Source organism: Leptosomus discolor, chromosome 1, assembly GCF_034619465.1.
Source record: "Leptosomus discolor isolate bLepDis1 chromosome 1, bLepDis1.hap2, whole genome shotgun sequence".
NCBI lineage: Eukaryota > Metazoa > Chordata > Aves > Leptosomiformes > Leptosomidae > Leptosomus > Leptosomus discolor.
In genome coordinates, this window is record NC_141391.1 from 213179443 (window position 1) to 213323621 (window position 144179).

A 144179-nucleotide genomic window follows, 5' to 3' on the forward strand; every position below is an offset into this window, starting at 1 on the left:
TGCAGGGAAACCTGGGACTTTTGAACACTGCGCTGTCCACATGCTCTTAAAAGTGTCAGTCAGTGGTATAGATCTAGCCAGACTACACACTGGGTGACAGCATAAGCCTGATTTTTGGAAAAAAAATAAATCCACAGAGCAAACATATTGGGTAGAATTAATCTCTTTTCTGTCTAGCTTTCAAAAAGTGATCTGTCTACTGTAAACTAGTCCTTTAATTGCCTTCTAAAGTTAATGGAGAGAGAAAACATATTGACATTTCCTATGTGACTCAGGATACATTATGCAATATGAGCTTGTTGCAAATGCTAGTTCAGGTATTTTCTGTTCAAATTACATTAAGTTATCTCCATTCAAACAGAGACGATACACAGCAAATCCTTTTGTTTATTCTCTGAATTATTTACAATACTTGATTTGTGCTGCTTCTGGTTTTCTTCTAAGTTATTTAAGGTGAATTAATGTCCCCTAATTTAGATGTCTCATACCTACAGCTGAACTAGATGTCCAGGCTTCATTTAGTATTCACACGCAAACCCACACTTTTGGAGCATGATTATATGACTTATTGTAATAAGTCATGCAAAATAAACTGCTTCTTAAAACCAGCAGTTCCTCCTCACTAGAAACAAGCATAAGAGACTTCCCCTGAAGCCTGAGGTGTCCTTGCAGAACCGCTTCACTGCTACTTAGACTGAAGAGGAAAGATCTGTTACACTGGGAGAGACACTGGACAAAGTAAGGCAATCTTGTTTACTCTCCATACCACACCAGGGCAACTAAGGAAAGATGACAGGTGATAGGAATAGGCGACTCTCTTCTAAGAGGGATGGACGTACCCATCTGCCAACCTGACGCACCCGCTAGAGAGGTGTGCTACTGGGGGCTCATATCAAGGATGTCACCGAGAGACTACCAAGCCTTGTACAGCCCATTATTATTCACTGCTATTGTTTCATGTGGGCACCAGTGATCCAGCCAGGAACAGTCTGAGCAGCACGAAGAATTACAGGGGATGACCTGGGAGCAGTGGTAAGGGACTCTGGAGAGCAGGTAGTTTTTTCATTAGTCCTCCTAGTCAAAGGGAAGCGGTTGAAAGTGCCAGTTGAATCTGGTGAATCAACAAATGATTATGGGACTGGTGCCACAGCCAGGGGTTCAGCTTCTTAGGACATGGGACTCACTTTAAGAAACCTGGTCTATTGGGGGCTAGAGGGGTCCATCTGTCAGAGAAGCAGAAGAACATCTGCAGTCACAGGATGGCCAAGCTGGTGAAGAGGGCTTTAAATTAAAGTTATTGAGGAAGGGGAACCTCAATCCATCCCACTCCTACCAGCTTGATGCCAGTGCCAGCAGTTGATGCCCAGAGCCTGGAGAACGATTGCAGGTCAGCAGGAGGATGCCTGAAGAGCAGCACAAAGGAATTCCAGCCACTCCAGAAAGTAAGACAGCTTCATTGGGGCCCAGCTTAGATACCTCTATGCAAACACACGTAGAGTGGGGAATAAACAAGAGAAGTTAGAGATGTGCACACACCTGCAGAGCTGTGGTTTTACTGGCATCACAAAGGCATGGTGGGATGGCTCTTAAGACTGGAGTGTTGGAATGGAAGAATACAGGCTTTTAGGAAAAACAGGCAGGGGAGAAGAGGAGGGTGTGTTGCCGTCCATGTCAATGACCAGCTGGAGTGCATGGAGCTCTACCTGGGGATGGATAAGGAGCCAGCCAAGACGTTATGGGTTGGGATTAAAGGGAGGGCAGGGGCAGGTGACATTATAGCAGGGATCTGCTACAGGACACCCAACCAGGAAGACCGAGCAGATGAGGCCCTTTATGGACAGATAGGAGCAGCCTCATGTTCACAAGCCCTAGTCCTCATGGTGGAATTCAACTACCCAGATACGTGTTGGAGGGACAACACAGTGGAGCATGACCAATCCAGGAGGCTCCGGGAATGCATTGGTGATGACTTCCTTCTCCAAGTAATTGAGGAGCCAATGAGGAAAGCCCTAGAGGAAAGAGGGGTCCAAGAAAGATGGTTAATATTCAAGGATCACCTCCTCCAATCTCACAAGTGATGTATCCTGACAAAGAAGAAGTCAGATAAAAATGCCAGGAGGCCTGCATAGATGAACAAGGAGCTCCTGGACAAACTCACACACAAAGAGAAAGCCTACAGATGGTGGAAACAAGGACAGGTAGCCTGGGAGGAACACAGAGAAATTGTCCAGGCAGCCATTGATCAGTTTAGGAAAGTCAAAGCCCTGATAGAATTAAATCTGGTCAGGGATGTCAAAGGTAACAAGAAAAGCTTCTATAGGTATGCTGATGGTAAAAGGAAGACTAGGGAAAATGTAGGCTCTCTCCGGAAGGAAACAGGAGACGTGGTTACACGAGATATGGAGAAGGCTGAGATACTCAATGACTTTTTTGCATCAGTCTTCACCGGCAAGTGCTCCAGCCACGCTGCCTAAATTGCAGCAGGCAAAGGCAGGGACTGGGAGAAAGAAGAACCGCCCAATGTAGGAGAAGATCAAGTTTGAGACCATCTAAGGAACCTGAAGGTGCACAAGTCCATAGGACCTGATGAGATGCATCCGCAGATCCTGAGGGAACTGGTGGATGAAGTGGCTAAGCCACTATCCGTCATATTTGACAAGTCGTGGCGGTTCAGTGAAGTTCACACTGACTGGAAAAGGGGAAACGTAACCACCATTTATAAAAAGGAAAAAAAGAAAGACCTGGGGAACTACAGGCCTGTCAGTCTCACCTCTGTGCCTGGCAAGATCATGGAGCAGATCTTCCTGGAAACTGTGCTAAAGCACATGGAAAATAAGGAGGTGATTGGTGACAGCCAACATGGCTTCAGTAAGGGCAAATCATGCCTGACAGATTTGGTGGCCTTCTACGATGGCATTTACAGCATTGGTGGATAAGGAAAGAGCAACTGACTTAATCTACAAGGACTTGTGCAAATCATTTGACTTTGTTCCACATGACATCTTGTCTCTAAACTGGAGACACATGGATTTGATGGATGGACCACTCAGTGGATAAGGAATTGGCTGGATGTTCACACTGAGAGTTGTGGTCAAGAGCTTGATGTCCACGTGGAGACCAGTGATGAATAGCATTCCTCAGGGGTCAGTATTGGGACTGGTGCTATTTAACATCTTTGTCAGTGACAGTAACACCTTTGACAGGATCTAGGATTGAGTGTACCCTCAGCAAGTTTGCCGGTGACATCCAGCTGTGTGGTGTGGTCGACATGCTGGAGGGAAGTGAGGCCATCCAGAGGGACTTCGACAGGCTGCAGAGGTGGGCCCATGCAAACCTCATGAAGTTCAACAAGGCAAAGTTCAAGGTCCTGCACATGGGTCAGGGCAATCTCAAGCACAGATACAGGTTGGGCGACCTGTGGGTTGAAAGCAGCTCTGCGGAGAAGGAGTGTTGGTTGATGAGAAGCTCAACATGAGCCAGCAATATGCCCCCTCAGCCCAGAAAGCCAATTGCATCCTGGGCTGCATCAAAAGAAGTGTGACCAGCAGGTCAAAGGAGGTGATCCTTCACCTCTATTCTGCTCTAGTGAGACCCCACCTGCAGTACTGCATCCAGCTCTGGGGCCTTCAGAATAAGAAAGACATAGACCTGTTGGAGAGGGTCCAGAGAAGGGCCATGAAGATGATCAGGGGGCTGGAGCACCTCCCCTGTGAGGACAGGCTGAGAGAGTTGGGGTTGTTCAGCCTGGAAAGAGAAGGCTCTGGGGAGATGTTATGGAAGCCTTCCAGTACTTAAAGGGGTCTACAGGAAAAGTGGGGAGGGACACTTGTCAGGACATGTAGTGATAGGGCAAGGGGTAATGGCTTTAAACTGAAAGAGGGTAGATTTAGGTTAGATGTAATGAAGAAGTTCTTCTCTGTGAGGGTGGTGAGACCCTGGCACAGGCTGCCCAGAGAAACTGTGGCTGCCCCCTCCCTGGTAGTGTTCAAGGCCAGGCTGGATGGGGCTTGGAGCAACCTGGTCTAGTGGAAGGTGTCCCTGCCCATGGCAGGGGGGTTGGAACTGGGTGATCTTTAAGGTCCCTTCCAACCCGAAGAATTCTGTGACTCTGTGATAAATATATAGCTCAGATAGGTGTAAGTGGCTGAAGTTAGGTGAGAATAATCCTTCCCTCTACATTTGCCCTTTGCAGTAGTGTAGTCATTGTACTTCATGAACTGCTGACTTGGCTTATAACTTGCTTGACCAGCAGTACAAAAGAAGAAAAAATGAAAACATCACTGAAGTCACTAAAGGATGACAGAAGGAAATTGCATTACTTGCTTTTTAATAATGAGTGACATTGCTTGCTGACTCTTACCAGCTCTTTTTTAGGAATCAGTACAGCATAATTTTTTTTCTACTCTTCTTTCATATCACAGTTAACCTATGTGCAAACAGGGAATAATCTAAAACTCTACAGAGACCCTGTGGTTATTTCACTGCTTGCATAGTCATGACAGTTTGTGCTCTGGGACTTGAGTATTAGCAAGGTTAAGACAGTCTTTTTTTCCAAGGGTAAATGTGGATGCCAGCAGCATGGAATCTCAGAAGATTCGAAAAGCGTCTGTAGTGATGACAAAATGAAGGCACCTTGGACTAACATATTCCAGACAATTAACATTGTTTAGAGACTGCTTTACTGTGCTGATCTTAGATGTACTGGTGGATCTCCAAATCTGGAATGGATATAAAAGGCTTGAAAACTGGTTTAAAAAGTGAACAGGAGATATTTAAACTAGCATTCTGAGTTAGTTTTCATAGGAAATGTAAGTGCACCTGTAGAAAATTCCTTTAGAGGTAGAAAAAATAATTTCCTGGCCCCCCAAAATTTCTTAAATTAGGTTGGATTATTAAATGTGATGTGTAACTTTTAGTAGGGTACAGTTGGCAATTAAATAACACCCATGTTTGTGATGAAGATACATTAGAAGGTTTTAGCAGTAATTCATAGAGACCACAGTTGCTAAGTAGACACAACAGAAAGCAAATTCATGTTCTGACGTTAGGCTACAGGCTTTCAAAGTCCTACACAGCCTTAAGTTTACATGCTGGGAGCCACCATGAAACCGAGTGTGACAAGCCGATGGGGAATATACATAATATCTCTAGCTAAACACCTAGAGAAGTCTTTACAACAGGTAAGAATTTGCAATTGTATTTTCTTATTCATGTTCATAATGTGACTGGCGTGGTTCATGACACCTGACAGCACTTTGCCAGGCAAGGAAATATGTGTTCCCTCCTTGCAGATGTCCTTTCAGTTTAGGTGGATCCCATATGAATCTCCAAATTGTGTTTAGCTGCCTCAGAGAGAGCTGCATACCATCATGGTTCTTACTATGAATTTTTGTGGGATCAGGGCTGCAGCACTGGAGAAGAAAGACTAATGAGACAATGATGAGGTAAAAAAGAATGTTGCCTGCAGAAATGTACAGCTTTCCCAACAGGGCATGCACACATCTCTGTGCTCAGTATTATCCTAAAGAGTACAAGCTCAGCCATGTTTTATGGAAGCTGCTGAGGTGCCTTCAATTTGCTTTTGGGTGTGAAAATGTGGATTAATTCCATGAGGTTTATACGCTGCAACAGTTATGAAATAGTTCCTGCAAACACAGATGGTCAGTAAAGAAAGAGCTTCTGAAAAAAAAATCCTTTCAAATCCAGAGAGCATGAAAAATAAAGATTCATGACAAAAGGAGAAAAAAATAAAGTTTATCTGTAAGTGAAATACATGCAGGCACTACTGCAAAGGAATTTAAATGTGTATATAATGAGTAGCTACACATGCACAAAAGTAGCTGTCACACACTATATAGTATGCATAAAAGCTCCAACAAGTTGCACAGTATGAGCAATAGTTGCTTCTGGATCAGCGCACAGTCATTTAGTAGTCCTATCAAGCTGACAGTGAGCGTACCGGGCCTGATACACATGACTGCCCAAGAAGAGTGTCTCTGGATGTCAGCCTTGTGTACGTCAATGAAACAAGAGTAGAGCAGAATCAAAACAAGTTAACAAACCAGCAGCGAGCTTGTTTCTGCTACAATAACAGAACCATAGGCTAACTGAGGCTTTCTTTTTAAAACTTGTAAGGCTATGTCAGTGACCCGAGAATCACTGACCCACAGAAGCTGGATACAGGGAGCATGAAAGTTTTTTTGTTTGGGTTTTTTAATCTTTATTCTTTTTATTCTTTTTGAATTTCTAGGTGTCTAGCACTCCATTCTGAAGTGACTGAAACACTGGCTATTGTTCTCCCTCAACCCTCCTGATAAATCCCTCTTGTTTGCTTATGTTGGTTAAACACCATTCAAGACGTGCTCTAACAAGCATTGTGGGGTAGTCACTTCTGATAATTTTAATGGTCTTTTTGAAGGCTTGGATTCATTTTGCAGTTTTAATGTTCTGAATCTACCAAAAGATCAATTATCTGCAATACCCTAGTTGTTTCACACCTCTCAGATACTATCATTGTAACAAGAAATCTTCACTGGACCATTTTCATGACAGGCTGGAGAGTTAATGCTTAGTTCAGATTGATTAGTAGATAAATTCTTTCAGGAAAGGAATATGAACAGATCACTTTAGGGAAAATGGGCTATGAGTTTCTTTGTTGGTGGCTACCACTGTGCACAGCCTACTGCCACATCAAGGCAGCAACCTAACTTTGTCATCTGGTAGGCTATTTGGCTGGAAGGAACTTCCCTCGAGAAACTGATATTTGGGAATTAAATTTTTCTCATATAATTTTCTAAATAAATAATTTAATTTTCAAGGTTGACAGCTGTAATTATGCCTCAAGTAGAGGTACCTGAACCAGCTGTAAACAAATAGTTTAATATTAGATTAACTGCTCAGAGCTCTGGACTTTGTGGGCACTGCAGCCAGCCCACAATGAGTTCTGCAACAGTAGAACTGCTGGGAGCATCGTGTTGACTGCTCAAAGCTACATCAAGGATTGGATAGCAGGTGCAACAGTGACCTCTAATTCAACTGATATGTTGTCTAATGTTTTTCTCACAGAAGAATGTGCTTTCCCTCTACTCACTGCCAAAATGCTCACAGGCCTCCCAGAAGCTCATTGCGAAAGTCAGAATTGTTCAAATCAAGTCCTGCCTTTGAATTTGAATTACTTAAATGCTTGTAAACTCAGACCAAAAAGTCCCCAAAACCTGAAGTTTTAACAATACTAACATCAATGCATTCTCCTCTATCTCCAGCTTCAATGTATTTTAGAAGGCACAAACTAATTGAAATAGAATGTGCTGCGCACGTATAGTTTTAATGTTGCAAGCACACGGGAAATGCACAGGGCACCTTGCTCATATGGGAAACATTTTGTTTAAAGGCCTATTAAAGAGTTTAAGATAAAAAGGATTCTTATAAGTTCAGACTGATAGAAACAGTCACAAATACATCTCCACATCTGCTCCATTTTCACAACAGAATTAAGGAACATTTTCCCCCCAATGAGTTTAATTAACTTTAAGAACAAGCTAAATTAGTTTGAAAGGCAATTAAAATGCAAGCATATAAATTGTAATTAAAACTGCATGCTGTTTGTACATATTTTTTCTAAATATTTAAAGAAGATATTTTCCAAATAAAAAAAGGTAAGTTCTACAGTCAGCGAACAATTCAATACAGAAAAATATGAAAAGATTTTCTTACACATGCAGAATTATTTTTAATTTGTTACAAATTAATATTACAGAATAATGTATCTGTGTCTTGCTGGAAAATAATGATAGTTTGCTTCACAGTTGAGGTTTTGTTTTAAGGCAAGATAAGATTGCTTCTGCTATTTTATTGGTTGTGAGGTTATCAGATTTATTGGGAGATGTTTTGCCTCAACTTTACTTATTGATGCATGTGTTGCGGTCAGCTTTCTGCACTGGGCACTTCTCTTTTTCTCTTCTGTCTTCTTTACCTCCATCCATGCCCACTATCTGGAGCGGATGACTTTATTTGTAGCGTCCTCAAAACTGTACAGTTAACCTAACCAACTTTTAAGAGATATTTTTTCTCTCTTTTATTTCCTTTGAGCAACACAGATGATGTGAATGGAGCACACACTGGCCCTGTCCTCCAAAATGGGCATCACCGTTCCCTTCCTAGCTCTACACCTCACGTCTTCAAGTCACATACCCTGTGACCACAGGCAATTCACACCACCTCTCGGTGTTCATCTGCTCTTCTGCCCAAACACTTTTTGGTGAGTTGGCAATTGCCTCTCACTGTTTGGAGTATTCCTAGGAAAATCAAGGTCTTGTCTCAGTTGGTGGCATCAGGTACAACAGCCAGAAGTTACTACAACTGGCAAAAATGCTGTAAGGGTAAGTATACATCTGACAGAACATGAATAATTGTGTGAATATCCATGGTAAAAATATGACACTCCGGGGATTTATAAACATTTTCCTTAGATATCACATAACCTGGGGGGTTGTCTTTGAGTGAGTAATGGTTATCACATACTGTTGCAAACTAAAACACTATGTTCTTTGTTCCCTTACAGCTTAATTTTGATCCTATCCAAGTCAAAAGGAAAATTCCTACTGAATATATTGCAGATAGGAGTCAATTGTCACCAAAAAAGGGTTCACAAATGTTCTTCAGCTATGGAAATGAAATGCATGTCTAATATTGCCTATATAAAAATCTGGTTTTGAATTCCAAGAATTACTGTGAATAACTGAAGTCTGGTTTTGGTTTTGATTTTGTTTTCATGTTTTGAAATTAAAGATGTGATTAAGCAATCTCACGTAAACCTAGAGAAACTACTGAAATATATAGCTGACTACAATAAGCTGTGTTCAGCCAAACCCGTTTTGATGCTAGAACGGGATTTTTATTGGAAATCAGAAATTCAGGTTGCAACAGTACACTTAAAATATCTATCACAGTTCCCAATTTTAACAGCTTTAAGTGACTGAAGTTCTTGAAAGTGTAGGAGTTCTGAAAGATTTGAGACAGTTTAAAAATCTGTCATTTGTTAGCTTTCAAAAAGAAAGATACATGAATATAAGGAATAAGATAACAGCACAAAAGGGCTTTGTAACTGCCAATGAAACAAAACTGCATATTTCATCAGAGATATAAATATTACAGTTTTAAATAAAAATAGATAGAAAATGAATGACTTGTTCTTTCTCTCTCCAAATTGGTGGATTTGAAGGAGTTTGCCTTGTTTCTAACTCAAGAGAAGCTTTCTTGCTTGTCTTATATGATCAAAAAAAGAGAAAAGCATTCAGGTGGAAAGATGTCTACTGTGTATAATATGAATAGTTGGATTTTTCAGCACAACCCTTATTCATAACAGGAATACTTCATAAGAAGCTTATGAATTTCTATTTTAATCCAACAGCCGATTTACATTTGCAACGATTTGCGAAATAACACAAGAATTCCACTGGAGAGCTGGTTCAAAGAAATACTAAATATGCCAAACTAATTGTGACTGGGCTCTGGTCTGAGTAGCACCTGCGAATTGTGGAACTCTTCACCAGGAAGAATGTTGAATCTGGTCCATCTTTAAATAAAACCAATCACTCAGGACACACACACAGACCACCAGGAAGGAAAAGTCCTAATTGCATTAGCTTGTTGACAAGTAACAGGACACCTAAAGAGAATCAGGCATGTCTCAGCTGCCATGTCCTAGGGAAAACCCAATGTAGGTTCAAGAAATAGTGAAGCAATGACAACAACATTATTTATGCCAAGACAAAGGAGGAAACAGGTCTTGTGCTTTAGGGAAACATACTGTTTACTATAGGAACAGAATGATACTCCTGCTTAATATCCAAATTTTTGTGTACAGCATATTTGGACAGAAGTGTTATTGATAAGGTCATTGGCATTTTGTGAAGCATCAGATATTGGGTGTTGCCCAGAATAGTTAAACTAACAGACTGAATTGCTTGTAATGTTCTCCCTGTAAACAATGCATCTTATAGTATTAATTACAGTAATTAAATTAACAATAACATATTGCTTTTGTTTATCATTATTTCTCAGATTTGGGGAAAGCCTTTGGAATATCTTCTAAATTTCATATTAGGAAGTTTGCTACCATTTCCCCAAATGGTTTACTGAAACAGCTATTTTTTCAATTAAAATCAAGTTGTGAAATCTAGGGAATAAAAGAAAAAAGGAAAAATAGGGTCAAGAATTTTTCTGAAAAAGAAAGTCATTTACTATCTGTGTTTAAATGCAAAAGCTGGCATTTTTTTTCCCAGCTTCAGCTTTATTTTCTTTCATTTGCCTATTAATTTCTTGGGTCCTGAGTTATCTGTCTTAACTTAATCCATTTATTGAGTACTGACTGGAAAGTAAAGATGAAGTAACAGTTCTGTATTTCCAAGAGGGTGAACATGTCAAATGTTCCAAAGTTATCCCCTGTAGTTGTTGGAATATCTTTGCTTAGGGATTGGATTTAGTTTTTACTGGAGACCTTTTTCACAGTGATCTTGTAATTGTGAAAATAAAAATGTCCCCTTGACCTTCATCTGACAAAGTGAAAGTTTTGTCAAAGACCTCAGAAAGGTGACATGAGAACACCTCTATAATAGTAAGCGTGTATCCATTCATAATTGAGAGAAAACCTTCATTTATTCAGAGCCTTATTTAGAATCTCATTATCTTCTTCTAGCCTTTGATAATAGGGTCATGGGTTTCTAGAATACACTTTGAGTTTTAAAGTAAAATGCAAATTAACAATGTGCTTTCTCTCACCATTTATGTGAACTTTGTTCCTACAAGCACACCATAGCTTCGTAATGACTACTGTTCAATGTCCATGAAAGTTTTCACCCTGTGTGAGTATAGAGAGTTGAACCAAAAGGCTTAAATGAAAGTCATTTACTGGAAACAATCCCATTGATTCCTGCAAACTTCAGGAGTGTGATCCTAAATCATCACATTTATGTACAGAATTTTCTGTGGACATACAGGAAAGAATCTCCTGGCAGTAGAAGACAAATTGGCTCACTATTGTGATGCTTTTTGTTGAATTAAAACCTTAAAGTGCCAATTATGTGTAAGAAGTGCTTTTTCCCTTGCAAAGCTTTAATTTGTCAAGTTAAATTATTTTTCAAGAATGAAAATAAATTTGCTTTTCGTTGAGAAGCTTTGAACTCAGCGAGACCTAAAGAAGAGCTTACGTGCCCAGAAACCTGTCTATTTTTTTCCAGCTGTGTCAGTCGGGGTGATAAGAAATATTATCTCTCAAGACTTATTTGAAGAGCAACCTGAATGTCATATAGTGGGGAACCAGAAATCTCCATCTGTTTAGTTCTTTGAAGAGTAGATTACTTGCACCCTTCATGCACAGAGAGAAGATATTTTTTACAGTAAACATCCCACTAATCTAGCATGTCAGCATCCAATAGCTGGAAGCTGAAACTAGACAGATTCAGATTAGAAATCAGACAGCCCTTTTTAACAGTTAGGAGAAATTGCATCAGCTTCCAAAGTGAGATAGGTATTTAAGATAGGAGGGATGAATCACACTGGAGATGTCTCTCTCTTCTTTGGTGTTGAGAAACCCCAGATAACTAGGTAGATGTCTAACTTCAAAATGGATAAAGCTAGGTGAGATAAATCTGAATTTATTAAATTGAGATAATATCCTGTGTATTTCCTTATTGTGTAACAGTCACAGGAAACTGTAGTTTAGCTGTAGTACTTTGGAAAATTGCTCAGGAATATTTCAGTGCTTTTAATAACTGAGACAAGTTTAGGAAGAATTAAATGTCCAAAAGTGTTTAACCGCATCTGTGTAATGAAATGCATTCAGATAGAAATGGGAATTATAGTCCTTATGATTTTTAAACCACTCTTCAGCTTACCTCTAGAACAGGGCAGACCAGATTTGCTAAATCAAATAATCTGAATAGTATTTGCATGACTGATTTCTAAGAGCATAAAATTGATAGAGAAGGGAGCATCAGTTATGCATCTAGTAGATTTGCTAATGATAATGATGGTCACACAACTTTCGGAATATGTACCATGGAGAGATCATTCATGCCTAAGAAATATGGCTTAGCATATGATTATTTTTTTTTTTCAATGTATCTTTTTCAGGGCATGAAGATGGAGAAATGTCACTGAGGCTAAGCAAATATATGAATATGAACGATTGTGTAAGCCCGAGGACAAGTTCTCACAGGGTTTGGATTTTTTTCGACAAGTCATTTTGAATGAGATCTGAGAAATTCCCTGTTTGGTTCCTAAAACAGGGGGGGAAGTGCATACACCTACACTCACATAGAGAGCTCTGTGATTGCTCTCTACATAGCAGATGCAAACCACTCACATACGTACAGAAGTATTTTAACCTCAGTCTTATACTAATGTCTTTCACATGAGACAGTCATTGATTATAACAGGGAAATTAATTAACAACGGTTACAATTCAGATCCCTCTCTCCCAGAAGAGTTCTCAACAACCATGTTAAAAAATCAGGCTCCTCACTATATGCTGACTTCATGACTGTTGCTCCTTCCATCGGCCTTATACCAAGTTTACAGTCTCATGGTTAGAAAAGTGCCTTAGGAAATGGAAAATATGTATATGATTTTGGCAGTTAACAAGTTTGGACTGCGCATGTTTAAAGCCATGGAGAAAAATCTCTCCCTTTTTATCATGACAAGTGCCTAAAGTCTAGAAAGGAATGGGAAGTCAGGTACATGCATTATTAAGTGATAGCAAGAAGCCTTGTCTCTAGGATTGCTGTCTTCTTGTATTTTCAGGACACCATGGGTGACAGCGTAAACTAAAATTTTATTCACACATAAATATGACTAAATATGAAACATATCTATAAGATTATTTATTTTTTTTACTATATAGCTTTTGATATTCTTCACTTTGACACCTGAAATCATCTTTTGTGTCTGATTTCCTGATACTACAAGCTGCAAACCCTAGACAAGCCTTCCCTTGTCTGCATTTATGGAATACAAATATTAATCTGGTCATTTTGGGATAGGTTCTCTTCTAATAGTGATTGTCTCACAGTTTATTCAGATAATATATCTCTTAAAATGGTTCTGGCTGCAGTTGTCTACAACGTAACTATAGAAAAGATTGTTTTAAAATTATTAGCAATTTGGATTTTCTAAACAAAGACACTTGAAGATATCCTGATTTTCAGAGAACAGAACTTCATAGCAATCTAAAAAATGGGAAGACCTAAAGCCAACAGTCTATTTTTGATATTTAGAACTGCAATACTAAGAAAATATATTCTTTATGAGCAATAATATATGCTAAAGTAAGTCTTCAAAGCCTGCTAAGATACTGAAAGTACTTTATCTTTCAGTCCCTTTTAATTCGTGTAGCCAAAGCCACAGCAGCTGGGTGATGCATGATCCGGAATACTTTATTTCTGTATGATTTTGCAAACAACCCATACATTTCTACTGGAGGTCTGATTATTAAAGCTTTGTTGGATGTGGAAAGCTCCTTCTAGTAGTCTCCTACCATCTCTGCAGTGAGGACCTGAAATGGACAAGGAGATGCTTCCATACAGTGGCAGTCACTTGTTGAATTGACAAGTCTCTTCCTCTTGCAGTAGTTCCCAGGATAGGAATGGTCACAGCTTTTCTATGCTGTAAAAGCTCTTTGAAACATCTTGGATATATATGTAAAGTACTCATATATAAGAAAACAGCACCCCCACAGTATGTCACATGGAAAAAGTGTGGGTTTTTCCTAACACAGAAAATATTTTATGAAAAAGTAATAAAAGAGGCTTTCAATGGGCTGAACAAGGCACAAATCACAGGGAACATCATGATGTAATTACACACTTATAGAGAAGTCTACCATGAAAAAAGAGAGGTTTTGTTGGGTTTTTTCCCCCTGAAAAATGAAAATGACAAGCTCAAATTATGAAGTATACTGTGCACAATCAAGTGTGAGGAAATATCAGCTCACGAATCATTAACAGCCCCAGTTTCATGAACAGAGTATTATGAGCTCTGTGAGTCTGAACAAAACAATTGTCAGCTGCCACCCTTTCTCGACTAGACAATTAAAAATTTCACGTTGTGCAAAGTGAAAATGTGAGATCAAACTCAGCAATCCTTTTGCCTAGCAGATGCAAAAAGATCCTTCATCTTGCCAAAGTGCAGTCTCTTCCAGGCAGCAAGCAAGAAGACAGGCATTAATATTCAGGGGAGGGTCTGGGTTGAGATATGAGCATGGCCATAAGGACATCTGGGTGCTCTCTGTGCGCTTGACTAAGGTTATTATGGGCAAATCCTGTCCTTCTGGTGAGGTGAGGGTGAAAGGAGTGGAGCAGAGGCAACATCTGCTTTGGACTCATGCCAGCTTGGAGAACATGGAAGAAAAGAGGTTGTGAGGCAGATGGGACTCGTTTTACTGCTGTTTAAAAAAGAATGAGCATGTTTGTTGGGAAAATGTGCATTGGGGTCTTCACTACCTGAGCAGCTTGGCAGAAAAGATGAGTGTGCCCTCTAGCTGGCAAACCACACTCTTCCATGGACATGTTGTACGAGTAAATGCATTTATAGTTACACTCGTATTATATTTTGTGGTATAGACTGTCTTTCAGCATTCCTGCTAGGGGAAGAAGCCTCTCTGTGCTGCTTAATCCCCTAAAATATCAAAGCACAGCACCAAACAGGATCTAACCCTTTACCTAACTGCGTTCAGGTTTATCCATCTGTGAAATTAGTATAATAGCATTGTTCTGCCTCACAGGGATAGTGTGCGTCTGCTTGTTTCTGAAGTGATGCTCCAGGCATGGTTTGAAATGCTTTCTGTTTCCAAAGTGCTTGGTAGGCCTTGCACAAAAAAGAAACAAAACAAAACAAAACCAAAAAACCCCAAAAAACAAACTGTTAACTTTGAATGGCAAAGACAGTAGATTCCTACACTGAGCTATGATAAGGAGGGATGATATAAGACAAGGGCTGGGTGGTGGTGGACCTGGGGAAGCTTCATTTGGCTGCTGCAGGGGACCACAGTCCCAGTGCTGCTCCCGTCTCACACGTTGTGCACAGCATGTGTCTTTGTAGGGGAAGTCAGAGGGCTCTGCAGTCCTTCCCTCCTCTTCCCCAACAAGCTTTGAAAACTGTTATGAAACAGGATCATTAAGCTGAATGCTGAAGGGAGAAAAGAAAAAGTTTTTGGCAGCCATCACTGCAGGGGAGCATGTTAAAAAACAACAAGTCTTAGAGAAACCCCTATATCAACACATAGAACATTTTTCCAACTTAAAAAAAAGTTTGGAACTCACCTCTCGTGGTGAGTGACTCTCTGTATGAGTCAGTCTCATTTCCTGATAAGTGTTTTATATTACTAACATTCAATTACACTGGAAGTTATTTAGGGCAGAATGAATGTTTATGCCTACAAAAATTTGCTGCAGCGAGACATTTGTTCTGAAGCTACTGGAATATGAATAATGATGCTAATAACAATAACATATTTAAATCAGAAAATGTGTTTGTTCATTTGTGTTCTTAGATCTCTGATCATTGCTACTCAAGAGTTTCTCGCTCCATATTTTTACTTAATGGAACCGTATTCCTCAGACAAGCTGCTCTGAAGGCTGTTTACTTAATAAGCAAGTTGCCTCACTGAGTCAGGACTGAGAGAGAAAAAGAGGGAGAGAAAACACCAGACAGTTGAAAAGCCAAGAGAAACCAGCGACAAAGATGGTTTTGTAACCCATTTCTCCCTCTGGGCTATTCATGTAAAATTGTTTATTTCAGATCTGCAAAACTGGGTCTCCCTTTTTTGGAATGACATTTATACTGATTTCAAGGTATTTATAGCATACAGGCACGCTATTTGGTTCGCTCTGGATTACTTATTGACACAGTAATGCTGATCTCCTTGATATTCACTCGAAGAACAATCTGTGGGTTTCTTTTTGTTCATCAGGAGAGCTCAGTATCTATAACCTCAGCCTTTGACAAGTGATTAGTCTGTCCCCTTCTTGGAAGACAAGGTCCAGCGTAAAAAAAATCAGATTTTCTGCGTATAACAGAATCACAGAACTAATTCTATTAGTTTTCCATCTAGCTTTAAGTGTTGTTTTAGATTTTCAGACTTTTTTCTGGATGATAAGAAGCAGAAGCTAATCTTTTACTAAATAAAAATTGATCCTTGCATAATTGGACTCCTCGAGCTAGATGTGCTGGAATAATAGAGAAAACTTTGAACCTCATGAGCATCAGTAACATCATATCATTAAATTCATGTCAGTTGAGAGTTTGAAGTAATATTTCAAAGGAAACTAAAGTTTCTAAGAGACTAAGTTCCATTAATGAAAACACTTAGAAGTTTATGTATCATTTGTGTTTAGGAGAAAATTAGGGATGCAACCAATTTCCTAGGAGGTATGAGCTCTAGGGCTTCTGAAGATTTCAGCTAACAGTAATACGCTGTTTTAGCTATGTAACCACCTCTAAAAATCTGACCTCATGTCATTTTTAAAATGAGAGCCTAATGATTTTGACAATTTATCCTTGGCACCATGAATTCTCAGCTTGATCATAATTTTATGTTTGATTCTAGACAGTTCTAAAGACTGCAAGCTAGCCCTCAGCTTGGATAGTCAATTCAACCATTTAGTACACACTGAGTACCCAGCTTTAAATTGCTTAAAACAATTTTTTTGAGTGATTTGTGCCCAGTTTCTGAGCCTGTTTTCCTCTTTATACTTGTGGGGTTGTTTTGGTACCAAGCTAAACAAAGAAACACTAGAATCTCCAAATTTCCTTTTCAGTTTGAGTTTCAGGCCCTTTTTTTGGTTGGCTTGTTAAATTAGGGATTAAGATTTAAATAAATTCACAGCAAATACTGCATACAGCACATATCTACTTTAATATTGTATACAGACACTAAAAGAAAAAATAGTACGAGTAGTCAGAGCAATTTTAGCTATTCAAATGTCTAGTAATTGTCCTTTTAATGCAAGGTCGTGTGAATTTCCAGTTCTTCCCTTAAGGCTGTATTGACATCACATCTGTCTTGAGTGAATTTTTCCATATTCTATTTTATCCTCAAAAATCTCAGGACAGCCACCTTAGACTGTAGAGTAATCATTTAAAATATTGCTTTTATTTTACCTGGATTAATGGTAAAGCCATATTTGCTGAACTGGAGTGTATTAAACCAATCTTTGAGAACAATTGTTTTTTGCCTGTAGGATCTGCATAGCTAAATTTTATTTGCTGTCTGGGAAACCTGTCAAAGTCTCTTGTTATAGCTTTAACATCCTTTCACTCAAAATGAAATATATTCCATTATATCTTCAGTGCAGTAGAAATACTCTGAGACTTGCACAAGTTTTAATTGAACCTTTTTAACAGTATATCTGATGCCAAAACAAATTTAGTTTAAGTTTTCTTCAGTAGTAATAATAACCACTGGAAATATAAATTCTTGGTTGTCCAATAGGGCCAATTTTATGAGCTTTCTTCTCACAGGGTGTGAGTCCTGGATCTCTGAAAATTCTCTGAAGCTTATATCACAAAATCCTAAACATCTGTACTGATCAGCAAGTGATGAAAACTAAAACTCTGAAGTTTAAATTATTTGTTTAAGTTCAGGTCCTAAATATATTGCTACAGAATTTAAGAAAGTGCACCTGGAGAATGCACCAGGCTTCCTTCTATTGCACACTTCTTCCAGCTTTTATAATCTGATGGATGTCTTTCACAGCTCATCAGAAGGACAAAAGAATTAGGGATCATCAAAAAAGAGATTAAAAAAACCAACCTGAAAAAGCTTTTCTTCTTTATTTCATCTGACTGTTTTGTGAGATACTTTCATTAAAATATTTACCAACAATACTACCAAATCAATATGAAATGATAAATATTTCTTACACTCCACACAGGTTTTCTGAAAATGCACCTTTCCTTAATATTTTGGGAATATTTGTTAAGTTTGTAATAAATATTAACTTCATACAAAATACTTAATGTAAGAAAGGGAAAGGTTTCAGGAAACTGGCATATTTGTTATGAAAACAACCATCTCAAGAAGTAGATTTGTTTCAGAGGCTTTACTTGCCATTTGGTGTCCAGTGACAGGACCAGAGGCAATGGGCATAAACCGACACACAGAAGGTTCTCTATGGACGTAAGGAAATGTTTTTTTTTGCTGTGAGGGTGACTGAGCACTGGCACAGGTCACCCAGGGAGGCTGTGGAGTCTCACACCTTGGAGATATTCAAAAGCCATCTGGACATGGACCTGGGCAACTGGCTCTAGGTGGCCTTGCTTGAGCAGTGGGGTTGGACCAGTTGTCGTCCAGAGGTCCCTTCCAACCTCAACCACACTGTGACTCTGGTTCTGTGGTTCCTTTAATATCTATCATATAATATAACATTCGTATTTTATACCTCCTTTCAAATAGTGTAAAGCAAAGCAAAAATATCAGAACTGTTCTTTGCTCTTCAACCTACTAAAAGGCTCTTTCTGCCTTTTGGAAGCTCTCTCTGTATCCTCAGTGATAATGAGGATAAATAAAATTTTCTTTAAATGAAGACTCCGTTTTGGCTAATGTTGTATAAGTAAAGAGTGCCCAACTTCCCCAAGAGCATTTCTGTGCCCTGCTGAGGAACACACAGGCATTTCACAGCAGAGCCAACACAAGCATAGAAACCACCATATGCCTGATGCACACTTCATTATAGTTGCTTTGTAATTCTACTCTCTACCTAGCTTCAGCTTCACTATATCCTTCAGTGAACTGCTCAACATTTTACACTGTGGCATTTTATTTATGTCTTCTACTGTAACCTTTGTACCTTCTTTCCTCCCTGCTAGCAACCCCCCTGTGTTTATCGTTACTGTGAAATAAGACAGTCCTACCACCAAGAACTGAGGCAGAGGGACACTGAAGGCTGGAGCCAAACATTGAGCATTAGGCACCCCCATAGCATTGCCTCTACGTGCATCAAGAAAGGTGTGTGTCTGAAAGCTGCACTCACAGCACCAGGATGTTAGGTGACAATCTACCTAAAGCAGATGGGAGAAAAAGCAGAACAAAGTTGTAATAAAAACCTTCATCCTTGCCGATTTCTAGACTGTTAGCAAGAGACTGTCCTGCAGGAAGGAATCCATTGGTAGTTCACGTTTCATAAGCGGGATTCATCTCTCCTCACTTTAGACACAGAAGTGTGAGTTACCGATGTCTGTTAGTCACTCGGGAATAACAAACTGATTTTTCCTTTAAATAAAGATGTAAAAGGCAATTCCAGAAAGCAATTTAGACAAGTGCTTGGGATAGCTGGAATGAATCACACTCTGGAAGTGCCTATTTCTCTCCATTCATAAAAGGAGGCAGCTGAATGACTGCTTCACGAGTCTCCATGTGCACTAGTCACCCTTGACTTCCTTCATAGACAATGGAGAAAAATAGGCATTTTTCAAAAACATTCATCTAATCAAATGTACACAGACGACTCACATCCTATATGTGCTTCTCCTCAATGACTATTCAGGATCTTGGGAAGCCTGGCTCAAAGATCTCTCTGCTGTAATTTTTCATTCATTTAATGAATCCAGGCAGGACTCTTTCTATGAATTGGTCCCATAGTTATTTTACTTTTTTTTTTTTTCTTTTTTCTTTTCTTCCATTTCCAATTACATAGCAAACTTGTGGTTCAGCTAAATATGATATCCAGGTTTCCTGAATCCTAAGGTAATGCCTCAACACATCCTATGTTGTCTTCACTTTGCCTTACTCTTCCTCAAGGTCTGCTGCTGCCATCTCACAAAGTTCATTCCTTTCTACCCTGTGACCTTATGAACTGTGTAATTTTAGCAACCATATCCACTTCCTCCCCTGTCCTGTCATTCTGCACATCCTGTCCCATCTCCAGTCCTCTCTCATCTTCATTGTTCAACCACTCTACATCCTACTGTTTTACATTCATTCAGATCTTCTGGTCTATCCCACTTTTATGTTTCTCTCATATTTCCTCCTCCCCTCTTGCGCCAGTTGCCATTAAGTGTCTATGTCTTAGGCATCATAGCCTGGAAGTACAATGTAGGTACAGAAGTCTGAGATTAACTTTGTTTCCATACAGCAAGCGTCATCCAAAACAGAAGTTTGTCTCTATCCTTGACTATATAACACATTTTGGCTTCAGTTAGGACAGGACAGTAGAACTACTGAAATAAGTCTCAAAATTTATGATACAAATAAACCCAAATAAATTACTAAACCCTACATGTGCTGAAAATTGACATATCTCCTTCAGAAATGAAAGACTGAAGTTGGTTTCACCTCAGATATAAATATATATGTCTTGGAATAATCGAACTATAGTCATCACATATCTTTCCTCTATTATGCACAGAATAATAATTTGCAGTTCTATATTTTCACTCATAGGTGGCGATAGAAAATTGATATATTATTTACCAGCTTAGAGGTGCTCCACAGAGACTAGAGAAAGCATAACAAACTTTTCCAGACATTTAAAGTGATGGATTTTTCTGTTTTGTGTACCAGGACATTTGTAGGTCATTTTAATTGTGTCTGCACATCAAACATACCTGTGTGTACCTCTCCAGGAAAATACGTAGAAAACACTTAGCCTTTGATCTCAGCTTGCTTTCTTTCTGTTTTTCTATTCTCTTTTCTTTTCTTTTCTCTTTTCTTATCTTTTTTCTTTTTCTTTTCTTTTCTTTTCTTTTCTTTTCTTTTCTTTTCTTTTCTTATCTTTTCATTTCCTTTTCATATTCTTTCTTTTCTTTTCTTTCTTTTCTTTTCTTTCTTTTCTTTTCTTTTCGTTTCTTTTCTTTTCTTTTCTTTCTTTTCTTTTCTTTTCTTTTCTTTTACTTTTCTTTTCTTTTCTTTTCTTTCTTCTTCCCTTCCCTTCCCTTCCCTTCCCTTCCTTCCCTTACCCTTCCCTTCCCTTCCCTTCCCTTCCCTTCCCTTCCCTTCCCTTCCCTTCCCTTCCCTTCCCTTCCCTTCCCTTCTCCTTCCCTTCCCCTTCCTTCCCTTCCCTCCTTCCCTTCCCTTCCCTTCCCTTCCCTTCCCTTCCCTTCCCTTCCCTTCCCTTCCCTTCCCTTCCCTTCCCTTCCCTTCCCTTCCCTTCCCTTCCCTTCCTTCCTTCCCTTCCCTTCCCTTCTTCCTTTTCATTTCTTTTTTCTTTTGTCTTTTCTTCCTTTCTTCTTCTTTCTTTCTTTCTTTCTTTCTTTCTTCTTTCTTTCTTTCTTTTCTTTCTTTCTTTCTTTCTTTCTTTCTTCTCTTCTTTCTTTCTTCTTTCTTTCTTTCTTTCTTTCTTCTTTCTATCTTTCTTCTTTCTTTCCTTCTTTCTTCTTTCTTCTTTCTTTCCTTTCTTCTTTCTTTCTTTCTTTCTTTCTTTCTTTCTTTCTTTCTTCTTTCTTTCTTTCTTTCTTCTTTCTTTCTTTCTTCCCCTCCCTCACACTTCTGATTTTGCTTTCCTTCTTTTTCTTTTCTTTCTTTCATTCTTTTTCTTTTTATTTCTTCTTTATTATATTTTTTCTCCTCTATTTTTCTCTTATTCCTGCATTCTTGCCTGCCTGCTTGCCTACTTTCTTCCCTCATTCCTCCCTCTCTTTCACCATTCCTCCATTTATCCTTCTTTTCCTTCTTCCCAACCTCACTCCCTCCCTCTTTTCCCTGTAAAAAAATAGCAGTTGCTTTAACTGTTTTGCCCCTCTTGATTTCCAAATGAAATGGAACTAGGAGCTCTCTGGCTCTATGTGCCTATGTGTATGCACACAGATGCTGATACCTTTCCTAATACTCCCTCTCCCACATGCATCAAAAGATGCAAATGGTAGTTCCCAGTGACAATCCCAATATGTTCGCTTTCCCTATTCACAGCTGTCAGAATGATGTAATAAAAAATAAACTGAACTTTATGGTAAATGCCTCAGGGTAAATGTAGCTCACATATGCCATTACAATATCTCTTTGTTTTGTTCCTTGAAACATAAATACCTTCATCATATTAGCTTCAGCTCTGAAAAGAAAAGGTAAAAATAATTCTTTAAAACAAAATACCGTAACTTTGCGTGTTTTACCTAACAAGCGATCATACCAGAAGGCATTCACAGTGCTTAAATTAGAGCTTTTCACTCAAGCTAGAAACCACAGTATAATCTTCCTGATGGTAATGGACTGTTTGGTGATTGAACTTGCCCTCTGGAGTAGTCATGTAGCCCACCGGGAAAAATCTATCTATATCACACCAAGAAAATAAAAAGGATTTCTTCAGAAATATGTACATTCATCATTTCAGAATATTAGTTAGCATGGACACAGATATACAGATTCATCTCTCCAGTATTTTGGAATTTAACTGAGGCATGCAAGTTAGGGCAGTAATTGTGCAAATCTCATTTTACAGGTGATGGATAGAGATTTTAAGAGAGCAAGTCAGACTCGAGTTGGGCTAAGTCAAGTTTCCAGCTGACCCAGCAATTAGATATGTCCAAATAAAGCAAAAATACATCTAGATTTATGTTTCACAAGTGTAAACTTGCAACAGGCAAAGCATCTTCCAGTCATTTCCACTGGTTTAGTTCCTACATTAATTTAAAGATTGAATCTGCATGCTGCTAAGACAGAACAAATCTGACAGACAAGTTACTCTGGAATCGTGTTTCCCACTGTGAACAATACAAGAAGTTTTATAATGAAGAGGGCCTAATAGACTCAGTCAAAATCTTGAAGAAAATTTTCTTTCTGACTTTACTTGACACTGAAGACAGTTGGTCTTATTATTTTGTCCTCAAAAGTACAGTAAAATTGCTTTGTGGAAAGTTTTATTTCGGTTTTGTTTCTTCCTGCAAAAGTATTGTGCAATTAAATTTCCAAAGCATGAACAAGATGACAAGTTTATTAGGGCGGACTTTGTTCTCCAGCGTCTCCTGGAAGCAAACAATCCCAGACTCCAGTAAGGAAGTTAGCTCAACCCCCAGTGGCCTTCACTTGCCCAGTCCAGCTGTTCTTTGGTCCTCAACTAGTTCTCAGACTAATTTCAGGGCAGCTCAGTAAATTTGTGACTATTTTGATTTGTGCTGCAACCACTTTTTTTTGCAACATCTTATGGGAATGCTATTTACATGTATCTTGGTGCAGAGTACCAGCTCCAAGATAAAACAAAACTCTGCTGGAGAAGCAGATGATACACAAATGCCTACCTACAGCAAAATGTGCATAAACTGTGCTCTCACTGGAACTCATCAGCACAGTCCAGCTGCTTTTTGTTTACAGTGAGAGCAATGTTTTCCCTTACTGGAATAAGTATGGCCAGTCTTTTGCAACAAACATTATAACTCCCAAGAACTCTTTCAACAAATATTTAGAAAGTTATGGCATTATAAAGAGTAAAGCTAGAACTAAGCAACGAATCTGAGGCTGAATTTCAGCTCCCCTCAAGTTCAAGGCTGATATTTGGATTTCTGCTTTTGGTGCATCTCTAGAAAAATCTGTGCTGTTCTGGTGAACATAATTAGCAGTATTTTTTGCTCAGCTATCATATTCATCTTTCAAACTTATGAATGTACACATAACGAAAGTCTTAAGTGAACTCATTATTGTCTTATTAATATTAATGTATTTCTTCAGCAAACACCTTTTATCAGTGTTTTGTCAAAATAAGGAATGGTGAATATTAACATAAGACAAATGATCTATAATTTGAGCCACACTACTTACCAGCTATGACTAGAAAGAAAATAAGACTGAAAAGAAGAGGACAAAGATAAAATGAAATGGGTTCAGTACAGAAATTACGAAATTTTAAGCACAGTTTGCTAATTCCTTCTCCACCTCTAACCCTTTGTGGTTTTACCTTTTCTACCTTAAAATTAGGAAAAAATCTGGATAGGAGAAATAAAAGGAAAAGTTCACTTTTCTCAAAAGTTTTATAGTTTTTTTGTTAAGTATTTAGGAAAAGTAATATTTTCTATAAACAAGTAAAAATAATTTATTCTCCAAAAAAAGTAAATTCTTGAATACAAAGTACCCCTTGGTGAAGAAATTTCAACTAGCTTTCACAATCATGGCCTTCAGACCACTGGAATATCTGAGTAAAATAAGTATGTAAGAGGTACGAAGATGTACAAATTTAAATTTGCATTCATATATTGCTTAGTATTGGGGTAGTTGTTTGGGGACTTTTAACCTTCTTATCTAGTTCTATAGTTTGTTAAAACTACACATTTCCATTAGAATCACCTTCACCACAGGGTTTGTTAGACACATAATTAAAGAAACAGCACAAAGGTACCCTTTTAAGGAGTGCAGAAATTTCCACGGAGGTGAGAGAATCACCTTTGAAGGCTTCTTTGTTATACTGTGACACTATCTTCTCTCAGAGAACATCAGTGCTTCTTCTGAGATAAAGGAGATGAGACCATTCCTCTGCAGCTGTAATCACAAAGCTCCAGTCACAACATTGTCAAAGCTCAAGATTTAATCCTGAATACCATCATGTTTGTCCTTTTTTTTTACATAATTTTCTTCTTCTCTGTTTTCATTCCAAAGGAACTAAGTTTCTTAACCCTCCAGTATACAGGGAGAACTTGGAAAATGTGAGGTTTTGGGTTTCAATGAGTCAAAAACCAAACTAAAATGCCCCGTACAAATCATGCTTACACACACATTTTTAATCTTTAGGTAATGTCTGAACTCCTGGCTTAGCAATACTGAGCTTCTGACCTTGCTTTAGTCATGAACAGATACTCAAGGAAGTTAGGCTATTAATATTGGTAAGTCTAACATTCATTTCAATCAAAACACTTTAATATGATTTTGATAATGTGTATAATCTTCTGTTAAGATAAGAGGGGAAAAATAAAAGAGCTAGTCCAAAGATGTGTTTAGCTCATGTTCAATTAGAACATGTCTTTTCAAGGAAAGTTTTTCTTGCCTTTACTATAAAATAAGCCCAGACTTACAACTAGGAAGGAAGTCTTTTGGGATTAGTCCTAGCTTCATTTTAACCCTGCAAAGTGTTCTCAGATTTTTTACTTGACTTCTAAAAGATCGAATTCGTATGTCCTAAAATCTACATAATTTAAGATATGAACTATCAAAAAAAAAAAAAAAAAAGGCAAGGAGAGGATCCATGAAAACAACTCATGTAAGTGTTTAAATGTTACATTAGCTTCCTATCTGTGTGGGAGACTGCATCACCAAATGACAATTAAAATGGCTATTGAGTTGCTAAAGTGTCAGCTCTTAATTAGATGTAGACGTTTTGACCTTTTTGTGTACTGAACCCATAGCAGCTTATTTGGGATTTCAAAATCTCTGCCAGGATTCAGTATTTAATGTAATTCTATGGAATTCAATGGAAAAAACTCCAAGAGGGCCTTTTAAGCCAGGCGTGGGTACATTTCCCTGTTCGAAGTATAGTAGATTTCTCGGGCACTTTGATTGCATCACACACTTACACATTGTAAAGTAACCATGAGTGATGTAAAAAGAAATCTCAAAATGTGTCTGGTCCTGAAGATACAGATTCCCTGCTTCTGCTTTAGGAATTGGTCAATGATAGAGTCAATTTATCATGAAGCATTAAGGGAAGGGCTCTTGTGATGAAAGGCTGAAATTAGACACATATCTTGAGGTCTCCATCTTCTTTTTCCCCTGGCAACACATTTATTGAAACACAAAACTCTTCAGGGTGGAGACTTCACTTTTGCAAATGTTCTGGCCTTTCCAAATTGAGTAAAAATGTGCAAATTTTTGAAGTGATAAAGCACCTGCAGTAACTACTAAAGCTGAAGGAATCTGTAGGTGTTCAGCATTTGTTTTACATCTTCGCTTCCATTTAAGTTTCTACAGTGTAAGTGTTATTTAAGGCACCCAGAGGGAGACTTTCAAAAGCACCTTTATTATATGTAGGAACACATCACCCTTCAAGACAATAGGAACTGTTTCTGAATCTCTGATGGGTTTACATTAAAAATTAAAAAAACCCCAAATCAAAACCCAAAGCTACCTGTAAGTTTTACTTACAGTTAACGAAAGAAAGGTGATGATTAGACTCAGAAAATGTAGAGAAGGAGGAAGCTGCTAAAAAGATTACGGCAAAAACACAGAAAAAGATAATATTTTCACATCTTCAGCAAGAAGTCAACATATTGTTTTGCTAGGGGGCAGAGAGACGAAGTGAGCTTAAAGTGTGGCTAGCATAAGGAAAACAGAAAATCGAAACCCTCATGAAACGTGTCACAATTAGAGACCAGCAAATGCAAATGCTAATATTATTTCTGATTTGCAGCAGAGATTTCTCCTAATCATGTTCAGTGTTGTCCCTAGCCCTGTGTATATCTAATTAAAAGCCACTAGTTTAAATACATCGTAGTTGACTTATACAAGATATGGTCAATCACAGCTGCTAAAGCCTTTTTTTACAATTTAGCCTACAGCAAAATGTTAGAATTCATGCCCCCAGCACTTCTGCAGTCAGGGATATCTTGGGTTGCTATTATGTCAACATGATGAAAGTGTTACAGATTTGCCTTTAATACTACAAAGTTACTCTAAAAAGACGATGATTTAACTGGAGGGGTTTACATTCGTGTTGGCAGTAGAGTGATAAAATTAGTAAGAGTCAAGAAATGCAACTTAGAGAGCAAGCATAGTATTTTCTTAACAAAAATAAAAATAAAATTCCAAGCTCTGGAGTCTAGTCAGGCTTAATTAAAGTCAATAGAACTCATTTTTGTAGGTAAATGAAAATGTAGGAAAACAGAAATTGTGAAAATATTTTGAAAAATAAAGCTTTGTAGCTGAAACTAGAGGTACATAGCTGAAAAGCTGCTGTGAGGAATGGAGGTGGATATGGAATGGTGTGGGAGAGAGGTGTCAAAGACACACTGGAAAGGTACCACTAGAAGCTAATGCATAGTAATACCAGGAGACAAACATTGTGACCCAGATTGTTCAAATGAGAAAGGAGTTAGGCACAGATATTCTGTTGAAATTAGATTTCAGCTGAGTCTATATTATTTTCATTAGGGATCTGCTAGTCATTGCTTTTTCTGTTTACCCCTTTTTAGAAAAAATACGATGTTTGAGTTGATCTGAACTGAGATAATTTTTTTCTTTTGCTTTCTTGTTTAAAGTCAAACAAAAGGCTTGCCTCATCTAGAAACACAGTGTTTTCCTTTTACAATGAAGGCCTGAATCAGAAAAGGGAAAGTATCTGAGTCCCATCTTTCACTTGCAAGCTCAAAGTATTAGATATTTTTGTTTACTTTTTTCTTCTTCACTAACCTGAATCAGCCTGTCCCTCTGCTTAGGGACATGTTCACCCACACAGTTGAGCACGCTGAAGTCACCTGTTCTCAGTTTCTTGCTTTCCTCCACTTGCATGAATGACATTGTCAGTGGTCTACAGAAAAAAAAACAAACAAAGAAACTTCTATCATGCTGCTGATTGGACTTTACAAGAAGAATTCAGATATATGTCACATTTATCATACTAATTCATATTTAACTACTTTATATAGAGCAAAATAGTATCAGTATTGAAACAGCAGTCCCCCTGATCGAATTAAGTGGTCATGCCAAGAAATCTAATTAATCTGAGGAGGATTTCAGAGTCACAGATCGTTTGGGCCAGGGTCTTTCATCCAGATGAGATGAAACTGCACTCTGCCTTGTGCAGTTTTCTAAGAAAACTGTCTTTGAGTTGATATAGAGATGAGGAGAATAGAGAACTAGCAACAAGAAACAAAAGAGAGAGTCCTAACCAACCTAAAAGAAAGGTGAAGATCATCTGAGGTGTGGGGAACCCAAACAAAGGGGTTCCATTAGACTACCAACAAGAAGACAAGGATGCATTGGTCTGGTATTAGAGGAGAAGAACCAGTGCAAAATATTGCCAATTTTTTCAAGAGTAACTTAGCAACAAAGGAATTGGGAGCCATCTGACTTGGATTGTGAAACAAGGAGTGATAATCAGGTAGGAAAACCAGGTAAGTGGGACAATAGTCTGTTACATGAGAGATCAAACTTACCTTTCCCTGCTAATAGATGCCCCATCTCAAGTACTATGTGCAGTTTTGGATGCCTCAGTATAAGGAGGAATTCAAACCGCTAGAATGTGTCCAGAGGAGGGTGACAAAGATGGTGAAAAGTCTTGAGGGCAAGAAGCATGGCTGAGGTCACTTGGCTTGTTCAGCTTTGAGAAGAGAAGGCTGAGGGGTGACGTCATCACAGTCTACATCTTCTTCAAGGTGGGCAGTGGAGGAGGACGTGCTGAGCTCCTCTTTCTGGAGACCTGTGACAGGACACAAAGAGATGGAATGAAGATACATCAGGGGAAGTTCAGACTGGACATTAGGAAAAGGTTCATCACTGAGAATCGTAGAATCATAGCACAATTAGGTTGGAAGAGACCTCTAAGATCATCAAGTCCATTCGTCAGCCTAACATGGCCATGCCCTCTAAATCACATCCTGAAGTGCTACATCAACATATTTTTTGAACACCTCCAGTGATGGTGACTCCATCACCTCCCTGGGCAGCCTGTTCCAATGTTTGACTACTCTTTCGGTAAAGAAATTTTTCCTAATTTTTCCTAATTTTTCCTAATGTTCAATCTAAACCTCCCCTAGTGCAACTTGAGGCCATTTCCTCTTGTCCTATCGCTTGTTACTTGGGAGACGAGGCCAACACCCACCTCACTACAATCTCCTTTCAAGCAGTTGTAGAGAGCGATAAGGTCTCCCCTCAGCCTCCTCTTCTCTAGGCTAAACACCCCCAGTTCCCTCAGCCGCTCCTCATAAGACCTGTTCTCAAGACCCTTCACCAGCCCTTCTCTGGATGTGCTCCAGCACCTCAAAGTCTTTCTTGGAGTGAGGGGGCCAAAACTGCACCCAGCATTATAGGTGTGGCCTCACCAGTGCCAAGTACAGGGGCACAATCACCTCCCTGCTCCTGCTGGTCACACCATTGCTGATATAGGTCAGGATGCTGTTGGCCTTCTTGGCCACCTGGGCACGCTGCCGGCTCGTGTTCAGCTAGCTGTGACCAATGCCCCCAGGTCCTTTTCTGCCAGGCAGCTCTCCAGCCACTCCTCCCCAAGCCTGTAGTGCTGCTGGGGGTTGTTGTGATCCAAGTGCAGGAGCCAGCACTTGGCCTTGTGGAACCACATACAATCGGCCTCAGCCCATTGATCCAGCCTGTCCAGATCCCTCTGAAGAGCCGTCCTACCCTCAAGCAGATCAACACTCCCACCCAACATGGTGTTGTCTGCAAACTTACTGAGGGAGCACTCATCCCCTCATCCAGATCATTGACAAAGCTATTGAACAATACTGGCCCCAATACTAAGCCCTGAGGAACACCACTGGTGACTACCTGCCAGCTGGATTTAACTCCATTCACCAGAACTCTCTGTGTTCTACTATCTAGTCAGTTTTTCACCCAGCATGGAGTGCACCTGTCTAGGCCATGAGTCACCAGCTTTCCTAGGAGGATGCTGTGGAAGACGATAACAAAGGCTTTACTAAAGTTCAGGTAGATGACATCCGCAGCCTCCCTCTCATCAACTAAGCAGGTCACCTGGTCATAGAAGGAGATCAGGCTGGTTAAACAGGACCTGTCTTTCATGAACCCACGCTGGCTGGGCCTCAGTCCCTGATTGTCCTTCACATGCCATGTGAGCGCACTCAAGATGAATTACTCCATAATCTTTCTCAGTACCAAGGTCAGGCTGACAGGCCTGTAGTTCCCCAGATCCTCCTTCTGGCCATTTTGTAGATGGGCATTACATTGGCAAGCCTCCAGTCATCTGCAACCTCCCCTATTAATCAGGTCTTCCGATAAATGATTAAGAGTGGTTTGGCCAGCTGCTCTGCCACTACCCAGGGTGGTCAGTCACTGGAAAAGGCTCCCCAGGGAAGTGGTCCCAGCACCAAGCCTGACAGAGTTCAAGGAGCATCTGGATGATGCTCTTACTCATGTGGTTTAGTTTTAGGCAGTCTGCTGAGGAGCAGGGATTTGAGGATCCGTAGAGTTCCCTTCCAACTTGAGATATGCTATGATTCCATGATTCTATGATACAAAAGGTAACTCTGATTTCAAAATTCACAGATTATCTATTGTGCATATTGACCACAGCACTGTGATGCAGAGTACATGAGATCTGAACCCACTAAGTCTAGGACCAGAGAAGTCTTCCTTCTGCACACACCTCCTTTTAGCAAGTGGGAAAATTGTCATCTTTTATGAAAACACTGAATGGGAGAAAAGTGAGTAGGCTAAGAAAACTTGTTCCAATTAATTCCTCTCTTGACAGAGAATGGAGTTAAGTAGCTTGGATTTTATATTGATTTAGAGTCCACTATAGATTTGTGGATCCATAAAACTACTTCTTATTGCTAATCTGAATCTAAGATACTTCAGATGTGGTACTCTGATAAATTGCAATACCTATATTGATGTGACAAAACATGAAAGTCCCAGAAGAGTTTACTTGCAGGTGTCTACACATCTGTTAAGTGTCTAAGCTCCCGGCATAGTTAAAGGAAATGTACTGAAAAGTCAGTGGGTTCTAGAACTCGGTTAATTTGCCCAAAAGAATGTGTTTATTGACACTTGAGATTCCCTTGTGGATCCCACTTGGCTCACACCTGCATTTTCAGAAGGGCTTGTGTCTCCTACAGGATCTGTGTGGTGTTTGCCCAAGCTACGTAAATGTCTCAAATGCTCTAGGATGTCCCTTGTCTGAAAGTAGAGATATCTGTGTTGCACAGATTATCAGTTCTCCCTGAAGTAGTTATCTAGGGTGGCATCCACTTGCCTAAATACAGTCTTGTGTCATTTTATATTCTGACAAATATCTTGCTTGGCCTCTAGCTGCTGCTTCACAATGGTGTCATCTCCCATAAATCCTATGTTAATGTGTCAGTCCAGTAGGAATGCCTTAGGCATTTCAAAAGGCCCCAGATATTTAAGCTTCAGAAAGCTTAAACAGTTGAATTCTACTCTTAATTGCTGGTCAGCTAAATAGTTCTCTGGATACAATGTCTGTTGGCTGTACCTGTCAGGAAATTAAACCCTCAGCCTACATATGGACACCTAAATATGGGTTCTTTAATCTTAAAAGGGATCTCACCCCCAGGAATCACTGATGGATTAGAATTTTGTATATTAACGTTGAGCATACTGGCTAACAGAAAAAAAAAAAAAAAAATCCTTTTCATTCCCTTCTCCAAGAAAGCTCTCATTTGAGATATCTTGATCTCAGTGAATAATGCAGAATTTTAAGTAAAATCACTGAAATAAAGTTTTGTACAGACCATAACTAATTTCTCAGCAGCAGAACTGGATGTACATTGCAGGTCAAGGGAATCTTGTAGCCAAAGTTTCACTGAAGGTCATTCCTAGTGATGGGAAACCAGTCTTTGGTAGTAAACTTTATCAGAGCTACAAGTTTGCAACTCATCTTAGCACAAAGTTCCTAAATAATAATTAAAAAAAAAAATATATATTTGAGGGAGAAAATGTGCACTTTCTATAGAGGGCCAAATAGTAGGTTTATGCTCATCATCCATTTGTGATGGAAATCCCTTTGTCTTTTGCAATATCCATTGCATTACATAGCTAGAAATTTTCATTTCAACTAGTGGACTTGATCACTTCTGAACCAGTGTCACTCATGGCTAAAATAGCCAATGCATCATTCTTAAATGGATATTTTCCCTCTTCTTTCAATATACTCAGCAAATACAGAAGTAACTATTTTTGAACCTTTTAGTAGTTCTATGCAGCCATGCATCAGTGTCACATGTCCCTTTACAAATGAATCTGGCAGAGAAGCTAGCCAAAGTTAACTATAAACTTGTAAATCAAAGCCATCATTTTGAGTTCAGTTCAGGACATGGTGCTGGAAGCATTTACTATCTCGATTGTATATGCCCCCCATGTTAGAGAGCAGAGGGCAAACAACAATACTACTCTACTGCACCATTCAGAAATTTTGATCTTGAGACAATATTGCATCACATGAGAGATTAGGGTCAGCAACATTACTTTAATTTTCTGGCATAAAAATATTAGTTATAGTCAATCTAAAATTAGACCCTGCAAGCAACATTATTGTTCTGGGAACTACTTTTAATCTACATAATGAATTTGATCACAGACCATCACAGGGACCTTCAACAAATCTTCACTCAAAGAACAAGATATCTTTCTTTAAAATAACCTTTTTGAAAACAGGCATTTAAAATTTGATAGCAGAAGCAAAACTGAAACCCTACGAAAACAAAATGTTTTGCTGCACATTCTTTCTCTTCTCTGTAGGAGATGAGAAGACAAAAGCAACCTGATCACAAAAAAAAAAAAAAAAGTCAGGTAAAGACTTGGATGGAATAGAATAGATTCTATTTGGACTTGAATTGAAATACATAAGAGAGTTTGAATTCGATGGAAAATTGTGGTCTTGGAACAAATTAAGAAAGGGGACATTATTGGAAGAAGGATGCAAGTATCTTTCAAAGGGAGCTTTGTAATATTTGGAAGAATAAAAGAATCATTCAATACTAAATAAAATGAACCGAGATTCCAGTCCTTTTGAGGTTTGTCTATCTCTAGCCTTAGTTACTGTGAAATTCCTTGACAACAGTAATAAAGCATTTACACTGAGAGTCTTGACTTGTGCCCACCTGAAATATTCTTCTTCTATTGACTTAGAAAGCTTTGGGGGCAAAAATTGTGTGAAGCAATGAGCCTATTCAGTATTAGACAAAGGGACAAAACATACAATGCCAGAGACATATTTTTCCTTTGCCTATGAAATGCTTCAAGTGAAAACTGCTTCTTTCAACACTGCAGACCTTGTGGGAAATGACCTGTACACTGGATAAGTTGACAGGCACAGTAGGGGATTTCATTACACCTCAGAATTTGACTGGCACAACCAGCTCTCTCTGGCTCTCTGTAACCCCTGGCAAGTGCTTGGAATTGAATCTGTAAATGTTAATCAATATTTCAGGCCTATTAAATAAAGAAAGGCATTGTGGAAATCAAAGCACTAACGGCTAGCATGGTGCTACACAATGACTTCCAGGCCATCAAAAACCTTGTAGGGAGCAAAAGAGCAAATATTTTAATAAAACAATTACCTCTACAATTTCAAACCTGCAGAAGAATGTTACATCTCCAACCCTATCACACTAACTTAATTTTCAACTTGAACAGGTCAGTGAACAGGACCAACTCAATACAGATATTTAATGAGTCTTTAAGATGCTATCTTAAATCTTTGGGAAAGTAAAAGCCCACCATGCGTTTAAAACATCTGCAAGCATATCAGTTTCTTCTCAAAGATGAAGTGAGGCTCATGGGTGGGACTGATTTAACACAGCTGTAGACATCCACACCATAGGCTGCTGAGGATGAGCTGGTCACCTGAGGCTCACTTTGGAGAGAAATGGGAACTTCTGGAGCGCAACATATTTCATGCTAAAGCCAATGTCTAAAATAGGTCAGATGAATTGTACCTTAAAGTCCTCTGGTCTCTGATGTGATTACAAAGAGAACCACAGGTAGCCAAAGCAACTAAACAATAGACATCCAAAGTCAGATGAGATGAATCACTACATCCCCATGTAGCTAGTGTTACATGGACACAAACCACATTGCAAGAGGCAAGTGAGCCTGAGCCACCCTCAGACAACTGTGTAAAGAGGTAACATAACAAGAACAGTTAAATGTTTCCAGGATATTGAAGTGTTTCCTTGTCATTAAGTTTGAAATGGGTCTACAGGATTATATATATCTGTATCACCCACTAAGTGAATAATTATTTCTAATTTTTTTTTCCCCTCCACAAAATGAAAATCCATCTCTCCAGTGACAAAGTGGTAACTTGCTGCAGAATGAAGTAGCTGCTCTTGGTTTCTTTAGAGTCACAGTAGATAAAGGAACTGGATGCTGATATGGACAAGCCTAGATACTGCTTGTCAACTTGGTAATATTACCTTGCCTCTGAGAGAGGAAGCAGCCTCCAGTTTGCCTCCCTTGCCTTCAAGAATTTAGGCAGAATCAGGTACTACAACCGAATACCAAAGCAAGATGTAACTAATTGCAAGTTCACCAGCTACTATTGGGCAAATTGTCTTCTGCAAAAGTAAATTCCCATGTCTTGGCAAGATGATCACCATGAGGTGTTGAAAACAAATGTAGAAAGTTTCAAATTCTTTCAGAATTAGCTTAAAAATTTTTTGCCAATGGTGATTTTAAGATGTGGACATGTCCATCCCATTCTGACCAGTGAAGGCAAGAGAAGGTTAACATTTCTTTACTACTGTTGTATTGAAAGAAAATATGTCAAAAAAGAGGACATTATTCATATATTCTGATGAAATAAGAAAAGTGAAAAAACTGATGACTGCTGGACATCTTATGTACCTCCTGGATACCTGCTGTGTTGCCTCTGGTAAACAATTTCACTGTAAATTTGATAAGGATTTCTTTAGTTACTGCACAGAGCTAAAAATGTTCATAGGTGGGTCCTATTTATCAAAAAGAAAAATTTATGAAATTGAATTTTATGGTAGATTGTGTTCTGTTCCTGGGAGTGGTGGAACTAGCAAAACAGGCGAATGAGTTTTGCTGATGTTTTTGGAAGGTGGAGAAGAAATGTCAAGACTTGCTCAGAAGGATCACAAAAACTTTGCAGGTTATGACTCAACTCAAGCATTGATTTTCTGAACATACAGAAGTGTATCTCTGTCCTCAGAGATAACCTGCGTGCCAGAGGCTTTGGGCCACCTCGGAAGCTGACTCTTCAGGAAACAGAGCCAAGACCGTTAATGAATGACAGAGGGTTATTCACAGTTGCTGGTCACAACATGGAGTTTATAAGATGTTGCACTGGACACCCAGCTCCACCCGAAATGCCATTAGTCCCAGGCCCTGTGTGACAGTACTAGTCTGTCCTTGAGGGAATATTGTACATGCTGAAACTGTGGAAAACTACAGATCCTTGCAAGGATGGGCACATTATGGCAGACCCCTGCAGGGTGGAGGAGGTTAGTGTTCATAAGGGACCTTCAGACCTCCTGCCTCTGAGCCTATGCGCAGTCAAAGGGATAGAAAGATGTAGAGCACCACACTCTTCCCTGTCAGCCTCTGATACTCCTGGTGAAATCTAAGTCCTAATAATTTTCTTTCATTTAATTTTTATGTTCTCTCTGCGTTGTTAAATAAAGCACCTGTTATTTACAGCTCTCATCAGCCTGCTCCCAATCTAATGAGACTGCAGAAAGTTTGCCTGCAAACTCCCACTCCTTCTGTCAGCTTGATTGTCTAGGAATGCCTTATGAAGCTATTCATGCTCTATCACCACCTCCTGCTTCCTCACCTTCTTTCCCCTCTCCTTAGCTGAGGCATGTGCTTGCCTGTCATCTTCCCTCGTTTCATTCCTGCTGGGTTGTGTAAGATACAAAAAACTACAAAAGTACACTTAATTTATAACACAGGCCTTCCCCCCATCATCTTGCAGCTATCCCCACTGTAATTTCAGGATGTGTCGTATTCTTACAATGACAGAGCAAGTTCTCCCTGTGGTGCTCTGCTTTTTCTTTCTCTTTGGGTCTGGAGGAAAGACATGAAGACTGGAAAAGGCAACTTTAATCTCCAGTAAATATGAAGAGGTTTTGAGGTTGTGCAATCAGAGCAGATCTTCCAGGTTAGAGTATTAAGAGAATATCCTTTCAAGAGCACAGAGTCATCAATGATGCCTTATGTGAAGCTGCTTCATGGTAACCAATATAAAATGTTCTCTCAGGAAAGCTGTTGATTAAAATGTCACAAGAATGGTTCCTGAAAAACTAGCTCTATGAAAGGTGACTGATGCAATGATAAGTACATAAGCTGAATTGTAGCAAGTGATGGTCATTGGGGACCAGGCTAAGAACCTGGGGTTAATGTCTGTGAACTATTAGAGACTGACATCCTGTGTGTGGAGTCTAGCGCTTACATTCTGGCTATGAAAAAGATCTTATTTACAGACTTCCCTCAAACCCACAAAAACCTTCACAAACTCATTTTTGAATTGAACTCAAACCCACTGTTCCACGTGGTCTTTGGAATGATCTACAATGTGAGTGCAAACACCATTACAAATGGCAACAAAGAGGAGGCAACAAAGTTGTCATGGATCTGAAATACTTGAGGTAAATATTTTTAGAGGAGACTGAACAAATGACTGGTAGTGTTGGCACTGAGGTGGTAAGGCTCAAAGAACCAACTGTCTAAGCCATGAAAATAATAAATAACTGATATTATTAACCCATCAAATGCTGTTGCAGCACAATAAAACTGTTGCCTCAGCATGCCGCACACAACAGTGAGGTCCCTCTACAAACCAGTCCTAGACCCGATTGCTCAGCTCTCCTTGCCTGCCTAGTGTTCCGTTCCTGCGTCCCTCCACTGATCTCACTAGGCCTTCTTGCTTGTCCCGAGCTTGTCTTCAACCTGGTGCCTGACCCGATTTAAGATATTGGCATCAAAATCTGTCTTTCTTCTCTCTCCTCCTTTTGCTGTTTATTGCAAAACCGAGAATGTGTCAAGTTGGTACTTTTGTTTCTCCTAAAATGTAGGTTCACAAACCTCTATTTTAAGATGCTTGGGAAGGTCTGACACAGTCTGAGTATTCCTACAGAAGCACAATTGTCTGGCCAAATGAAGTGGAAGTACCTAACTTAAGAAATACGAGCTGCACAAAAGCCTGGATGGAGCACCATTCTTCACAAACATGGGTTTTACTGTGCTTGGATCATTTGTCTTCAAACACATGGAAAAATAAGCAGACTTATGAAATGGATCAGGTGGCATATAGTGCAGAAATGCTGTCAAACTGGGCCTGGATATCTACGTCTCTCCTCAGTTTCAACTGTGCACAATATTCTTCCCCTCCCGATTCAAATTGCTGAAAGAAAGTGAGACTTTGTAAATTAGAATCATAGAATGGTTTGGGTTGGAAGGGACCTCAAAGATCATCTAGTTCCAACCCCCCTGCCATGGGCAGGGACACCTCCCGCTAGACCAGATTGCTCAAGGCTCCATCCAACCTGGTCTTGAATACTTCCAGGGATGGAGCATCCACAGCTTCCTTAGGCAACCTATGCCAGTGCCTCACAACCCTCAGGGTGAAGAACTTCTTCCTTGTATATAATCTAAACCTGCCCTCTCCCAGCTTCCAACCACTATCCCTTGTCCTATCACTACATTTCCTTGTAAAAAATCCCTCCCCAGCCTTCTTTAGGCCCCCTTCAGGTACTGGAAGGCGTCTATAAGATCTCCCCAGAGCCTTCTCTTCTCTAGGCTGAACAAGCCCAACTCTCTTAGCCTGTCCTCTTAGGAAAGGTGTTCCAGCCCTGTAACCATCTTGGCAGCCCTCCTCTGGACTTGCTCAAACAGCTCTATGTCTTTCTTGGGCTGGGGGCTCCAGAGCTGGATGCCATACTCCAGGGGGGTCTCACAAGGACAGAGTAGGGGGCAGGATCACGTCCCTCGACCTGCTGGTCACACACCTTTTGATGTAGCCCAAGATGCAATTGGCTTTCTGGACTGTGAGCACACTGTTGGCTCATGTTCATCTTATCATCCACCAGCAGGCCCAAGCCCTTCTCCCCAGGGCTGCTCTCGATCCACTCATTGTCCAGCCTGTATCTGTGCTTGGGATTGTCTCTGCCAGGTGCAGGACCTTGCACTTGGCCTTGTTAAACTTCACGAGTTCGGCCTAGGCACACATCTCCAGCTTATCAAGGTCCCTCTGGATGACATCCCTTCCCTCCAGCATTTTGACCTCACTATACAACCTGATGTCGTTGGCAAACTTGCTGAGGGTACACTCGATGCCACTGTCCATGACGCTGACAAAGATGTTAAATGACACTAGTCCCAGTACCGATCTCTGAGGAACAAAATAAGTGCCATCCTCTTTGGTATCATTGATTCTAAGATTAAAATGCGCCTGTGTACTTAACTGGGGATCTGTTTTTACAAGCATTTGGGCTTAAATCCTGATTCACTCATATCAACATGAACTAAGACCCCCAAGGTCAGTGGAACAGTTAAGCAACATTGGGATGAGTTTAGGTGAAGAAAATGTTTCTGTGAAGGCTGAGACTATGCTAGGCAGGCCTGAAAAATCTGAAGTCTCGTTTTTGTAGCTGTAAAATGTTTATACAATGCAATGTTTATGGAGAATAAGGCTTGTCCATTCTTGATTTAACCAAAAATTCAGTCACGTTTGTTCTTTGTATGAATCTTGTGGCAAAGTGAATGTTAGCTGTCTAGTAGAGTGATTGTATAAAGACATTCTCTGTATTTAGAATTCATAGAACTTTCTGCTGTGTTCAGAAGGATGGCCTACAAAAACGCAGGCTGGAAGGAACAGAGACTCAAATTAGGCAACACAATACACGTTTCAGAGAGAGATGGTGCAAATGCCAGGAACTCTGAACTCTTTGCGGAACAAAATCAGTTTCACATATGACATATTCCAAGAATATTCCCAAGGATTTAGTAGTCAGATTTGTCCTCAATTTCATTCTGCATTAGCATATGTGAGCCAAAAGGATAGTTCTTTTTGTATTTTACATAATTAGTATCATTTGGGGGGGACGGGGACGGGGGGGGGTGTGTGTCCTCGTAGGCCTCAAACAGACAAAAAAAGAATCTTCCTACCCTTTTAGCAGTCTGAATCCTAACATTGACTGATCAACTAAATCACATGTTAGCGACCAAAATTTCAGCAGGAAATGAATCAAGTAATTGATGCTCAGAGTGTCTCCTTTTCCCAGGCTCTCCAAATAACATTGCTGGCAGCTCTGTTCATGGCTGTCCCCAGGCCTTTCTCTGTTGTTTGGCTTGATCTTCAACAAATCATGGTAAAAGTGGTAATTTGGGGCAGGACCCCAGCCTATTGATACACGCTGAAGGGCAATGAGATTTAAAGTAAGTGTTAAGTAGTTAACAGTAAGGTATTTTCTCATCTGTATTTTTATACAAATATAAGGGAGAGTAATAACGATGGAATACAATGTTATTGCTATAAAAGATCAATTTAAAAAATAATGTCAGAATAATTACACATAATCCACTTTAGAATATTGAATATTGGGACTAGGACAAGGACTTTACGGATTAAAGCAAGTTATTAAGAAGTTGTTTCATCATTATAAGCATAAGCTTCCTTTATTTAGGAAGACAGATTTTTTTTATATTATTTTTGCTTCAGAAGGCTGCTGAGTGAAACTCATATAATGACACGAACTGTCAAGCTTGTCATGTTTCAATTATATTAACACCTTCTTTTGAAGTTCTTAACATGTAAAATGCAATTTACTATAAAAGATTTCAATACCTACTGAAAGGAATTCAAGAGTAGAGAAATGCTGCATTTCAGCATGCACCTTGGAGAGTTCAGGAGGGTTCTCTGTTGCTGCTTAGATATCTTGTATGCTGGGGAAATTGATAGTGTACTCTTCTAGCCTAATAACAGAAAAAGAGGGGGAAAAAATATCACTGTTTTTTTGAGAGGTTTGGCAACGTTCAAATGTAACGTGGCTGATGATTGGAGAGATCAGGAAAGCAGGTCAGTTAGCTCAAACCCAACCTCAGCTAAAATTTATTAACAAACCTTACTTATGCGTGGTTCAAATTCAATGTCACAGTATGACCTCTGATTATTTTCTTCCTTTTTTACCTCCTAAACCCCAAAGAACTCTGCTGAAATAAAAAGGAAAAACTTTTTTGAAAAACCTGTACATGAGGGGGAAAACACAACTGAGATTTTTTTCCTTATTTTTGAAAGTTAAATTTTTGAGTAGGTTTATATCACTGTTTGGTTGGAGCTAATATGAAAGGTCTTGTAAGCACACAAAACTTCAGTGTTTCAACTATCTTGTTACTATATTGTTGAACATCATAGTTGAAATGGTAACACTAATGGGATGTAGTTGTTTGGATATAGCTGGTTCCACTTTGGAAATAAGGAAAATCTTTATCAGTGTTTTGGTTTCATGCCAGTATAACCAATATCAAACACAGTCACAACAGTATCATCGTAAACATGATGTAGTTTCTGATTTACATGTTTGAATAAAGAGTTAGGCCCCTATCTGAAATAAGTTTCTGAGCACAAAATCAATATTTACTATAATTCATAAATTATTACTTAGTTAATGAAAGGAAACTTGTCAAGATTTATTTTCTTTACCTGCATTGTATTTCAAAGGCCTAATTTATCTCACACAAATATGCTCCTTCGTCTGCAGCTGCCACTTCTTTTTGGCAAAATCTTTGTGTTCTTCCATTTCTGAAAGGTTAGACTTATATTTGAGAGATGTCTTTTTTTCAGGGAGCTGGAAATGCTTAGTATTATAATGGCTTCTTTCAGATTCATTGCAAGTTGGACACCAAACAACCCACAACGGTATTCAAATCCCAGAGTAATTTTGGAAATCTTAGCAGTAAGCTTTCAACTACAAACTGCACAAATCTAGTTTTAGAGAGCCTTCTTCCAGTAGTTTCTACCTTGAAGTCATCATTCTGCAATTGAAGTGGAAACTCTTTGAATGCCATTCTTCTCCTCCCTAGGTACAAATGAGCTATTTATTTATGACTGAAGAAGTGTTTTCCTGTTCAGCTACCTTTATTTTTTTTTTTTTTTTTTTTTTTTTTTTGTAGTTAAGTTATAAATAACTATTGTAACAAAGCCTTGGGCTTCTGAGCTCCAGATAAGGCTGAATGCACTTTACAAGAAGCAGAACATCTTTGGACAAAATGCCTAGAATGGTAACAAACAAAGATGAGTGGATTATGTAATCTGAACACAAACAAGCCTCTTCCCCCGCTTCGTATCGCTGTCCATTGAATTCTGCATCATGCACAAAGTGCAGTATGCATTCAAATGAAGCTCTAATGTGTCATTGTCATTACCTTGTGCTGCATTATTTACTACTGCTATGTAAGATTTCTATGGGGAAAATTTCACAGCTGAGAAAGATCTTTATTTTATTGCGGGTAAATGCAAAGTGATTTTTGTTTCCAAAGAACAAAGACAACAAAACTAAAAGACTAACATTCTCCTGCCCAATTATGCCCATGGTTTCCCCCTCACACGTATTTTTCCACGGTTCTTCATATAAGAAGATCAAGATTAAGAGTGGTGAACTGATAAAGGTAAAGTCTGGTTTTATATAGAGCTGTGATTTTACTCTCCTAAAGAAGCACCCAGATGTTTACAAATATTGGATAACCTTGGGCTCTCAACATAATCCTGTGGTCAGGGGACTTGAAGTAATTCATACTGGAAAATACAAAAAAATTCCATCTTTAAATGTTAATACCTTTCCATGGCTTTGAAGATTTTCTCTAAATAACAAATTCTGGCCATGTTTCCATGTGTGTGCCTCCAAATTCAGTAAAGTGTGTATTTAGAAATTAAATAAATGATAGACCATCTCAGAAGTTACATGAGTGCCCTGGCTGGAATTAAGGAGCAGGAAACATTTATTACTTTCGAAATCTGCGGAAATGGATAAATACTATTGCCAACTGAAACTTGACACAAGAAGTTTTAGATAATTGGTGAACAAAACAGTTGCAAGAGATTTTGGAATCTACTGATGATCACATCACTTAGGGAATACAATAGATACCGATGTCATTATGAGTAGACGATGAATAAGGAAGGCAGGCTTTAATGCCATTTCTCCATTTCTGATAGAGATTTTCCTTGTTCCGATCACTCCTAGCTTTTTTTCCTCTCCTCCTAATCTGCATTGCAGTGGTATTTAGTTAGAAAACAACCATTTGCCTATATTACTGTGTCTGAATTTTGGCATACAGAAGAATTTCAATAGAAAATGCATTGTAAATTTAGAGGCATGCAGTTCCGGAAAACAGATGTGATGAACTGGGGTTGTAGGCAACTAAATTCCTGTTTAATTTCGTTGAAGGGGACTTGATTCTTTGGTGTAGACATGTGACATGTAATCTGTATAGAAAGCTAGTGGCCTACAAAGATTATGACTGTGGAGAATGGAAATGCAATGGATACCTTTAACAATAGGTATAATGGACCTGGTGAACCCCCAAAGTGTCTGCAATGTATGATTGACTTGTACATAGTTCAGGAAAATGATCAGGACATGGGCCATTTAGCAGCATGGTCAGAGCTGAATAAGGTATATCACAAATTCCAGCTACCAGCAGGATGTTCTGGGATGTCATCCAGACACAATTTCTAGGAGGGAAAGTAAGATCTGGCTGGTATGTACCTTTAGTTCAAATGGTTGGTAACTTGGTCATTACCTTTCCGTGCTTTGGGGATGGCTTTACATTGGTTGCTGAGCTCTGTATTGTCCCACTTTTGCTGAACCTGAACTAGCTAAATGACAAAGATCTCTTAACTTATAATCATAAAAAAATAACCTGTATTGCTATGATAATACTGTGATATATGTGCTTTGCAAGATGTTCTAGTCTGAGTTGATTTGGTCTCTGGCTTTTCTTTTTCCCAACTGGGATGGTTGAGTTGTTTGTAGGACATCCATGATAATATTTTCTAGGCTTTTTCACCAGGGAAATACAAGACAGAATTCTGACAACACATGCCTAAAACACTGTGCAGACATTAATTAACAAGCTAGAGAGGATGAAAAAAAAGTAGTGAAAATTTTCGGCGCTTCTGTGTTGCCTGGAAAACCTGAGCAGAATGGCCCATGCTTCTATGGACTAGCCAACTATAAATGCCAACTGGGAACAGCATGACAGTATTCAGACTCAAAGTCTGCAGTCAAACTGTCAGTGGCATCTAATTAGTGGAGTTCTAGATCAAGAATAAAATGTGTTTGACTCTTTATAAATATGATGTGTAAAAATGTTACATAATGACATGCTGCTGCTCTACATCCCCCTTAATGTTTTGACAAGGGGCGTCAAGTGGTGAAAAACTGTAAAGTGCCAAAGCATATCAGCGACTGTGTGCTTGCAGCTGAATTCTCCTTTTCAATTTCTTAAGTATCAAGGTCCAGAAATGGGCTAGGCTCTGGGGATGAGTGAAGGTTGTTCAGTTTAATGAGCTGTTAGATTTATTTTTTTTTTTAGCAGAAATTAGAATATGTATAACGTGTTAGAAAATAGATTGCTGGAAGAGAAAGTGTGGTCTCCTGACAGAGGCAGTCGAAATCTCTTTGTGGAGAACTCAAGTCCAGAGTTACTTTTGCAGGACACCCTCTGTATTCTTGAGCATATTGTTTAAACCAAAATTCCTACCATTGGCTATCAAACATGTGTTTTGCACTTTGTGGGTGCTTGTCATGGGATCTGCCGGTCATCTGGTTTGAAGAAATCAAAGAACCTGCAAGCAAAATAGATCATTAAGTTCATTTCTTCAAGAAAACAATAAAATAATGGAAACAGATGCACTTGCTAGTGGGCTTGTTTATTCCCATGAAAAATTAAACGTTGCATAATTCACTGGTAAATAGGAGTCTGAATCTACCCCCGTGGGCACTATTAGAGTTAGAATCATAGTTTCCTTATGCTCTGCTCGTAGCTGAAACAGAGATGTACCCAGTTAAAATCTGTATTGTTCTGCAAAGATCTTGCTTCTTTCCACTGACAATAGATCCAATCTGAAATTATTAGGCTGTCAACTTAAGTACCACAGTTACGCAACTAAAATAAGTGGGGTAAAACCAGGTCAACCATTGTCTCTTCCTCTTCTCTAAAATGGGAATAATATAATCTCTTTGTCTAACAGAAGTATTATGCACAAAAATTCAATAATCTTTGTGAAACCCATGGATGTTACAAAAGACAAGCAGCATGGAAATGCTGGGAAGAAATCAATCATTCTGTCTTCAGAGCAAAGTCTGAATATTGTACAGTAAATAAAGCTTGAGAACATTGAATGAAATTGAAAAACAAAGTATTGCCTTGCTGTTCATTAATAGTGGACTGTCCAGCCTGTTTTTTAAATGAGACTGGGAACTTGTATAAAAGTAATATTTAGCCATGTATTTAAAATAAAAGAGACAGGAGAGGCAAGTAGATGTTTTTCTTCCAAAGGTTTAAAGAATTGACCTTTTAAGTATGAAATTAGTCAAAATATTTTTGTATAGTTATTCACATACATAATATACAATTTCACTTTTCCTATGATTGTATTTATTCATATTGAAATACTTTCTGGTGATCTGCTGGAAAATATAACTTGATGCAAGATTATTAATATATTAGTAAGTTATACATTAAAGAGGCATACCAACCCTGAGAGGCAGGTGGCCATGTATATGGAATATGAATGCCGGCTAATGTAGTACAAGAGTGCAGAGCAACTAACTAAAATTACCTAACTGTTACAAACAGGTCTCCACAGCTATAAAGCAAAGATCTGAATCTTATCTCATTTACACAAGTTTTATGCTTAGGGAGCTCCTAATTTACACAAGTGTCAGAGAAAAGAGAATCAGCCCAATTACAGTCTGAATTTATTGTGCCATCACATTAGCCAATTTAGCTATTTCAGTGATGACCACGTCATTAACATCTTTTCAGGACAGCAATAACTGAGTCATTTTTATTGCTGTAATTAATATTGATGGCAATGAAACAAGCAATATAGGTACTTCACTCATATGTATTGCAGACAAGTATTGCAAAGGTAAGTAACCTCTCGATCATTTTTTTCTTGTTATTGTTAGTTATACTAGCTCATACTTGCCATGGTTATTTCAGGTAATTCCATATAATTTATGCTGAAATATTAAAAAAATCTTCAAAATAAATTTCATCCATAACACAAAAACCTTTCATGAGTCATAGACAAGTAACCCTGTCATCCATCTTAGATAAAACATCTAGGTATTAGAGATTTAGTGTTCCCTGAGGAATCTTGTGATAGAATAATAGAGATATAAAGAAGGAAAAATATCCCAAACATTCATTTTGGGATAATCTCCAAAGGAAAAAAAAAATCCTTCACCTGCAAAATATTATCTAGCAGAAGAATGGAGCAAATGAAGGGAATGATTTTGTATTACTCTAAAAATAAAGGAAGTTGGAAGAAGACTTCAGTGGTGATAATTTACTCTTGTAACATATATCATAGATCATCCCTACCTTACTTCTTTTGTCTTTCACAGAAAAGAGAGAGACTTTTTAGGATATATTGTAAAGCTTATTATTTCACAAATTTGAAGTAAATTTGCAGCTGCATGATGTAAAATATGATAGAAAAATTCATGATTTAGAAAATAGGTTTTTTCAAGGAGGTCACCATGCTAGTTTCTATGGCATTACAGAATTGCCAAATACAGTCTATAAGGGAAGACAATACTTTATCCAAGTCAGAATTAGATAGCCCCAATGCTTACTTGTCAACATATGTGAATTCATAAACATATGGAAATTGTCTATTTATGACCAGTTCAAACTACTTCCCATTCAGATCAGTTGGTTCCTGCCCTTAATATGCCCCTTATTTCTGTCCTTCTAAGAGCTTCTTCGAGCTTCCAGTAGTGGTAATTGGCAACCGTTTCCCATGTGAAAACATTGTAAAAGACTTCAGAGTGTATTTTAAAAATAGGGGCCTGATCCTCACTGATAAAGATGGGCAAGGATACAAGGAAAGTCATTTTGTTATGCCATTTTATGTCAGTCAAGTCTCAGAAAGGAAAACCTAGTTTTTGCAAGAGGCTCTGCAAAGAGAAAGATCTTTTTAACCATAGAGGGCCAATGCCTAATTTGATGAAACAGAGCAATCGAATTTTTCTAGTGAGATAGCTTCTCTATAAATCCTGAAAAGTGCTTATAAGACATAGTTTCTTGTATGTGTTTATTTCCCTTTCATATACACTGCCAACTGATTATTTTAAAGTGGAAATTCAAGTATTTTGAGAAGAAAATTTGTAAATCCCTCTGCATTCTCTGCTTTACTTTCCTTTTAAATAAGCACCAAAAACATTTGGAACCACAATTCTATGCCAAAAGAGCAGGCATTACTATCAGCGATTTAACCAGCACTGAGTTATTAAAATGGAATTTGAAAAGGGAAGCAAATCCACCATCACTGTTTATAGGAAAATTCCAAGATAAATGTCTACTACACTTTAAAATTATTTCTGCATTTTTAAGACTTTTTCTTTTACTATCCTGGACCAACTTTTTGCAACAGAGGAGAATTTATTCACATAGTTTCCAATGGAACAGAAACCATCTGAGCTTCGTTTAAAGTTTGTTAGGATGCCCACAAAGTGTATAGGAGTGTTGCAATTCCAGCTTAATGTAAAAACTTTCCCCTGGTATGGAGTGAATTAAATGTGTTTCTCTCAGATGACCTGTGCTTTCTGAAAATCTGTCTCTGCCTTTTAGGTCTTTTTCCTTTGCTTACTTGCTTTGTTTTCTTCTTCAATCTTAAGTGGTGAGGTATACAAAACTGGTGAGGAAAGAACTAGGCACAGCAAGGTCATATTACAAGGCTAATGACAGAATTAGTATTAGAACTCTTAAGCTAAACTGGGAAAAAGTAGACATTTCCAGAGAGACAATTAAAATTGGTAGAAAATTTGCATCAAAAAAGGCTAAAAAAAATTAATCAGTTTTAGACGTCAAGTTTCAGAGTTCACCTATTTTTCAGTTAAGATTGTGCTTACCATTTACTTTATTTCCAGTCTACCAGACTGTCTCCCCAAGTGGTTCAGAATGGCATAATGCTTTAAAATGTACATAATGTTTCATCTATATATGATTTAAATAAAATTATGACCATTATAAATGATCCACCTGCTGTAACAGGGTTTTATGTTTGTCATAAATTTTTAACATGCAAGAAAATGAATCAAAATGTATCTCCCCTATGGTCATTAAATAATAACTCTGCATTGCCTATCATACTTAGGTATCCTATTTTAAAACCTTGCGAAGAAAAGGGTGTAATTAGGTTGATGGATATTTTTGATAGGGGAATAGTAATGTCTTTTTCAATGATAATGCAAAAGGATGAAATTCCATCTAGTCGTTCTGCTGACTTTTATTACTCAAGCATTACACAAATGCAGTTTGGGGAAATGAACTGAAGGAGACTCAACTGAATATTTGGAGAAAAAAAAAGAGTGATCAATGTGGTGACAAGAGGTAAAGACATGTCTGATGCCTCAAATGCTTTCCCACGCTGAGGTGAAGAGAAATATAAACGGAGCCTGGAAATAAAGTGGTGGAGGAGTATACACTCTCTCTACTCACTGGCAACACTGAAGACCTGTTCATGAGCCAATTTTAAGAAACCTGATATGAGGGCAGTGTGAGTTTCACCAGTGTCTTAATATCCTTTAAGCTTTATAGAAAAGACTGGAACAAGGTGGGATTCATTGAATCTAATGTTGACACCTAAATGTTTCAGTGGGTTGGATGGCTACAATTCATTAAATCTCATTGAAGACCCTTTTAATATCCATGCATGGCTCTCAAATATTCCACTTGTAAAATCCATGGTACAATAACTTCATGACTGCTTCTATAACGTTCAAATGTGTCAATGTATGGCCTCACCTGAAAATGCAACTTGGCTTGTAGTGCTTGCAGGGCTGAATAAAGTGAGGTAAGCACAGTACCGCTACCCTCTGAGATTGTGCGTTTTCCAAAATGTTTAGGGTGAAACCCATTGCTCATCCTCATCCGACAAAGGAATTCATAGAATCACAGAATGGTTTGAGTTTTAAGGGACATTTAACGATCATCTAGTCCAACAACCTTGCCATGGGCAAGGGCATCTTTGACTAGATCAGGTTACTCAAAGCCACATCCAATGATCTTGAACAATGATAAGGCATTCACAAATTCTCTGAGTAACCTGTTCCTTTGTCTCACTACCCTCATCATAAAATATTTCCTCATATTCAATCTAAATCTACCCTCTTTCAGTTTAAAACCATTGACCCTTGCCCTGTCACTACAGGCCTTGATAAAAGGTCTCTGTATTTATTATAAGCCCCTTTTAAGGACTGAAAGGCAACAATACAGTCTCCCAAAAGCCTTCCCTTCTCCAGACTGAATAACCCAGCTCTCAGCCTTTCTTCGTATGAGAGGTGTTCCAGTCCTCTGATCCTCTTTGTGGGCCTCCTCTGAACTTACTCCAACAGGTCAATCTCTTATGCTGGGGGCCCCAGAACTGGATGAATTACTCTAGGTGAGGTCTCACGAGAGTGGAGTAAAGGGGCAGAATCACCTCTGTCAACCTGCTGACAAGGTTTCTTTTGGTGCAGCCCAGAATACGAATGGCTTTCTGTGCTGCAAGTGCATGTTGCTCTCTCATGTCTGAATTTTTCAGCCACCAACACCCCCAAGTCATTCTCCACAGGGTTGCTCTCAATCAATTGATCAGCCAGTCTGCATTGATAATAGAGATTTCCCTACCGAGGTGCAGGACCTTGCACTTAGTCTTATTGAACTTCATGAGTTTCACATGGGCCCATTTCGCAAACCTGTCAAGGTGCCTCTGGATGGCATTCCTTCCTTCTAGTGAATCAACTGCACCTTGGTGTCATCATCAAATTTGCTAAGGATACACTATCTATGTTGTTGATGAAGATATTATTACCAATTGCCAGTGAATAGTATTGGTTCCAGTATGGATCCTGGAGTGATGCCACTCATTATTTGCTTCCACTTGTATGTTGAGCCAGCGACTGTAAGTCTTTAGCTGCGGCCACCCAGCCAATTCTTTTTCCATCTACCAGTCCATCCATCAAATCTGTATCACTCCAGTTTAGCTTCCAGAATGTTGTAGGGGACCATATCAAAGTCCAGGTGGATGACATCTGTAGCTCTTCCCTTGTTCAGCGATGAAGTCAGTCCATCATGGAAGGCCACTGGATCAGTCAGTGATGATTTCCTTTGTTTAAGCCATATTGACTGTCTTTAATCATCTCCCTGTCTTCCACATGTTTTTGACGTATCTTCCAGGAGGATCTGTTCCATGATCTTACTTGGCATGGAGGTGAATTGAAGTGAGGTGAGGCTGGGTCTCTTTCACTCAGTGTCTTTCCCTATTTGCAGAGGCATCTGTACCTGTGAAAGCTGGGGATAAAATCCAGTCCTGCTGTATAGAGAATATTTTATACATAGGATCACTGATAGAAATGGCTGCCCAATTCACTGATCAACGGAGTATCCAAGCAGTTAAGTGTTCACTGAGTTTCTAATAACACCTAACTGTGTGCTCAGGCGTGTTTTCATCTGTAGATGTGGGAGTGAAGAACTGACTCAAAATACGACAGTGAATTGTACAACGTTTTTATGCTTTAGGTAACTTGGTGAATTGATTTTCACACAGATTATACATCTTTCCAAAATAAATAGGAAGAAAAAACCACATCAGTTACATGGAGAAGAATGTGTAAATTATCTGGTCTCAAAAATAATCTTGTCCTGACATTTCTGTTCTGAAATTAGCAGGAGATTTTCTACCATTATCATTGTGAAGTCAGACAGAACTTTCGAAATTCCCACCCTGAAAGTCAGAAAGGCTGGACCAGCAAGGTAATTTTTAAAAGATGTATTAGATGATGAGAAGTAGGATTAATCTAGTGTTTAAAAGCTTGCCATCTAAGACCGAGCAGGTCTCTTTGCAGTCAGTGGAGAGAAATAGGCATCCAAGAGACATTTCAGCCTAGAACAGGTAACTCAGGTCAGATGAATCATTCTTGGAAACATCTATTCCATTTATTGACTATGAATGAACATCCTGCCTACATTGAATAGTTCAGACTTCAGTGTCTAATATTTAAATGTCCAAAATTCAGTGCAATGAATTCCATCTTCACAGACAAAGTTTGATTTTAAAGAAAAAATAGCCCTAATGTCTTCATATTGTAGTTATAAATCTTTGTAAATGGAACGAAGATGGATTTGAAAATTGTACTTGGTCTCTCCAAATCAAAATAACTGGAAAGCTTCACTCAAAGCCATCAGTCTTTTTTGGTGCTTTATTCATTTAGATAACAGAGAAGAAATTATTCTAAAGAGACAACAAATGAAATTTAGGAAAGTAACGTCCTAAAATGCAAAAGTGCACAACATGAGATACTGGCCAAATTTTTTAATCTTAGGGGCAGAAAAAAGTAAAATAGGAAAATTAAACGCCTACTTACCCACTCAGTAGATGCCCTGAAATTATAAAATTAGGGAATGTGTGCTGGAATTAGATACAAGGTACCAAACTTTATAGGACTGTTATCATGACAGCTTTGAAAACCAAGATTAGTTTGTATTCTGTAGATTTTTAAAGGTCAGATTGTCTGTTATACAAATCAAAGAACTGTTTTCAGAGATTCCTCATTCTCGGTTAAACATAATGTTGAGGAAACATTTTAGCACATTGAAAGATCTTGTGAAAATTACTAGAAAATAATAACAGAAAAATTTCTATAGTGTTTCTGGTGAGACAAAATTTAACATTGAATAATTACAACTTTTCTGGAAAAAATCTGTAGAATTTTTCCAAGTGGCTGTACAGTGATTTTTTTCTAGCTTACTTTTTCTAATTTTCAAATAGTTTCTGTGTTTCTTGGTGAATACACATCTATTAAATTACTGGGGTTTTTTTCCTAAGACAAATTGCAAATATTATTATTTAATTAATTGTAATTAATAGTTAAGGGTGATTTTTATAATCAAAGTTAAACACATCAGAAAGTTTCTCAGAAATTCCCCTGAGAGTTAAGAACTCCAGTTTTCATGTTGATTTCTCATAGCCTATAGATATCACTGGCTTTCCATATGACAGCAATTGTGAACCCACTCCAATTAGGGACACTTTTCTGGTCTTACCCTTGAACTCGGTTAAACAAATCACAGTATCACAGAATGTTAGGGCTTGGAAGGGACCTCGAAAGATCATCTAGTCCAACCACCCTGCCAGAGGAGGAACACCTAGAGTAGATATGTTCTTGGAAAGTGAGCTCAAACATATCTTTAGCAGGTTGCTGGAGATTCACTGACAAGGAGATCCGTGGTGGGAGCTCACTGTAAGCCATAAGTCCTCTCCACATGGGGTTTCTTTTGGTATGACCAATACAAGGAAATAACAGAATGATAAATGCAACCTCATAATGCTTACTAGATGACTCAAAATTCAGCAGTTTATATGGGGTCTCCAATTTTTTTGTATTCCATAGAGGGTGAAAATCTAATACAAAGCACACTTACAAAACATGGCCTTTGTCGAAAAAACAGAGGTCTGTATTTCAATCCTTAGTGACATCCAAACTGGTGGTTTCATAATGGCACTTATAAGTGGGTGAGAGTTGATCCTAGGTCACTTCCTTAGATAAATAAAAACTGTGCTTTATGGCCAGGAATTTCTGACTTTAAAATCTGCTCAAAAGTTGATGAAGTTGTAACATTTAGAGTGTGATTAACCCAAGATACAGGGCTTATACAACTGCCTTACTTTCTGTACTCCTCTAATAACATTAAAACCCATTGGCCAATTCAAAAGGCTGGTGAGGTCTCAAAATATGAAATTCCAGATAGAGAAGAAGGGTGCCATTTCAGCAAAAGTACACATTCAGCGGTTGTCGTTGTATGTCCAACCAGTTGAGTTAATGAGGCATCAGTCAGTAGCACCGTCATGGCCTGAATGGTCCTTGCTTGGAGAGGTGGTAGAGGACTTGGGGTATGTGGAGACCTCGATGGTACTGTAGGAAAGAAGTTCTGCTGCAATGGCTCTGTGCCTTATTATGATGTGGAGAAGTGGAGAGAGGCAGGACAGTAAATTCAGGGAAGCAGACCTCATTAGTTCCACTGTACAAAGAACAGCTTGTTTTACATTGAGGGAGTTACTGAGGAAAAAGCTTGGGCTTTGTAGTGTGGGATTATTAGCAATGGACTAACATATGTAGGCCAACTTTTATTTTCAGTTCCACTGACATGCTCAGTGTGCTTCTAATTTGCAGCAGATGATTAACAAATATTTGAGTCCATACTTCTTTGGGATCATAAGAAAAAGGTCAGTAATTTTTTTCTGCATTTTTTTATTCAGTAGATTCTAATTATGACTCTTGAATGAATGTAGTAATGTAGTCCATGCAATTCTCCAGAGCAACCCTACTGGTGGGATAATACTGAGTTTTAATCTGTGTATACTTTCTTTAAAATTTAGAGTTACTTTGGGGACTTTTTTACCCTTTCCCCATCACTTCTTTATACATAAATATGTACAATTAATTTTTTAAACAAAGACTACAGTTAGTACTTTGAAATCATTTTTGAACTCATTCTTTTAATGGTAAACAGTTGAAAATAAGGAAAACCATAATGATTTAGTTTGGACACAATTTGAAAGAAAAATAAAATCAAATTCAGACGATATTCTGTAAATTCACAGTGCTTGTTTCCTTCAGCTATACTTTGGCACACTTGCTCACTGACTTTGAATTGAGAAGTTGAATTGCAGTTTCAAGCCTTTGGGGAGTTTGTCTGTATTTGAAAATGTTGCATTGTTCCTAGCAATAATCATAATAGCACTTTGCTCTTGTATACCATAGAGCATTGCATATTGCTGTAGATACCTGAACTAATTACTCCTCGCCAAAACCCTGTGCAACATTTCTGACACTTTGGTTTTTGACAACATTTCCCCTAGTCTTAATATCACAAACAGAACTAGTTGAGAACACAAGAAGGCATTTTTCTGTTGAAATAATCGATTATGTGTAAAAAAAGGAAGCTAATATCAGGACTGCTCTTCCTCTCACTACATGTTTTTCAGTGCCAACTCTTAGAAACATTAAAAATGTTTCCTTTAAACTCAAAGCAAGTTAAAAAGCAAGCAGATAAATATCATACATTCTTTATAATTTCACAGTTGTTTTTCATTCATTTGTTCATGAAGGAGGTATTTAAATCACTTTGTCCATTTTTAGAAGTTTGACCGATTTCCCTTTACTTGGGGATCCCAAGTGTTCCTGTCTACTTGAGACTGTACTCTCCCTCCTGACGTGGTCAGCAAGGATGACTGTGGCTACCACTTAGAAACGTTTTTATGCCAAAGAAACATTCAACGGGACAAATTAGATTGAATTGAACTGAAAATTAACACCAAAGAAAAAGGACATACCCCCAACATGAGCATCACAACCAGTCTGATTCCTCACATGCCTTTTTTTATTGTGTGTCAAGTTAAAATAGAACAGACTTGCAATTTGGCAATGCAAGTACAAACCTTAAGCCCCACTAGATCCGTGAAAGTACTTGTGATTAAGCACTAAATTGGATGCTCTGGATACCTAGGTGTGATTCCCAGGTCTATCATTAGTTTGTTGTTATCCACTGGATCATTTTTTTCTCAGCTCACCTGCAGGAATAAACAAGTCCCTCTAAACATTTAGGTCTTTAAAAATCTGTTGGCATCTATGTTTTCACTAAATAATTCCCACCATGCCTGGCAGTCTCTATGCTGTTCCCAAAGCTGACATCATTTTGGCAGAGCTCAGTAGATGATTGCCAGGTCTGCCCAGGACCCATCAACAAAGCTTTCCTCCATCTCACATCCCTTGGGGGCCCAATGTGATGAGCATACTCAGAATGTGCTTAACACAATGAAAACACTGATCTTCGGCATAAAACAGAGCACATGATACGGATTTTTCTGCAAAATATCAGGAGGAGGAGGAGGAGGCAGAAAAGGAGGAGGTGGTGGCACCTACATTTACAGAAGATGCAGAAAGGTGCTCAAGACTTTAAAGTTTGAGAGCTGGAGTGAGCCATAATCTCTTGGGGTTCCATCCTGGAGTGAAGATCTCTCAGTTTCTGCTCCAGTGCCTGTTTATGCAATTTATCCAGTGTGCGCTTACTGTAAAATGGATAGACAGGTAAAGTATCAAGAAGTAAGCTGATCTACCCATAGCTAATTCTTTTGCAGGTCTTATTTCTCTGAACCTAAATATTCCTTTCATCATGTTAATTCACAACAGCTACCCTCTCTCCTGTTGCCCTGCGTACCTGGCAGGTAAGGCACCATTACAACAAGAAGGAGACGTTGCGGGGGTTTGGTTTGGTCAGGACGAGGAGTGTGGCTAACAGTTATGCTCAACACTAACAAACTACTATACCAGAGGTCCTGTGGAACACTGCTGTGCCGAAGGCACTAGGACAGCCTAGAACTATTATGTCACATTTTGCTTTTGCATCTGGTGAAATACACAGGGACTTCAACTTGCTTTCACTTTGCTTTACCTTTATACAGCAGGTTTTTTATAGGTTCAGATGCTCTGAAGTTGCAGAAAGTTTTCCCTCATAGAGGAAATGTTCTAAATATCCTGCCATTATTATCTAAAATGATTCAGAGAAAAAAGCTTGTCTTACCCTGCTTCATAACAACTTTGATGCTGAAGAGCGGACTTGTCGAAAATACCTAATTAAAGGGAGCAGAAAAGGGCAATGAATGAATTATCCCTGTAGTTTTATGAAGTCAAAAAGTAATCAGTTCCAAATTAGGAAGTTCTCTTTTGTATAATTTTATAATTATAGGGGAAACTTACACCAGTCTGCCCCTGGCATCAACTTTGTCTGCTATTTCATCACTTATGCTTTAACGCTGTCTGTTCCTTTCTACGCTAAACAGTCAGGGATATTTCTTAATTTGGAAGACAATCAGCATAAGCTGGTAAGAGGGCAGCAGAAAATTTTTCAGAAATAATGAGTAGAGAATTTATTCATTGTCTGGCCCTGTGGTGCCTGAATGATGCTTTCAAGCTCTTTGTTTTTGTATAGGTTTTTGTGTAGTTTTACTAAACAACTCAGCCCAAATGACAAAAACTATTCCAGAGGAGCTATTGTGTTCTGTTGTATGTGCAAGCGCACAAACCCACATGCAAAAACATACATGTGAGACTGAACGTATGCTCAGTCAGCTTTGTTCCCTTTCCTGTGGAGATCTCCATCCTTGGATCCCCATCTTCTAATCACATGCTCCAACATTTGGACTCCAAATGCACCTTCCTCTCAGATCTCTTTTCACACTCAATACAGTAACTACTGCTTTTCTCCATCACATGAGTGCCAAGCTCATCAAGTCTTGGATTTGTGTCTGCATCTGGAACAGAGAGCCTAAATTTTGACTCTGTCAGGGCTGTGGCAGGCAGAGATGACTGGAGAAGTGAGATCTGATGCTGAAAACAGAGGCAAGTCACTGCTGGTCCTCTGGTACTCACTGTCTACACAAAGGCTTAACACCAGATGAGGGGAGGAAGTTCGCACAGAAAGCTTGAAGTTGCTTTTGCATGACAATTGGAAGTGTTCTATACAGTGTTCATCTTTGCTACCATGACTTGGAAATTTCTGAGTTATATCCAAGCGATTTACGAGCTCTTACTGGTATGACAGAGCCAAGTGACTCATACAGAACCATTATAGTAAAACCAAATGTTTAACTTTTCATCAAGCAGTTAACCACTTAATGTATACATTAAACCATAGAAAAGCCTTTCAAAAAGGTATAATTGGGTGTTGTCAGTATTACCATGTCAAAATATTTCTATGGTACTCCTGAGTTTTTACGGTCCTGTGGACAGAATCTTGATCTGCAATACATTGACCACACCAGCTTGTGCCATTGTGAGCAAACTAAATATTTTGGAAATTAATGTTCATATATGAGATGCAGTAGTCCAACTGTGAAACAGTTCTGTTTTGCAAATGAAGCTCTCTTTTTATCATTAAGAGACCATAAAATGGATTTAAACCATCAGCTGAAAGCAATTCAGAAAATAACTCTCATTTTCAAAATGTTCTGACCAAATGAGATGCTTTGCCCATACACATGACCACGTTAAACAGGGGTAAGTATGTACGAGATTAACGTTTTATGTATTACAGTAAAACATGGAGGTCCTGTGAGATCAGGACCCCTTTCTGTGCATAACAAGACAGTCTCCACCCTGAAGAACTTATAAATTAAGCATACAAGACTCCAAAAAAGAAAAAAGGAAAGTCTTTTGAAGCTGGGAAAACAGCTGCTGTCAGAGTAGAGAATGACATTTGCAGGGTTCATAGTTCTCTGGCAAGAGACCTGGGAAGGCAACTCCAAGGCTCCTAAATTTCCAAAGCAGTGTCCTGTGATCCAGAACATAAATATTATTATTATTACCATACCAGTGACATATTACTGCCATTTGTTTGCTGCAGTGCACACATGGTGATAGGGACTTTTCAGACAAGTTAATGGAGTGGAATTTTTGTGCAGGAGGTTGAAAGTCTGTATTTGCCTGATCCAAATGACTCCTTCACCAGTCTTCCTCCATAGACATTACATGAGTAGATGGAAAGAGGGTGAAGTGGTTTATCAAAAACTCAAATAATTATCTACTCTGCCATTCCAAATGTTAAGAAGTTCCCAATTAGCTATTTTAGTTTTAGAATTGCTGGATTTTGGAGTTTTGGTAGTTGGTTTTTTTCCTGATCATATCTGATTTCTTTTAACTTATGCTTGTGTGTGTGCCACATGCTCGGCTAGGAATTATTTGAGTGTTCATGCTTTCCAGCCTTCAAGCCCAGAAAAGAATGATATAAATATAAGCCAAATTCAGATTCAAGAGATTAATGTTTTGTGAAACATAAAAAAATATTACTGGTATTCAACAGGCACAGTGAGATACTTTGACTTATGTGCTGAGATGTACATTTCTACATGTGAGCTATGTCTCAGCTCTCATTGCAGTACCTGGACATATATATATAATACAGTCAGTGAAGACTAGAAAGCTGTTCAGTCATTCACTGTCAAGCTCTACTTTGGGGTCAAGTTAGTTTCTAGAGTCTGTCCAATGTATTGGCTGGACTCCCATTAGAGTAGGAGGTTAGACCCCTTGCAAATATATATACGTATAAATATAAGAACACATAAAGTAAATACATACATTCTCTCTTGTACAAGTATGAGAAATGAGTAATTGATAACAATGGCTAATTGAGGTCTTCTGTGGTGATCACGACAGTGTAAATACTTAGCAAAATCAAAATATAAGTAGTTTCTACATGTAAGTAGGAACTGGTCTTACTTCTGGTTCCTAATATCACTGAGGAATGACTGTAGCAATGAAGAACGTGTTGTGTTTAATCTGGTTTGAGCTTTATCAACAGCAGGCTTAATTAAGATCCGGTGACAGAATCTCTCACTGGAAGCAATGTAGCAGTCAGAAAGAACACAGTTTGGCACTCCTGAATGAATGTGTCAATCTGGCATCTTGCTGTGCATAAGAGAAACACATTTATCCTAGAGATAACTGAGTGTTAATAAAAAAGGATCCCAATATGCTTTTAAGGTTATTTTCCAGAGTCAAAATGTATTAGTTTTATTAGTATTTGTAAAGAATTACGAAAGATCTATAGAAATTATGCCAAAATAGATGTGCATTTTGTGTGGATCACTGATTAATTTGCAACTTCCTGTCTCTTCTCTGTCAAGCGTCACTTTAAACATACATTTAGGTGATTAATTAATTACCATAATCTCAGCATTCGTGCATCATTTTGATATGCATTGATCTGATAAATTTTACTCTCTGAAGTAAATTACACCTATTCTTGAATAACACTTTTAATACATAGTAAGACCAAGGGACTGACACTATTCTAATTTTTAGTTCTACACACTAATTTTTCCACTCAAATTTAAACACCTGTCTGTGATTAGAAGATTAATTCTTTCCAGGTAATTTTGGGGGGGGAAGGGGAAATGGCTTAACCCAGAAGGTGTCGCACTGGACTAGACAGACCTGAACTGGTGTGATGGATTCCTGTATGTGGCAGGGGGAAAGCAAGAAACTTTGATTTGGTGCCACTGCGGAGACAGAAGGAGCAGGCACAATCCACCGAATAATGACACCAGTGGATGAATTCAGGAAGCAGAGAAAATGTGTCTCCTTATGAATGACAGGGCAGATGCAGCTCCTTTCTCACAGTTAATGTTGCTGTTACCCAGCGTTTCCATCTCTGCAGCTGACTGAGCAGATACATTCCTGAATTTCCTTCCTGATACCCGAGTGCTTTCGTTATGAGCTCTGTGAATGAACGTACTCTGAGAAACTTTGGCTCTGCTAGACTGGCTGGCAGCTCTCTACTAACAGGGTCCTGAGGCTGCCTGCTGACCTCTGCTTATTTCTGCAGTTTTTTCAATTTCTTACAAACAGCGTGCCCAGGACTGAGCCTCCAACAGAGGTTAAACACAGAACAGTAGAAAGATTTCTGACTACAGCTGGACAAAAGACAAAAATCGAAAAACACAGGTCAGCCGTGACCCTACATTTAAAATCAGCAGCATCCTGAAGCATGGGAGTCTTGAAGAATGTGTCTTAGTCAGGGAACTAAAATAGTGGCTGATTTTATATGGGTTACAGCTCCAGCACTGGCTTCCTATAAATAACTCACAGATGTCATTTGAATTACAGTCTTCTGCAAATAAGGGGGCTGCAGGCATACCCAGAAGCCTGTTAACAAGGAGATGACAAGCTTCAGGCACCTAATTGCTTTAGCTCATCACCAGCAAGACACTAGCAGCGCTGCAGCTAATCTCACCAGCAATTGACTGAAAATGGAATCTAAACCAGGAGTTATTCCACTGACTTTAAAGGCTTGTCCACTTCCAAAAAGAAACCCCAACTTTCCCTCTGTTCAGCCAGCTGCTATGCGAGAGAGCCAATAGCGTTTGCGAATTTTCTTAGCACTTTTTTCTTAGCACCTGAAGTCTGCAGAGAACAGTCCAAATATATGAAGCTGATTGCATTTCCAAATGTGACACAGACAGTAACAGATAATTAAAATATCTCCAAAAAACCCAAAGCAAAACCACCACCAAACCTTGTCCTCCAATTCTGTGAAGCAGAATAAGGGAACAGCACCAAGGATATATAATCTAATGTTTTGTTATATTATAGTGGCTCTAGCAAGTTGCACTGACATAGGATACTTAACTATGTCAAGCAGGATTGACATTTCAAGGGTATGTGCTCTTTTTTTTTCCCAGAGAGTATCGCTAAAAGATTATCCTGAAGCTATGTATCTTAACGACTGAGTGAATCTTTCTTCTTGCACAGATATGTCAGGGACCTTCTGAAGGCAAAACCATGAAGACATGGAACAGGGAGAACAGCCAGGTAACTTTCCTATTTCCAGGTACTGCTGGAGAAGATCCAAGTGTGCAACTTCAACCTTATCTCTTGGGAAGCTCTGTTACCACCCGCCCCATGGGGTTTTCTCCCCATCAGAGCACTCTGCCCAGAGGAGATGGTTAGACAGCAGAGGAGCATGGGGTAACAGAGGAGCTTCCCCAACAACCTACAGGAGCTCCTATCTCACCCTAGGGCTAAGAAAACACTCAGGAGATATGATGCTTTGTGTATATTCGCAGTGTTGAACGTAATTCAGTCAATAAAGGGCCAAACCCATGTGCAGACTTCTTCGTGTGACAAGGATATTGTGTTTGGTAAAGTTAGGAATCCTGGTGAAAGCAAATAATATGAAAAGGTTTGTGACAGGCTCGTGGCACAGCTTGAAGAAACCATTCTTTTGTTTCAGATACCTTCATGGTCTGGAAGCTCTATAATGTGGACACCATTTTATTTAGGTACCTCCTGGGCCAGGTAGCACTGGAAAGTAGACTGTATTCTACGAGATCTGGGCACCCTCATCCTGCTCGAGCATCTATTTTGCTCTTCCAGGTTGGTGCTGCTAGTACTGCCCCCTTTCATTCTGAAATGTGACAAATAACACCAGATAAACCACACAGCACTATTTAGTTTCAGTAACAGGAGGAGAGCAGATGTAGTAGCACCAGGTATGCACTCGGGTTTAGAATGTCAGGTGTATAAATGACATGGATACAGCTTCAGAAGTGGCTTTCCAAAAATGTTTCCTGTATGATATTCTCAGGTGAGCAGAAAGATATCAAAGAGGGGCAGAGAGTGTTGAGGGAAGCAGGGTATGTTCAGCAGAGTTATTCATGGCCTGTTTGTACTTGTGTGAATGTCAGTGGGATCAGTCAAGGAAGAAGGCACTACCCTAGTCTTTCTCAGTATTTTAAAATATTAATAAACTCATGCTCTCATCATTTGCTGCTGAAAATATTACCTATTGTTTCAAATTTTTTAAAATCAAATTTTACAAGTTAGTTTTTACCCACAAGAGCAGGAATCCCTGAAGTCTAATCCCTTTGTCCTGGAAATTGCTTCTTTTCATGACAATGTAATGCATTCCTTATTTTCCACTGTAAGTATCAGATTGGGCATGACAGCCCAGCAGAATACCAAACATGTGTCCAATTTAAACACCTAAGTGGTCCAACTGAAATGAATTGGACTTTCAAACACTTCATATTTATGTGTCTGTGGCCCTGAACCGTGAAAATGTTAGAACTACTTACAAGTTGCTGTAAGTAACTTCTCTTAATCCACATCCTCCTAGCTCCAGCTTTCTCACAAAAAGAAGCTTATTGGATGTGCTATTTTCCTACTTCTGCAGTATCCTGAAAGCTCAGGGAAATTATGCTACAAACTCATTGAAATCCTTTGTTGCTTCCAGTGACCACATAAGCCTTTTTCTCTATTCACAGTGAGGAGTTAAAATGGTAAACATTCTGCTTCAAAGAAATTAAGATATGTAAACACATTCATTCCCCATCATCAGGCTTAGCCTGTGAACCCAAAGAACATTTCTATATCAATAGAATTGTACAATTGTATTCTTTTCTTTCCAGCAGTACAAACTCAGGTTCTATCATTTTCATCATTCTCAAATACACACAGATATTCAGTATAATGCATTTGGTAAGCTGCACTGCTCAGAGCCCCAGTGTTAACTTCCACTCTGAGTAACTCCAGCTTTTTAGAAAAAGGGAAGGTCACTAAAGAAACTGGAAAATATTTATGAACAATGGGTACGGTCAAAAGACTTTGGTATAAAAAATGAAACCTTATGTTTAGCAAATGTTTCACTTGCTGGTAGAAGAATCTGTCTCAGGGCCATAAGAAAGCAAAAACCTCTCTCTCTTTCTTGTAGACTTCAGTGGAAAAAAGAAAAGAAAACTTCCTTCAGCATTTTAAAGTTTCTAATAAGAAGTGTTTGAATGTCTATTGTAATTTGAACAAATGTCTTGTTGTCTAAATAAAACAGACTCCACAAGAAACTCTTCCTCTGTTATGGATTTTTCAAGCACTGAAGGTGGTTTTTTCCCCCTCTTGGCTGTATCTGTTGTCCTTCCTTCAGTATTAATACTGACACTTCTCTATTAACTCATTAAGGGCTTGTGACACTAGATACAAAGACTCCATAATTACTATTCTTGCAATTCCACTTGAAGATTTCCACCAAGGCTGAAACTCCTTGTATTAGACACTGTACAGACACAGGAAAAAACAATCATCGTCCCAGAGAGCATTCTATTGGAAAGGACAAATCCGACAAAGCCAACAAAGAAGGAACAAAGACTTAAATAAATTTGTCCAAGATCATATAACAGGGTGTTTTTTTTTGGCAAAACGGAGGTCAAACTTGCGTCTGTTGATTTTCCATTAGTTTCTCATCTACTTCTTCATAATCCCATGTAATTAGTCTCCATTTATTTCAAAATATTTGCACTCTCAGGTCACATTCATCCAAATGGTTTCAAATGGTCAGGTGTCACCTTGTGGAAGTGTAGCCTGCAAGAGCTGGAAAAAACTGTGGAAGGAAAACAAAGTCAAAGAAGTATTGAACTATGGCAATGTCCAGCCAAAACTAGAAAACAGAGGTTGTCTTATCTTATGGGGAAGAAAGTTTCACAGGAGAAATCCATCTCTTAAAGAAAAAAAAAAAAAAAAAAGAAATCCTAAACTTGTATACATTTAGTGAAGTGTTCTGGTACTGTACTGTTAATCATATGGCATTGTCATGGGCAGTCACACAGAAAGAAACCTTTCTTCAAGGCTGTGAGGTCAACCCTAAATAAATTTGGAGTTTTGGGACTAGTATGTCAGAAGTAGGAGTTTGCTTTTGTTCAGCTATATGTTAAAAACAACTTCAAATATTTAGTTCGCTGTCCCCACCATTGCTAAGCAGATGGACTGCAGGTGGTAGGTGGGTTTGTGGAGATCCCTCAGATTCAGACTCTTTATCCACTACATTACCATTTGCCAAAGCAAGTCAGTGTAACACTTGTCAAGAGACAAACCTCTCGGCAATTGAACAATTAACATTATTGCCTTACAGACAGGATCTTGCAGCTACAGACACTCACGATCTCAATTTCCGCCAATCTGTTAGGTGAAAGATACCTGGAAACTGCAATCCAGCTTTGAGGAATGATTGGCCATGGGGGAAGTAGCAGAGTGTATACCTTGTGCCAGAGCATTCAAAGTCAGACTCTCCCTGTGTAAGCACAAAAATAAGAAAACCAAAGAGAAGGAATAACTAAATATTCCTTTACTATAACAATCCTCTTTCAGCATGAAGATTATGGTGGTGATTGGTTAGCTATCCTGTACGATTCTGGCACACCTTGGAAATCCTGGGAGCTACAGCTTTCCCAATTCTGATGTTACATATGGCTTCAAAGTCACTCAAAGAAGTTAATCTGGGATTCGTGTTCTTTCTGTGGCTCAAAGAGAGTGACTGCCTCCTTCCTTTCTCTTGTTCACTGTGACAAGGGAACCAAAAGGCAAAGTATAAACAATGTCACTTCTAGATTGTCTCCAGGAATCTTTAATTAATGTCTTTGCTTAGATGACATTTCCTATTGCAATCCTACCTTAAAATACAAAGGCATTACTTTACCAATTAAATATAATGAGATACAGTAATAGTACAAGGTCTTCTAACGTTTGACTTGGTAAGAATTTTGCACAGAGTCCAGTCAAACCAGTACAGACGCAAAGAAAGAACTGAGTTGAAGCTGGGGTTGCCACGCCTCTTCCTCTTTTCCTTGCAGTAAACTGGAGAGCTTTTGTTCCGTTTTGTTTCCTCAGATCATGGGATTTTATTCTTTTTTGAGGGCACATCCTGTATTCGGTCAGAAGTTGATAAGATGCATGCAGTTCAATAGCCAGCTACATATTGGGATTGCATGTTTTGCTGCCAAGGCAACTGAGAATCCAGGATTGCAAAAGGATTTTAAATGGTAGACAACGATAACAATCTGAAACAAAATAATTTGGATGCAGAGATGTGTCAAGAATACCCTTGGGTGTGCGTAATCTTCGTATTACCTTTGCTTGTTTTTAGTAAGTTTGGCCTGAGATCCTTAGTCAGGTCTTGATTTTGACTGGGCATCATGAAATGTGGATGAGGGTAGTACAAATCTTTCATGCCAATGAGAACTGGCAGGGTTGTATTTCTACCTCCAGCACTTTGGCCCATGCTTCCTAACCAGCTCTCCAGATGGGTGCATATAAACACTGAGCACAATAGCCGAGATGAAAAATGTTAAAGGAATGACAGAAATAATGTCAGGAAAAAGACACGTTTGCAGGAAAACATTATACCAGTTTGTATAGAGGTGGGAAAAAATGTGTAAATAAGAGAAGCAATAGAAGAAAAAGGAAAGGTATGAGACTGCGTAGCTCTGATGACTCGTCTTGTTCTCACCAAAAAAATGTAAGACTCTTACTATGACTGTTACTGTAGCACTTTGTAAGACCCTCTTAAAGCCAGTGACGTTGTATGAGCACATAGGAAGCAGAAACGAGCTTTCAGAGAAAAGTTGGTAAGAAATTGCTAATTCAAGAGGCAGATAAATGCTTCAAGGCTGAAAGATAGTATTGAAAAAATAGATGGAGTCTTTGACTCTGAAGGGTGTCAGAAGCAACCATCCCATTGTCTAGTGGTGAGTCTTCCAGGCCCTGGAAAAGAATGGCTAGATGTTAGAATTTCATATTGGGGAAAAAAAAAATATAATGGAGGAAAATGTTAGAGGATGAAGTTGAGAAGAGAAACAGTAAAATCTATAAGGAGGGTAGAGAAAGAAGATACAGGGAATTTGCAGAGAGAGCAAAGAACTGTGGAACTAGGAAACTAAAGCGATTCACCATCGCTGATGAGAAAAACTCATCTGTTGTGTAAACCATGTACTGAGCCTTAGTTGTAATCCCTTTTTTTGCCTTGGAAAAGCTAAGTGATAAACATAGTAATTATTTCCAAGGGACCATAAAGAGTTCAGGTTGCACTGAACGTTCTCTCCCCTCCATCTTACCACAGAATTGCTGTTTGGGTCCAGCTCCTCAAGCCTCATTCCCTGTCCAGCTCATCAGCTCAGGTACAGACTGTTTTAACTGTGAGTGGAAGGTAATAACGTCACCTCTCGTGTACAAGGGAATGCTTTTCTACTGGTACAGAAAAAGCAGGAGGTGTGGAATGAGTTTGTGGAATGAACTGGCCCACAGTATCATGTACCTTGTTACTCTCTGCTTGCAGGGTCTTTGGCTTTGTCTTGGCTTTCCTCAGCATAAAGGATGGGGCAACCTTCCTAAAATAAGTCCCGCTAAAGGACACTTGTTACACAGGTTTCTCCATCAGCAGAAAGAGAGAACATATAGCACCCAAGAGATTAATTTCATAATTAAGGGAAGACTCAGAGGTACCACTTCAGCTATTTGGACTGGAGGCAGGACCTTCACCAGCAAAAAAAATCTCCCTAAAAATCAAAGTGCTCCTCCCAGTTTTTAATATCTTTCGCAGCCGTACCTGCTTCTACTCCATTCTGGGACGCTTCTTCCAGTCTTAATACTTCAAAGATCTGAGGGCTGTGGTCCTGATCTTACAAAGTGTTTGAGCACATGTTCTTCACTGGCATTGCAGATATTCATGAGTTGACGTGATTTGCTTAGTGATAGTGCCCAATATCTGAAAGTACTGATGTTGTCTTTCAAACTTTCTGTTTGGACTAGTTCTAACACTTGGACTATTTCTACCAATAATGATTATCCCTAAAAATTACCATGATGCAAAGGACAAAAAATTAAAGTAATTGGGTTAACAAGACTGGTTAGTTTCTATTGCTTTCCAAGAGAAGGAGAAAAAAAAAGTATAATTTTGGCTTGGCGTATTTTTCTCAATTTCTGCAGCCTTTTTCAGCAAGATAATACCATTGCATATGTTACCGTCTGAGGAATGGTAAATTGATGATTTTTAAGGTCCAAATGTGATATTATCTAATTTTCAAATAAAATAAAACAAAAATCTTTTGCAAGAGAAAGAGATCTGGAATCTTTTCTAGAACTCAGTATAAGTAATACAAGACTTCATTTTGATACACAGGGAGGTGAGATTTATAACAGCCTGGCCAGATTGCAAACAGATGTTAGTAGAAAATGAATCTATTATTAAATTAATTTACCTTTTCACCCCCAAGAGACTGTAGAACACAATTCCGATATATTTAATAAAAATCAAGTTTGCCAAAAAGGTTCATCGCTGAAGCGCATGTAATATATGACACTGCCAGAACCACCTTCTTGTCACAGCTCTGAACATAATTGATTAAATATCCCAATCCTAAGAGATGCTAGTCACAGATGGTTTTAGGGGCAAGTGATTGCCCAGGGTGGGACTACATGAACTTTGCAAGGAGAAAGCAGATGGACTAGCAAAGTTGATACTAGCCTATACATATCAATCTGCTTCCAGTTGATGGACAGGCCCAGTGACTAGTTAGTATGGATTGCATTATCCAGCAACATAAGAAAGTGGTTTGAAAGGGGTGACTTGCCTGTTAGTGCAGGAAAAGATTTCTCAGATCATAGAGTGGTGTGGGAAAGTAACGGAAGATTGGCAAGGATTGTAAACACGCTCAAGTGACTTGCAGCTGGGGTATAGAAAAACATATATCTCACACTATTCGTTGCTTAGTCTTGTGTGTTTGACAAGTAGAACATCTGTATTTAGATAACACAGGCCTGTGATAGACTTCAAGGTACACTATCAAACATGCTTGAGATTCCTGCCCTACCGTGGGAAAGATCAAAGCACAGTGGGAAACTATGCCTGAGTGAATCCCTGATGTACAGGTAGAAGCAGCAGGTTTAGTGATTCTCTAGCACAGACCAAGCTCTGTAGTGCCTGTGTCCCCACTTGTGTGCCTCTGCCCAGGTGCTGATTTGGGGATGCCCTAGTTGGTGAGGTAACGAAAATAAATATACTCTTTGTGTTTCATCCATGGTTTTGTGAATGCCAGCTTGCACAAGTGGGAATGGCACATGATACTGTTGAGCATTTCTGGGTGTTTGGGAAGATATCGCTTCTGGTGACAAACTAAGCAGCGATTTATCATTTTTATGATTCTTTAAAAGAAAGTGGAAGAAGCCAGGCAAAATTCACAGGGGCTTAAGAATTGATTTTATGTCTACCAGTACCTGACTGTCAGGTTATAACAACACTCTCATTGCAGATGTTCAAACAATGATAAAAGGAAATGTAAATACCATGCTTAGTGAACAACTAACTCATAGAGTTAGACAAGAAAGTAGCAAATCATGGTGCATAAGCTCGTATGCTTAGCTGGCACAAACTTGGTGTGAGCTATGCAGCAGACTAAAGCATAAGAACATAGAATCATTTAGCTTGGAAAAGACCCTCAAGATCATTGAGTCCAATCGTAAAAGAGACCTGTAACTCAGCCATAGGTACATAAATATCTGTTACTGCATTGGAGCTACTGGTGTCCTGTCTGGGTCATTATGCATCTTAATAAAAAACCACTGAAGTTGAGGTTTCCCTGAACACTGTATATTGCCTGACATTCTGGGGTAGCAGGTATAGAGTAGGGTTCACACATTGGGCTCTGCTTGAAGTCCATATAAATTTAGTTCTAATAGCAAAACTCAGGCTGGAGTGATACTTGCGTTTTGAAGTGCTACTTCAGATGGACACTTAAGCAGGTGTCTAATGGAAGTACATGCTTAAACCCTAAAATGCCAATGGGATGACAACTCCGTTACACTTTCACTCATCCAGAACTTTTGAAACTATTTTGTTGATGTCTTGGATTGTGCTAGTTTACAAAGAAGCGTGAACATAACTACCATAATTGGGGTAACCATGCTGCCTTCTGTATTTTTTTATCTGTAATCTGTTTTGTCAGGAGTCCCTTTAAGATCTGGAAATTCAATTTGAACTGAATTCTTGGAACATGATAGAGTGATTCTGAAGGGCTGTATATAGCAATGCTGCAGGGATGAAAAAATAAAATAAAAAGAAATAATTTAAAATGTTCTTGGCTAGAAATAGGACAAAAGTGTATTCTGACAAGTAATAAGATTTTAAAGATCACATCTGGGCTGTCAGGAAGGATTTTTATTTTAATGAAGTGATGACTGGGGGCCAAACTCATTATTTCTATCTTTCTTAAAAGTTTGAGCAAAAGCAGTAAGGAAGATAGAAATGGGAAACTCTTGCCCCTCTTTCCTTCCTGCCAAGCAGTGAAGGATGAGAATTGAAGCCTTGAACCATCTCTCTCCAACTTTTCTGTTTGCTCAGGCCGTCAGCATCGTTACGAAATAACTGTGAGCTGGAATCAAGCTCTGGGAATGACATCTTTCGGGTGCTCCCATATCCTCCTACCTAGCCAGACCACACAGGGCTTTGGAGCCCTGTGGGAGTAGGCTTTTCCCTGTCAGCCAGCAGCATCCTTGGTCCCATTAGGGCTAAGGTAACATGGCGTCCGCCACCTGGTGTAGCTTACACCTCTCTCCTTTGCATCCAAACACCCACAATGCTTTTCCACCTCTTGTCACTGAGGTTTTGGGTTTTTGTATTTTTATATTTTTAATTTCTAAGTGCCTGAATTCTGGGAACAAAGTTGAATCTTTAAGCATCAACTGGGTTTAGGTATTTTTAATTCCAGCCTCATGCTCCCAGGAACAGTAAGTACAGCCTGTAGGATGTTGCACTCAGCTGGAGCAAGTCACTGCTCCCTGGGTGCTGCTTCTTACACAGATGCCATCCTAGCAACCCAGAAATATTTTAGGCAGTATTGATTATGATAATAATGAGCAACAATGGGAAGTTCACAACTCTGGGAGAGATCATTATATTTTGAAAACACAAATTTCTTCTCACTGCCATTGATTACTGCTGTTTATCAACTCAAAATCTAACACCTAAAATCTGAATAATCCTCACGGTATTTTAGAAGAAGAAAAAATAATAAAACATCCTATTTGCTTCAGAAATGTGGGGTTTTATTTTAATAATGTAATGAACCTAGAAAGACTTATACTCCTATTAGAATATAAAATAAACCAAATGGAATCCTTTGTAATCAGGATTTTATCTGAGCAGTGTGCTCTCTGTATCATCCACTCCCTATAAGATTGTGTTCCATTTTACTACAGCAGTAATAAGAAAGAAACCGAACTATTTGCATCAACAATAATGCAACCAATTTTCAAGACTTGCATGTCAAAAATCCATTATTCCAGACATGATTACCTGAAACTGCTGATAACAATTGTCACCAATTGCACGTTTTTACAGTGTGGCAAGATTTTTATTTTTCTTTCCCCACCTCATTTTTTCTTCCTCTTTCTTTTTGTCTTTTTTATTTTTATTTTTTTCTCCAAGGGGGTGGGGTAACGTCTCCATCACTTAGATTAGAACATCACATTTAGTACAAACAGCAGATGTTAATATGGAAAGACAGAACAACTCAATTTTCACACTGTTAATTCAGCTTACTGAGCCAATTTCACAATTCTCACATTCCTCTAGTCCTAAGAGAAAATGCTAATTTAGATTGTTAAAACTGACACAGGTTAGGGTATAAAGGGTAATTAGCATAAGATCCTACACAAAGTGTTTTTAGCACGATTAATCAACACCCACCTATGCATACACTTTTTTAGACAGAAGTGGTGTTGAACAGTTCTGAAAAAAACTCTAAAATATTCTGCACTAGTTTAAAAAAACTCATAGAATTTGGTTGGATGCATTTTCCAGTGAAAGTACCTAATGTGCAGTTAAAACAGAACTTTTATTTTACACACGAGAATTATTAAAAGCTCATAAAAGCATTCTAGAAAAAATGCCTTTATCATTTTTAAGATTGTAGGGGGATCTTCTAAGATGCAGAAATATGTCAAAATGCATTAGCTCTTTTGGAGTTTTGCCACTTTCTCATCCTGAACACCAGAAAACTTGAAGTTATATAAAGGAAGGCAATTCTACTTTGCACTCCATTTCATTTAGACACACATAGTTCAAGTAAATTAGGTTTTCATTAGTACAGACTGGTTTAATTTTCCTTGAAAATACTACTTGGGATGGGAAAATCTAATATAATTTTAGAATACTTGATCTAGGAGTATATCCTACACAAAACCTATGTTATAGTTACAGTTAATATGAATTATTTTGAATGGCACAAAGTGATCATATGAACTACCCTGGAAGGAATTCTTAAAATTAATAAATGAAACAAAGACATTAGGAATACTAGTTTAAAAAAGAGCGGAATTCTACAATTTGGGCAAGGCTTCTTGTCAATCGTTAAATCAAGTTCCATAAAAAAGTGTATTTCCTAAATCAGATTAACATAGAAATAAAAATTCCAGCTTCCAAGGACAAGGATGGCATTTTAATGCTAAAGCAGAAAAGTCAAGTAATTATTGTCTCTAATTGGCGCTCCCACAAGATATAACAATTTTTACAGTACCCACAGCCAAGTGGCACTTAAAAAGGTGAGAAATTATTTCCTGCCTTGGGAAAAAGAAAAAACAAAAAAAAAGGGGAAAAAAAGGAAAAGCACATGCTTTTCTAATCTAAGCTTTGCAGAGGGAAAGATTGGCTGAGCACCTCAAGGTCTGGATCAGCAAATCACTTAAGCACATTCTGAATTTTAAGCATGTGCATATTAACCCTTGCCTAAAAGGCTATTTTTATGTCTCTGACTGGCATACCTAAATGTTTTATTGGTTCAGTGTGTTTCCAGATCAGGTGACCACCATATTTTGGGTCAGATTCAGCTCCAGATTTGACAAATAATTTTGATTCTGCAGGGGCCTCTGTAAGAGCTAGAAGTACTTGCTACTCCTTCTCCATACAGCATAGACAAAGGGCTTGATTCAGCTCTCTAACAGACATCTGATGACATTGTAGGTAACTCAGGTCATCTTGACATCCATCTCCCGCTAGAGGCGCCTGAGTCTTCTAGAGGCCTGTGTCACTTCTGCCAGCCCTATGGATCTCAAGGGATTGCCACATTAAGTGGCAGTAGATATCTTTTTTAACAACTAAATCATGCCCTTTTCTAAAACAATCAGAAGGGTTTGAATCAGTTGCCCATATTCGGACATGTACTGCCAGTCAAGATAGCATAGAGCATCCCACCTGAGTAGCAGCTGCTGCTCCAGAAGACATAGATCTCTGTATGTCATCTGTCATGTATGTAAGCACCATGAGGAGGTCTAAAATACACTCAAGCACCTCAAATAATACTAAATGTCTGTGTGGTGAATTACATTGAGCTCAATAGAGATGAGAGCTATTCAGCTGGTCCCTGTAGTTGAATCCTACATTTGATCAGCTGAAGAGCTTTATAGACTCTGTAGACAAAAATGGGAGGCTAGAAACCTAATTCGCTAGTGAACACTACATACTAGATACCTTATCAGAACCTGGAACCGCATCCAGTCCTTAGAGATACATTCACTTACTTATGAATAGACATCTGGTGCTGTTTGAGATGCCTGGGGGTATCCACGACATCTGCACAGACCTGACAAATATGATGCAGGACCTAAGGGAGACCTGTGACCTTTTGGAATGCAACTGGAGGCCAGTAGACACACGCATTCAAGTAACTGAACTGAATTTCATACTATATTAACAGGCTTACACAGAAACATCTGTTAACACATTTTGTTAAATAAGACCTGGGCAATCAATAGCATTACTTCTATTAATGGTGTGAAATCAAGGAAGGATTCTAGGAGGAGAAAATATGCGAATTAACCTTAGAAAAGAACTTAATTGCTAAAGCAAGCTAACAGTAGAGGTAGCTATCTCCTGAAACCAAGTTCTACTGCACACCTAACCAAACTGATTAATTAGTCCATCACTGAAATAAGATGAAATTTTCTCTTGGTTCACAGCAAGTAGAAAGTCATAGAACACCGTTGGCTTTTGTAGAGTTTTACCATGTGACACCTCCACCTGGGGTTGCAAGCTTTTCATTCACAGGTATCACAGAGCAACTCTCTACAAAAACATCATTAACTAGTAGTTTGCAAATGGAGAGGGCAGATGCACTGAGAGAGAGATTAAGCTACTGGCCCAAGGTCAGAGAACCATAAGAAAATAAAATAAAAATCTCTGGCTTCCTCCGGAGCATCTTATATGTTCACATTTGACAGAAAACAAACAAACAAACAAAAACCCCAACTCAAACCAAACAAGAATCTGATTACCACCACCCCACTTGAGGTTCTTCATTATGTTAAAATAATCATTTGCCTTTGATCCACTCTAAATTAATGTTTAACTTAAAGATACCACTGAGTCCATCTGCCCTACCTGACTTTCTGTTTGGAAGTCAATGGGCAGATAACGCTATCGTGTACATTGCTCAAATGAAGGCACGGATGCTGTGACTGGACAAAACTACACTGTTTCCTTTTTAAAACCAGCCTTCCCTGTATCAGATGTGCTGATCCTTTAGGTTGGCGATTTTCTATCTGTGCAGATAAACTGAACTCTTTAATTCAATAGTTTGCAAGGTTTTCTGGCTTCCTGGTTAGGCGTTTCTTCCATACTGAGAAGTCCATAAGAGGAGGCTGCATATTGGGCACATTCTTGTGATAAAAACTTCTACTCTATCCCGTCCTTGATGGCAACATCATCTTCTCTGGCAGTCTGGATCTCATCTTTCGTCATAGACCAGGAGCAGCTCTGCTTATGGGATAAACAAGGAGGTCAGGACATCATGAGGAAGATGGTGGCCAGGTACGGGTTGCCATCACTTGATATTTGTGCCCATAATTCAAACCTCCAAGGAGTTTAGTTGTAAACAAATAATTACCTATGCATACAGGGCATAGCAAGATGGCATTTGGCCTAATACTTCCAGAAAGCATAAAAATTTGTCAGGCAGATTAACTATACTGACAATGTACAGTAGGCCATAGTCCATAAAATACAATCCACCTTTTCTGCTGTTCGTAGGCTGAGCTAGATTTTCATTAGACCAATGTTTCTCAAGAAATAACCATAGATACTGTAGATAGAGTTGAAGGGTTTATTTTCTATCTTTTTTTACCACTCATCAAAAGAAATAGAACTGCTTACCCAAATCCAGAAATATTTCTTTCTTAGAAACAATCTATACTCCAAGAGATTTTTTACCTGCAACACAACTGTTTTCTTTGTTATAAGGAAGCTGTTATTCACCACATCAAGCACAGCTTCAGAATGAACATTGTCCAAAACACCATGACGGAAAGGACAGAATTTTTATACTGGAACCATTTATAGATATCGTTATGAGGTCTATGCTGAAAGAAAGAAAAAACCATCAAACTATTTTACACATTCAAGCTGTTAGAGTGACAAATAAGGCCATAGGGATGAAATCCTGTCTCCAATGGACAAATGATATAGCTGGCCCACACACAGAGATTGGACATAAATTTACTTTGATCTTCATGCATGTTGGCCCAGGCAGGGACTAACAACGAGAATTGGCCAATCTTTTTTTTTTTTTTTCTCCTAGTGAACAGTAAATTTACTGAAAAATAAAGCTTTAAAGGAAGAATACAAAATCTCTGGAAACTGAGACAATATTGGTAACTATTTTCAGCCAAGAAGAAAATGAAAAATGAAGGAATTCCTTTGAGAATGTCATAGTATTTTATTTCACTATTTAAAAATGAATGTTATTACTTTCAGCAGAACTAACTGACTTCGTATTTTGGAACAGTATCTTGTATTAAACAAATCATCTACACTGAAAGAAAAAAGACCAAGTAATAATATCATCTAACCTTGGAAAGAAAATAAATAAATTTATAAGTTTGTATTGACTAAACACTTTCACAGAGCAGAAATCATTGTGTAGTTTTGTTTTTTCTTTTTACTGAAACATTTTACCACACCAAATTTCACCCCTTTTTTGTGTGGTTTGGCTACCAAAGAGAAAAAAACCTGAATTATTCACCCAGCTTCAGTGCCAACAAGTATGTCAATTAGTGTTAAGTATTGTAGGTTTTTTTATTCAGCCATATGTCCACTTTGGCTAGGATTGAGGCCAGCTGCTAATTTTATACAAGATATAAACAGCTGCTGGGTAGCAAATCTTGATGTTTGCTTGCCTAAGATTAAAACTAAATATTAATGAGCAATATTCTTCCTTTAATGATTGCTGCAGGTCAATAATGTCTACATAGTGACCATTTAAGACAAAAATATCTTCACAGACCTGCCTTCATGGATATTTTTCTTCTGCATGGCTCACAAAGGAGGTAAATATCCACAGGCGTGTACCTGAGAAACAGGTGGGTTTTTTTCTAAGACCGTTCACAAGCAACTCCCTCAATCCTTCTGTTTCCAGCTGGAATATGAAGGCACTCAGTTGTCTTGAATAAATCTTCATATATGCTGGTCCTTTTGCAAGAGACAGACCTGGACGCAGAGGAGTTCCTAAGCGGATGCAGTATCCAGAAATATTAAGCCAGTAGGTAAATCAATTTGCTTCTAAGTCACCTGCTTGGTGATCTTGTACAATCATTGCCGCATGCATGCTGTGCTATGCATACCATTTGTTGTCTTGTGTTGCCTTGGCAAACTCAATAAATCTATTTATGCTTGTTTATGTAGACTGTTAAACTTCAAAAGTCTACTTGCTTTTAGTTCAGGACTGTCCTGGGGCTAATACCCCATTCTCTGTGTTTAAAAGCATCTTGTGAAAAAGTCCCATTTCTGCAAGAAAGTTTAATGTTCAAGCTTCTGGAAGTAACTAGCTAAACAGTGATGTTTGACTTACAAGTCTCATAACACAATGCTAATTTAAACAAATGTAAGACAGCCTTACAACCCTTTTTCTTTTTTTTTTTTTTCTTTTCTTTTTTTTTTTTTTTTTTTTTGATAAACAAGAGTACAAGAGGACCCTGCTCCAGAGCTGTCACTTCTAGGACGACACTGATGTGCTAATTTCTAATAAGTATAGATTTGGTGCTTATCTCTGTGAGGAATATATAGAATGATAACCTGGTTGTACTTCACCATATGTTCAGTCTCATGCAAAAGTCAAATCAACTTCCTTTTTCTAAATTACTTGCTCTCTTGATATATGGACCTTATTTATAGCCTCCCTTTGTGCAACCATAACGCCGTCACATAGGGCTTAGGTTCTGAAAACCGTAGCAATTGCCTGAAAATTGATTTGATGTCTTTTGCCCATCCCTCCCTCAGGTCCCTCAAGACATTTTAATATGAGCCATGACATTATGATGGATGAAATCTGGCATTTTACTGTAGCAATGCTACTCCCATGTGGAAAATAACAGCTTGTTCAAAGCCCATCTTCCAGCCAGATTTAGGATATACACTGAGCCACATCTTCAATCTCCCCCTTCACTCCACTCTTTCACAGTATCCTTTGCGAACAGCTTCACTTCGTACATCAACCTGTCTCAGTACCAGATTCTTGCTAATCCTTATCCCTCTGTGAAGCTAGCTTGAAGCACATAAACTACAGTTACACCCTTGCCCTCCCAAAACTCTCCCCCACAAGCAACATATGCAACTAATTTACTAATAATTATGTGAGTATAAAAGGAATCTAGCTAATAGGTGGAATTCACTGTGAATCATCCCTGACAATATCAGGCTCTGAGTGAACTGTAAATGTTGTGATACCATGTTACATACAGATAGTCTGGCACAAAACTATTCCGCCTTCCCTGTTGGATGACCTGAACTAGATAAAAGGAAGCTGCCTGAAAATGAAGCAAATTATATTTAAAGGTTTTACTCCAATCTTTAAGAAAAAGCTAGCCAAGGTGGCCAGTAAAGCTCCCAGTGTTGACAGACCAGCAAACATCCTCCTGTGCAGATATCTGAAACACTTTTGCTCCTCACAGCCACTTGGGATAAAGAAAACTCACCCAAATGTTGTCATGCCAATCAATTAAAGACTGAAGCAAACTTCTTGCAGATGTTTGTGTGCTTAATTTACCCATCTGAAGCCCAGGCAAAGCAAAGAGGATTTTCACTTTTTGGATTCTGAAGAAAAGTGAACTTATTTTAGATGTTTAGTGCATTTAGTTATAACTTTCTAGTCCTTCATCTGGGAAATCCTAATCTGTCATCAACTGTTGCAATTGCTTATTTTGTTCATGTGTCATTTGTTTTTTGTGGTTTTTTTATTCAATCTTGAATTTCTAGAAGTCTGAAGTGGATCAAAAAGGATGATCCACCGATAATGATCCACCTGATACATCACAGGATAAGCTAAACCTTGATGTTTCTTCACTGCCAAAGATGGGAATGCAGTGAGACTAGTTCAGATGTGGACTTCCCTAATGAAACCTAAACCAGAGGTAAGGAGCAATACCAAGCAGAGCTGCCTTCCAATACCAGCTCAGGAATGGCCCTCAGCACGAAACAATATAGTAGGTGCTACCACACAAGAATGTCCTAGGAAGCAGTGTTTTTCCGTCGTACTTTGTGTAGCTTGTGTTGATTTGAACACAAGTCATTAATATTTATTAGGAAATGCTGTTACCCTTTTTTTTTTTTTTAAATTGGAGAAGGATTGCAAAGGCATTAGCGGCACATTTTAAACTACAAGATGCAGGTAAGTATCAAGAAAATTTTACAAACATTGTTATGTTGATTTGGTGTTTCATTGGCCATGGGACTTTGGCACCTAAAATCTCAGGACCCATCTTCTCTCAGCAGTCACACAGGTGGTCTTTAGAGGAAAAATGAGTTGTGTCAGGGCTCCAAGGCCAATAATATCCCTTACCACACCCCTCAGGGGTCTCTCCCCACCCCTGCTCATGGCCCACAACCTGGGGCCATGAAGCCTTGCCCCAGCGATGCTATTGGATGCAATCTCCAGCTCTACCACAGCCCTGCCCCACACACCAAACTCCTGCTTTCATTTCTCGGCCAACAAGAATTCATATCGTGTACTTTGCGTGCACATCCAGAATCTCATGTTGCAGAAAATGTAGGAAAACAAATTTAGTACATGGTGGCTGAAGACTCAGGGTCTGAATAACCCCTTAATTGCAAAGAGGATCAAAATTGCCCCCCATTTGTGCTGCACATTGCACTCTGAGTCAGCAACTTCCCAAAACAGTCTTTTTGAAACCAAAACACTTATACATGGTTTTAAAGTGCAAATGAATGTGTATGTGAAGCAGATATTCATGATTTTAGCACCAGAAAAGTAGGTTTTTCTTGTCTCTTCTCTTTTATAATGTATATACACTACCCAGCCAAATAGTTCATCATCGTATGTGACCTTAACAGACAATATGAAAGTGTCTATATAGTTCATGGAATATTATTGAAGTATTTAGTGGTGGCTGATTTGATAAAAAATGAATGTCTGAAAGACTTTTGCCATGTATTTCAGTATACTTTGTGTTTTTTCCTACTGTCCTTCATCTCATGTTTGGACTTGGCTCAGCTGTCTTTGTTTTTTTCCTCTTTTTTGGGTTGGGTGGTGGTTTTTTTTTTTTTGTAACTACCTTCTTCAAATTCCCTTGACAATCTGAGAAAGTCTTGCAGTTGAACACAGTATTAATTATATTTCAGAGCAAACCTTTTATTCATTTGGGGACAATCTGTGAAACAGAAATCTGTGACTGAAGCTGCTGCCAAGCCAATTACTGCAAAATAACTCAAATATGTCTCGACAGATTGCAATTTTTCCTATTGTTAGATTGTTTGTTTTTTAGATCAAAAAGTTATATTCACTTAAATTAGACCTGCATTTAAGTAATCCATAAATTTTGCACATGATGTATCTATAAGTATGTATAGACATCATATATTGAATGGTATGAGGCAAACAAATTCCGTTGAGCTAACAATAGATATTATTAATCTAGAAATCATCTGCAATTACACTTTAGGTATTATAGATTCATAAATTCTAGTGCCAGAAAAGAAAATTACAGTCTAACTTCTTTCATAAGCACAGAAAACAAAAAGAGCTTCTTGCTCAGTCATTTTTGCATCAAACAACTCTTCCACAAGATATAAAAAAGTGATTTAATATCTTTCAGTGGTGGAAAATCCATTGTGTTCCTAGGTAAGTTTTTCTGGCAGTTTAGGATCTATTATTGTCAAAAGGAAATTGCTACTGTATTTATTTACCTAATTGACTAATCTTAAAAAAAAAAAAAAAATGGAAAGAAAAGAAAAAAGCAACAAAATCCTCCCAGACCAGACTGTGTGTATTTGCTCAAATGTGAGAATTTCTATGGATGCCACTGGAACTAACACTTCCTACAGTACTTGGTGTAAGCAAAGTTGATACAACATGCTTTATGAATTTGTTCAGTTTCAAGTTATCTGATGAATATTTTATACAAATATATGACAACCTATTGATTGCTCATGACATATTTGCTGCCACAGTTATTCTATTCATAAATATCCAATTGCAAAGAAAAGAGGGTTAAGGCACGCTGCTATTTTTGTTTCCAGAACAAAATAATGCTTCTGTGGTGGGAACAGACACACATGCGTGCACGTAAACACACACAGATACATAGTTTTGGTCTGTCTCCTACGCTAAATAGGAATTTGCATTATTACTTGTAAGACTATTTCTATATACTAAAATTCATCCTTTACAAAGTCATTAGTCAGACTAACATTTGTTGACTTTTCACAGTATTGTCTGAATTCCCTTAATTCTGATTCTTTATACTTAACAGCTTTGTCTATATATTTCGACTTGCTCTTTGTTGTTAAACTTATTTAACCCTTAACAAGATGAAGAATTTCTGGTCAGTAGAGCAGAAAACAAAGAGATTACTTCATGCACAGATTGCAATCCACTCCAAATAATCATCCTGATTAAGCTTTCAGATGTGCTTATTGATTATTGAACATCTAGTTGTGTTAATTGCATAAGGACCTTCCAAACATATAGAGCCTTCCACAGCAGCCTGGAAATTCCCTGAGAAGGATTAACGGAAGAGTTCTGACATTGTTCTCTTCATCCAACATACAAAGACCAAAGAATGTGGATTTTGGCTTGTTTTGTATGCTGGCAAAGAAATAAACATTATTCCATCTCCTGCATAAATTCATTTAGAGCTGAAGGCAAAAGTTTCAGAAGTAGTGGACATCCCTAAATACCTCTTATTTCACCAGATCGAGAGTCAAAAATTGCATCTCTGTGTCTCTGCAGAGTCCAAATGCAGGTGACAATTGGTTCTTCCAAAAATAAAGCAAACCACCCCCCACCCAAAAAAGAATCCTTTTTTAGTCATTTTCTCTGCTGAAAAATCTTACAGATATTCCTTTGTTAAAAAGAGAGAAAGAAGAATGAGTGGTAAAGAAGCTTCTACATTATTGAAATGTCATTTTATTTTTTGCATGAGCTTGGGCAAAGCACAACATCTAAAGCTGATCTTATCTTGCAGGGCCGTAGCTTTTTCACCTGAATTCTGAAGAGTTTACCTACCACTGTCATTTGTTTTAGGGGCTGATGAATTTACAGTTATTTACCTTTTAGATGCTCTTTTTAAAGGTTCATCTTCCTGAAGCTGATGTGAGCATCATGTCATCACATCTTTCCTGGTAAAAAACCTTTTACTGCCAAGTCCACTAATTGAAGAAGAACTTTCTCCAGGTACCCCTCCTGTTTCATGTGGGAACAATTTTTTTTTTTTTTTTTTTCTCCCTGTGCTCAGGACAAAGTCTGAGTCTACAGCAATGCTCAATAGGACATGGAGCAGTACCTGGTTTGTACTCATCCTGGAACTGCTGAGTTATGATGGATCTTGTGCAAGGGAGCTCTCATAAAGGCTCATGGAGGGGAATATGACTACATTTGTTTGCATTTTGTGGGCTGTGATTACTGCTTTTGACTGGTGAAGAACTGACAGCATCACATCATTCTGTTACCCCCACTTCCCACTTCAGCCACCTGGCATGTTTTTTCTTTTACACTTTGGGTTATTTGTAGTAGGGTGCAGAAATGGTAATAAGTCTCAATGACTGCACAGGGGCTTAGGTGGGGTTTTTTAAGGCAGTCTATCATTAAAAAAAGTTACATAAAATAATTTATCATTAGCTCATCTTGGGCAGAATGTTTGGAAAACATGATCCTGAAGGTGAGAGGACTTAAATCTTTCCAGACAAAAATAAAACAAAAAAACCTGAAGGTGTATAAAATGGATTTAGCTCATCAACAAGTTAACTCTCATCATATTTAAAGGCGATTTTGTAATTGCACACGGTCCAAGAGACTGAGCTACTCAGGGAACTTGGTATAAAAACTCTTGCAAACCCTTGAATGTTGCAACCCAGCATCTGTGTCCTAAACCTGCCAAGTATAACCTCTGAATGGTCACCAGGCTATTGGCTCCAATAGTAAAACATATTGAGGAGGAGTGGAAGAGCAAAGGCAATCCAGAAATGGGAGAAGCTTGTGCCAAGAAAGTGTCACACAGATATATAGGAGCCAATTACCTTTGTAATTGCATTTTACCAATAAAAGCCAACATTGTGTCCAGATTCCTGTAAGCTCTTCTTGCTTCAGTGACAGTTTACAAGTGCAGTTAATGAGTTGATGTGAAGATACAAACTTTCATTGAAAGGGAATGACTATATTACATGAAGAAGAAGAAGAAAATATGTCACGGATGTAAGAGAAAGTCCTCAAACTTTCTCCAGCTATCAGAAAGTCTTGTTAACCCCATTTAAGAGAATGAGATATGGAGGGTCTCCCAGGACAAGTCCTTTATTTGCATCCATCTATGGAGCCAGCACTAGGTGGAAATGAAGTTCATTACAGAAAGAGATCTGTTTCAAAGTGATTTTGTTAATGATATCCTTGATACCGACAGGCAGTTTAGTTCTGTCCTCACAAATATAATTCTGCATTTTTATCAGGACAACAAATAATCTTAAATAAAGTGCTGCTAGAAATATTTCAGATCTGTTAGTTTTAACAGCTACTGTCAAATATATATCTTCAAACTAAAATGTCAAGCCCACAGTTAAAATTTTAACGAGCACTACAAATTTCTAGAACATACAGAGAGATCTAAAGTTATCAAAGACAACAATAACAATAGTAAAAATACTAACCGTTTCTGATTCCAGAAGCCAAACCCAGGGGCTAAGATTTTCAGTGAACTACAGGTTTGAGTACATTATTCGTCTAAGCTACTTATGTGACCATTATCACACTACCCAAATGGTTCCATCTTGTCATGTATTTATCTTCAAAACAAAGATAGATTTTATTACTATTATGCCTATTATTATTCCCTTTAGAGGCAGAGACTGGGGTATAGAAGTCTCAGCAATTTTCCTCAAGGTTATGTAGCAGAAGACAAAATTGAGATAAAATACTAAGCCTGAATTTGTCACTTTAAATAGTGAACAGGGCACGTCCCTTTATTCTGAGGTACCCTCATGATCTGACTTCAGGCTGTTTCAGAGTTCAGCCCTTTTTCCTTCTCCAGACTCTCCTTTTCTTAGTATTTCAAATGGACAGTCAGAAAAGGAAGTCACCAAAGTCATAAAGGACTTCTGAAGTAATGGTAATGCATCAAGGTTATTTTCTCTGAGGTATGTAAGTTGACTGACTGTTAGAGGTTGAAGGCAGAAAAGATACTGGGAAAAAATGAACTTGGATGCTGAGGAACTTGGGAAATTGGTCATTTCTTCCATGTTAAAAGCAATCATATAAAGTATTTTCACTATGCACATGTCTTGCTAAATGTAAATCTTCTTTAATTATTCTATATGTTCAATCAGGTTAAAAGAAACAATTATTTTTTAAGCCTCACATTGAGTTAATATTTAAAAATTGTTTTCAGCATATTTCTAATACTCTTTCAGTCAAAAATCCTTTGAACCACAGTCCCAGAAACTTCACCTGTAAGAGTTTTAGATTTCAGATATATTTGCCTTTATTAGATATGCATTTGCAGAGACAAAATGCCTTTGATCTCATCAACAACAAAGCACTGAATGTGCAAATTTGTACGACATGCAGACACATGCATGGGCAGCCTCATCTTGTATGTTCCTGTTTGTGATGACCAAGACATATGCTACAGTAGGAGACAACTTGCATGAAAATGAGCCCAGCCAGGAGAGCAACGGCTTGGGAGTCTAGAGATTAGATTTTGCTTTGACACATATACGTTGCCCTGGGAAGAGCTTTCAAGTCCCAACCTTTACTTGTTACAATATGGGCTCTTTGGAGAAAAGATTCTCCTTAGCTACATATGTGAATCCCTGGTTTCAGTGCAGACCCTGATACTTCTTTTGCCAGTTCTGTCCATCTAGAGGTCCAGATGTGCATTCAGTCTGCACCCAGGGATGAGAACCGTGTACAGACCATCTCATTGCCTGCTGGTGTGAGAAAAAATCTTGTACAGCCGGACTAGAAAAGAGCTGTGCCATTCTACCTGTCATCCACATCAAAGGACCATGAGTGTGATATCTGCCATAAGCTCACCTACTCCATGAGATCGATGGTTACTGAAATTCAGGGACTAATAAGATATTATCTGTGTATTTTGTCTTCTAAATTTTATAAATATGTATGCACAAAAATTTAGGTGTCAAATAACTTTGTACATTGAAGAGCTACGACATATGAAAGTTCTACGTAACGATATTTAGCAGAGGAGAAAGAGAGGAGTTTGCCATTGAGAACAGACTAAAACAAGCTTGACCAGGGCAAATACCATAAATAATCTATTTCATGAGATTTGGTTTTCCACTGTGTGTGATAGCACACTTCCCTGGGAAGTGTGAGCAATTATTATGAAAGTGTACAATCAAATAATAGTGAAAAAAGAAATAGATACATACATATGTATATGTATGGAACTAGGATAACTATTAGCTGAAGTAACTGGGAAATATACTTAAAATTATTTTGATTAAACTGTATTAGATACATGCTCTAAATATTAAAACTTTCCAAAATTAAAAAGCAATTTCTTCCCCCATTCTGCCAAAACCCCTATAGTCACTAACAGTTGAGACAGAGTTACAGTAGCAGTACCTGTCTCTATGTCGAGTTAGATTTGCATACATAAGCTTATTGAAGCAGTGTTGAGAATAATTCTTTCCCATTGAATTGCATGTGTTCTGTGAGACAGGATTTACTTAGTTTGCTGGATTGACTCTCAGGCATTTAATTCCTTGAAAATTAGTTTTAGTGTGTGCACTTACCAAATATGGGGAGATACTGGTCAAGTGCCCCTAAAGCTTCTTCCTCTTTCTTTTATTATCCTATGTAATGATATTGCCTGAGAGAATTGCTAGTGCTTGGAGTTTAATGAAACCAAGTATGTGGGGTCTAATACTCAAGGTACTTAGTTTCCACCACTCCCATTGGCTTAATATTATCCTCTATTTTATGTTCTACAATTTCATAGGTTTAATAATTTCGTAGATATTATGGCCAGAAGGTACCATTAGATCATCTAGTCTGGCTGCTTGCATATCATAGCCCATTATGGTTCATGTGCGTGCAGTATCTTAAGCCAAAAGACTTAACTTAAATAGAAGATTTTCAATCTTCAGAAGACAAAATCATGTGCCACAGGGAGGGAACATGAGAGAGAATGGGTAACAGCTGTGTCCAGGTGGCTGCAAACACAGAGAATGGATTATCTGATACTTCAGAAAAGAAGAAAAAGAAGTCTAAACACGGTGAACTAATAGCACATGAGGTGGACCAAACTTTCTGAATCACAACTGACTAGTTGAAATCTTGAAGCACGAGGATTAATTTTAGCAAGCTGTAATTATTACCCGACTTTAGATTAACAGCCTGTAAGTAAATCCTGCACAACCTCATGACTGTGTTGCTCCCAAGCAGCTGTAGAAAGAAAGCAAGTACAGCAAATCAAACATACACCTCCCCTCAACTTGCAAAGCAGTAAAATGGGGATAAAGCAACAGATTTCCTATATAAAGCTCCTGGCTAAGTAACAGCTAAGGATTTTGAATATTGATATTATAATTTAAAGCTACTCAAACGCTGTAACTTCTCATCTCTAAACATCTGAAGTTCGGTCCTTTGTAGTCAGCTTGAGAAAAGGCTGTTCAATGAACATTTTGCCATAGGATTTGAAGTTTCAAGATAAGCTCTAATTAAAAGACATAAAAATCCTCTTGCCTATCCGAGGTTTCATTTTCATGGTTCCACAGGAGTGATTTAGAGTAATTTTACTTTATAGACTATATAATAAATAAAGCCAATCTCAAAATCTCAAAACAAAACCATGTGAGGTAAGTAGGTTATAAATCTGGAGAATCCAGTCTGCAAAAGCAATGGAATTTTCATGGCTTTAATGCGTGATTAAATTATTTTTAGCTGAAGGAAAAAATAGTCTTACAAGACAAATATCAAGCCGCATAAGTAATGCACTAAGGAGTGCTCCATTACAGCCGTATGTCATAAAACATGAAAAGTGCAGCCTCTGCTCTTACAGTGGATGACACAAGCGGGGGGTGTGAGGTGTGTGTGTGTGTGCCAAAATGATTGGCATCGTTGGAAGTTTTAATCCCTTCATCTTCCACTGATAATGTTTAAAACTGCACACCCTGAAAATTATCACTGGAGGGGTATTAACACTGGAGTGCCAAGGATAACTTTGAACGTACAAACCTATTCTCAAATAAAATGGCATCTTCCAATGTGGTTTTCATTTAGTGAATGAAGTCTTCCAGGCTTTAATATGACAGTGATAAATTGTAATAATGTGCAGCCATATCTTTAAATCCAATCCGTTTAAGTATTCAACAAACTATTGCTACCTGCTAGAACAGGAAAATTTATCATTTTTCCTTACCCAGTAAAACTCAATTTTTGTGGTGCGTTTCTTGCTAAATAGTGTTTCTTCTAAAATGTTCTAAACTGTAGCTGCAGTACTTTTTTCTCTCTATGTATCATTTTTATAATTATTTCTGTTCTCATACGCACACCTGCAAAGCTACACCATTTGAGGAGCCAGACTACTCTCCTCTTGCCTTTATAAATTTCTGTCTGAATGCGTAGGGGATTTGGGGAGTGCAAAGAACAAAGAAATGCAACCTTATAAAGAATGGAAAAATAAACTCTTACCTTCATAAATAATATTCTAAGCAGTGCCCCATTCCAGCCTGGAGTACTGTGTTCAGCTCTGGGGCCCCCAGCATAAGAAAGACTTGGATCTGCTCAAGTGGGTGCAGAGGAGGCTGCAAAAAGATGATCCGGGGGCTGAAGCAGCTCCCCTGTGAGGACAGGCTGAGAGAGTTGGGGTTGTTCAGCCTGGAGAAGAGAAGGCTACAGGGAGACCTTAGAGCAGCCTTCCAGTGCTTGAAGTGGGCTACAGGAAAGGTGGGGAGGGATTCTTGATCAGGGAGGGGAGTGATGGGCTGAGGGGTAATGGTTGCAAACTGAAAGAGGGGAGATTTAGATTAGATATTGGGAAGAAATTCTTTACTGTGAGGGTGATGAGAAATTGGAATAGGTTGCCTGGCAGTGTTCAAGGCCGGGTTGGATGGGGCTTGGAGCAACCTGGTCTGGTGGAAGGTGTCCCTGCCTATGGCAGAGCGGGTTGGAACTAGATGATCTTTAAGGTCCGTGCCAACACAAACCATTCTATGAATCTATGATTGCATCTCATACCTTGGTTGCCTACAGTAATCGTATGTTGTTGAAGAGCTCTGATTTCAAGCAAGACAAAGTAGTGTTTTAGCACAACAGGTAAGTGTTAATTGTGAAGTGGACAATAGCTGTGACTGAGGGCACAGGCCTGCCCTCTCCAGTCCTATGTGGGTTGTGCAGATTATGAGCCAAAGAGAAAGGTTAAGTGCAGTTGTTTGGGGAGTGAAGAGGCAGCAGATGGAATGGCTGAGTTTGCTGGTACTCGTAGGGTAGTTTAGCAAAATAATGTTGGTGTCTCTTATATTTGCTGAAAACTTTGTAATCATGGAAATTTCCATCAAATGGAGACTTGTTTGGGGGAGGAAATTTTTTATAAGCATTCAAATGGTTTCCTCCAGTGTTTCTGAAACTTTTTAAAGCAGGATGTTGTGTTGTCTATGCAAAGAAGAGTGTGTTTGTGAAATGGAAGGACACACACTTCAGATTAGTGACTGAAATCTATGTGATAACTTGGAATGGAAACCGTGTCAACAAGGTTCCAGCAGTAATTTTACAGATATTCTGAGATTATTTTCTCTCCATTGTTGCTGTGGAAATGTATCCTCTTGTGAAAATTGTTTAGTGGACATGGATCAGAGACTGAAACCATCACATGCCAACAAAGTGCAGGTGTGTGGCCTATCTAGAAGGCTCAAGGGCTTAGACATACTCTTAAGTAACGTATAGTTTCCAGGAATGGCTAAGGTTTTAATATTAGCTATGCTATCATTTGACCCAAATGCAGAGACACACATCTTTTTCAAGTGAGTGACTCAATTTCATAGTGCTGTTCTGAATCAGGCAAAAATGGACAAGAATTGAAGCTACAAGTGACCCCAGGTGATATGTGAGTGATTAGACTGTGAATCAATGCATTCATTTTGTTAGAGGTATCTTTTAAGGTTTTCGCCTTGATTGACACATTTGCTATTTAAAAATAGCTTAGAAAAGAAGACAGTATTTCATATGACCCAAAACAGAGTATGATGATAAGCAAAATAGCAACAACAACAATTTGGTCAATCTGAAACAATTTGCTGTGATTTAGCCAAGAAAGCAGAATCAACATGATGTATGTAGCTCTAAACATCAAGGCCCAACGTTTTATAAAGATAACACTTCTGTTGGTAACACAAGTTGTACACACACAGCTGCCAGATCTTTTCCTAAAGTCAGAGTCTAGCTCAATCTTTTCTTAGCTACTTGTTAATGACATGTGTACTGTGGGTAAATATCACTCGCAGTTCAGAGACCTTTGATATTTAGTCTATACACCATATGTGGAAATCCTGGGGATGAAAACTCATGCAATCAGCCTCTGTTAAGAAATTTGAAGTTAGAAATTGAAAGCTTATCAAGAAGTAGATACCTAATCTAAGCACTGCTTGGTCTTCCTATGGTATATCTAATTCACCTACTAACTGGCTTCCTTACTTCAATATATTGGAGGTTGGGTTAATCTCAACTAGGCATCTAGAGAATCTAAAAAATGTTCAGAGTCTAGGGTGGAAATCATCTATACAAATACTGAAATGTCTGCACTGTTGTAATGCAGTTGTCTAAAGAAAGCAATAGGAATCATGGTCTAAATTTCTTTCCACTGGTTTTACAAAGACATAAAGATGATTGGATCAGATATATTGCAGATGTCTAAGGTAATGTACGATATTCCTACTCTTAATCAACACCTTTAATTACACATCAGCCACTGACTTTTTGGACATCATTGGATAATTACTTTGAAGCATCCTGTGGTCCCAGGAGATCATGAAAGTTTTCATAATTGCTTTAAGAAAAATATTCTTTCCTTGGCCAAAAATGGCTGAAAAGGATTTTGGTTACAGTTTCCACCTAAAATTATCTTTCTGTATTAAAAAAAACCAAAAAAGGTGTGCACATTCAGCTGAATATGAAAAAAAAAATAGGAAGATAAATTAGGACTTTCAGCAAGCATTTTAAAAAAATTTTTCAACTGAACTACTTTACTGGGAAAATGCTCATACAATGAAAGGACAAAACTGATTGAGAAGAAATATTAACATTTGAAAAATATGTATAATACATGTACTATTTTTTAATTATATAGAAGTTGCAAGTAAAGATAACTTTTATTAGATTAATTAGTGTGGACAAAAAATAAGCATGTTTTTCAACACAGAAGTGAGGTAGTGGATTTTAAAGCTGCATTAAAATGGAAACCAAATTATTAGCTTAATTAGATAAGTATCAGGCCATAACTCTAGGAAATCTAGAGGAATAGAAAGGATGTTTGTATAGAAACATATAGATAGTGATGGCCAATGGGAGAAACATTATAATGCGTCACAAAATCAAGACTCTAATTGAATCCAGGTTTTTGGTAACAACCAAGTCATAGAATCATAAAATCATAGAATCATTCAGGTTGGAAAAGACCTTTGAGATCATCGAGTCCAACCGTCAACCCTACTCTACCAAGTACACCCCTAAACCATATCTCCAAGCACAACATCTAAACGACCTTTAAACACATTAAGGGATGGTGACTCAACCACCTCCCTGGGCAGCCTATTCCAATGCCTGACAGCCCTTCCAGTGAAAAAAATTTTCCTAATGTCAAGCCTATACCTACCCTGGTGCAGCTTGAGTCCGTTCCCTCTTGTTCTATCATTAACTACTCATGAGAAGAAACAAGCACCTGTCTCCCTACAGTGTCCTCTCAGGTAGCTGTAGAGAGCAGTAAGGTCTCCCCTCAGCCTCTTCTTAAGACTAAATAGCCCCAGCTCCCTCAGCCGCTCTTCGTAAGACTTACTGTCTAGGCCTTTCACCAGCTTTGTTGCCCTTCTCTGCACTCTCTCCAGCATCTCAATGTCTTTCTTGTGTTGAGGTGCCCAGAACTGAACACAGTACTCAAGGCGTGGCCTCACCAATGCCGAGTCCAGGGGGATGATCACATCCCTGCTCCTGCTGACCACACTATTCCTAGTACAAGCCAGGATGTCATTGGCTTTTTTGGCCACCTGGGCACACTGCTGACTCATATTCAGCCACTTGTCCGTAAGTAACCCCAGGTCCTTTTCTGCCAGGCAGCTCTCCAGCCACTCATCCCCCAGCCTGTAGCACTGCATGGGGTTGTTGTGGCCCAAATGCAGGACCCGGCACTTGGCCTTGTTGAACCTCATATAGTTGTCCTGGGGCCATCGATCCAGCCTGTCTAGGTCCCTCTGCAGAGCCTCCCTACCCTCAAGCAGTTCAACGCTCCCACCTAACATGGTGTTGTCTGCAAACTTACTGAGGGTACATGCTATCCCTTCGTTGGGATCATTGATAAATATGTTAAAAAGAAGTGGCCCGAGTACTGACGCCTGTGGAACACCACTCGTAACCAGCCACCAGCTGGATTTAACTCCATTGATCACCACTCTCTGGGCCCAGCTGTCCATCCAGTGTTTTACCCAGCAGAACGTATGCTCAGCCAAGCCATGAGCAGACAATTTCTTGACTAGATTTCCATGGGAAATGGTGTCAAAGGCTTTACGGAGGTGGAGGTAAATGATATCCACAACCTTTCCCTCATCCATCGGGCAGGTCATCTTGTCATTGAAGGAGATCAGGTTCGTTAAGCAGGACCCGCCTTTCATAAACTCATGCTGACTGGGCCTGATCACCTGGTTGTCTGTAAATGACTCGTAATGGCACTCAAGATGATCTTCTCCATGACCTTTCCTGGCACTGAGGTCAGACTGACAGGTCTGTAGTTTCCCAGGTCCTCCTTTCGGCCTTTCTTGTAGATGAGTGTTAGATTTGCTATTCACCAGTCCACTGGGACCTCCCCAGTTAGCCAGAAGTTCTGGTAGATGATGGAAAGAGGCTTGGTGAGCACATCCACCAACTCTTTCAATACTCTTGGATGTAGCCCATCCAGCCCCATAGATTTGTGTGCATCTAAGTGGTGTAGCAGGTCACTGACCACTTCCTCTTTAATTGTGAAGGCCACATTCTGCTCCTGCTCCCTCTTTTCCAGCTCAAGGGGCTGGGTGTCTAGGGAACAACTAGTTCTTCTACTAAAGACTGAGGTAAAGAGGGCATTGAGCACATCAGCCTTTTCGTCATCCTTCGTCACTGTGTTACCCCCTCTATCTAATAAAGGATGAAGGTTCTCCCTAGTCTTCCTTTTGTTGTTGATGTATTTATAGAAACATTTTTTATTGTCCTTAACAGCTGTAGCTAGTTTAAGTTCTAATTGGGCTTTGGCTTTCCTAATTTTCTCCCTGCACAGCCTCACTACTTCTTTATAGTCCTCATGAGAGACCTGCCCCCTCTTCCAAAGTTCATAAACTCTCCTTTTGTTCCTGAGGTCATGCTGAAGGCCCCTATTCATCCAGGCTGGTCTTGTTCCCTGCTGACTCATTTTTCAGCATACAGGGATAGCCTGCTCCTGAGCCTTTAAGACTTCCTTCTTGAAGTATGTCCAGCCTTCATGAATTTGTGTTCTCAGATTCAGCTTTAGAAGGCTTTTGTGAGTCTCTTTTGATGATCAAGACTGAAACAGTAGTGAGTACCTATTTTGTAGGAGAGTCTCCCTGATCAGAGGCGGTTTTGTCCATTATTTATTGTCTACATGTTTGATTCTTGTGGTTTTGTTTCATGAGTAGGACATTTGGTGAACTTCATCAAGTATAATATGTGCTACAAAAAAAACAAGTGAAAGATCAAAGGTTTTATGAGTCCATTGTGGGGAATATTTACTGTGGTTGAAGTGGAGCTTTGATAAGGTTTAAACATCTTCCTTGGTTATATTCTAAATCCCTTTGTCATGTTTTTGGCCTACAGGGAGTTTTCTTCTGATGAATTTAGTGATTTGCAGACTGTGAATGGTTGGAAGAGTCCTGAGCAGATATGATCTTCCCATATAAGTTTAATGTATAATTAAACAAGTAATTTGATCATATTGTTCATCGATTTCCCACGTAGCACCAGGGAATGATGGCCTGTAATGCATTGCACTTACAATGTGTGGAAGTAATTCTTGTGATGTATTCGAATGTGTCTTTCAAAAGAATTTATTCCCCTGGAAAAATGCCTTGTTGGATAAAATTCCTTTTTTAATTATTTAGGTAGGTATCATGAGTGTACTCCTCAAAGTAAATATATTGGTGTCCAAGCACATGGCTGGATAATATAATTTTTTAGTGTATTTTGGATGGTTACTGTGTTCATAGAAACAGATGTCTCGGTTTGCAGTTTTTCCGTAGATTATAGTGGTAAGTTGTTGATATTGATTTTGTTTTTAGTGTCTAAAAAAATGGAGATTTTATTGGAGGCTTCCAGACAAAGTATAGCAGAATGATGTTTGTAACTGTAATAGTGACAGAGATCAATAAGAAAATCCAGATTTCTAGAACAGACGATAAAAATCTAATCTTTTTAATTTAGGTACAATATAAATTTCAGAGTATGATTGTTAAAAAAAATCCTTCTCTCTGCATTTACCTCCATTTAAACAACTTCTTTCAGATTAGAAATATAAACGGTGGTTAGAAACTGATATGATGATCCCTATTTAAAAAAAAATAGAAAGGCATTAACCAACCATCAAGTACAGAGGTTAAAGAAATATCCCATATTGCTCACAATAACATTTCTTATCACTTTTACTTCAGCATCTTTCTATGCAATATAGAGCAGTGCAATTTTTTTCTCAGTTCATAATGACAAAAGTGCTGCCTGGCTCAATTCTAAATGTTACACTCTAGTGGGGCAGATTCATTGCAAATAGTGGAAAACCAGTACAAGCAGCACCTGATAAACTCTGACAAAACACGTAGTGTGAATACAAGTGCCCACACTGATGCACTACCCTCTTCTCAGGATGGGACTTTCCCTGGTATTATTTTTATGCTTTTATGTGAATGTTAAATAGTGTAAGATCCCAATGGATATATTTAAATATCAAGCAGAGACATTCATCAGTCAGGGATATTAACAGAGAAGATGTGATTATCAGAGCTAGGGTTCTTGAAACAGGCTGGCTACAGCAATTAATATTCTTATATGCTGTTTGAAGAATTTAACTTTAAATGAAGTTTGTCACCCACCCCTAGACATATGGCTAAATCTTGTACAGATTAAAAAAAAAAAAAAATGATTCAATCTCAGCAGGGGGAAAAAATGTAGCAAATGAAAAACTGATCACCGAAAGAGAAAAATTAAGTTATTTTCTTTCCCATCCTCGCTAGATGACAACTAGCCCTAGATAAGCAGTTTATGATAAATCTTACTTTTGATTTCTGTTTGATTCTTTTTCAGCTACCTTTTAGAAAATTTGGATTATATACTCTTTTGGTAGAACAATGTGAGTCAGGGATATTGTGAATGCTCAGGATCACATATAACCATGTGAGCCTAGCAGCCTTATCAAAGGTACAAATGGGTTCAGACCTCCTCAGACACAGGGATGTCTTACAGCCAGGATTAAACGTGCTAATGCCTAAGCTACTGAGTAAATGTTGGATGATAGTGTTGCTTCAGTGATTGCTGATTTTTTTTTTTTTTCATTTTTTTTTGCCTTACAAGTGCCTGTAACAGAAATTTTCATTTTGGTTAGAGCAAAATGACATTTCTTATTTCAGCAATATAGCTTCCTCCCTCCTCTCCTCCCCCAAGTTTTACACTTAGCTCATTTTGTTGTTGTTGTTGTTTTTGTTGTTCTATTGCAACCGTCATTGTTTTCCCCAATTTGGCAGCCAACTCTGAAAAATCAATTTTTCACACAGCCTGACTCAAGAATATAAGTTGGTTCTGGCTTTTAACCAAAAAAACAAGTCTCAATATGTCAGCCTTGGTGCATGCTCAGAAAAGATCTCTCCTCTATGACTCTGCCAGCCTGTGCATCCTTTATTGCTGGTGCAACAAGGGTGACAACGTGTGTCAGGCCTGGTGGGAGCTGATCCTTGCGGCAGGCACGCAGTCAGCTATAGCCTGCTGTCAATTTTACCTGCCGGCATCTCCTCCCGAAGGCCTGAGTCTGCCAGAGTTCACAAAAATGAGGACAAACAGTGCTTTTTTTTTTTGTTTTCTTTTTCATAAGGCAATTCAGGTGCTCAGAAAACAGGTTCAGCTGGGAGAGAAGACAGATGACAAGTGATAAGGGGCTACCTGTGAAAAGAGATTTTTGTCTTGCTATTTGTACATACAAGTGAAATTCACTGTTAAATGGAAACGGACAAGGAGGAAATAAATTCTCTCTTATTTATACTTTGCATAAGACAATTTTGTGATCTCAAACATCAGATGTTAAACTGGGTTTGCAAGCTATTAGGAAGACAACATTTCATACACATCCTCACCCTTGTAGGAGCAGCACACCTGGTTACTAGCAAATGCAAAGATTTCTCCTGCAACCCTCCACTGACATCTGCCAGAAGTGGGATATTGGCTTTAATGAATCAGGCAGTCACTTGAACCTAGCTAATTTTGTGCCCCTCTTGATGATAACAGGCAGGGAGAGTATATACAAAATGTCTTTTGTGGTTATTTGTATGCCTTTGACTCTGCTGTGTGTCGATGAGAAATTTGACACCATCTCCGGGGAAAAAAAAAGTCTAACTGAGGTCCCTTTCCAAAAAAACCCTTTTTTAAAAAAAATTACAAAAAAAAAGAGATGATATTCTGTACAAAATATGCCTTAGCACCTTAGGCATTGCAAGGATCACCAGCCAATGTGCTGAGGAATAGCATAGCAACCGTCACTAGGGAAAATGTCAAAACTCTGAGATATGCAAAAAAGAAAAAAAAAAGACAGGCAACTGGGGAAGTTCCAGCTTCCTTAGATCCGTGAGAAAGTCTTTAATTCCCACCACTGGCAGATAAAATACAGTTAAGCTACATTGAATCTAACAACATAACAAAAGGGAAAAAAAACACCTTGTATGTTTTAAAATATCTAAAGTCATTTGCAACATTGTGCAGAGGGGCATGCAAACTTTGCAAAGAGAAAAAGCAAAACCACATATTTTGGTAGTATAAAGCAAAAATATGCTGGTTGTCTGCAATAATACATTCATTTTCTAAATGTTGGATTTTCTTTTTGCACCTGAGGTCTCCAAACAAAGACCAAGAACCATTTGTTCTTTATTAATGACTACAAAGCTTGACGCATATATTGTTTAAAACAGATATTGGAGATTGATTTTCTCAAACAACTCACAACATTTGTTCTCCTTTCAGTCCTTGCTCAGGAGATAACGTCAAAAATTTCATCTTTTACTTTTAAGATTGTTTTTAAACAAGTACAAAATATGCATCATCAGAGCATCCTAACAGAGAAAGCAGCCTATATGAGCACAGCACAGATACAAAAATATGACGACATGTATCAACTACTTAACTATATAACCAGTTTTCTTCTGGCTTTTTCTTTCTTTTGCCTGTGATTTATGCTTTTTTATGCACTGCAGCCTTTTTTTCAAGGACAGTGACGCCTTAATCTCAAATCTGACTTCTCACCTGTCCATCTTCAATCCATCCATAAATCTGTAGCTAGGGTCACCTCTAGGTAGTGGAAGTTAGGACCTCAAGTCCTATTAGACCAAAAGGGATCTCAGATACTGACTACTTAATCCTCAAAACAGTATTCTTTCCTGTAATTGAAAAATGTCTTTTCAAAACCATGACCATTATTCAGTTGTGCCCTTTTGGATGAGGACATGCAACTCTGTTGTCAGGAGATCACAACGGTCAGTATGAAGCCTTGTTTTGTATGATTATGTTGAGTTTTTTTTTAGTGGGCTGGAAATATCTCTGTTCCTGGTGTTTCTTCTTGGAAGACCCACTTTACTTGGCATGTAGGACCCTTGCATTATTATTTTCTAAGCAATAATTAAGTATGTAAAAAGCTAAGGCCAGGAGCTTTTTCTTCAGGTGTTAGGGTACCCAGAGTACATATTTTGACCCTGCTCCATCACTCCATTGCCAAGAGATTTAAGAAGTGGGAACAATTCTCTGAAAACATTTTCCCCTAATCCTGCTGAAGGAAAACACTGACGTATTGAAACTGTGTTATGCATTTTCTTCTTCATTCAATACTTAAATTTATTTGCTTCCTTCTTGAATCATTGTCTACAGAACTTCAACATTGTGTTGTTTAGCTATGTTAAAAATCTTGAGGTAAAGTACTCAGGACAGAGAGGATCAGTAGGACACACTGGGAAATTTTAAACTCTAATTTTGGATACAATGTTGATCTGCTGGAAATGAAGTCTCTGAATAAATAATTCTACCATTATAAAAGGGAGCAGCAAAAAAAAAAAAAAGAAAGAAGAAAAAAAAAAAGAAATTGGTGGAGAACCCCATGTGGACAGGTACAAAAATATAAGGAAAACCTCACTTTTTTTTTTTTTTAAATTTAGAATATTAGTTAAAAAGAATCAGGAAAGAGTCAGTGTTAAAAAGATGCTTCTCAAGAGAAAATCTTCAAATACAGCAAATGATAGAGTTAAAATAATATCTGTCATATACCCTTTTTTTTTTATATATTACTTCTCTAATAAAAACCACTATTTCTCCTAGTACAGTTTTTAACCTTTGTATCTTCCAGACTCACATGAGACATAGTATGAAATAGTTCAGTTTACCAAAGCTTATCTTCTATATGCGTGTACGTTTATTAATATTTAGTAAGTCACAAGGATTTGTCCCATTCAGGACAGAGAAAACTTGTAAAATACATATTAAAAAAAGCACAGGCAAAATACAGTTCTCACCGATTTCTAAAAGTGAGAGGGTTTTTAAATAAACATATAGATTAGAGTAGTGAGAAGATTAGTAAGCAAGTAATCTTACCGTATTTGGGCTGTTCAAAATTATGCAAGTTAGAGTAAATTTTCTCTCTTCTAGTTACAGTCCTGATCTCTGGATGGCCATAGGAAGTCAAAAGAGAGCAAGTTTGGAACAGACCAGGCAGCATATGGTCAATCTGGGTAATTCACTGCAACTGGAAATAATTGAGACAAGTTCTGTGACTGCATCTAATATGAAGCTTAATAATTTTACAGCCATTAGTAACACAAACTAAGTCTGTAATGAATAGTAAAGAAACATCACACTTCAAGGCCTAAACTTATTGCACAGCAGGTCAGGAAATTATGTGTTGCTCCTATGTTACACAAATGGTTAGATGTCCTCTGAGCTCCTAGGACACGGGAAAACCAAGAACTGAGTGAACTTCTGTTGTTGGATGGAGCAACGAAGAAATACAGCATTGTAAGCAAGGAGATAAATGTTGCATTAATCTAGACCACCTTTTCCTGGGTAAGTCTATTATTGAACATATAAAGTCTTTCCACTGCATCATATTCTTAAGTAACTTGAATGAGAACTGTGCCTGAAAGAAATTAAAAGAAAAAAGAGTCAAGAAATAATATTTCAGGGTTCCTGGTTGACAGAAATTTAGTTACACAAGTGACTCTTTTTCCATTCGTTACCTTTCGTGATTAAAATCAGAGATGGTGATCTGACCCCAGCTTTTCAGAATGAAGCTGTTATGACAGTTAACTGGGAAAAGAGAAGGACATGTCAGGACGGATCCCCATCTCTATATAGAAATATATATTAGGGGCTGTAGCCTATTTTTCTTTCTTAAAAGGCACAGAAAGAACAAAAGAAAGGAGAAAGCATGTTGCCTTAATGCTAGGATGCCTCTATTTCATTATTTGCCTACAGGGTTGCCCTGAGTCCTTGATCCCATTCCGTCATAATACAAGCAGCAATCATTTGTTCTTCAAAGGACAAAGTGTGGCCACTTACAGGGGGGAAAAAAAGGGAAGGATATGCCTCTCCTAGCTCGGAAGGTCTTTGCTAGGAAAAACAACCATTTGGGGGAGATTTGCAAGGACACATTTAAGTAGTGGTTATCAGGAGCTGGGAGGGTCTGTGAGAGAAAGGTCAAGTCTATACATATCCTAAGCATTTGCTACTTGCTGTTGCCAAGCAAAGGTTAGCAGGCTAAATGAACCTTATGTCTAACCCCATGTGGTATTTTTTGTGTTCTTATCTGAACTCCTGTCATGCTGAGCAGAGCAGCTCACACCTGACATTTTTCCCTTTATGGCCTTTTAAGCTACTAAGTCTGATTGGTATAGCACCCTTAGGGAGTGGGAAGACGTGGGGCAGGGGGGAGAAGAGGGCAGGTGTTTGTAAGTCAGGAAAAGGATATCTCTCCCCCATACGCTTTCAGTCATCTGCATGGCTGTTTCTTTCCATCCCTCCCCTCAGTGACAAAAATCTGAGGTGACAATCTGACCCTCAGTCTCCAGAATCAGAGATCTTGGTGGGTGCCTGTGAAAAAAAAACCACACCTCCTTTTGTTAATGAAACATTTAAATCTAAGATTTTAATCACACATCAGGACACTTAAAGTTAAGGTTGCCACAGCAACATTACAATAAAGTTCTTTGCACATAACAGTTAGTGAAATGCACAGTTTAATTAAAAATTGTCTAGATTATCTGACAGTTTTCATCCCCCTCAAATTCTGTTTTCTCCTCCACCCTCTCCAATTTGTCGTTCAAACAAGGAGAAGGACAAGAACTGCAGTGGCAGAGCCAGGTACTGCACTGCTGCATACAGAGTCTGAGAAGATGTGGCTGCCTCCTGCCTGGCAGTGTCTAAGGCCAGGTTGGATGGGACTTTGACAAACCTGGTCTAGTGGAAGATGCCTCTGTCGGTGGCAGAGAGTTTGGAACTAGGTGATCTTTAAGACCCCTTCCAACCCAACCATTCTGTGATTTTGGGTCATGGTGATGCAAGCCAGCGCAATGCAAACAAAGTTTTTTTCCACCTGTGCAGGTCTCTTAAATCATCATGAGTTGGCAGAAATAAAAGGTTTTCTGGAGTCTAGGTGGAAAAAAGAAAACCAAATTCTATCCTATTTTGTGCTACTATGAAGGATTTTTCAGTGATCAGCTGCTAACACAGAAGTAGGCATGTTTGGGGGACACAAAGTGTGGAAAGATGCTGGGGTACTCTGTAGAAAGAAAGGGGAAACAACTGGGAGAGCAGCATTGCCCAGTGGTTAGATGATCTTAAATGGTGAGTAGGTTCACTGACCAACAGTGACACGAGTCAACTGATCTATCTCAAAAGAAGAAGAAATAGGAGGGATACTGATACTTAAAAACTGCAAAATGATACTAAGGTGCTCAATTTTTATGGTGCTTTGAGATCCTCAATGAGAAATTGTTAATATCCCACTAGCGTGGCAAGGTGATTTTGCTTTGTGCTTCCTGCAAAGCATGTGTCACTTCACTCCTCCCCCATCTCCACAGCATCTCCCTGCTTGGATGGTACCTGCGATGCTTTCCTGTCCCTTGCTGAATTGCTGGTGTCCCATGCCAGCAACAGCAGGTTAGCACTTGACTCAGTCCTGATGTCATTAGCGTAGCAAGTCATGGAAAGTGCTGGGCTGTTCAATGACCCTTCAGCATTCACCTTCCCCTTCCCCCCACTCCGTTTTCCAATCTGAGATCAGAGTCTCCTGCTCTGTAGGCAGTAGCAACGATGGCAGAGCAGCCCTTTAACAAACTGCAAGAGAAGCAGTTTTGACGTGGATTCATGGGGAAGGAGCCAACAGAAATGAGAAGAGGCAGCCAAAGGTCGCTCTGGCCTGCCAGCTGTAAAAACAATCCAAGTGACAGGGCAATAAAATCCAGGCTTGGGAGCAACCTCCTCCAGCTCCTAAAGGTGTACTGGCTTACCCCTCCCCACTCCTGCCCGCGTGGTGCCAGCATGGAAGACGTAAGGCAGCCAGCCGGAGGTATAAGGCAGGGAGCAAGGGTTGCACAGAGGGAGAGCAAGCTCTGTCTGGCAAAGGCCAACGGTGATGGGGGGGCAGCCACTGCAGGCCACTGAGATTGAGCTTTTTAAGTACATTTCAGCATAGCACATTTGCTCCTAAGAAATCTAATATCCTTTGGGTCAGTGCAGGCCAACTGTTAGATATAAAGAATTCATAGCACTCGCAATCCCCAGATGAACCATTTTCAATTCTTCATGTTTCTGAAAAACCGTTGTGTCGATCTATCAGCGGTGGTGGTGCTGCATAACGAGGCCCATCTCCTGCCTTAATGCCAAAGTGTAAATATTGCATTGCAGCAAGCAGCAGTAGATAATGCATAATAATGAGCTGGGTTTGTTATGTGATGTGCTATCCAGAGCCCTTGAAAACAATGCATCTGCTTTAAAAAAACAGAGAGAGAAAGGGAGAAATATTTTCTCCAGAAAAAGAAAATAGCCTTTGTGCTCAATGTAGAAGTGAAATAATCGTTTACAATTCTGAAAAATAGAAGACTTGGTCAAAAACATGAAGACAGGGATAAAAGACCAATTCTGATCTGATGAGCCACTGGAGTCGTCAGTATAAATTCACTTAGACACCAGCAGAGCTTTAAGCGGAGTTGAATTTTCATGCTGCAAAAATGGATGTTTTTATATAGTCTCCTTGCTCTTATTTAATGGGACAGGAATTCTAGTCTCAGCACATGATTAAACATGATGAAAAGAAATATTGTTTGAGCCAACAGTAATCAAGTGTTAGTTTCATGATTTTCATAGTTAAGTTTTCCAGTTCTCATCAGTAATGCATTTTTCCTCTCTCAAAAGGCAAGGTATAGCACTTTAATGGCTGTCAATCATCTCACATTGTAAGCTACAAGCACTTTAGGAATTACTGAACCAGTGTTTGGCAGAGGCTAACAAAATCACATCAATGCAGTGTGAAGAATCTGATTCACGTATCTTCACCCAAGAATTTTAACAGTCTGAAGGGCAGTTTGCTCTCTTCTTAATATATATTATGTTAAAGTGTTTGTGGCAGAAAACAAGCTAATGGCTAATGTCCAATTTTCTCACTGCCGAAGAGCTGTGACGTTTGCCGATACTTACATGAATCCCACCTGGTTCCTCAATGCTCTCTTAGAAGTCTCTTGCCTGTACAGCTCTTAACAACTCAGATGGGACTGAGTACTGACAAGTTGTTGAATATCATTAGTTTTCACCCTAAGCAGTGAGAACTGATGGAGCTCTGCATCTTTCAGGATTCAATTCTGGAGGTGCCAGCAGTTTCATAATTCAATCCACTAAGAAACAGGCTAAAAAACCATTTCGTACAGATCAACATACAGACTAGGCAGCAATATTTCTTACTCATAGCAAGGCAAGGACCTAGATGCCAAAGGCATCTGCAATATATATTTTTTCACAGGCTGCCATAATACTGTTTCCAGGTATTTATTCCCTTTTGAGGTATCCAGAAAAAGAATTTGGTAGGTAGGCCAGTCCTCAAAGATTTTCTTAATTTACTTTGCATGAATGGAAAAGGTCTGTACTCATACAGTTGAATCCCAGGAAAACCCAGAATGTCCAATACTATCTAAATCTTTGAAATATTTGTACTACGTCTGGGATTTGTCTCATCTAATATTAACCATTTAAGATTTAGATACCTAGCCTTTACCAATCATCTAAATTTCCTCAATAGTGCATAGAGATAAGTGTACCAAGGGCAAAGATATATCTCTTTCTTTTGACTGCAGAGAGGGCCCAGAAATTTACTTTAGGCCAATAATAAATCACTTCAAGACTCTGCTGCACTTCATTTTAAAACTTCCAAAATTTTTTTTGGCCCTGCACACTCTATGTAAGAATACAACGGAGTTAGGGACACCTAGGGGTTTATTTAGCATTAGCAATGAAGATGAGCCCCAGGAGTAGATCACACTCCCCAGGAATTCAGTGGAGAAAAAGAAGTTTGTTTCATAAAACAATACACTTTGAGCAATGACTTCAGAAATGTTACAACAAATAGGTAACATTTAATGTGAGATGCCTCAAATGGGTAAAACTAAGGAAAGAAGAGATGGTGTCTTATTGGGAAGCCTGACAACAGAATCCAGGGACTTCCAGGGCATATGGATTAATCTTCCTCTGGACAAAGCAGTAAAGAAACAGGAGTCATTCAAAGAAAAAAAAAATTAACCAAAAAAAAACCCCAACCAAAATCAGTAAAAGAAAGTCACAAATAACTGAACATTGTATTTTCTGTTTCTTCTATTTCTCATTCTCAAAGAAATTTCTTTTAAACACATACAGTGGGAGAAAAAGATTCCTTGAGCTCAGTTGTCATCAGTAACCACTACTTTGTAAGAATTCCAAAAACTTATCAGACATCTTAAAAGTAATTGTGTTGATTGCTTACAGGACTTTTCTATAAATTAAGGACAGACAGCTTAAAAAACCCCAACCCATTAAACATGCAATTTATGACTTCTAATATGGACATTAAATTCTACAATACGGCACAAGTCTGTCCCTCCATTTCCACATCAAAGTGGTACCTTTTGTATATTGGATTGGAAACTAAATGCATATTATTATTCTGCCTATTGATATTTGTATGATCTACTACCAGAGACTTCTAATTAGACAACTAATTTTTAATCCACTCAGGCATTACACCATTCAAATGTCTGACTTGAATGCTGGTATATTCAGAAGAGTTTGCACTACGTGATGAGTGACGTTTAAACAGAAGTCAGTAATATGGAAGGTGGAAATACAGAGGTATGAAAACATAACTTAGAGCACAGAGAAAAGAACAGGGAAGCTATGGAGCAATTATTCTCCTAGTAAGAAAGATTATCATGGTCAAGTCTTGGATCTGGTCCCTGATGAGAGATCAAGACAGCACAGTCATAGAAAATGGACGGCAGTGCATGGTTCTCTAGCAGATGGGGCCTCAAAGTAGGACATGATTTTCACAAACCTCAACAGTCACTCAAACAAGTCTTTCTCCACTTTCATTCTGTGAAAGGGAAATGGTAGTTTTCAGTTTTGGAGGGATGTTGAGAAAAAAATTGACTAATTATTTTTAACGTCTTCAGTTATAATCATCAGTGTATAATCAGTTAAATAGAGAAAATATTTACCCAACAGTGGCAAAGTTAGTCCGTCACCTCTCCTGTATCCCTGTTCACTTTTTATAATGTGAATCTTAATATGACAGAGAACAACCACTACATACAAGCTACATCCTTTCTAGTGCGTTCCTTTGAGCTAAAACAGAATAACTTTTGCACTCAGTTCTGCATCCTAATTTAGTGCTTAACCAGATTTGAGAATTACAATATCAGAATTTAGCTACCATCTTTATTCTTCTAAGCAAGACACATTTTGGAAACAGAGCCATTTTTGGTCCTGAACACTTTTCAAAGATACTCCTGTAATTTAAAACACTGACAGCTTTCAGATACAATGTGAATATAGAAAAGCTCAACTCTACTAAGGGTAAGCAAACACTTCATTATCCATTGATCTTTACATACAGATTGTGTGAAGTACCAAATCATCTTCCTGGAGTCTAACTTAAGAGTGTTTTACTAAAAAAAAAGAAAAAGGATTTTTGTCTTATACATTGTGACTGACATAAAGAGAGATATCTGATGTCACAGATATAGATTTTTATGTTATCCATGAGTAGTCTTAAGTATTTCAAAATTGCTATTTCTGTCCCTTAATAGCATTTTAGTGTTACTTTTAATGTCAAAAAAATTCTTATATTAAACAGTCTCCTGTGATTCCCACTGGTCAAAATGTAGGTACTAGTAAACTGGTAACATGTTTGACTTGTCTGAAAACTTATCTAAGCATTTAATTCTGTATTAAGGTACTCTGGATTCTGTCCAGTGACCATTGCTGTGAGTGGAAGCCTCACATAAATTCACGTATGCCTTTATAGGAAAAATAGGTCTTTGGAAGTGCTAAACATCTGTAGAAGTTAATGAGTTCTGTTTAAAATAGTGGCAAATGTTCATCTGGGAAACCACACATCATTTGGATGACTTAAGATCAGCTTCTATATTAAAACAGAAGACAGCTCACTGCTGGATTTTAAGAAAATATTGAAGTTTTGTGCTCAAAACATAGGTTTAGAAGCCAAGAAATCTTCAGTTTTATTATCAGTTCAGCTAATGACTCCCAGGGTGGCCACAGGAGTTTAATACATGTCTCTGTCTTTGTATATCTGATACTTATTGTAGTACATTACTAGCATGAGAAACAGTTAAAAAGCAGGGTACATTTTCTTTCTCTTCTAAATTTCTCAGAAAAAAAAAAAAAAAAAAAAAAGCTGTGTTGTCAAAGCCAAAAATTGAAAAACAAATAAAACCAATAGTAAAATATTTTATATAAGGAATATTTTAACTTAGACTTTACACTTACTAGAAAAATGTCCATTACATTTCATTTGAAACAACAACAACAAAAAAAGAAAAAGTCAGAATGGACCCTTTCTTGTGAAATGGTTTTTAATTTAAAAAAAAAGAAGTTTTCGGTTAATTAGTGTTAATGTCTGAATCCCAAGACCACTTCTAGCATGTATCCATTTTTGAATTTCACCAAATTATTTTGTCATTGCAACATTGGTTTTACCTTTCATTATTGCTCTGCCTGGAAGGAATGAAGGAAATATTACTGTGCAAATAACCTATTTAAAAGGTAAATTCAGCTAGTCATAAAATATAGGCTAAAGAGTGCTTATTAGTTAAAAGTTTTGGGTGGCAATGCTGTTTAACATCTGCAGACACAAAAGTTACGGCTAGCAGTATGACCGACATTAAATTAAATGTATTTATAAAACAAGTGGAGAAACTCTTGTCCTCAAAATACCTTCTGTCGGAAAATACTTGGGTGTGTAACTGGTATAAACAATAATACCGGGTTCGCATTTGTAGAAGAACTGAGTACAACTCTGTTTCAGACTGCTTTTGTTGTCAATAGACCCTGGAAACATCATGTGTCTTCCAGCCTCCCCAAAAGGAAGACTAATAGAGAAAGAAAGAGATGTTCCTTTGCTGTCAGAGTGCATCACACATCTTTTCCATCCTGCAAAGTGGAACCTGTGGCTTGAGCGGCTCTGATTGTCATATTGGGCAATTGGACAATTGCTAGTGGTTTCACAAGGCATTTATACGGATGTCTCCAACGAGCTGTGAGATAACATGAGTTCATCTGCGGACTGCTAGACCAATTCCAGGCATCAGTCGAGGTCAGAGGCCTATAAAATATTTAAATTGCCTTTTTTCATCTCTAGAATATCAAGGAAAGTAGCTGCACACTCTAGAGAATGAATACTACTCGTTATCTACTGTTACCATCTGACGGGTCTCTGTGTATCACTAGATCTTTTATATTTAGTGAAATTGTTCCTTACACAGGGTGATTTCCTTTCCCACTCTCTAAGACAGATTATTTTATTAACAGAGTTTGACAATTTGCCAGTATACCAGGATCTCAGTCTTTCAGATTCAAACTCTAATGTAGATCATGTCTTATGGTATCATAAGAAACAAGAATGGTTCCCAAGGTGAATATTAAAATGTAAAGCGTTGCATGAAAAGTAAGGAAAGCTGCGTGCTGATGCACTCTTCTTATCCATTTCAGTATTCAACAACCTATCTCTGCCCCTGAATGAAGCATGCGGAACAAAATTGAAAAGAAATACAGTCAGGGGTCAGTCAATGGGCCTTTGAAAGACAATGTTGGACCTTTTAGCTCAAGATTCCTACTGATGTGTTTGCAGCTTCTTCAGAGCCACACGAGATATCTAAGTAGTGTCAGACTTAGTGGAGATGGCAACTGAGTGTGTTATGCTGACACCAGCCACAAACAGTATTTTGAAAATTGTCATTTTAGCGACAATGCACTTCTGTCAATGATGAATTCTTTCTTGTTTTCAAGCTGTAGATTGGGTAGATTCTTAGCTGAATGGTAATTGTTCTGACTTTCGTAAATGAAATTGTTTATAGGGTTGACCTGATCTGGAAGCATTTTTCTAGGAGGCAACAGCTGACAGTTGGATCTTCTTGTGTTAGCTGTATGGAAAGCTAAGGCAAGTATGGAAATCATTTTTCTTAAACCATCCATTACCAAGACAGGACCAAAGCAGGAGTAAACATTCATAGGTGGGCAACAGCAATGCTATGACTTAACCAGAATACCTAATGAAACATGGAGACTAGCTGTAGGTTTCTTGAGTCCTGTTCTGAGTGCCTGATCACAAACTAGTACTTCTCGAAAAATCTGTTTCATGGGTGGATCTAGAGGAAAGCAGACTGATCAACATGGGAAAAGCAGCACCTAGCAATCTGAGCAAGCCCTGGGTATAATGTGGAGGAAGCAAAGATATCGCTCAATGATTTAGAATTCATGTATTATAATAGAACAACATGGTATTTCAACATGGCAAGAAAAAGCTGATCTTTATGCCCAAAACAACACTCCACATAAAATTCTGACATATCAATTTAACATTGTTATTTGCTCCTGCTCTGGATTTTGGGACTGATGCTGTTTATGCATTTTCAAAAACATCTTGAATTAATATTCAGTGTTTACTAAGCCCTTTGGATTTCCTGGTGTAATTTGCATTAGCTCATAGCAGCAGGGGCCTCAGGAGAGCCAGAATGAAAGAATTAAATAGTAAAACAAATGCTTTGATCTGTTAAAAAATAGGGTCTCCTTCACCTTTACTATATGATCATCTGTGAAAAGAGGCAAAACCAAATAAGTCACATCCATTCTTTATTCCATTACTAAACAAAACAATGTAGCCCCTGTTAAGATAATATTTTAATTGCAGCATACTTGAATACCAGTGATTGCTGAGTGATTGACCATTTTCCTTGATGAAATCTTCAGCCTCACCATGCTTGTTACTAAAGGCTTTTGAACCCTTTCATCTAAGCCAAATATCCAGCAAAGAAGGATGCTCTGAGCATTAAAAAGATCTGAGATTCAAGGCTATCCCAGAAATAAACCTTTTTTGGTAAAGTTTTTTATAAACATGGAGAAGTTGTTTAACCTGCTGGTGCCTGTTTTTTGTCTAGTAAATGTCTTGTTTGTTTACAGGCTGGATTGCTGCAGGAAAGATTGGGAGCTGTTATATAAACTCACGTCTGTACAGCAGATATTAGGGTGGGGTAATTCTGTCTATTAGGGTCTTTTTCTTTCTCAAATAAATCACGAACCTTGACCTTTCAGTCCTCACCCTAAAACTCCAAGAGAAACAAAATTCATAAACATTTATATGTAATGCTTCACATTGCCCTTGTGTTTATTGCCTTCCATCGGACAGTAGGATCAGCACTGCAAACCTTACATGAACAGAGACAGGTTTCAGAAATCATCACACCACAAAGCTATATGCTCATCTTCCAGACCAAATGGTTTCTATATCGTGGATCAGTGTGAGTTTTCAACATCAGTCTTGAATATCTGCAGATCAATGAATTCATATGTCTTCAACTCACCTCATGCACTGAAGTTACTGAAAGCCATAACCTGATAAGGACAACCCAACAGCTGCCTTGTTGATAAGGCCACAGTTTCTATCATCAGAAAGCCAGAGTTTTCTCATGCACCTACTTTTCAAAATTTGAATTACACCCTGGACTAGGTCTTGGACCAAAGTCTTCACCAAGGAAACTTTACAAAATGTCTATAATAGTTCGTATCCCTTAATATAAAGGTTGGATAGGCATTCCACATTCTCTGAACACCTTTCCTAGTTAAGTGAAACTCTGAATACTTTTCACTGCACGTGTTGATGTTAGATGGCATTGCAAAGAAACTTCTTATTTTCTTTAATGAAAATAAGTTCTTTTTAGGGTAAGCAACCTATGCGTTCATGAGACAATAGTTTAACAGTCATGAGCAAGTTAGATGAATAATGAAAGACATTGTCAAATGTATTTAAAAATACTGAGAAATTCATAAAATAAATTATTCAATGTTACAGTACCTGTCTGTGTAGGTATTTCTGCCACCAGAGGTATCTGACAGCCTCTAGGGTAACCATATTTTTTATTGTTAAATTATTAATGATGCTTTCATGCCTGAGGCCTTACGGAATACTGCATAACATCTTTTATCTAAGGATCTCCTCATGATTCACGAAGATTAAACATCAAAACATCTCTATGAAAAAAAGTAGGCTGTACAGTATAGTTGTACTGAATTGTATACAACTGTAAATATATACCCAGCACTCACTCAAATGAACTTGAATTTTTACTTCTTGTGCTTCAGGGGCTTAAATCTCAAACTCTTAGTTCTTGTAATTTGTGAAGGAACCTCTAGGGAAGAAAAAGGATGAGAGAGAAATTAAGTCTCAAAATCACTGAGTCTAAATCATTCTCAATTGACTATTCCATCATCAGCCATCTTTTCTCTGGGACCTGAGGAGTTCACCAACAGCTTTCCTTTTCCAGCACTGTACCAAGCTGGAAAATCATTGAAGGGCTTCTTCTGAAATAACTTTGTGGTAGGTGTTTAAACATATGGACAGTGCTTTTGATGAAAATTTCTAGGTAGAAGGGAAACCTGTACTATATTTCAATACATGTTGCAGTTTTTTCTGACCAGGTCAGTGGTATCAGAAACTTAAAAGTACCATTCATATGAGTTTTACAATTCTTCCTTAATCTCTGTTAAAAATGGGAGTTAATATATCCCAGAGTGGAGATAAAAATGCAAATTTTAGTTTACATAAATGACCCTGGCCTTCCCACTGTTTAGCGAGGAATGAAACCATCTCTTTTCTCAAATGCTCGGTAAACTTGTGGCCACTTCTGGGAACAGCTCATGTCACCTGCATATAGCATCTGTCCTGGTGACTGCAGTGAGACTTTCTGATTTGAAAATAAGTAGATGCCCATTTTACTAAAGACTTAAGCTGAGGCAGGGATCTTAAATGACTTGTCTGAGCTAATAGGAGTCTGTAGCAGACTATTCCCAATAGTTTCTTTCAACTACCAGGAGCGGTTTTATTGTTTTCCTTTCCTTTTCTACTCAAACTGCCACCAGTCTGCCAACACTGTCTGAGCAGACCTAGGGAAGCAGAACATCGGTTTTATACACATATATTCCAGGCTTACTAGCGTCTTGCCCTCAGCTTTTTCTCTTGTATGACAAGCACGATCAAAAATACAGAAACCAAGCAAAACAATATCCAAAAAATCTTGCCACACAGCCTTATGGAAAGAACTTTTCTGAACACGACAGGAAAGCAGTGCATGCAGCATACTGCTCTTGAACACAGAGGTTTCATTTCTGATCTGGGCAGTCAAATTGGGAATTGTATCTGTGATAATAATGGCATCAGGCAGAGTGGAGCTATTTTTAAAAGAACTGCCTGCAGGCCAAAGGGTAGCCCCCAAGGGGAAAAATAATCAGCTCTGCCTTCTTTACATTTAAGCCTACAGCACTGTCAGGGCCTGATAGTACTGGCCACTGCTCATTTAATATAAGCAAAGAGAAGTAAAAAATAAATATAGGAGAAAAGTAAGTATGCATCAGATGAAGAAACCTCCCTGATTCTAGAGTTAACCTTTGCATGGTTGAACCAAAGCCCAACACAAAAGAGATGGATGCAAAAATCATTTGCCTTGCACACCTGTAACATTAGAAAACATCAGCTCCAAAGACAAATATTTCTATGAAGATTTCAGTTTAAATAATCAAACAGATGCAAGGCAGAGCCTGCTGCCTAATTTTAAACTGACAACACAGTCCCCAAAAATCTTTCTTTTATTTTGAAAATCCCGGAAAGAAACAAAAGGGTAGAAAAAGGTAGAAGTCATCTTATGTAACTTTTAACTGCTATGTCTGAGCTAACCATCAAGACTATCGTTGTAGCCAAAGAGAGAGAAAAAAGAAAATAGGCATTCATAGGTTCACAGGACTGAAGGATAATTCAGGCTGGAAGGGACCTCAGAAGGTCCTCTCATCCAATTTTCTGCTCAGAGGATTCCTAGGATGCTTACAGTCTTACCCTCTGTAAGAGGTGAGGTACATTGCATCACATAGCTGCTGGTTCACAGAGAGACACAGAAACTGGATCCAATGTGGACACCTGCGTCATGGACTTCTAAATGAGGCAAAACAAATCTCTCCTCCAATGCCTAGTTACATGGTGTTTCTGTAGATGCAGAGATCAGGGCAGGAAGAAGTAGGAATTCTGCAGAAATAACAGCTTGCCCAAAGGTAAAGGAACACAGTAGAGAGCTACTGGACATTGCAGGCAAAGGAAGAAGTTGCTTCCATGTGTTTTCCACATGAAATTTTCTGTGATCACGATTTGGTAAGCACAAAGAGACGTGAGGAGTTCCCCTAATTTTGAAATGCAGCATCCTGGACTTTCTGTGCAAGCAAAGCAGGTCCAACAACTGTTAATACGAGTTCTAGCAAACACTTGCACTTTGGACAAGATTAATTTGAAACACTTACATAGCTCAGCCTGGCTAGAATAAGGCTGTGATTTTTAAAAGCTAGTTGAGAATCCAGTCCCAATGGCAACCTAAAGTGACAATAAAGCAATTTCTAGTTGTAAGTGGTTCATTAAGGTGGCATGCTAAATACAAAATTCTAGTCCTTACACCACTAAGTTACTTTATTGTCACAGCTTGGCATTTTGCACAGTTAACTGCTACAAAAAAAACCCCAAACTGTGTATTTTATATAGACTACCTGAGGCATAAAGAACTAACCTATGTTTGCTTCCAAACTCTTTTCTACAACTACAAAATAAAATTGATGGCAGACCCATAATTATTTTCCTCTGAACTTATTAGTCAAACAGTGTTGATTTAAGATACTGATGATGTTTTACAGGAATTGGTCTAGAAAGTGACATGGGGACAGAATAGACTCTTGATGATAAATATTGAAACTCATTTCTTCTATTGCCTTTTAAATGGCTGCATGCACCAGCACAGGCCACTGAATAAATATTGTCATTTAAAGAGTTAAAGGAAAATTAATAAATACACCCTCAAAGAGTTGTGAAGGTAGCAAGCCAAAAGCAAGTTCCCAAACACTAACTGCAAGAAAAAGAAATAGTGGATCATTCCTTAGCCAATTAATATCTACTTAGAAGCTTATGCCCTGGTGTGCCCATGTAACTCTATTTAATGTTAATGGAAGTTATGTGCATGCTACACAGAAGGCTAGGCTTCTTAAAAGGGGTTGTTCAAATTGCTTCCTACAGATACAGGTCGAAGATTAATCATTCAATTTGGCTTCTTCTGCATTACAAAAAAAAAAAAAAAGAAAAAGAAAAAGTAGATATTAACAACAATACACAGTACTTAATTACAAAACCTGAAGATACAAGTATTATTCCTCCTATATTTTTGTCAAGTTTTTAGGCCATCTATGTCATTTCATTTCCCAAGGAAAAGGAAAAAGTGACAGATTACTGTGATGGAATGTTGAGGTTACTTGCACACGTGTAAAACCAGCTCAGAATCGGGAGATTAATTTGTCATTATACATGATTTTGATTCTTGCACTGGTTAAGTAAACAAAAAAAAAATGAAACAGGAAAAGAGAGTCTAAAGACTTCAGTGATGCATAAGCAATAACAGATTAGTTCTGTTTTGCTGGATTTGAGTAGCTCTACTAGGCACATGTAGAGTTAAATAAGCTGATACGGTGCTTATAGTTGGACACCAATGGCCTAATCACCACAACAGACACAAATGTAAACCCATCAAAGCCTTCTTCACTAGATTTTATTTCCGTTCACATATGTAAACCTTATTTTCTGTACTCAGCTGTAACCACTAACTGTACCTGAGTGGCAGGAATACAGGACTCAGTTTTCTGTTGTCCTTTGTCTTACATGGTCATTTGCACTTGGACTTGATGTCTGAAATGCCACCTAATCAAATAAGTAACTAATCAAGGCAGTAGCCTTCTATTTCTACTTCCAGTAGTTATAAATGACCAAAGCAAAATACAAGGAAGGAAAAACAGGAGTTATTACTCATGTTCTAATGTAAATACCTTTTTTTTTGGTCAAATGAATTGCTCTTTGAAATTGTTATGTTGAGGATAAGGAAAGTCTAGATAGGTAGTTCAGATGATAGGGACATATACAGCCTTCACTTAGAATTTGATTTAGTTGCCTAAAATCAGGTATTTAATATCATTTGAAATGCCCTCGGGTATCCAGAACATCTGTGCAGGCCTGGAAGGTGTAATGAAAAACACATGGGAGAACTACACCTTTGTGGAAGAGCAGATGGATGTCAGATCCTAGGAAATCTGATATGGCATCAGCTATCTATGAGCAACCAAGTAGAACCCCCAGACACTTGCATTTTGAAGTATACATAGACATCTATGCGACAGCTGTAAGTCTAATATCTTTTATAGTAATTGGAGACCTATGGCCTGACTTGTTTACTCACACATGGGCATAGAGGGATGTTTGAAATGCCCCAGATTATCCTGGTGGATCTTCCATATGTTCTATGGCATAGCTGCCAAGGCCAAGTTAATGTTTTGGACTCCTTAGTTCATATCAAATGGCCTTAGGATTTTGGGTTGTCTCAGTGAGTGGAATCACTTAAGGATAGCTTTGAAAACTAATAGTCTCAGTCAATCTGTACTTTGTCATTTATGACAGAAAAAGAATACAACAAAAAACCCAAATCACTGCCCCAAGTAACTTCATTGGGACTGTTGATTAGAGGTCCGTTGGTTATAATACCCTTAAACATCCAATGTAACATGTAGACATCTCAATGTACACACCTACATCTGTGTATCTTAGCTGTGCTCTTTATCCTCTCACTCAAATTAGATTAAGTGAATCCAGACTTAATGCTGTTCGAGATGTCTTAATTATTTTTGATTTGTTTGACTCCCTTTCCTGGGCATGTATGCCCTTCTAAAGACCTTCTAAAGACCCACTCCACTTGCTGCTTCTAGAATTTTGTGGTCTACTTTTGTCAGTTACTCACCAATTGCAGAAGTTGTGTCAGAACCATGATTACATTATCTGAGGAACCAAATAACAACACTAAATTGAGAATAACACTGACTTGGTAACATTAAGAATCCTACAGCACTGTAAAAATGACTCTTCCTTGCACACTTAATATGGTCTATGGAACAGTGATAGCTTGAATGCACAGGGAGAGAAAAAATGGGGTCTTGTTTGTTTGGGCAGTTGTTGTTTTGTTGATTTTTTTTTTTTTTCCCCATGAGAGAAGTAATGGTAACGTTAATAAATAATTTGTGGGTTAGATTTCATAAGCATTTGATGGTAGGCTTTAGGAAGTCTTTAACTTCAGAATAGGGATATGGCTGCAGAAGACAGATAAACAGGGCATAGGCATGAGTCTGGGATTATACTAGTGATGATGTAGATTTATACAGCAGGAGGAACTATAGTTTGGCATGGCAGGGAGAGGCAAGAAAAGCTGAGGTACCCTCATGATACCTGAAGCATGCTCTCATGTTTGCTTCTATGTCTGCTGATGTCATATGTCACTTAACAGCTGTGAAAGAGTGGAAGCAGAAGGAAACCATGCAGCTGCCTCTTGTTGGGACTTTCAGTTCACAGTGCAGTTTCTCTGGTTTCACTCTTCCAGTCATGCCTTATGACATCTTGTCCCTGCACTCTGAACAGTTGTCTTCTACATGACAAGCCTGGTGTGTCTAGATAGTGTGCTAAAATAGTCAAAGTTGTTCGTGTGAGCTCAGACAGGACTGTTAGAGACAACAGAAATTTTTGACAAATGGCACCTATGTGAAGTTTTTTTTGCCAAGCATCAAGGTTTGAGTTGATAATTCTTCTATTAGTTACAAAATGACACCTATTTGGCTGCCAAATCTTTAAGGACAAAATTCTACCCTATTTTACCTCCATGCAAGCACATATTTTCAGTTAGGAAAGAAAGGTTTGTTCTCAGTGAAAAACTGGAACATTGAAAAAAAGGAAAACGATAGGGTAAGAAAAGCAGTCTTAAAAACTGCCATATCATCTGAATGGTTTGCTTAAAGTCATCTGGTATTTAGATGCAAAGTATTTTTATTTCCATGATCCCACAAAACCTGCATCGTATTTCTATGTCTTTACTTTGCTCTTCATTCTTAATGTAAAATTAACTCCAGCTAGACCGCTGAGATTCTGACTAATACTCTCAAATCAGTCCCAGTTCTGCATTTCAGAATCCCTATCAGCTCCGCAAAACATTGTCTCCTGAGAGAAGACAACAGTTGGCATTTTTAAAACCTAGAAGCAAGTGTCTGAGTTTGATGAGGCTGTAAACTCGCTGACTGATGTCCTGTGCTCAGCAGGAAAACGGGTACAAGGAACAAAAGTCTCCAAGGAAAGGGTCTGTTCTGTATCCAGATCCAGTAAATCCTTTGCTGCTTCCTGAGGTTGCAAATAAGGCTGCTGATTGGAGGCAGTTTTATCCCTGGGTCTTTATCAGTCTTCCTGACAGTTTGAGATTATTTATTAGCAAGATCTAATACCTTAAACACATTTTGCTAGTTGTCTTCTTGAAAACACTGCAAGGAAGAGTTGAGGCAAACAGACAATACAGTATTCCATTAGGAGAAATAATTATTTAATAAACCTGATATTTCTCTGTATAATATTCCATCAGTGATATTTCTGTAATAAAGCATTATTTGACAGATTCAAACTTCTGCAGGATAACTTAGCATGGCTCTGAAAGCAAGCTTTCAAGCCTCAGGAGGTCAAACTGACTACATGTTTTAATGGGTAGGCATGGAGCAAGGCAATGACCTAAGAGCTGTGAGAAATAAAGAAACATTCTGTCGTTGCTGCCTTTCCGATTAACTCCCTGGCTTTCTCCTGTGATTACTGGAGGTTTTCCAGTCAAGGAACACCTTCTGCCTGACACTGATACATGCTGCTTATGTGACATGAGAAAACGTAGGAAGTTGTCATCTGCTCTCCAAGTGTAAAAGAGTGGGGAACGCTTTTTCTTCAAATCCATTCTGCAAGTGTTGCTATAAAGGACTAGGTTTAAGCTTTTGGCCAAGCAAGAGGAAGAACAAAGGGGAAAAGCAATTTTGCTGTTGATTGCAGTAGTTTAAGAATGTCATTGAAAGAGCAGTTTAATATAAGAATTTGTATTTTCATACAATTCTAAAGTTCTTTCTCAGTCCTACAGAAAAAATGAACTCTTTCTGTGGTACTTTTGGGATTGCACAACAATGTAAATGCTGGGTATGTGTCCATGAGTGTTCATTCCTAGGGACTGCAGCTCTCCTTACCAAAGTCACCTAATGCTTTCCAAGCAAAGCAGCACACAAGTATTATTCAGCCTGTTAAAATTAGTGTACCACTTCAACTGTGCTGTGTCATTTTATTTTCTTTAAATGTGCTCTTTTAAATTAGCCAAGACTTATTGAGACTGTACAAGAGAAATCACACCTGGTTTGCAATCATGCCACTTGGAGACAGAGTTTGAGAAAGAGGGTTTTAATATTCTTTTTCTTTTGAAGTGTAGGTTGGCATCTGTTCAGCAGAGGTGTCAGACAGATGAGATTTTCATGTAACGTCTTTGTGAAGTGAGTGCTTGAGGTTTCCTCTGTGCTTGTCTGTAGCGAGTGTGATTCGTTAGTCTAAGACAGAGTCACTCAGACTTTTAGCTCAGGAGGTCTTGGGTCAAACGTTGGTGTATCAGGCATCAGAACTGCTGAGCTCACTTGTAGCTCTTGTGCTGGAAACAGCAAAGGTGGCAATCAGCAAAACTGGCAAAAATACAGCAGGTCTCATTAGGACAGCCACAGTTTACAGTCCTGGATAGTTCTCTAGTTTTGGTTGTTTAGCCAGCCCATAAGCTTTTCTTGTTTGGTGTAAACTGGACATGGATTAGAAAAGTGCTCTAGAAACCCGTTCTGGGCAGGCTAACACCAGGGGCACAAACATTCCCAGCAAAAATCCAGGATGGATGTGTGTTTACTTCTTAGGTACACTGAAACAGAGGGCATAGCTATTTCTGTCTAGTGATCAGGAGGGAGAAGATAGCTGGCAGTGGAATCATCCAATTTAACACACAACCAAGCACAAATAATCACCGATCTCCTGAAGGATATGAGCCTTGTGACAGAGGTGATATATAGCATGGAAGGAGATGGAAAGACAGATCAAGGCAATATTGTCTTTTTTTTTTTTTTTTTTTTTTTTTTTTCCTCACAGAAGCAGCACTTTCAAAATCTATGTTTGTGGAACATTATTTTAGCCAGGACTAAAACACAAGAGTGAGAACATAGGAACAGCCACACAGAAAGGCAGAAGGACCATATAACCCTGTGAATACTGTCTCTGACAACATCCCACAGCAAATGTTTAGGGAAGAATACAAACACAAGCCAAGATGTGGTGATACATCCACTGAAACTGCAGTTTGGAGACTTCTGGGGAAAAGAGGGAGATTTTTAGTTAGCAAACTTTCCTGGATTTTCTTTCTATGGATTTGTAAAGCTAGTATTTGAACCCTTGCATACTCGTTTAACATCTGCAGCACCCAGAAGCATGGGGTTCCCAGATGTGCTCAAAAACTCTGTATGAAGAACGATCTATTTCTGTTTCATATCACTACTTCATAGTGTCACTGACCATCTTCTAGTTCTTGTGCTGGAGGAGACAGCTAACAGTCAATCCCTGTTTACAGCTAACAGTCAATCTCTGTTTACAGCTACAGTCAATCCCATGACACTCAAGGTTATGTAGATTTCTATCATACCACATCCAGCCATCTTTTTTCCACACTAAAGGTTCCTAGTTCATTTGGCTGTTCCTCACACAGGAACCATACCACATCATTGATCACGCTTTCTGGTTTTGCTGGGCCTTTTTACTTGTAGTATGTCTTATTTGAAAAGGAGAGCTAGGATTGTACTATTCACTGTATAGACACATGGTAGCTTAATAAAGAATAACAAGATTTTCTTCATTGTCTTCTATACTTTTCCTAATAATTGCCAAAATTCAATTTGTTTTTTAACCACTCTTAAACACTCATCAGATATTTTCAGCTAAGTATTGATTATAAGATCAGAATCTAGATTGTGACATTACAAGTCGGTTGATCATTGTATATGTGAAGTTGACTATTTTCTCTCAAATGTATTTCTTTGTGTTTATCAACACTGAATTTCATTTTCATTTGCCATCTATCCCTAGTTACTCTGTAGTTTCTTATTATCCTGAATAACCTGAATGCTTTGAATAACAAAGGTGACCAGACACTTCCACTACCATTTGCAATCTTATCTGGAACACATATGTGGAATAGAGTCAGTCCTGATGTAGTCTGGACGAGACATTTTTAATTATTTTCTTGCATTACATACAAATTCTGTTTGCATCTCTTCTGAAATGTTGTGAAAAAACAAAACACTGTTTTCTGTAAAGAAGGTTTTCACATTTCTTGCAACTGAAATGGAGTAGATTTGTTTTGTAAACTCTACGACATACTTGGAAAATTGTATTGACATTTGAAGGTCCAATCAATTCCTTTTGCTATTAAATGGGTTTAGGTTTCTTTTAAGGTATCTAAATTGTGATGGCTAAACTGGCCTTCCAGAACTATTACCAAAGTTACTTACAGAGCAATTGTCCTAGCAAGGAAATGACAGCAGTCTGGGAAACAGATTTCTTACCTCACTCATATCAGGCCATTTTTTGGAAAAATTGTGCCTGTCAAGATAACAGGAACAGCACAATTAAAGGTAATTGGCCCAGCAGGAGAGTCATTGACACAAAGATGTCTGTGAATTTGCCAATCTGAAAAGGGTCAAGATAGTCACTTGAATTGGATATATAATTTGCCTATTTAGATCACAAGCTCTTCTGGGCTCACAGAAAGTCAAGTACAATGACCTCTTTTTGGGCCTTGGAGTGCTAGAGTGAAAAAATGCAAACTTATTTAATGATAAATATAACCATAAAGGTGACCCCCAGTGAGGAATCTGAGCTAGGTGAGGAGGATATTTTCTTTCAGGGGCCATGAACTTAGTGTAGACATAATAGACTGTTTCAGGAGCTCATAATCACTTTAAAGGAACATTTGATTACAGATTACAAGGTTTGGCCTTGTTTAAAAACAGCAGCAGTCACAGTCTTCATCCCTCGAGCACAATGTGGTAAGTATATACTTGCATTTACTTCTGAACTGTTAGTTTATTAGGTTAATTGAACAGTAAAAGACATTCCTTCTCCCGTGAAAGTTCTGCTGGTTTATATTTCAAGTTTGGCACCTTGACCTTGGGGGCTGAACTTTGCTTCTTTCCTGTCCCGTGACATTGTGTAGAAGCAGTATGAGCAAGTTCAGTCTAACCCACTCGAAATGATCATCCTTAAATTGTGGGAAGTGGGGCAGTTGTTCACAGAGAGAAGCCTGCATTAAAACATATCTTTGACTCTAACAAGTTTCGCAGACAGTTCTATCACCTGTCAGGATTTCTGTTGGCACTTCTCAAATTTGGCATCATTCCACTTGGTAGTCAATGGGATTAGTCATGTGAGAACAATGCATTTGGAAGCAGTGACCTGGCCCAAGTCCTCGGGCACCACATAACTCACCTAAGTTCTTGTACTCCATGGATTCAGCGTGACTAATGGTTGCTGAAAGCTGTCATCCCCTTCAAACTCAACACCTGAAATGAAGACGAGTAGTTCTGCACTAAGCTAATAGATATAACCTCGGGGAGTAGTTAGGCCCTCATTTCAAACATTTGAAAGAGGAACAAAAAACTACGAAGTTGCTATTGAAGTATAATTAAGATGGTGTTTTCAAGTACAGTGTAACCTTAAACTGAAGGAGTAAGAGAGTTAAAATGGAGCCACTTACAAAGCAGTAAAAGCTCCACTGCATGAGGCACTCTGCATGCACAAAATTATAGGATTAGAAACCATTCAACGATCCACTGTCTGTGTAAGGTTTGTAAAGGACTTTTTTAATGGCCTTCTATTGAAAGAGAAGATAAATGAGAAAAGGAAGGCTGAGAAAGAAGAATATGGATAAGTGGCCAGAAGGGTCATTTGGCTGGAGTATCAGAAGTCCAGACCACCTCCTGAAGCCTTTCTTGAACTTATTTAAACTCAGATAAAAAGATTGAATCTTCCTCTGTGGCTTTAGCATATGCTGATTTTTTTCTTAGACCAGAGAAGTCTTGGGATCTGCTTACAAGTGATTTATATTTTCAATCCTTTCGTTGCCATCAGAAGATATGGAAAAAAGTCTTTTCTGGTGAAAACTTCAAAACCAAAGCAGTGCCCTGTCTGCAGAAGTCTCATGTGTTCCCACTTTCATACCCTGAGCTCCAATGAGGAAAATCAGTCCTCAGTGAAGCTTCCAGGATCATGTTTTAAATGTCTATAAAGTGCTGGGGGAGGAATACATTTATATGCACATATAAATCACAAACTTTAGGAGAGAGTTTGGGAAGATGCTATATTTTTGAGTCCAAACCTGAAAGTCCGAGTTATGTTTGGGGAATGATTGTTTAAGAGATACAAAGGTCTTCCCACAGCTCTAATTCACTGCATTCAATAGAGTTGTCTATTATTCTCCATTAACTAATAAGGATGCCTTGAATGACTGACTTTGTTTTGAATAGCTCAATTCTGGACAAATGTAGTTAGGTCAGATTAATTCCACTGAAAATAACACAAGGTGTGTTATGAACAAATAGAACATTTAAATTTTCTTAAAAGCCTCATTTTGGATGGGGCTCTGAGCAACCTGATCCAGCTAAAGATGTCCCTGCTCTCTGCAGGGGGGTTGGACTAGATGGCCTTTAGAGGTGCCTTCCAACCCAAACTGTTCTATGACTCTATCATTTTATCATTTTAAGATTTTGAGCATGGAAAACATACTGAACATAATTTGTTTGGGTTTGTGTTTTTTTTTTTTCTGCAACGAGTAGCAAACGTGCATGCCAAACAGAAGTAAAATACAGAACTGATCTGGGCCAATTACCAGATAGATGTGGAAAAACTGTTAATTGCACTGTAAAGAAATCAGTAGTACTTCTTACATATATCCATTTTCCTTTTGGAGTACTTCTCAGTCTGGTAATGACCAAGGAAGACATGAACATCCACTAGGAGGGGAAGTATTTATAAAGTACAGGCTCTTACCCAAGTTTTGTCTGAAGGGCCAAGTGGGATCTCTAACTCACTGGTGTAAGTAAGTTTCAAATAATTATTAAAATCCTATAAAAATTCAGATAGTTTGAAAAATGCTAATTGTTTGAGCAACTACTATATCAATCCTAAAGAAAATAACAGGAAGTATAACAATGGCTAGAATTGATAGAATCCTGGTTAATTCCGACCAAGATGGAACTGTGAAGAAATCTTTGCCAAAATTATGTGAATTCATGCCTTTGTGACAGTACACACGAAGTTATAAATAATGTACATAAGAACAGATAAAGTGTGGGAACCTTAATAATCTTACAAAGTATTTTCGATGGGGAATCATTGCATTTGAAAATACTGTGCTTTGTTCTGCATGCTGGCACTGAAAAATTAAGTTACTAAAGCCACTTCAGAATCCTAGAGGAAGCTCTGGAAAAGCAAACTTTATCTCATGAGCTATGGGAATGGCCAGTGACTTGATAACATTATTTCTAAATATGATCAGGAAAGAAGTTGCTGGATAGCATTAGTATAGGAAATCCAGAACACAGTGACAACAATTAACCTGTTGAATGTATTACTACATCTTAATATCTCTGCATTCAGATATTCCAACTACCTTTTCAGATGGTATAATTTAAATAAATTCAACTCACTAGGCTCAGTATGGAAATAAACTAGTGAAGTTTAATGACTTACAGTATAAAGATGTCAGACCAAATGATCCAGTAGTCCCTACTTGCTTTAGACACAATGAATCTGTGAATGAATTGTGTTTAATGCCTGATTAAAGTCGTATTCAATGGGGAAACCAGACTTGAACAGCAGAGGAAATCCTGCATGGATTCTCAGTGTGATGCATTTCTCTGACACTTGAAAAGTCAAATATTTCCACTGAGGCCACCCCTTTTCTTGATTGTGAAAGGGTTTGGGTAGGTGGATACAGTAGAAAAGAAAAAGTGTAAATTAAACTCATCAGTGATGTTGGATCTTAACAGCTCAGAGCCTTCCAGAGAGTTCATAGATCACCACTCATTTATTTTGCTCTTCTCAATGTCCCCTGCACAGCTTGAGTTCTAGAAGTGCTGAGAATTTGAAAGTTAGCTTCAAAAGTGAGATTTTGGTGTTAGGGCTTGAGAAAATCCACAAAAGTCTGTCAGGCCGGAAAACCTGGAGGTTAGATAGGTTGACACGTTATTTGGACAGGAAACAGCTTGCTGTAGGGAGCTCCTGGTTGCTTCATGTTTTCAGAGTTGTCATCAGAATCAAAACAGCTTGAAGCAGTGCTTATGACTCATTTTCTGTGTGGAACAAAGCCATAAGTTAAGCACCACATGCTATGAGTGTAACACATAACAGGCCCCTTAGCTACACAGAAAAGTTTTAACAATTTTCAAGTGTCAATCTAGTTTTCCTTGTGCCTAAGGCTCTGTGACATCTAGACATTCGTAATCAGGTTCATTCCTAGCCTCACCACCCATTATAACCTGTCACTCTTCAGCTTCTTCACTTACTATTCTACTACTATGGATTTAATCTGCAATTTTCTATGCACTAAATTTAAGGCCTAGCAGTTTTCATGTATTATTCACTTCCATTTGCTATACTTGTTAAACAGTATGTGCTCATTGGAGTTAATAAATCACCATTCACCTTCCTTTTCGCGTTTACCAGAACAGAGTTATTACTCAATCTACCTCTACCGACAGCAGCTTCATAGCTTCCACTGATTTCTCTGTATTCATGAAGCTATTTTTCACTGTACCTGTCTTAAATATTAGCAAAGTAAGCTTGCTCGAAAGGCTTAAGCTATAATCTGTTGGAGGTGTATGTGGAGGCATACATATGTCTGACTCGAAATCGTGTGAAAAGTCTAACTATTCATGGTGTGACATCCACCTCGGTTCAGATAATCTGAAGTTATTAATATCCTTATCAAAGAAGAATAGAAAGAAAGTTATCTTCCTTATGTGTCTCGTGCAGATAAAGAAGGGACCAAAGTCTGAAGACCTTGTTAAATTTTGCGTATCTGTTTTTGCTCTCACGCCCTCAGGAGCGTATTACTGGAGTCAGCGACTGGGGTTTTTGCCCTTTCTGTGCCTCTGAAAGGAGATGCTTGACTCCTTCTCTTCCACTCCTTTAGCACCGTGTGAGGCTGCAGGTAAGTGCCAGAAGATCAGGGCTGCCTATACAGGCAGGTGCAGGCAGGCACCAGTGTATGCTGCCTGTGACTTCAGTCATTGAAAAGATACAATTTCTGTAATCAAAGCTGATCTGCCACTACCAAAGTGAAAAATTCCACACTGCCAGCATTACACTGTGTGATTCGCAGACTTCAGGTCTGATGTTCACTCCTATTTCCCGTATCAATTATTTTTCTTTCGGCTTTATTAAAACATGTTCTGTCCTGTTGCAACCATTTAACTACATCACGCAGACAATTTTTCAGACACAATGTGACTTTTCCTAATTTACTAATTCAGTCACCTTTGTGTCAACAAAAAAAATACATCAATCTAGCAGGAATCTTTGCAGGATGTTATTGGACATAACCCCATTCACGAATGTTTCCTAGTTATATTAATCAATCCAACTCTTTGAATAAAACAAAGAAATAATCAAAAAGTTTGAACAGCTTCTTCAGAACACGACAGATTATTTTTTCCCAAAGATTATTACCTTGGACTTTTATAATTAGACATAATATTTCTTCAAAGTAAAACACTGACTTTTGGGGGATTTAAAGAATGGCAAATTCAGTTGAGTGACAATTCAAACAGTTGACCTTTCATTCCTAAAAGTCTGTCCCATTAATACGACAAAAAAAAAAACGAATAGAACCCTTCTAATCAGCAGGAAGAAAATAATAGTTCTGATTCTCAGCTTGAAAAGAAATACAGGCAACTGTATGGCCTGCGATATTAATATAAAAACATTTATTTAAGCACAGGTTGTTGGAACGATCATAAACAAATTAGAATCACAGGATCACAGAATGGTTTGGGTTGGAAGGGACCTTAAAGATCATCTAATTCCAACCCCTCCTGCCATGGACAGGGTCATCTTCCACTAGATCAGGTTGCTCCAAGCCCCATCCAACCTGGCCCTGAACACTGCCAAGGAGGGGGCAGACACAGCTTCTCTGAGCAACCTGTGCCAGTGTCTCATCAACCTCACAGTAAAGAATTTCTTCCTAATATCTAATCTAAATCTCCCCTCTTTCAGTTTGAAACTATTACCCCTCAACCTATCACTACCCTCCCTGACAGAGTCCCTCCCTATCTTTCCTGTAGTCTCACACTATATGGTCTCCTCAGAGCCTTCTCTTCACCAGGCTGAACAACCCCAACTCTCTCAGCCTGTCTTCACAGGGGAGGTCCTACAGCCCCCTGATCATCTTCATGGTCCTCCTCTGGACTCTCCCCAACAGGTCCGTGTCTTTCTTGTGCTGGGGGCCTCAGAGCTGAACACAGCACTGCAGGTTGTGTCTCACCAGAGCAAAGTAGAGGTGGAAAATCACCTCCCTTGACCTGCTGGCCACACTGCTTTTGATACAGCCCAGAATGTGGTTGGCTTTCTGGACTGCTAGCACACATTTCTGGCTTATATGCAGTTTGTCATCCACCAACACCCCCAAGTCCTTCTCTCAGGGCTGTTCTCATTCCAATTGTTTAAGTTCTGTTCAGCAAACCGCCTCATATGCACCTTAGATTAGTGACATTCCGGTAACTAAATTGTTTGAGAAATTACATCATTCTTTCAAGGGAGATATTCATAATAGTTAACTTTGCCTAAGGAAGAAAAGCTACTGCATCATCATCTAGAGGACCTTTTCTCTCTTCAGGAACTATGAAGTCAAGTAGTTTTGCTAAGGCAGTTGTTTTGAATAAGCCCTCAGAGCCCCACTTTTATGTCTGTAAAGTGGGGATAATACAAGATTGCCCTCCTTCAAAATGACATCATGATAAATGTTGCCAAGCTGTGGGATCTGTACATCTATCCGAGCTATTTGAGACCTAAGCTGGATTTGCAGCTTCATTAGCTTCCAAAATAAGAATAATAAAAGCAGAAGCACGTTTTGAATTAATCTGATCCATAGCGCTCAAGGAATCCTATACTGTCATAATACTGCACTGTCAGAGTTTAGAACATTTGAATGTGTGCAGTCCATCAGTCACAGGCAAGATCTGGGAGGTATTAACATTAGCTGGTGATAAGAAAACATGGTCTTTTTCTTCTATTATAAAATTCAGCAAGATTTCGGAAATTTAGAAATGGCATTTTCCCTCTTTAAAGAATCAATGTAAGCATTTTGCTTTTAAAAATTCAGCTTTTAGAAAATCCTGCATTAATGCGTGAGTACTTCATGCAGGAATGAAGAAAATTATATTCTTTCATTTTTTTATTAGCTTTTAAAGTTCCAACTGTGCAAAGTAAATATCCATTCATGCATTCACACGTGCTAATGCATAGGTAGGTAACTACAGGGAAAGAAGAAACATTACCTAATTTTAGCCATCTAAATTGAAGACACGTTTTAGGTCTCATGTTGCTAGTGGAAAAGATGGGTACCTTCACAGAACAGTCCATCTATTCCTAAAGTAGATGTTCAAAATAGTTGGGATAGTCACATCATCCTTGCATAGCTAGGTAGATAGATGATTGTAGTGCAGAGGATGTGGTTTATCTTGATTTCAGTAAAGCATTTGACACTGTCTCCCACAGCATCCTCACAGCTAAACTGAGGAAGTGTGGTCTGGATGGTCGGGTAGTGAGGTGGATTGTGAATTGGTTGAAGGAAAGAAGTCAGAGACTTGTGGTCAACGGGACAGAGTCTAGTTGGAGGCATGTATCTAGCGGAGTCCCTCAGGGTCGGTACTGGGACCAGTACTGTTCAATGTATTCATCAATGACCTGGACGAGGGAACAGAGTGAACTGTCAGCAGGTTTACTGATGGCACAAAACTGGGAGGAGTGGTTGACACACCAGAAGGCTGTGCTGCCCCTCAGAGAGACCTGGAGAACTGGGCGCGGAGAAATTTAATGAGCTACAATAAGGGCAAGTGTAGGGTCTTGACTCTGGGAAGGAACAAGGCCATGTAAAAGTATAGATTGGGGACTGAGCTGTTGGAGAGTAGCGTAAGGGAAAGGGACCTGGGGATCCTGGTGGACAGCAGGATGACCATGAGCCAGCAATGTGCCCTCATGGCCAAGAAGGGCAACGGCATCCTGGGGTGGATTAGAAGGGGGTGGTCAGTAGGTCGAAAGAGGTTCTCCTCCCCCTCTGCTCTGCCTTGGCGAGACCCCATCTGGAATAGTGTGTCCAGTTCTGGGCCTCTCAGTTCCAGAAGGACAGGGAACTGCTGCAAAGGGTCCAGCGCAGAGACACAAAGGGGATGAAGGGGGTGGAACATCTCCCTTCTAATGAAAGGCTGAGGGAGCTGGGTCTCTTTAGCTTGGAGGAGACTGAGGGGTGACCTCATCAATGGTTATAAACATGTAAAGGGCGAGTGTCAGGAGGATGGAGCCGGGCTCTTCTCGGTGATGGCCAATGACAGGACAAGGGGCAATGGGTGCAAGCTGGAGCACAGGAGGTTCCACATGAACATAAGAAAAAAACTTTTTCCCTGGGAGGGTGACAGAGCCCTGGAACAGGCTGCCCAGAGAGGTGGTAGGGTCTCCTTCTCTGGAGACATTCAAAACCCACCTGGATGCGTTCCTGTGTGACCTGCTCTAGGTGGTCTTGCTCTGGCAGGGGGGTTGGACTTGATGATCTTTTGAGGTCCCTTCCAACCCCTACTGTTCTGTGATTCTGTGATTCTGTGATGTGAGTCCCATGTGAATAGGTAACACAGAAATAATACGTGTCTGTAGATATGAATTCAAACATAAAGAACTGTATTAACTGTGACGCTCTAAAGGTGTCATCAACCAGAAATTGCTACTCTTCAAAGATATTATTTCCTCTGTCTTTCTAAGGACTAATAATAAATGCTGACCAATAATTGCAGCAAATTGTTTTTCCTTTTTTCATTAGCTCTCTTAATAACGGTAGGACCAAGACCCCACCAACGACATGCTGAAATGTGGCCAATGCAAATCCTGTGTATTCACACTCCAAGCATAAGGAACCCACATATAGCTGTGAAATCAAATTGTTGTATCTCAGTTCTAGTACACAACTGAGAACAAAAGGTAGGGTTTTATTTGCAATGGATTGACAAAGCAACAAGAAAATGCTCTTTTTCACATTATTACAAAACTCATCAATAAGATTTATGTATATGCATTCCACTACAGATGGTCTGAAAATGCTCTTTGACCAGACCAGGTTATCTTCAACTTGCATTCAAGCACATCCTAAATGAAATCTCTAGGGGATTGTGCATCTGGTGTGTCCAAGTGTAGTTGGGTCACGAACTGTCTAAACCAGACTTGTCGATGGAAAGCAAACAGAAACCAGCATAAAACAAAGCATGCTGTGTCTAAGGACACATCAGAACCACTTTTTCAAGACCTACCAGCACTGTTAGCATGTGCGATGAAGTTTCCTGCTATGTTCTGGTAGATTTTTAACTGAATGGTTACAGTTTTTGACTTCTGTGCCTATTTATTATCTATAGCTCCTTCATTTTCAACTTCAGCCGTCATAGCAAGGTGATATTTTGGAACTAGTGTTTCCATTAACTCAAATCAAGTAGTGCCTTATTTCTGAAGTAGCCATATCTATTTTAATGGATGTATTTAATGGCTTAGCACCCTCCTTAGTAAAAATGACAGTGACAGAATCAGACCCCCATTCTGCACTATATCACTTAGAAACAGAAGACAAGAATAGGCCATAAAAGCAGGATACATGTGAAGCTTTATCTAGTTTATCACCAAGGAAGACGGCAGGAGTGAGCCATCATACATTTCTAAAGAATATATAAGATCAGGAATAAAATAGTGGTTATTGATCAAAAACAGGTAAGCCTTTCAGCTTTGCTAAATATTAAACCATAAATATTAATACTTAATAAAATATTGTCTAGGAAGACAATGAAGAGTTGCTTTCAAAGGAAGGAAAAAAGCAGAACTGGGTGCATTTTTACCAATCCTTATTCTGTATAATGCAAGCAAAAAATAAAGCATTTGATCAGATATTAATAGACTCAATTGTAACGATTCAATTTTGGGAAAAAAAAAACAAACGACAAACCAACAGAACACACAGAGTTTGTGGCTAATTTTTTTGAAACCTACAGTACAAATGCAGCTCATGGATGGGTATTCTAGTATCTCATGAACTTTGTTTAAAAATGGTTCTGTGGTTGGGGCTTTCATAATCTGTTTTTGACTTTCCTACGTGGATTCTCTAGTATATAATGAGAACTCATATTGCTTTCTTCCTCTCATTAGTAGGTGCTCTATCCTCAGTCTCTGATTTTCATACAATATGTCAGACCTTCGTAAACTTGAGACCACTATCTCATCTCTTGAATTTGGCTGAAATGGAACAGACAATTAAAAAGCAACTGGGGGTGTGTGGAGTGGAGACAGACAGAAAAACACAGAAATTCACACACACACTGAGCATGTTTCTCCTTTTCTTAACAGTCTACGTGAGTTATGTGCTTGAGAGAAAGATTTAGATGCTCATGCTGAACAGCAATTAGCTCCATAAATTACTTGACAATCCTGTAAGCCCGAATGTCTTATATAGAAGCCGTACAGAAGTAGCATGCTACCAAATGGAGATTCAGGGTATTTACATTAATTATCCAGAATAAGCAGTGAAAATACTATCCCTTCCATACTCATCCTTCTTCATATGTGACTTACTCTCACAAAGGGCTTCAAACCTCCTTTTCTGTACATCTTGCAACTTCTTCATCAAATAAAGCCTACAAATAAAGCCTAGGTCTTAAATTACAGCCTGTTCAGTACATAATCATAATTAATTTATTGATTAACATCCATCATTTAGAGTGTTTCAAGGAGAGATACTTTCAAAAAACAATAACTGATGAAGCAGGTAGTATGAGGTCACTGTAACAGAAGAGATCATCTTTAATCATTTGGAAGTTGAAGTAGGCATTTATTCATAGGTTAATTTAGAAATATTAAAGCTAGCATTTCCTCATTCCCCACTGTATATTTTGCTGTAAGTAAAAAGAAATATAATAGCTAAGACCTCTATTATAAAACAAACTTTAAAGTTTTAAACCCAGCATCTCTACTAAGTCACCCTTGAAGATGAACCATACTCATGAAAAAATACTGGGTAGACATGGGAACCTTCAGCTAGTGTAGATCAGCCCAATTTCATTTAACACATTGAATAATGTAAGCTTGTATGAGCAGATTTCTAAATTTAAGATTTGTTTTTTCTGACTTACTGTGATTTTAATCATTAGCCCATTTTTTATTAAACAAGAGAATTAGTAGCTTCTCCAGGAGATGAAAAAATAATTATTCAAAATGCCCAGTGAAAACTAATAGTTAAAAATAAGCTACTGGTTACCTAAAGAAAAAACTTGCTGTACAAGGTTACCTGTACATTGCATACAAATCATGCACACACCTTTAGAGTTGTGAAAAAATCTTGACAGACAATGGCTCATTAAAATCTGATAATTGTAATCAGAGTTCTTTGACTCCCTCTAATTGGTAACAACAGAACTAAAGTAATCTGTGCTTTTGGCATTCTGTCTGTCTAATGAATCTCATAAGAATTAGAAAGCAATATATAGAAGAAAAAATGCTTTATTAGTTATAGGATTTAAAAGACATCAATTAACTTCCTTAAACCCCCCGTTTTTTTCCTTTAAAAGACAAGGCAATTTGTTTCCTTGATGTGTGAGCCTTCATCAAATCTAAATTCACAGCAAGAACACTTCTGAGATAGCCCAAACTTATCATGAGGTTAATGAACCATTGCAGTAGTCCGATCAAACCCATTTGTCAATGAATAAAATTGCTCATCTGCTATCTTGCAACATAATTTGGAATAAAACTGCCAAAATAAGAACTTATTTATGTTTCTCTTTAACAAAACTTGCTCCTTCAGATTGTAAAATGCGTGTATAATAGGTCAGTAATGTAAGGAGAGTTTATTATTTTGCAGCAGAAGTCATATATCCAGTCTGAACCAATTTCTGATTTTTGGAACATAGATGTTATATGAGAGCAGAGTTGGACCTACAGTATTTCAAGTAATTTCTGTTGTGAGGCCTATCAAGACAATTTTATACAGGATTGTGTGTGGGTTATGCTACCCAGAATCTTTCGGGAAAAATCAGGGCTGAAAATCTAAGCATAGCAGATCACTATTACATGCTATCATGCTACTCTGTATTTGTTGAGTTTATTTATTTAATTAGTTGTTATAACAATAACCACAAATTAGCTGGATGCAGTATATCAATACCTAAATGTTCCAGGTTTGGAACAGTCAAGGAGGGAAAGCTGCTGATAAATCATGATTGCATTAGTCACAAGGTCTCTTCTGCTGTTAACAAGAAGACAGGAGCAATGAAAGAAACATTTTCTATTATGCAGAAAGAAATGATACAGTGGTCTACCCATTGACACTGAGCATATGGATGCGAGCAAGCAGGCCTGGAAACAAGTGGTTCAGAAAGTTGACTGGTGACCATTTCATCCACAGGAACTGCTGCCCCTTTCAGTCACAGGTGAATAAGTACTGGAAGTTTAGGCAGAGGACAGAAATAAACCAAGTAAGTCGTCTTAGACCTCTGGGCCAATAAAGGTGAAAAAGGAAAAAATGAAGTGTAAGGCAGTTGCTGTGGAGTACTCTTTCACATTACCTCACCTGAAGTTGGAGAAAACTTTAGGAAATTCTGCAAAACCCTTCCTCTCCTACATTTTTTGGTAAACAGAACACATTCACAATGCTGTTTAATTCTCCCTGAGTGACCAGAGCTATTAGATGTCAAGTGTGTGGCGTGGCCCATCCTGTGAATAGGGTTGCCAGTGTGCCTAAGGACAATCCAGGTTTAATTTTATATTTGTTCATATGATATGTAAAGCCTCCAGTGCCATCTGGATATTTTATGTTATTTTGTCTATCTCTGGAAGGACCAGTGTTGTGAAGCAGAAACAGAAAATCTTTAAAGGATGATAAAATAGTCCCATACAGTTCCAACAAAGACAATTAAGTGCAGAACAGTGTTTTCACTTACTGTCTACGTACAACTTTTAAATTTCCATGGCTCATGATCAAATGCTTAGTCATGAGTGAACTTGTAGCACAATATGAAACATAGAAATTGCCCCCCAAAAGTTACCCAGCCTTTAGACTTACAGCTCACTTTTATACTCACCCGTCTTGCTAAAGTTTCTTGCTTTAAAATGTCACTTTGCAGTTCTCAAGATTATCAGTTACATTTTTCAATTAGAGCCAAGTTAAAAGCATTGGGTACAAGTGCTCCTAGAGCCTATAACTTTGTGGTTTCTTATGACAGGTGAGGAGATAAAAATTCAATGCTGTTTCTGACACCGTGTTTCTTTGTTTTTCTTCCCCAACAATTGTTTTTCTTTCCCAACAATTTCCCATTCCTTCACAAATAGCACTTAATTATTTTTTCCTCATATTTGTTCTCTCTAAATATTTCTCTCCCTTACATGAGTCATTTGAAACATAATTGTCCAGAGAAGAGCTTTCATGTGAAAACCTTGTGCCAGCTAAGTAAGAAAATGAAGGAAGAAGGAGGGTGAATACAGAAAAGCTGGTATTGGCCTGGTTCAAGAAATGGAATAGTTCTTCATGAAAAGTTTCTGCTAGAAAAGGTCTCTGCCTTCTGCTGCTATCGTAAGGTGGTGCCTGGGATGGTCATGCCCTGATCCAGTTGTATTGTGTACACAAGTGATACTCAGCACCTTTGCTATTGGGCTGGATGTTTTGACCTGGAAATTCTCCATCAGACATCAAAAGTGAACTAATTGAAATGAGAGTGGAATGCAACCCTGTGTGAAGGACCCATGTTCCATTTATTGTTTCAGATAATAAATCAATGGTTCCTAAAATAAAAGTTCTCGTTCTGGGAATACTATTTTCATTTATTTGTTTTCTCTGGGCTCAAAATCAGAATCAGTTACAAAAATAGAATATATAATCTAAAACTTTTTCAAACATATTGTTGACTGTATACTTGCCAGAGTAAAAAAAAAGACAACATTACAAAATATAAAGGCAGTAAAAATGTAAACAAGTGATGCTCAGCATAGACAAAGAAATTCAGAAGTCATGAAATGAAAAAGGGCTGATGTGATCATCATCTCTGACTGCTTATAGCACAAATGCATGCCATTTTAAAAATCTGTTCTTGATCAAAAAGTGGCATAAGTCATAGATAAATATATCGAATACTGCTGATCACTTCAACATTTACCAGTGGAGCCTGTAGTATCTGATGTTCTGTAGAAGCTCTTAACAAAGCATTACTTGTGCTCACTTGTCCTTGCAGATTGGGATCAAGTTATCCTTTGAAAGTCTTATTTACAACATAAAGTAAGTATTTTCTACTCTCAGGAGCAGAGCTCTGCTTGCAATAGTCAAGGATATGATTTTTCAAAGCGGTCCTCAGCAGTTACCTGGCCCATTCAGCTGCAGATGGGTGGCTCACTTTTGGACCTCTTTGAAAATCCCAGAGTTAATTATCACTGTTTGTACAACTCTTTGAACCTTCAAGATATTCTAAAAAAAAAGGTAAGTGTGATGATAGTTTGTATTAAACACAGCTTGTAAATTATATAAATCACGCTTAAAATCCCTGAATAGATTGACCGTGTTCTGGGAGTTTTCCCTCTAGGATATGTATAATCAGATTCAGTTACAACTCTATACTGCATAAGATAAGCTTATTAAAGAGATCGTTGAAAACTACAAAGCAAGAGCCTGCGAAACCAACCCTGAGGTAAGCATCTAAGAGTTTCACCTTACTTTCAGCATCATGTTTAAAACACACGTCGTATCTGATGTCTTTAAGTGCTTCTGGTAAAACTAAATGATTGTACTTAAAGGTAATTTAGGTACTAATAATTCATGATCTACCTAATAAAATATTGAGGAGGAAAGGACTGTCCCACATTGCTCCACTTCCTGAAGCTGAAAATACCACAGGTAGCCATTAGCTGGCAACCAGCAGCTCTCTCAAGGTCTAGAAGCTTCCAAACCTAAAGAGTCGAACAAGTAATGTATATGGCTAAAACTCACATGGTTGAGACAAAAGAGAAAAGGATTTGCATAAATAGATTGTTTCAAGTTGTTATTATCCTATAGCTTAGTTTTTAAAAAGTCTCGGTTACTCTACCATGCCATGCAGGTGAGTAATTTTCCAGTCCTTCTCTGACACCCTGGCTGCTGGAAGCAGCATTCATTTGGCAGTTTTGGAGGTGTTCTAGGTCCCTAGGATGCCTAAACAGCATTAGCTTTTTGGCTTTATCAGTGCTGCAACAGATGTCCTGAAGTCCTGTAAGGAAGTTAACATTAGTCATTTGTGTGGAGTGCCACATAAAAACGATTACAGATGAACCAGAATACAGATATGGAAATATATCACCATAACCAGTGCTACAAAAACACTAAAAGACATTAAAGGTTCCCATTATGCTAGATAAATACTAGCTACAGTAGGAAAACCACCATGTCCCCAAAGCTTAGTATTCAAGCAGATCATGTAGCCAAAGTGTGAAGAATAGAGGCACAGAAAGATAGTTACAAAAATGATAACAGGCAGGAGCAATCCCTACTCATGCCCCATCCTAGGCCTCAATCACTATTACTCCTCTGATATTATCTTTACTTTGAAGTAAAATATTAAACAAACCTCACACCAAAAAAGAAAAAGAGAGAAGGAGCAAACAATCTTTCTCTTCAGAGGTGATTTCTTTGGTAACAAACTTACTCAATTTAAATGCTGTTTCTGTTTTTTTCACAGGCCAGACCAAGGTGATTGAGGAAAACAGCCTATTTGCGACATAAAGGAATAATAAGCCTTTGATTGCCACTTAATTTAACAGTTTCTTAATCTGATGTTTAATAAATAATGTCTGTTTCCTATGTAAAGACAACATTTAGTTAATATCTTTTAGCACCATTTAAGGTATTTTATTTCTGAAACCTATAAAGCTCCTGTGCTGGATTTCAACCTGAGGGCTTTCTAACACAGCAATCACTCTTTATTTTACATATGCTTCCCTAGATATTCTCGTCATACAATTTCCATACCGCCTGCAGTTACATTCTAGAAACTACACTGTAGATTTGTATGTCTAGGAGCTACAAGGCTTATGGACGGTGGCTCATTCTTGCATATGTATGTACACTATGCACGTAGTGAAAGAGCCATTTGAGCTTCTGTGACTTGTTGTTTATAGCAGTACTGGCTTCCAGGTATAAAAGACGCAGTATTACAAAGGTCTGCACGTGGATGCTACTTAGCCAAGGACCTGCACTTTAGTACATAGTACTAAATATAGGGAAAATCAGTGGTTAGGTCAGGCCTTTCTCCGCAGAGAGATTACTGCTAAAACTGTTTTAAGATGCCATGGTAAAGTATTTCCCAGAAAGTTATTATTTTTTATTGACTGCATTAATAGTAGTTCTTTGTGACTCAGCGTGTGCATGTTCAAATTTCCCATGCATTGCACGTATGTGGTGTGAAACAGTCCCTGTCCTGCCTTTCCTGCAGAAATTTCAATATAAATACAGTGAATAGTGAATCCTGCAAACTACCTGTCTCTACATGCATTATTTTTTTCTTTTTGTCTTTTAGTTCCTTAAATGATGACAATTATTAAAATGATGGCAATTAGTTAAAGGATTGTACTTGTCCAATCAACTTTTGGTCCTAAAATTGGGTAATACTGTAATGACAGATAGAGTTTGTCCTTCCTAATACTGAAATTTGGAGAAAAGCTTGACTTGTTACCTTGGAGAAAAATTATCCACGTCCTGGTCATTAATGGACTGAAGTTATTCTCAAGGGAACTGTGCCCAAATCACCAATCCATATTAATATCTTTCTCATTTAGGTTTGTTAGTTCAGCTTTCACTGGACATCTATCATCTAGTGTGTACACATAGTGTTCCTTCAGAACTTTATACAACTACAAAGACTCATCTAGTTAAATATAAATGGAATAGTCCCAGCATAATTAGATAAATACTTTTCAACCAGCTTAAGTTTAAAAAAAAAAGTGCACTTACATTACAATAAGTTTCACTTGTTTGTAATTAATAAATAAGCTACAACTCCTCTTAACCCTTAGTTACTCTCACCTTTAACAGGAAATTATTGGAATTTTTTTACAGAAATATCTACACAGTAGCAAATCACTTACTGCCTCTAACTCCATTCCACTCAACAGTAAACACAACAGGGGGAAATCCTGGCTCCATAGAAGTCAAGGAAGAGGATGTGGGAATTTCAGCACCCTGCAGTTCACAGTCATTTTGCTGACTTCACTGTAGTAATATTTCACACAGAAATGTTTGCAAATACAGGTAAGTTTTTCGAGGGATGATGGTAAATGAGGCAACAAAACCGTTTTAAATCACTCTGCTAAAAATTCTTGGTATTAAAAAGAACTGTTTGCTTTAAAAATACTTTATCTGATCCTAGATAGCAGGGGAGGTAAGGATAGAGAACAAAGTTACAGAGATAGAAGAAAATATTCACAGTGATAATGGGAAAACGTGATACATTTCTAAGAATAGGTGTCTTTGACTAGGCTGGTGGTTTAATGGTGTACAACACAGTGATGTTAATTAACTATTTTTTTTTCCCCTCAAATGACATTTACAATCCATATACAGAAACAAAACTGTACTTGAATGCTAACTGAGGAACTTCGCTTGTGCATTTCTGGGTCAGACTGGTCACTATATGTGTTTAGCTCAACTACCTTCTGTGGATTGCTTCTCTCGGTTAAGTGGAGCTTGTGAAAGAAATGGAACAGTAATATTCACAAGTAAATGTCTGAGTTATTTCTTCACTTTCAATTTGTAAGTGTTTTATGGCCAGAACTTTCTGTTTTCAAAAATCTTAGGTGTTTTCAATATGTTGGACACTTCTTGATAATAGAATTCAGCATATAAAGAGCCCTCTTTTTTTTTTTTCCCCATAGAAGAGGATATAAATTTTTATTTCCTGTGTCCTCTCTGGAAGGTATTTTTCCAAGAGGCTGAGTTCTCATGTTGTTCTACAAGGCCAAATTATACTTTACCCTTTATGTTGCACTGGCCAAGACTGCTTTGCTTGCTTTATTGATCTTCTGTTTATAACCATCAGCACCAAGTGGCTTTTACATATATGACTGCTTGTAACATCTGTGAGCAAGTATTTCTTCCATTTGAAGATAATATAAATCTAACCAGATTCTTAATCTCAGCTATAGTGCTGTGCTGTGTAATAGTGTAGTAGATGTTCAGCTTGGCAATTTATAGAGGGCTAAAATATGTAGAAGATGTATATGGAGTTTCTTGGGAGAAAAAAGGTGTCTTTTTTGCTCAAACATTAAAAAGAAAAATAATATCCTTGGCATAGGTAGAGGAGTGGCTATTTGGCACCGTTGGACAAAAATAGTATTGTCAATCAACAAATATTTCTAAGTAGGTAAAGGATCCATGGAAGTCACGGATAGGGATTTCTTTTCATATTTTTCTCACCTTGGTTCCTGTTGTGTTGGAGCAGCAACAATCAGCCTGAGTAGAGCCTGTCTGGTTTTCTATTCCAGTTACAGGACCAGGGATGTGAATTTATTACCTTGGAAGTCAGTTCTCAACCATTTCCAGATTTCTCCTGAATGAACCGGTAGGCAATATTGGGTACTGGTGGAGCAAAACAGTGGTGGCGAGAGCAGTGAAATAATGTCATTTATGATCTGTCTCATGAATTTAATAGATAGAAAAGGCTCAGGCAGCCAGGCATCTTCTTGCCGCTTCATGTATTTTCTTCATGCTTAAGAGGCATAGCTAGTAGTCAGCCACCAGAAAATCAGGTCAGCAGATAGTAATGATTACTGTCGATTCATTATGAATTTGACCCATTTAAGAGCAGTTATAGAAGTTATGATACAATCAGCTCCCGGAGTCATCTAGTCCCTCTTGCAATTCCGATGCTCTCTGAAAAAGAAAATACGATATGAAATAAAGGAGCAAATTGTGAAACTTGTGATGGACAGAAGGTTAAGGGAATAAATTTCTTTCACAATGGCATGAGAATTACAGCATGGTACAATAATGATGCAAGTACTGTGTAATAATACAGATGCAAGCAGCATCGTTTTGAGTTATGACTGTATTTCGTTTTGAAATGAGGATGACACTGTCCAGTCATGGCTAATCTGGATTCAAACCAGCCATCCACGGAAGACAGCTTCTACCGTAAGCAATTATTAATTCCTTTAGACATCTAATCTTAGCCTAGAAGATTTATCTAAAAAGAAAACAACCCTGCTTAAGGCAACTTTGTGTGTTTTAAGTAAAATGAAGGTATTACTAAACCATTTCTTCTTTAATAATACAAAGCGCTTTTCATTCAAGCCAGAGTTTTAACAGAAAGACAAAGTATTTTGAAATGAGAGTGGCTCATTTGTGAACATCTAATGCGTATTTGGTATAGACAGAATCTAATTTGTAGTGGCCTTTAGGTTTTATAAAGTTTCCCTGATTATTTCTTACAAAACTAACTTCACTGATATGGAGATTTCACACTGAGATGTAAAAAGAAGAGCCACTGATTAAGGGCATACTGCAAACAATACTTTTGCCTTATAGCTATTTTATTGCTCACCTGTGGTTACAGAGATTTTTCTGCTTTTCTTCTGAAGTATTTTGCAAAAGGCCGTGCTATATTGCTCGTTGAGTTAATGGGCTTGCTTACTCATCATGGTTTGGAGAACAACAAAGGAAACTGCATGTGTCCCAATTTATACTGCAAATGGAACAAATGTCTTCTGTAAGTATAAAAGGATGATTTCTTTTAAAGAATAAAGCCCTTTGAAACCAATTAATAATTGACCTACATAGTAATGCACATATCTCCATGTTTTCTCCCTCTTTTCATGGAAATGATTTTTCAGTAGCAGAAAAGAGAGTAAATAAATATGTGTGATCATCCACTTCCACAACAAAGATTTTGAGGCTGAACATGCAAATATTTTTTGCACCATTTCCATAAAATTAAACCCATTTTATCTTTATAACCTGCTACAATAGTAGCTGAAGATAATAGCCTACAACAAATCTTTCCCTACCTAGCAGCTTCCGCGGTCCTTTTGTGCAATATACAATGGCCAGTGAGAACTTGAAAACACACGAACAGAACCTTTCATTCTAAAGATCCAAATCCCCAAAACATTTGTGTAGCTGGAAGCATTTTTGGTCTGTGATTCTTCAACACACAGTCAGGGGAGTTATATGGAGGCTCATGGGGAGCAGCATTGCACTTGCACAACATTTTGTTTGTTGCAACATCCTTATATCATTACCATGCTTGCTTATAACTCCTGATGTGTATCATTACTATTCTTGCTTACAACTCCTGATGCGAGAAAACAAACTTAGATATATGAATTATGGATTTAATAAGACACAGTATGTATACTGGGACAGAAGTAGTGTGTTAAAGGGGTAGCAACTGTGCTAGCTGTTTTAATGGCTGCATAATCAAGCAAACCAAAGCAAGAGGGGCCTAATGCTTTATGGTACATGTACTACAGAAGAACAGTAAATGGTAAGATTTTGGCAAACAGGTGTGCTCTGTGTGGCTGCTTAAAATAAGGTTACTCTCCCAGCCTATCCCAAAATGTGAGGCTTTGTGTTGGTCTCACGTTGTAATCAACTGAAACTCCTGAGCTGATGCCCTGGTTTTGGCTGGGAGCAACCACTGGATGGATGGAAATGTATCCCGTGACCCACGCCACCCCCAGGACACTATCCTGGGCCTTGAGAAGCAAGTCTTATGGCAACACAGTACCCCAGAAAGAATTGAGTCAGAAAACAGGACTCATTTCTGAAACAATCTGATAGACACCTAGGCAAAGATCACAGCATTGAATGGTTGTGTCACATCCCCTATCATGCACCAGCCTCTGGAAAAATCGAACAATACAGTGGACTGTTAAAGACTACTTTGAGAGCAATGGGTGGTGGGGCCTTCAAACATTGGGATACACCATTTAGCAAAAGCCATCTGATTAATCAACATCAGAGGATCTGCCGATTGGGATGGTCCTGCCCAATCAAAACTTTTTCATACTGTAGAAGGTGATAAAGCCCCTGTAGCGTACACAAACAATACGCTAGGGAAAATAGCCTGGGTTATTCTTGCTTCAGGCAAAGGCAAATCCATTTGTGGGATTGCTTTTGCTCAAGGACCTGGGTGTACTTGGTGGGTGATGTGGGAGGATGGGAAAGTCTGATGTGTACCTCAAGGGGATTCAATTTTGGGTGAGAATAGCCAATAAATTTAATTGTGTGATGCTAATTGCTGTATAATGCTGTATATCATCACTTCTGTTGTGACTGTATGCCGTTGCAAGGGTATTACAGTAAATATCACCCAGATTAATGAAGAATGAACTTTGATGAAACCGAGCAAAGTGCAGTGATGATAGAACAGAAAAAGCCCAGTGGTGATGGAACCAGAATTGACATCAGCATGCAACAATCTGATACCATACACCATCTTTCCTGCCTTGAAAGACTGTTATGACAGATGGAGCCCACAGCCATGGACTGAATGAACTCGATGGACGTTTTATAAGGATGGCCCATAGGCTAAGGGAATGATATGTGTGTATATATCAAAAGACAGGAAAGGTAATGGTGATTAACTGGGATGTATTGGAAAGTGTGGGACCTGGGCATGATGTAAATGGTATAGAACAACAGGTGGATGCTGTCCTGGCTTCAGCTGGGATACAGTTATTTTTCTTCCTATTATCTGGTATAGTGTTGTGTTTTGGATTTAGTATGAGAATAATGTTGATAACGCAGTGATGTTTTCAATTGTTGCTAAGTAATGTTTACACAAAGTCAAGGACTTTTCAGCCTCCCAAGTCCTGACAGCAAGAAAGATGGAGGGGCACAAGAAGCTGGAAGCGGACACAGACAGGACAGCTGACCCAAACTGGCCAAATGAATATTCCATACCATATGACATCATGCCCAATATATAACCTGGGGGGAGGTGGCTGGGAGGGGGATCACTGCTCAGGGACTAGCTGAGCATTAGACAGAGGGAGGTGAGCAGTTGCATAATGTATCACTTATATATTCTTTTTATTATTATTATTACCACCATTATCATTATTATTTACTTCCTTTTCTGTCCTATTAAACTGTCTTAGTTAACTCCAGCTTAATTGCGGGCTGGGGTTAAACCATGACAGCTGATCTTAACGGAATGCAGTCACACTGTACGAAGCCTAACATGAATCCCCTCCCAAAGTTTTTTTTTTATTAGAAACACAGCTGTATGCAGAAATGTTGAAACTAGTCTCACTCACTCACACGAGAAAGTAAATAGGTTGATCAAGAAACGTTTCTACACTCGAAGTCTGAATCAAAAGTCACAAAAATTAAAGATTGCACAAGAGCTAATGTCACTCCTTAAAATTCTACAAAGAAGGAGAAAGGCTGCAGAATAACAGTGGCATATCCCTGCATTGTCAAGAATATCTTTAGACTGGAACCTGAAAGGAAAGTGTTAACCATGAAGTCCTGTGGCATCTGTCCATGTGAAAAGAGGAGGGCAACATTTTAATTACTTTCGAACAAAAGTTATTACATTTATGGATGAGATTATATGATACACTTGGCAGAACTGACAGGTCACTGAGCTTAGTGATCTAGTTCTACAACCCAGTGGGAAAAAAAGTGCTTCTGTTTTCCACCAAAGTCCTTTGACCCAAAATTTACCTCCCTCTGCCTGTTCTACCCTGATAGAGTCTGACTGAATTCTTTTGGTACTAAATCTCACCAATAATTTCACAGTATCTTTGTGTTGCTTTCAAGCACCTGCTAAATGAGTGACTCAAAAATAAACCTATTACACAGTCCAGAGATGTACAGATGCATGTAATTAAGAAGACACCTCCATTCAGGAGCAAAAGGAAATGTATATGTTGGCACTGTAGGCAAAACAACTGAACCGTTATATTCAGCATTATGTGTGAAGATATGAAAACCGATACGGCGCTTGTACAAGATAATCCCTAAGAATTTAAATGGAACTATACAAATCCATACTCTTTGTCCTGCCCATTTGTAGAGGTGACTACCCACAGTATAAACTAGTGTTTTCTTCTTAGCTTTCTTCTTGTCTTGCTGATAACATTCTTTGTTCAGTAAATGGAGCCATATTTAACAATTAGACTGCACACTTTCCTCTATTTCAAAGGGATGCGGCACTGTCAGCTTTGTATTTGCATTATATAGTCTTCAAATACAATTTTTGGATCACTGCACCCTGAGCTTATTTTCACTTTGAAACATTGTCTCCTCATTTAGCCTTCCTAATATTATCTGTAAATTATTCTTTTGACATTTTGTGCTATATGAAACCATTATTCACTGTCAATGATCTCTACCTTACTCAAATGTTTTCTCAGACATTCGCTGCTCTATCTCTATATACCTCTCTTCTATGCTAGTTTATTATTAAAACTAAATAATAGTATTTTCCATTTAGATATCCACTCATATGATGCCTATATATGGCTACATCTGTACTGAGTGCAGAGGTAAAATGCAGTAATTATTACACAGACTATATCAATGATGTTTAACAGTTCAGGGCAGAGGTTTTCAACCTCCAGACTCTCACAAAAGTTAACTAAGAAAAAAGTGCATTTTCTAAGCTAATGTTCCCTATACAGAAGCGCACATCAACACCAGTGTTTTCTCAGAGGTCCATAAAAAAATACACCACCACTGGTTTAACAAAATATAAAAAGACTCATCAAGTAGTAACTGAAGGAAGGTGCTTGTGTAGGCCAATGGAAATTAAAAAAATTCAGTGAATACTAAACCTGCTCTGCGAGCAAGTAGTAAGGGATGTCTGAAGTCTGAACGGTTCTAAAAATTGCATTTACTTTTCTTCCAGAAGACTGTGCTGCCACTAGAACTATGCTTCATAATACCCTTCTTTGCCAGGTGTAACTCATGTATGCCAAGAGAAAGTCATTTTGGGTTATCTCTCTAGATTTTCTTCCAAAAGTAAGGATTAGCTGGAAGGTTTTTTTAAAGATAACAGACATTTTTTATGTCCTCTGCAATAGTTGGGTTATAAGTATCATTTACTCCATATAAACCATTGAAACATAGGTATAAATCGTTGACTAAGGTTAATGCTCCAAGCTCCTACTTCTGATTAATATTTTAAACTAATATGATAACCCATATTATGTGATCTCCACTCTCCCATTCTGAGATAGTTCATGGGAAAGCAGGAAATTGGTAGGATACACATGGAAACTATTCATCCAGGAAATTACAGGACCTTACCCACACAACTGGCATTCCATGTGTTAGACTCACCACTCCAGAGGGAAAGAGCAAGAGATAGTGTTTGCTCGATTTAGGAAATGTGATCTACTTTATACTGCTTCTCATTTTCTTTTCTATTTGTAAACATAGGAAGACATGAAAATATGTCTTTCCAGTAACAACTGGCAATGAAACTGTGCATATCTACGTACAAACTGTTAGTACTCTTGCAACTGTTTTCTTGGCCTTCTTTAAAATCACTCAGCCAAAATAGCTGCTGATGAATACATCAATACTAGTACATTTAATAAAGACCACAATGTCCTACAAGTGCAGCTAAGATATTTCAATGCATGTTTCCTTAAAAATGTGGGGGGCTTTAAAATCTCAGAGGGAAATATCAGCATCATATATTGTGGCCGTTGCTATGGTAACTATACTCTTTGCTTTTATTCAGTAACAGTGTGAACTAGCTCTTAAGCCTGTGCAGCAACATGACCTGCTGAAGACTAAATTGCTAGGGTTCTACATACTTATACACACTTTCTTTTTTGTTACATTTTGTCCCTCAAGAATAAATGGATTTTAACATAAAAGCAAAGATTTTGACCAGCTGAGTCCTTTCCACCACTTGCTGTGCCTCTCACTTTGTGGTTCATAAAAGTGTGAGATAGGTAGTTATGAAAAAGTAGAGGGGTCTTCACCAATCCAAAATTTTCATCATTTTTTGAAATAACAGTAGGGAAAGCCTGATTTTCCAGGGAAAGCCTGATTTTCCAGCATAGCAAAATTCACTTGCATTCAAACTTATTTTTCTCAAAGGTTAAAAAAATCTAGATTGAAGTGCTGCAAGATGCATAGACATTTTAAAAACGTTGACTAGCAGACCAAATATTCTTATTAATACATTCTTTGTCTCACAGTAGCACATAAAATCTTCATCTGAGATTGGCTCCATCGAACACTGTTCACACACACAGAAGGAGTAGAGCTTGTAGGAAAAATCTCAATGGCATAACTTCAAAACTTACTTTTTTATTTGCTTATCTTTCAGAAGCTAGAGGAAGGGAGGAGAACAGCAGTCACAGCAAGTGGGATACAGGTGTTTACATGTTCTGGAGGAAATGAACAGATCAAGTGAAAGACCACAGCATTGCACAAGAGCATGGACTTGGATGCTCTTGTTTGAGTCCTTTCTCCAGAACTCTATCACCTTGTAAAATTACCTCTTTGTGGGATATGTGAGACACACTAAAGCAAAGACGCCTGGTATCACGACTCACGCTAGAGAGAAGAAATGTGAAGAAAGAGTTTAGGAATACTACAGAAGTGTATCTGCACTGAAATGAATGGATACACTCTGGTATTTGCCACCTTCTAGTGACTCACAATACCATTATCAGTGCTTATAACGGGAACTGACACATTCATAAAGTCTCAAGAATGAGTATTGCGTGCAAAAAAGTGGAAATAAAGCAATGGCAACAGCCAAACAGTTTATTTAAGCAAGTTTGTTACTTGAAATGCAAAAGAAATCTTGCATCCTGCTTAGATATTAGCTGAGTAACAAAAGCCTTGGACATGTGTGTGTGTACAGATATGCAAATAGAATCATAGAACAGCTTCCGTTGGAAGAGATCTTCAAGACCGAGTCTAACCTTTGTCCTAGCTCTACCAACACCACTAAACCGTGTCCCCAAGTAGAACATCTACCCGTTTCTTAAACACCTTCAGGGATGGTGAATCCACCACCTCCCTGGACAGGCTGTTCCAATGCCTGATAACCCTTTCAGTAAAGAAATTCTTCCTAATATCCAGCCTGAACCTCCCCTGGTGCAGCTTAAGGCCATTGCCCCTTGTTCTATCACTTGTTACTAGGGAGAACAGACTGACCCCCGCCTCGCTACAACCTCCTGTCAGGTAGTTGTAGAGAGTGATAAGGTCTCCCCTCAGCCTTCTCTTCTCCAGGCTGAACAGTCCCAGATCCTTGAGCCCCTCCTCATACGAGACACGCTCCAAATCCTTTACTAGCTTGGTAGCCCGCCTCTGTACCCTCTCCAGCACCTCAATGTCCTTCTTGTAGAGAGGGGCCCAAAACTGGACACAGAACTTGAGGTGTGGCCTTACCAAAGCTGAGTACAGGGGCACGATCACCTCCCTGATCCTGCTCACATCACTATTCCTGATTCAGGTCAGGATGCTGTTGGCCTTCTTGGCCACCTGGGCACACTGCTGGCTCATGTTCAGCCATCTGTCAATCAACACCCCCAAGTCCCTTTCCGCCTAGCAGCTCTCCAGCCACTCCTCCCCAAGCCTGTAGCGCTGCTGGGGGTTGTTGTGGCCAAAGTGCAGGACCCAGCACTTGGCATTATTGGAACTTGGCCCAGTGATCCAGCTTATCCAGATCCTTCTGTAGGCCTTCCCTACCCCAAGCAGATCGACACTTCCACCCAGCTTGGTGTCATCTGCAAACTTACTAAGAGTGCACTCCACCCCCTCGTTCAAATCATTAATAAGGATGTTAATCAGGAGTGGTCCCAGTACAGAGCCCTGGGGGATACCACTTGTGACTGGCCACCAACTGGATTTAACTCCATTGACCACAACTCTCTGGACTCAGCCATCCAACCAGGTTTTCACACTGCAAAGCATATGCCCACCCAAACCAAGAGCAGTGAATTTCTCTAGGAGAACGCTGTGGGAAACAGTGTCAAATGCCTTACCAAAGTTGAGGTAGATGACATCCAGAGCCTTTCCCTTATCCAACAAGCAGGTCATCCTGTCATAGAAGGAGATCAGGTTTGTTAAACAGGACCTGTATTTCATAAACCCAAGCTGACTGGGTCTGATCATCTGGATGTCTTGCATGTGCTGCATAATGGAACTCAGGATGATGTGTCATCTTCCCTGGCACTGAAGTCAAACTGACAGGCCTGTAATTTCCTGGATCGTCCTTCCATCCCTTCTTATCTATGGGTGTTATATTGGCTGACTTCCAATCTGCTGGGACCTCCTCAGTCAGACTGAGGCAAAGAAGGCATTAAGCACCTCAGACTTATCCTCATCTTTTATTTCCATATTTCCTCCTGGATCTAGTAGGGGATGGAGGCTCTCTCTGGTCTTTCCTTTGTTGTGAATTTATTTATAGAAACTTTTCTTGTTGCTCTTTACCTCCAAAGCCAGATTGACTTCTACCTGGGCTTTGGACCTTCTAATTATCTCCCTGCATAATCTAACAACATTCTTGCACTCATTATGAGTGGTCTGCTGCTTCTTCCAGAGGGCATAAACTCTCCTTTTTTCCCTGATTTTAAGCTAAATCTCCCTATTTATCCAGGCCTGTCTTCTTTGCTGCCAGCTTGTCTTAAGGCAGTTGGAGATGGCTTGTTCCTGTGCCTTTAAGATTTCCTTCTTAAAAAGCGTCCAGCCTTCCTGGACTCCTACACCTTTCAAAACTGACTCCCAAGCGGTTCTATCAAGTAACCTTCTAAACAAGTCAAAGTCTGCCCTTCGAAAATCCAAAGTGACAGTTTTGCTGATCCCACCTCCTAACATCTGTAATAGAGAACTTAGTAATTTCATGGTCACTGTTCCCTAGACTGCCTCCAACTGCTATATCCTCCACAAGACCTTCTCTGTTCACAAACAGGAGGTCCAGCAAGGCACCTTCCCTGGTCGGTTCACTTACCAACTGTGTGAAGAATTTATCCTCCACACATTCCAGGAACCTCCTGGATTGTTCCCTCTCTTCTGTGTTGTATTTCTAGCAGATACGTGGGAAGTTAAAGTCCCCTACAAGAACAATGGCAAGTGACCATGAGATTTCTCCCAAGTGCTTATAGAATGCTTTGTCTTCCTCACTGCTCTGATTGGCAGGTCAATAGCAGATTCCCACAGTCTTGCCCCTTAACCTAATCCAACCAGTCTCAACCCCATTGTCACTATACTTAAATTCAGAGCATTCATACAGTCCCTAACGTACAGGGCCACCCCACCGCCTCTCCTTCCCTGTCTATGTCTCCTGAAGAGCTTATAGCCATCGATTGTGGCACTCCAATCGTGTGAGGCATCCCACCATGTTTCTGTGATAGCCACTATGCCATAGTTTGCCTGTTGCATCATGGCTTCAAGCTCGCCTTTTTTGTTGCTCATACTCCGTGCATTGGTATAGATGCACTTCAGATGAGCTAATGATCCCAACACCTTTTTGTGGGTTTGGGCCCTGTTTCCTACCAGACCCTTCTCAGGTGATTCCCTGACTTCCGAAACATCAACAGCCCTTGCCTCTTCATTCCTCATTATATGTTTATCCCTTGTCTCCACTGAGAAGGCAGAGCAAGAGTCCTTGCTAGCACACCATCCTGGCATGCTTCCCATGGGCTTATTCATAACAGGCCCAGTTATATCCCCTTCCCCCTTCAAAAGTAGTTTAAAGCCCTGTCAATGAGCCCTGCTAACTCCTGCCCCAGAATCCTTTTTCCCCTTTAGGACAGGTACATCCCTTTTGTTGCCAGCAAGCCAGGTGACCTGTATATCAACCCATGATCAAAAAACCCGAAGCCCCAACAATAACACCAGTCCCAGAGCCATGAATTAATCTGATGTCTCTTCCTGTTAACTCCCTCATTCATCCCTGCCACAGGAAGGCCAGTGAAGAACACAACTTGCACTCCTGATCACTTAAGCAGTTGCCCCAAGGCCCTAAAATCTCTCTTCA